Below are 120,039 nucleotides of genomic sequence, written 5' to 3'. Positions count from 1 at the left end.
CACTCTGCTGCCCCCCCCCATCCTCGGTGAGGGAACCAGGAAGTGAAGCGCTCCGGCTTCACGGCCTGGTTCCCTACGGCGCATACGCGAGTCGCGCTACGTCTGCCGATTGGCTCCCGCTGTGTACTGGGAGCCGAGTGTTCCCAGAACACAACGGGGGGGAGGTGACGTCATGCCCGCAGTCTGCCCGAGACTGTGTGCAAATACCTGTCTTTAGACAGGTATCTGCACCCCCCTCCCCCCTGAAAGGTGTCAAATGTGACACCGGAGGGGGGAGGGTTCCGATCAGCGGGAGTTCCACTTTAGGGTGGAGCTCCGCTAAAAGTCTTTCTTATACTTCATGTTCCCTCTAGTGGTCGAAAGCAAAACAATACTGACTAGAATAGAATAGGAGCCCTACATGCATGCCACCCACCTTACAGAATGCTTTGCAGTTCTGGTTGGATAACAAGAGCACATCATTTATTTTCTAAAGGTTTAGGTAAGGTAATACAGCTCCTACATTGTTTCAATGGTATGTTTACTTGTTTACTTGTTGCTGTGATTTCACATTAGTTCAGCCCAGCAAATAACAGGGAGCGCTGTATTCCATTAACAGGTACCTATTACATTTATGGACATTCCAGAGAAAATCTCTTATCTTTGCCATTCATTATTACTGTCAAAATTGTTTTATATTCCTTTTACAATCGGTGTTAAAGTGTCGGTTGTACCATGTGACAGCTGAATCCTGTTCATCAGTCATCTCACCTTGCAGCAACGTTTCTCAACTTTTTTTTCAGTCGTGGCACCATTATAAAGTACTCAAAATCCAGAGGTTCCCCCTGTCTTATGCCGCATACACACGACCGTTTTTCATCATGAGAAAAATTCAATTTTTTTAATTGGTCATTAAAAACGACCGTGTGTAGGCTCCAGAGCAAAAAAATGGGCATTAAAAATTTAGAACATGCTCTAATTTTTCTCGTCGCTTTTCATGTCGTGAAAAAACGGTCGTGTGTAGGCTTTAACAACGGCAAAAAAACACGTATGCTCAGAAGCAAGTTATGAGACGGGAGCACTCGTTCTGGTAAAACTAGCGTTTGTAATGGAGATAGCACATTCGTCACGCTGTAACAGACTGAAAAGCACGAAGACTGAAAATCACGAATCGTTTCTCACCAAACTTTTACTAACACGAAATCAGCAAAAGCAGCCCCAAGGGTGGCGCCATCCGAATGGAACTTCCCCTTTATAGTGCCGTCGTACGTGTTGTACGTCACCGCGCATTTTTTTTCACAATCGTGTGTATGCAAGGCAGGCTTGACAAGAATCACGTCGAGAAAAACGTTCTTTTTCCCATGACATGAAAAATGGTCGTGTGTACGCAGCTTAAGGCCCCGTACACACGAGGAGACATGTCCGATGAAAACGGTCCGTGGACCGTTTTCATCGGACATGTCTCCTGGGAGCTTTTGGTCTGATGTGTGTACATACCATCAGACCAAAATCCCCGCGGACAGAGAACGCGGTGACGTAGAAGACACAGACGTTCTCAAACACGGAAGTGCAATGCTTCCACGCATTTGTCGAATCAATTCGACGCATGCGCGGGATTTCGGGACGCTGGTTACACGTCATAACCAGTGGACATGTCCGATTAGGTGTACTAACCATCGGACATGTCCGACGGACATGTTTCCAGCGGACAAGTTTCTTAGCATGCTAAGAAACTTTTGTCCGCTGGAAACCTGTCCGCTAGGCCGTACACACGGTCGGACATGTCCGCGGAAACTGGTCCGCGGACCAGTTTCAGCGGACATGTTCGACCGTGTGTACGCGGCCTAAGATGTATAAAATGTTACTTTCCAATAGAAACCTTATCCTGGGACAATGTGCATAACTATCTTGGTTAAAATAACTTCACATTAGAAGCCCCCCTTCACATTAGGGATCATTTTATTAGATCAGAGGTCCCTCCATCACATCAGAGCATCCCCTTTACATCAGAGTCCACCCTTCACGTCAGAGGCCCTCCAGCATACCAGAGGTCCCCCCATTATAGGGGTGGGCAACTGCAGCGCTTCAGCTGTTGCCGAACTACAAGTCCCATTATGCCCCTGGGAGTAACTATCAGTCGACACATCACGTCTCTGGGAGTCATGCTTGTAACTGACAGTCTTGTAATGCCTCTTGGGACATGCAGCTCCACAACAGCTGGAGGGTCATAGTTTCTCACCCCTGTCCTATCATGTCAGAAGTCCCCCCATCACATTAGAGGTCACCCTTGACAGTCACTGCTCTTCGCTCCAACAAAACTGACAACAGAGCGATAAGTGATCACGTGATCGCACAGTTTTTGGTCTTAGAGCTGCCGAGGGAGTATAGATTTTTGTTTTTTTAAACACATCAAACATCTCTGTTAAGCCCCTAGCTGCAAAGTTGGCTTCCAAGCACTGATGTCAGCATGTCAGGATTCAGACAACTGCCAAATTCAGCCCAAGAGATGACATAGGCTAAAAGGGCTTCCCAAAGTCACAAGGTGTTCTGGTAATTCAGTTGGGGTCAAAGTGGATGTATCTAAAATTCAAAAAAATGTACTGAACCAATTCAGCCTACATGAGAGATGTGCATCCAAAAAGCCATTGAACATATGAAACAATGTGTTGAAGATTGATGAATCAAAGAAAAAGTTGTTTGGTCATTGTACTGGTGAACATGTAAGCAGGTTGAGTTTTATGCTGCCCCAGCCAGGAGGGTTAGCAGGGCTGTCTTAATGAGAGGGCACACCTGGGCACTGCCCATGGGCCCCATCTGCATGCTCCCTAAAGCAGCTGGCCCTTGAGCCCACGCTGTCCCAAAATTGGGGGCCCCATGATGGTACTGATAGTGATAGATACACAGGGGAGGAAGTCTGCCTCCTACCTACTTGATGTCTGTTTACCTGCACTGTCATTATTGTAGGGGCCCCAGAGCATTACTTTGCCCAAGGGCCTATGATGCTATTAAGACGGACCCGAGGGTTAGTGTTAATATTCTTCCTGGGTCCTTCTTGGCAGGCTTTCTTCATTTCGACCAGTTGATCCTGTACTTTAAAAAAGGGACAGGGGTCCAGTCCAGGAAAGTACGGACAGAGAGAGGAAAAAGAGAAATTTTGTTGATGATGGGGTGTCCATAATACAAGATACTGTAGTCTGTCCACCCAGCCTTGTGCTGACGCCAGAGCACCTATGGATAATGAACATTCTACAGAGTACGGGACCTTCTGAGATCTACAAAATGCCTGAAGACATTAGTTATGGAGCTCTGCTTTAATGGACTCTATGCTGTGCAGGTATGCTGGGGCAGCCATCAAGCCTGAGTTAGGGATAAGTGATGTTAAGAAAAGACTGTGCACTTTGTTCTGTATGCTGTGAATTTACAGTAAAGTTTTTGAAGCTTTGTCCTTGCCTTGTCTGAAGTTAATCAAGGGGTTTAATGCAAGTAACCAGCACACATTGTTCAAGGTCAGTTAAATACACTGGGGTGTGAATACAGCAGTACAAGAATGAATACAGTGTGAAAACACAAGTTATTCCCAAGGGTAACAAAGGTTCCACAAGCAGCCTGTCAAAAGTGTGTAGGTGGGATAGCTTCTTGCAGGAGGAGTTGTTGTCGGCACTCTCTCCATGAGTTCTCCGTCTCCCATGGCAGTGGGAGCAGAAGAGCACTGCAGAGGTCCTCAGCCTGTACACAGGTATGGAAGAGGAAGAGTTAAGTGAAGCGTGTGCATGGAGCCAGCGCTAGGCACATGGCGGAGCCCCATTCCGTTACTGGGAGTGAGGTAGTGGAGATATGCTGGGCCAGTGGAGAGGGCATTGGCTATTGGCTAATTGTATCAGTGACCAAGTGGTGTACATTAACATTGAGAGAATTAACTAGAGTTTAGTCATCCCTTCACAAAAGGTACCCCATGTGCAAGGCAGTGACCCTTTTCAAGGTGCCTAGCGTGGCCCAGAAGGACCCACCATGGGGTAGGCCTCCTATGTGACCCATATTTGGCACCCAACGAGGAGGGGAGCATAGAGGAAGTCTCTCCCGCCTAATAGTGTCACTAATCACTAGTCATTGACTGGTGGGCCGTTATATACAACACACCTACAAAGTAATTTCTACTACAAGTGACACCAACTTTGATGCCAAGGGTCAAAGTCAACAATTTCCTCAGGGTGAAATTTGGCACATGACATTATAATCTAATGGGACGTTTTTGTGTTGAAATAATTGATCTGGCTATCGGGTTTCTTTAAAGAAAAAAAAAAGCATATTGAGCATCTAGTGAACAGATAACCTACAGTTTATGAACCACCATATAATAAAATGTGCAAAGGGCATCCTGTCAGTGAAGACACCCTATGATTATTTTGATAATTTTTAACCTAACTGCAATAAGTTCTAGGTTAAGGAAAAAGACATTCTTATCTCTCTTATGATCTCCTAACTTGCAGGGCAGTTATAAAAAGTCATCCCAGCGCCAGGTTTAGTCTCTGCCAAGCACCAGGTTGTAAGGGATCATGAACTGGATAAAGGTGGTGGGTATTGTTCTAGGGGCTGCAGTCATCCTGGCCATTGGTCTTCTGATCGGCTTTTTTGGCATTCCTGGGGAGCCAAAATGGGTGAAGGACCTTGCTCAAGATCTCGATGAAAAGTTTATTAACCAGTTCATGGAAGAAGTGGATAGCAAGAGGATAGAAGAAAACTTGAGGTGAGACTTGTTCTGTTTATAATCAGGCTTGGATTTGTAGAAGGGCAACATAGACTGGGATCTTGGGCAGCGAAATATTATTTTCAGCAGCAGTCTGGCTCTTGTTTTATTCCTAAATTATTATTTTTAGAAGAGTGTTGAGTTGAGTGACAGAAAAGCTGCCAACTGTCAATTCTGATGCACCACCTGTCCTCGGCAACTTTCCACAACTGGCCAACATTTGCCAGGGGCAAATTGGTCGGTAAGCCAATGTCTCCATTTTCTGTGAAGATAAACAAAAAGAGTAGAAGTTTTTAAAAATTTCTACAAAATCTATTTGAAAAGCACTACTGATACTTCCAGATACGTGTGATCAAGTGATGCTCATAATCTGATATTACAAGGTAGAGTTGAGAATGTTTACTCAATATATGGAATGCATAATTACTTCAATTATCCAATTATGTGACGTGCTAATTCATGTTTACATATGCTTATGATTGGATGTCCAAAGTAAACAGGAATTTGCTTTTCACATGACTGGATAATTGAATTGAATGTTCACTCAATTTATTCATTGATGAATCTTAACTAATTATGGGCCAGATTCACATATAATTACGTTGCTCCTGGGCAGCGTAACGTATGTGATTTACGTTACACCGCCGCAGGTTTACAGCGTAAGTGCCTGATTCTCAGAACACTTACCTGTAAACTTGCGGCGGTGTATCGTAAATGCGCTCGGCGCAAGCCCGCCCAATTCAAATGAGGCGGGCACCATTTAAATTAGGCGCGTTCCCGACGTGCATTGCGCTAAATGACGTCGCACCGACGTCATTTGCTTAGACGTTAACGTAAATGGCGTCCAGCGCCATTCACGGACGTCTTACGCAAACGACGTTGATTTTTAAATTTCGACGTGGGAACGACGGCCATACTTAACATGGCTTAGGACAACTAGGGCTCAGCCCTAATTTTACGTGGCGCAACTCGACGGAAACGACGTACAGTTAGATCGACGGGCCGTTCGGACATTCAAGTATTCATTTGCATATTCTACGCTGGCCGCAATGGCCTCGCCACCTAGCGGCCGGCCTAGAATTGCATCCTTAAGTAATTCAATTACACCTGTCGGATCTTAGGGCTAGCTATGCGTAACTGATTCTATGAATCAGTCGCATAGTTAGGACGGCCCTAACACAGAGATACGACGGCGTATCTCTTTGGTGAATCTGGCCCTTAGGGCCAGATTCTTGTAGAATCTGCGGCGGCGTAGCGTAAGCCATTTACACTACGCCGCCGCAACTTACTGGAGCAAGTGCCGTATTCTCCAAGCACTTGCTCCGTAATTTGCGTCGGCGTAGTGTAATTGGCCCGGCGTAAGGCCGCGTGATTCAAAGGGGGCGGCTTGTATTTAAATTAAGCGCGCCCCGCGCCGATCGAACTGCGCATGCGACAGGCTTAAAATAGCCCAGTGCGCATGCTCCAGTTCTCGACGGAAAACATCAATGACGCCGACGTGGGCGTCATTGACGTAAAGTCGTATTCGCGGACGACTTAGGAAAATGACGTAACCGACGGAACAAGCCGACGCTGACCCGACGCCATACTTAACATGGCATACGACGGACCTACGTAAACTTGCCCCTCATATTAGCAGGGGCAAGTTTACGCTTTCGTAAACGTCGTAAATTCTCTGCGTCGTCCGCGCGTACGTTCGGGAATCGTCGTAAATTGCTCATTTACATAAGCGACGGGGAAACCGACGTCGGCGACACCTAGCGGCGGGAAAAAAAATTGCATTTAAGATCTGACAGCGTAAGAGCCTTACGCTTGTCAGATCTAAGGGATATCTATGCGTAACTGATTCTAAGGCCCCATACACACGATAGAATCCATCCGCTGAAAAATCCCAGCAAATGGGTTTCAGCGGATAGATCCTATGGTGTGTACACTCCAGCGGATCTGTTTCCGCGGATATTTCTCCCCTGGGATGGATTCCAGCAGATCGAATATTTGCTGACATGCCAAACAAATCTATCTGCTGGAATCCATCCCAACGGATGGATCCACTGGTCTGCATAGACTCACCGGATCCATCCGTCCGAAGGGATCCCCCGCATGCGTCGTAATGATTCGATGCATGCGTGGAATTCCTTATATGACAGCGTCGCGCACGTCGCCGCGTCATAATCGCGGCGACGGCGCGACACGTTATCGCCAGAGGATTTCGGCGCGGATTTCAATGCGATGGTGAGTACACTCCATCGCATAGAAATCCGCGGAAATCCTCGAGAGGATTTATCCGTGGAAACGGTCCGCTGGACCGTATCCGCGGATAAATCCTCCCGTGTGTATGGGGCCTTAGATTAGGACTTACGACGGCGTCGTAACGCCTTTGAGAATCTGGCCCTTAGTGTCTAAGCTCAGGTTCACACTGATGTGGGTTAAAAATCGTGTAAGTTCATCCGGACTGGCACAATTTCAAACTGGCAATGCAGTCCGACTTCAGGGGCGAAATTACAGACATCTGTGCGGGTTCATGCATAGATGTCTATTGAAATCGCACCACGAAGTCGCCAAAAGTAGTACAGGAGCTACTATTGGGAATCGAAGCGGAATTCGCAAAGTCAGCGATCCAGACAGTGCCATTGCCGGCGATAGCCGCTGATTTGTAATGCGATTTGACATAAATTGCATGCCAAATCGGCCTAATGTGAACATGGGCTAAATATCTGTTTGTATTCATACTCACCTTTCCAGTGGTCTGTGTTGTTAAAACGCTAAAGAAGAATTCCAGACAGGGTATATTCTACAATTTTGTCCCTGACATCATTGGACAGCTCTTTGGTCATGGTGGTAGAGAGATTGAAATCTAATTGATTACTTCTGTGGCTGGGCGTCTTTTATTCAGGTAACAAACTGAGATTAGGAGCACTCCCTTTAAGAGAGTGCTCCTAATCTCAGCTCATTACCTGTATAGAAGACACCTGGGGGCCAAAACCCTTGCTGATTAAGGCTGGGTTCACACTACTACACTACTTTCATCCTACTTTGCTCTGCTACATTGGTCCTACATTTATCCTACATTGGTCCTACATCCATCCTACTTTCATGAACAGGATACTACTGTACTTTGGTCCGACTTCAATGATATTCAATGGGCCTGAAGTAGGATCAATGTAGGACCAAAAGTAGTACAGGGAGCATTTTCAAAGTCGGACCGACTTGTGTAGGACGCTACAAGACACTCTCATAGGGAAACATTGAACACAGAGCAAAGTAGGATGAAAGTAGTGTAGTAGTGTGAACCCAGCCTGATGGGGGATCAAATACTTATTTCACTCATTAAAATTCAATTCAATTTTTTTTAAATGTGTTTTTTTGGATTTTTGTGTTATTATTCTGTCTCTCACTGCTAAAATAAACCATTACAATTATAGACTGATCATTTCTTTGTCAGTGGGCAAATATATACAAAATCAGCAGGGGATTGAATACTTTTTTCCCCTCACTGTACAGTTTGGGGATGAGCTACAAAGGCACAGGAAATTTGGTCAAAATTGATGGCAATATGAATGCAGTACATAGGCGTGCACACAGGGTGTGCCAGGTGTGCCTGGGCACACCCTAATCACCTTGTGTGCTGCAGATCCCCCCTGTTTAGACCTGTGATATTTCACCAAAGCCCCCAAATGGGGCTCCTAAAAAATTGTAAAAAAAAAAATGAAATTGTAAATAATAAAATTGTAAATAATAACAAAATAATACAATTGTAAAAAAAAAAATTATATATTTTTTTTCAAAACAATTAAAAAATAGTAAAAATAAAAACTACTGACACCATCCACTTCCCCCACTGACACCAAAATCTGCCCTACTAACATTGTCCACTGCTCTACTGACACCTGTAGAATTACCGTATTTATTGGGGTATAGCGCGCTCCCACATATATTGCGCACCCCTAAAGTTGCCCCGAATTCCTGTGGAAAAAAGATTTTTTGTACTTACAGTTTTGGTGTCTTGCGCGGCGTCCATTGGCGGCCTCGTCGGGTCCGGCGTCCGTCTGCGGCTTCGGGTGTCCTCTTCGTCGGGTCCGGCGTCCTTCTGCGGCGTCCTCCCCGCTCGTTTCCCGCGCCGAGTTTGAATACTGCGCCGACATATACAGAGCGCAGTACACTTGTGTATTGTCAGGCAGGCTCGGCTACTCTCGCGCTGACATCCTGTACGTCCAGGACATCAGCGCGAGAGGAGCCGAGACTGCCAAACTATACACGAGTGTACTGCGCTCGGTATATGTTCGGCGCGGGAAAGCGGGTATCGGCGTATATCGCGCACCCACGATTTAGCCCTGATTTTCAGGGCAAAAAAGTGCGCGGTATACGCCGATAAATACGGTATATACTGTATACACATGCACACGCATATGTGTTTGAGCTTTGGGGTGCACACACTAATGAAATAGGCTGTGCACACCTATGATGCAGTACGTTATCAAAAAATACTGGAGGAACATTTGCATTCATCAGCCAGGAAGCTGCGTGTGGGACGTACTTGGACATTCCGACATGACAATAATCCAAGACACAAGGCCAAGTTGACCTGTCATTGGCTACAGCAGACTAAAGTGAAGGTTCTGGAGTGGTCATCTCAGTCCCCTGACCTCAATATCATTGAGCCCCTCTGGGGAGATCTCAAACGTGCAGTTCATGCAAGACAGCCCAAGAATTTACAGGAACTTGAGGCTTTTTTCCAAGAGGAATGGGAAGCTTTACCATCTGAAAAGATAAAGAGCCTCATCCACAAATACCACAAAAGACTTCAAGCTGTCATTGTTGTTAAAGGGGGCAATACACGTTATTAAGAACTGGGGTATGTAAACTTTTGATCAGGGTCATTTGGGGAATTTCTTTTGTAAGTATGATTTAAAAAAAATAAACACAGTTGATTGATAATAAATGGCTTCAGCCAAACACTAACCATGAGTGAAAGCAAAGTTTTTGTGTTATCATTCATATTCTCTGAAAAATGGCCAAGAAATCATAAATTCTGCAAGGGTATGTAAACTTATGAGCACAACTGTATATATCATAGTGTAGGCAGAGTGTCCCAGAGGCCGCACATCAAGACAGAATGAATGGCAGTCTCAGTCTGGACCCCCCGATAGACCAGGCCTCAAATGTGTTTTGCACTGCCTCCAAAGCTTATTCATCTGGGGGGAGCAAAAAGTGGGAGTGGAGCAAAACACATTGGGGGTGTGGCCTGGCAGGAGTCCAGGCTGAGACTGGCATTTATTCTACCATAACGGGTATGTCTTGATGTGCGGCCTCTGGGACACTCTGTTTGCCTACACTATGTTTAAAGCATAGACAAGCTCCTTCCCCGGCCGTCGCTCACAGTGGTGGGTACGGGATCAGCGTTCCTTTACAGCCTGAGTGGCAAAAATCCTTTTTCTTGGTCCGCAGTATGTATACCATACCTGGACAATGCACCTGGATGCTGGAAATCACCCTAGTAGATACCACTACTCCAGTGATCTCCACTTGCTGAGCAGCTGGCCTGCTGCACTGTGAGCAAAGGAGGTCTGCTGCTCAGCTGGGGAGCCATTCAGAGAAGGCTTTGCATTCCTTCTGCCAGCTTCCTAGAACAGCCTCCCGCTGGCAGCTGGGTTTGAGAAAGAAGGGCTGTCCTTCGAAACACGTTACTGCCCAACTCTTTCCACCAGCACATAGAGGTGACTACGTTGCATTTGTCCATTTCTTGTATACAGCCTTGCTTTGTCTCCTTGATGATTCTTATCACCTATGCTGATTTCCAAGAATTTTAACTGTAAGTGTGCCATTATTTTCTTTTAATAAATGATTACTGTTATGCTAATCAGGATCACACACTCTTGTTTTCTTGTTGTTGGAGCTCCTTTGGATTATCCCGGATCTCTTCTGGAAGCTGCAGGATCCTCCTGTCATATTTCCTTACCATCCTTCTCATTGGATTAGGATTTTGATTGGAGTGAATCACATTGATATTACTGCCATTGGAAGCTGGGACTTGTAGTCCACTTTGCTGGTTTGTGGATTTACTTTCTTCTACATGGAGAAGTGTATGACCTGTAGCATATGGGATACCATTGTTGTAAAGTAGATCATTTATGTGAACAGTCAATTTCTACAATATAGGCACAATTTAAAGGGGTTGAAAGGTACAATATTTGTTTCCTAAATAGCTTCCTTTACCTTAGTGCAGTCCTCCTTCACTTACCTCATCCTTCCATTTTGCATTTAAATGTCCTTATTTCTTCTGAGAAATCCTCACTTCCTGTTCTTCTGTCTGTAACTCCACACAGTAATGCAAGGCTTTCTCCCTGGTGTGGAGTCTCGTGCTCGTCCCCTTCCTTGGACTACAGGAGAGTCAGGACGCTCTCTACGTTGCAGACAGAGAAAGGAGCTGTGTATTAGTGGGCGTCCTGACTCTCCTGTAGTCCAAGGGAGGGGGCGAGCACGAGACTCCACACCAGGGAGAAAGCCTTGCATTACTGTGTGGAGTTACAGACAGAAGAACAGGAAGTGAGGATTTCTCAGAAGAAATAAGGACATTGAAAAGCAAAATTGAAGGATGAGGTAAGTGAAGGAGGACTGCACTAAGGTAAAGGAAGCTATTTAGGAAAACAAAATTGTACCTTTACAACCCATTTAAGTATCCACATGTGTTTACTCAATTCTCAAATACACCGGTTAGACCCTGCCTACATGCTGATAGCCACAGAGGTGAGTATGATAGCCCTTTAATTGCAGGGATGTAGTTGTTTTTTTATAGGCAGCTAAAAGGGTCCCTTCAACTATATTAAGACAGCTAAAATTACCTTAATTCTCAAGAAAAGTTACTTTTTGATAGGTTGGTATCATTTTTGTAAAGGCAGCTCTCTCTAAGGAAGTGTCTTACAACCATATATTGGTGACTGATACTTGGATCTTCCTGTACGGCAGTTGGAATCTTCAGTCTTGGTCTATACCTGTCTTTACAGAATTCTCTCCGAGAAGCCCCATGTGGCTACAAGTGCAGCAGATGAGGAGTTGGTGAAGTTGATGCTGTCCCGCTGGAAGGACCCTAATTCTGGCCTGGATGACGCAAGAGAAGAGCGATATCATGTGTTCCTCTCTTTTCCAGATGAAGCCAATCCAAACACCGTCAAAGTTTGTAAGTGGATTGGCATGGGTAACTGTGGGCATTAAACTAGTCCTCAACATTGGCTTCAGCTAAAGCTGCACTCCAGGCTAGACATGGGCACAAGGAAAAAATTGCTTTTGTTTTGTTTTCAAATTTATTCTATTTGAAATTCGAATTTTAGAAGATGGTTATATTCTTTTTTTTTATTCTATTCCATTCTATCGAATTCCGTTCTATTCCATTTTGTTTCTATTCTATTCTGCTCTTTCATTTTATATTATTTTTTGTTCTATTTCACTCTATTTTATACTATTCTTTTATTTTCTGTTATATTCTTTTCTATTTTTTTCTATTCTATTTTTTTTTATCTTCTATTCTATTTTATTATTTTTAGAAATTGGAAAACAAATTGAAAAACTATTAGAATTCAAAAACTTTTCGAATTTGAATCTGAAAACTTTGTGTTTCAATCTCTTTTTTATAAATTTTATAAACAATATACACAATACAAATACAATCATATATTTTATATCTATACATATTATCCTGTTTTATCTGACATAGGACCAAATGTATAGTTTAGGGTCTATTTATCCTCTCTTTTCCCTTCATTCTTTCCCTTATCACTTTCCTAGGATCTCATTAAAATTTCCTTTCTTCTCATTCTTTCACGTTTACATTCATTCGAGAAAAAAATAAAAACATTTTTTTCCGATTTCCCCCCTTTCTTTTGTATTTCTTTCTGAAAACTTTGAATTCTAATTAGAAAATTCCAATTCGAATCTCGTACAATTTTTTTTTTTTCCGTCTACACCAGGCTTACAGCTTGACACAAAGTTGAAACATGTACATAGGGAGTATATTACCAGCCAAAGATTTGACTTCTGTCCAGCCAGGCCTGAAAAATACTCTCCACTAACAGACTGCATAGTCAGTCCAGAGACCTAACTTTTCTCTATAGCAGTTATACATTACAGCAAGGTCAACTCCTTGCCTTTAGTCTATGATTGGACTGCATAAGAGCAGCAAAATACTAATGAGGTCATCTCTCCTCTCTCCTTCTGTTGGCCTGCTCCTTGTCTCCCAATGTATGCTTTGCAAGTAAACCTGATTCATTCGTAGAGCTTTTTTTTTTTAATTTTGGTAATGCGCTTCTTTAACTGTCAACTGCACAGTCAACCAACGCTGTATGCAAATTAAGTTTATAAATTTTTTTCACACAAATAGAGCTTTCTTAACTTTGCTATATCTTTGCTTCACTCTGGACACACTTGATGATACATCTTATAAAAACTCTTTGTATTGTCTAAGTGCTTAAGTGGCTTCAAACTGGCAAGCACTGTCACGGTAAGCCTGATTAAAATTTCAGCTGGTATGAAGCAAAATATTCTTGATGTTTAACTCCAGGCTTCTCCTTCCCAAGAGGCTTTATGTTAAATATACCTTTATGGGATGTATTCACACCTGTTTCGTGATGTGCAAGGTGTTCTTCCTCAATGATGCAGAGATCGTTACTCTGCATCAATGCATTGTGAGTGAAGAGAAGTGTTGGGAATGGGCCATGACAGAGTGCCATGGGCGCAGAGCCCAAATGCCCTTCACTTATAGTATGTCCTCAGTCTTCTAGGTAGAATGATGCTGAGCATCATACCACCTAGAAGACTGAGGACATCTTGGGCCTGATTTACTAAGCTATGTGCGCTGCGCTGGTTCATGCATTAATTAGTACTCCGGGTGGAGGCTTAATCAGGCGCATGAACCAGCGTAGCAGCCGGCGCATTGAAACTAATATGTAAAGCCGCGCCGAACTCCCTATAGAAGTCTATGGGAGAAATCAAAAGTGTTCATTTTAAAGGCTAATCTGCAAGTTTAGTCCTAAAAAGTGTTTGGGGACCTCAGTCCTGCCCCAGGGAACATGTATCAATGCTTTTTTTATTTTTTAAAACGGCCGTTTTTTCGGGAGCAGTGAAATTAATAATTCTTAAAGTGAAACAATAAAAGTGAAATATTCCTTTAAATTTCGTACCTAGGGGGGGTGTAATGTCAGCATGTGAAATAGCGCATTTTTCCCGCACTTAGAACTCCCCCTGCACAAAGTGACATTCTGAAGGAAAAAAGTCATTTAAAATTTCACACGCGGCTATAATGAATTGTCGGCTCTGACAATTCTAAAGGGATTCATTCATAAAACAAACAAAAAAATGTGTAGGGGTTCCCCCAAATTAAATTACCAGGCCCTTCAGGTCTGGAATGGATATTAAGGGGAACCCCGCCGTAAAAACCCAAAAAAAAAAAGACGTGCGGTTCCCGGCAAATATCCATTCCAGACCCTTCAGGTCTGGTGTGGATTTTAAGGGGAACTCCACCCCAAATTGAAAAAAAAAATGGCGTGGAGTCCCCCTAAAAATCCACACCAGACCCTTATCCGAGCACGTTGACCTGGCCGGCCGCAGAAAAGAGGGGGGGACAGAGTGCGGCCCCCCCCCCTCTCCTGAACCGCACCAGGCCACATGCCCTCAACATGGGGAGGATGTCCCCATGTTGATGGGGACAAGGGTCTCATCCCCACAACCCTTGCCCGGTGGTTGTGGGGGTATGCGGGCGGGAGGTTTATCAGAATCTGGAAGACCCCTTTAACAAAGGGGACCCCCAGATCCTGACCCCCCCCCTGTGTGAAATGGTAATGGGGTACATTGTACCTCTACCATTTCACCCCAAAAAAAATGTCAAAGTGATAAAAATGACAGTAGCCGGTTTTTGACAAATCTTTTAATAAAATCTTCTTTTCTTCTTTCCTTCGGGGTTCTTCCGCTGCTTCTTTCTTCTCGTCCACATCTTGCCCGACGTCTTCTTCTATCTTCTCCGTCCGTCCTTCCGCCTTCTGGTCCCGCATCTTGCCCGTTGTCTTCTCCGTCCGCCTCCTCGTCCGCATCTTGGGTCTTCTGCGGTCTTCTTCTCGGTCCGCCGCCTTCTCGTCCCCTGCGTTTGAATTGTAATTGGCCGCCGTTTTCCCGCTCCTGGGACCCGCCCCCCTCTGACGCCACAAGTAAACTCCTTAGAAGGTCATGTGCGTCAGAGGGGGGCGGGGTCGCAGAGCGTCACACAGCGGGGGAATTCAATTTCAATCGCGCCGCCCGGAGAAGAAGTTCACGCCGTGTCACACTCATGTGACCCCGCCCCCCTCTGACGCCACAAGTAAACTCCTTAGAAGGTCATGTGCGTCAGAGGGGGGCGGGGTCACATGAGTGTGACACGGCGGGAACTTCTTCTCCGGGCGGCGCGATTGAAATTGAATTCCCCCGCTGTGTGACGCTCTGCGACCCCGCCCCCCTCTGACGCACATGACCTTCTAAGGAGTTTACTTGTGGCGTCAGAGGGGGGCGGGTCCCAGGAGCGGGAAAACGGCGGCCAATTACAATTCAAACGCAGGGGACGAGAAGGCGGCGGACCGAGAAGAAGACCGCAGAAGACCCAAGATGCGGACGAGGAGGCGGACGGAGAAGACAACGGGCAAGATGCGGGACCAGAAGGCGGAAGGACGGACGGAGAAGATAGAAGAAGACGTCGGGCAAGATGTGGACGAGAAGAAAGAAGCAGCGGAAGAACCCCGAAGGAAAGAAGAAAAGAAGATTTTATTAAAAAATTTGTCAAAAACCGGCTACTGTCATTTTTATCACTTTGACATTTTTTTTGGGGTGAAATGGTAGAGGTACAATGTACCCCATTACCATTTCACACAGGGGGGGGGTCAGGATCTGGGGGTCCCCTTTGTTAAAGGGGTCTTCCAGATTCTGATAAACCTCCCGCCCGCAGACCCCCACAACCACCGGGCAAGGGTTGTGGGGATGAGACCCTTGTCCCCATCAACATGGGGACATCCTCCCCATGTTGAGGGCATGTGGCCTGGTGCGGTTCAGGAGAGGGGGGGGGCCGCACTCTGTCCCCCCCTCTTTTCTGCGGCCGGCCAGGTCAACGTGCTCGGATAAGGGTCTGGTGTGGATTTTTAGGGGGACTCCACGCCATTTTTTTTTTCAATTTGGGGTGGAGTTCCCCTTAAAATCCACACCAGACCTGAAGGGTCTGGAATGGATATTTGCCGGGAACCGCACGTCTTTTTTTTTTGGGGTTTTTACGGCGGGGTTCCCCTTAATATCCTTCCAGACCTGAAGGGCCTGGTAATTTAATTTGGAGGGACCCCCTTTTTTTTTTTTTTTTTTTTAATGAGCAATGACTCTATTCTTTATAGCCATGAGTACTTTAACCACTTGCCCACCGGGTTAATTCTGGCACTTCTCTCCTTCATGTGAAAATCACAATTTTTTGGCTAGAAAATTAATCAGAACCCCCAAACATTATATATTTTTTTTTAGCAGACATCCTAGGGAATAAAATGGCAGTCATTGCAATACTTTTTGTCACACCGTATTTGCGCAGCGGTCTTACAAGCGCACTTTTTTTGGATAAAAATCACTTTTTTGAATTAAAAAATAAGACAACAATACATTTTGCCCAATTTTTTTCTATATTGTGAAAGATAATGTTACGCCGAGTAAAATGATACCCAACATGTCACGCTTAAAAATTGCGCCCGCTCGTGGCATGGCGTCAAACTTTTACCCTTTAAAAAACTCGATAGGCGACGTTTAAAAAATTCTACAGGTTGCATTTTTTGAGTTGCAGAGTAGGTCTAGGGCTAGAATTATTGCTCTCACTCTAACGATCGCGGCGATACCTCACTTGTGTGGTTTGAATACTGTTTTCATATGCGGGCGCTACTCGCGTATGCGTTTGCTTCTGTGCGCGAGCTCGTCGCGACGGGGCGCTTTAAATTTTTTTTTTGGGGTTTTCTTATTTATTTTTATTTAGTTTTATAATGTTTTACACTGAAATAAAAAAATAAAAAAAAAATGATCAGTTTTCTTCCTATTACAAGGAATGTAAACATCCCTTGTAATAGGACTAGTGTGTGACAGGTCCTCTTTATGGAGAGAGGCGGGGTCAATAAGGCTGGAAAGCATGGTATTGCAAAAAAAAAAAAAAGATCTCATGCTTTCAGCTGCAATCATGTTCGTTCACCACAGTGGTGTAGTGTATAGCACTTTGACCTAGCAGCAAAAGAGTCGTTGGTTCGAATCCCGCCCGTGACAGCATCTGCATGGAGTTTGCATGTTCTCCCTGTGCCTGCGTGGGTTTCCTCCCACAATATAAAAACACGCTGTAAATCGGTTCCGGTCTAAATAAGCCCTAATATGCAGTAGTATATTAAGGTTTGGTTCTGCCCTAGGCCTGACTACATATCTGCACCTCCTAATAGAAAAATGACCCACCCCTTCCTGTCAAGGTCACACCCTGTTTTTGTATAACCCCGCCCAGTAATTTTCAGGGGACCCACACACTAGTTCTGGGGGGGCACTGGATTCCCTTAACCACTTCCATACCAGGCACTTACGCACCTTCCCGCCCAAGCCAATTTTCAGCTTTCAACACTGTCGCACTTTGAATGGCAATTGCACGGTCATACAACACTGTACCCAAACAAAATTGGCGTCCTTTTTTCCCCACAAATAGAGCTTTCTTTTGTTGTTATTTGATCACCTCTGCGTTTTTTTTTTGCGCAACAACTAAAAAAAGACTGCAAATTTTGAAACAAAAAAACCTTTTTCTTTTTTTAGGTTAATTTTTTTGTAAATAAGTTTTTCTCTTTCAATTACGGGCACTGATATGGCGGCACTGATGGGCCCCGATGAGATGGCACTGATGGACATCGATGAGGTAGTACTGACGGCACAGATGAGGTGGCATTGATTGGCGGCGCTGCTATGCGGCACTGATGGGCACTCATAGGCGGCACTGATGGGCACTCATGGGCGGCACAGATGGGCGGCACTTATGGGTGGCACTGATGGATACTTATGGGCGGCACTTATGGGTGGCACTGATGGATACTTATGGGTGGCACAGGTGGGCACTGTGCATGGATGGGCACTGTGGGGTGGCACTGATTTTCCCAGTCAGTGCCCATTTGTGGGCACTGATTGGCATCTTTTTTCTTATTTTTTAATGCTTTTTGTTTTTTTGTTCTATATTTTTTTTGTTTTTGCACACCCTGGTGGTCCAGGGTGGGCATCCCTGGTAGTCCAGTGTGGTGATCCGAGGGGGGGCTGCGCTGATAAACAATCAGCGCGAACGCCCCCTGTCAGGAGAGCCGCCGATCGGCTCTCCTATACTCGCGTCTGTAAGACGCGAGTGAGGAAGAGCCATCGATGGCTCTTCCTGTTTACATCGTGATCAGCCGTGATTGGACACGGCTGATCACGTGGTAAAGAGTCTCCGTCTCCGTGAGAGACTCTTTACCGAGATCGGAGATGCAGGGTGTCAGACTGACACCCCGCATCACCGATCGCCGCGCTGCGTGCCCCCACAGGCGCGTGCGGCATGAAATCCTGCAGGACGTCCTGTCAGGATTGTGTAACCACTTCCCGGACGTAAATCGGCCATAGGCTGGGCGGGAAGTGGTTAATTTGCATAGTTTTTCTCTCACTTCCTGTTTGGCTATGGGGCAGGAAGTGAAGGCAAATCTCCCCAATTGGACACAGATAATACAAAATAAACTGACAGGGCCTATAACCCTCCCTCACTCTATCCAAAATGAAAGAAAATAAAACTTGTTGATTATAGTTCTTGTCAGGGGCGGACTGACCATTGAGTCACTCGGGCACTGCCCGAGGGCCCCATGCCACTAGGGGGCCCCATCCGGGTTGCCAGGCTCAGTAAAACCAGGGACAGTATGTAAAAATCTGTGTTTTTTTTAGATCTGTCCCTGATATGTCCGAAAATGACATGCTTTTAATGTGAATATCCCAAGATTTTAGCTGCCCGCCTCTGCACTACCTCCTGGCGTGGTGGTCATCTGTAAGCCCAGGGGCCCCATAATCTTCTATTGCCCAGGGGCCCCATGAGTTGTCAGTCCGCCCCTGGTTCTAGTTTAAGCACAAATTTCATAGAGTTTTATTGAGAGCCCTAAGAAAATATAACCATGCCAATAGGCCAGGATAGAGCGTTGCTAATATGTAGGAATGTGTGTGTTAGAGCACCCCACCCAATGTTAACTAAAAAATTATTAATTTGCAAATAAGTATTATCTGCTCATTTTTTTGGGGATGTCTGCACCCCTGATAGTGACAACATTTGTGAGGTGTCTTCACCCTTTCTAATTCATTCACTTCCTGTCACATAGCCAAACAGGAAGTGAGGGTAAAACCTTACTAATATATTTTCTTGGGGACACAGAGATCAATCTAAATAGTTTCCCATTATGTAAATTGCACTCTAGCATTTTGCTGTGTACACCCCAAATTATTAGGGATCTTGGACTTTGGGGTCCATTTACTAAAGGCAAATCCACTCCTACAAGTGCAAAGCAAGGAAGAAAACAAAACAACTTTGCTTCTACAGGATTGGATGTTAAAACCATCAGTGCTTCCTCTCTGATTTTCAGCAACTATGCTTGTACTGCAGAGTGGCTTTGCCTTTACTAAACCCCAAACTAAATAATCATTTGGGGCAGGGATCCTCAAACTACGGCCCTCCAGCTGTTGTAGAACTACACATCCCATGAGGCCTTGTAATGCACTGACATTCACAGACATGACTAGGCATGATGGGAATTGTAGTTCCTGAACAACTGGAGGGCCGTAGTTTGAAGACCCATGATTTGGGGTGTACACAGCAGTGCTGGAGTGCAATTTGCTTAATGGGGACACTAGTTAGATTGACCGGTGTCCCCAAGAAATGACACTGGTAGGGTTTTAACCTCACTTCCTGTTCAGCTGTGTGACAGGAAGTGAAGCCAATTTTAAGAAAAGGGACACAAAGCTCAACACAAAAATAAAAAAACACAAAGCAGGGGTTCTAACACTCACTTGGCTTCCCTCAAACACCCACAATTTGAATAGGATTGCCTTGCGCTAGATTTAAGCACAGTGCTGTAAATCAGCACGTCAAGCCTGTCCACCAATAGCAAACCCCCCCCCCCCACAGGCCATGTTTGCAGGTTTTCCTTCATCTTGCACATGTGCTTTAAAATAGTCTGGACAGCAATTCTTGATAAGAGAAATCCCCAAAACATGTCCTGTCGGGGGTACTTGAGGGCTGAGGACCACTGCAGAATAAATAAAATACTTACCAGTTTTTGTCTTTAAAGTCAGGGAGAATAAACATGGCAAACATTTCATGATTACACACCAGGAAAGAAGCTTAGACAAAAATCACACATAATTTGTTAGGCCCAAACCTAGTTCAGCTGCAGCTGTCAACATATGTAGCATGAAAAAGTAACAAAAGACAAACTTAACAATTTTAAAGTAATTTTTATTGGTCAACAAAACAAGGAAAGCAAAAAAAGACAAACAAACAAAAATACATTTCAAAATTCTAATTAACCATAGCTTTACACATTTTTCAGAAAATAAGGCCACATAGACAAATACATCAAAGTGAACATCATTTAAAAATAAACCAAAACCATTGGCAAAATAAAACAAAACCCATGCAACAAACCACATTTGTGTTTAGCAACAGCATTTCTGCCAGCCTGCCCCTTCTGAGGGCAGCTGAGGACTGATCGATCCAAGCTTTTTATAACAGTGCTAGTAATGAAGCAATTGAAATCACATGACCAAATTGCAGTCTCTAGTTTGGGTGAGCTTGTAATTGGGCACACCTGCAATTAACCCAAACCACGCTCTATGAGCATCCAATGAGTGTTTTTCACCTTTTAAAAAGAAAGGATATTTTTTTTCTAAGTGTTTGAGCATGCTCAGTTCATCACACATGTAGGAACCAAGCTGCAATGGAATGAGAGCTTTTTTTTTTTGGTTTCCCCTGATCTGATGCTTTCCAGCCTGAAGGGGAGGTGTTAAAGACAGAAGTAAACACGCACATTTAATAATCTATTTGTGTGAAAAAAAAGGTTGCCAATTTTGTTTGGGAGCCACGTCGCACGACTGCGCAATTGTCAGTTAAAGCGACGCCGCGCCGAATCACAAAAACTTGCCCGGTCATTGACCAGAAATATGGTCCGGGCTCAAGTGGTTAAAAATTAACAAAACACAAAAGTGAGCCCAATTTTTGGGGATAATGTGAAAGATGATGTTACACTGAGTAAATAGATACCTTACATGTCACGCTTTACTATTGGAAACACTCCTGCAATGGGGCCAAAATGAATTCCGTGAATATCCCCATAGGTGACCTTTTTCTTTTTTTTCCAGGTTACCAGTTTATAGTTACAAAGAAGGTCTAGTGGTAAAAGTATTGCTCTCGCTCTAACGCACGCGTCAATACCTCACATGTGTGGTTTGAACGATGTTTATATATGTGGGCGGGACTTGCGTAAGTCCCGCCCACATATGTAAAAATTATTTTTACTTTTTGCTATAATAAATATCCCCAAAAATATATATTCAAAAAACTAAAAAAACCCTCAGTTTAGGCCGATACGTATTCTACATCTTTTTGGTTCCAAAAAATCGCAAATAGCGTTTAGTGTTTGGTTTTTGCAAAAGTTATAGCGTCTACAAATTTTTTTTTGTTGTTGTTTTAACTAGTTATTGGGGCGATCAGCGATTTTTATCGGTACTGCGACATTATGGCGGACACATCGAACAGTTTTTTGGAACCATTGGCATTTTTCTAGCGATCAGTGCTGTAAAAAATGCATTGCTTACTCAAAAAATGCCACTGGCAGGGAAGGGGTTAACACTAGGTGCGAGGGAGGGGTTAAATATGTTCCCTGGGTGTGTTCTAACTGTAGGGGGGGGGGGGGACTGACATGTGTAAATGACAGATCGCTGTTCATGAAGGGGAACTCCAGACCCCCGGAAAAAAAATAAGGTGGGTTCCCTCCAGGTGCATACCAGGCTCTTAGGCTTGGTCTGGAACATAAGGGGTTAAACCCGCGCAAAAAAAATAGCGTGGGGTCCCCCCCAAGATCCAAACCAAGCCATTATCCCAGGCACGCAGTCTGGTCAGACAGGAATGGGGGTGGGGACGAGCGAGCGCCCCCCTCCCTCCTGAGCCATACCAGACCACATGCCCTCAACATGGGGGAGTGTGTGCTGTGGGGGCACTGCCCCCCCAACCCAAAGCACTCTTGTCCCCATGTCGATAGGGACAAGAGCCTCTTCCCGACAACCCTGGCCGTTGGTTGTCGGGGTATGCGGGCGGAGGGCTTATCAGAATCTGAGAGACCCCTTTAATAAAGGGGTCCCCAGATTCCGGCCCCCCCACCCTATGTGAATGAGTATGGGGGTACATTGTACCCCTACCCATTCACCTGGGGAAAAAAATGGAAAAAAATAATACACCACACATGAATAAATTAATTTATTAGTCAGCCGGGGGTCTTCTGCCGGGGCCCCCCACCACCACCCCATTAGGCCCCGGGCTTCGCCATCTTCTGCCGGAACCCCCTTCACCAGTGAGGCTCCTGCCTTTGGGGGAGGGTCCCGGGCTACTACGACGGTTTCTGCGGGGGGGGGGGGTGCACTGGCACCCCACCCCCGTCTTCAGCGACGTAATTCACCGGGACCCCCTTCACCAGGGAGGCTCCTGCCTTTGGGGGAGGGTCCCGGGCTTCCACGACGGTTTCTGCGGGGGGGGGTGCACTGGCACCCCACCCCCGCCTTCAGCGACGTAATTCACCGGGACCCCCTTCACCAGGGAGGCTCCTGCCTTTGGGGGAGGGTCCCGGGCTTCCACGACGGTTTCTGCGGGGGGGGTGCACTGGCACCCCACCCCCGTCTTCAGCGACGTAATTCACCGGGACCCCCTTCACCAGGGAGGCTCCTGCCTTTGGGGGAGGGTCCCGGGCTTCCACGACGGTTTCTGCGGGGGGGGGTGCACTGGCACCCCACCCCCGTCTTCAGCGACGTAATTCACCGGGACCCCCTTCACCAGGGAGGCTCCTGCCTTTGGGGGAGGGTCCCGGGCTTCCACGACGGTTTCTGCGGGGGGGGGGTGCACTGGCACCCCACCCCCGTCTTCAGCGACGTAATTCACCGGGACCCCCTTCACCAGGGAGGCTCCTGCCTTTGGGGGAGGGTCCCGGGCTTCCACGACGGTTTCTGCGGGGGGGGGTGCACTGGCACCCCACCCCCGTCTTCAGCGACGTAATTCACCGGGACCCCCTTCACCAGGGAGGCTCCTGCCTTTGGGGGAGGGTCCCGGGCTTCCACGACGGTTTCTGCGGGGGGGGGTGCACTGGCACCCCACCCCCGTCTTCAGCGACGTAATTCACCGGGACCCCCTTCACCAGGGAGGCTCCTGCCTTTGGGGGAGGGTCCCGGGCTTGTACGGTGTCTTCCGCCGGAGGGCGCCACTCTCCGGGCTTCTGCGATGCCTTCCGCTTCTGCCTGTCTCCTCCGCGGAGCACAGGGCTTGTCTCCGCTGTCTTCTCCCTTCTCTTCCATTCGATGTTGACACGACGAGGTCCGGCGCTGGAATGCCGTCTGAGCAGTGGGCATGGACTTATATAGGGCAATGCCACCATGTGACCTCAACCCATGTGACATCACATTCCCATCATGCCCAGGGAATGTGATGTCACATGGGTTGAGGTCACATGGTGGCATTGCCCTATATAAGTCCATGCCCGCCGCTGACACGGCATGTCAGCGCGGAACCTCGTCGTGTCAACATCCAATGGAAGAGAAGGGAGAGGACAGCGCAGACAAGCCCTGTGCTCCCGGAGGAGACAGGCAGAAGAAGGAAGAGAGAAGAAAGAAGACGGAAGAAAGCCCTGGCTCCGCGGGGGAGCCAGGCAGAAGAGGGAGCAGAGAAAAGACCTGGGAGTTGGCGCACCCCCGGCAGAAGACCAGGAAGACCGGAACCCTGGCGGAAGGCACCGGAAAGACCGGGGGATAGGCGCCATCCCCCGGCAGAAGACCCCGAAGTCCGGATGCCCCTCCCTAATGAAAAAGAGCTTAAATGGGGTGGGGGCATCCGGCGGAAGGCTCCGGAGAGGACCGAGGGATGGCGCCCTCCCCCGGCAGAAATCACCGAAGCCCAGGGTCCCGGCAGAAGATCGGGAGAGAAGAAACCCCCCCTTCTAAGAGAGCTAAAGAAGAAAGGGGGGGCTCCGGAGCTGATTAATAAAATATTTTATTGTGTGTGGTGTTTTATTTTACTTTACATTTCCCCCATGTGAATGGGTAGAGGTACGATGTACCCCATACTCATTCACATAGGGTGGGGGTCCGGCATCTGGGGGCCCCCTTATTAAAGGGAGCTCGCAGATTCCGATTAGCCCCGCCCGCATACCCCGACAACCAATGGCAAGGGTTGTCGGGAAGAGGCTCTTGTCCCTATCGACATGGGGGCAAGAGTGCTGTGGGGTGGGGGGGCAGTGCCCCCCTCCCCCACAGCACACACTCCCCCATGTTGAGGGCATGCGGTCTGGTACGGCTCAGGAGGGGGGGGGGCGCTCGCTCGTCCCCGCCCCCATTCCTGTCCGGGCCAGACTGCATGCTTGGGATGAGGGCTTGGTTTGGATCTGGGGGGGACCCCCGCGCCGAATCGGCGCGGGTTTAACCCCTCACGTTCCGGACCAAGCCTAAGAGCCTAATGTAGCCCTGGAGGGGGACCCGCGCCGATTTCAAGTTTGAAATTTGGCGCGGAGTTCCCCTTCAGGGCTGAAAACAGCTCGGAGATTCCCGTGCGCCGCGTCACGCAGCGCATTCACGGGTACGCCGCTTGGTATTTACCAAGATTTTCACGGCGTACTGACAAGGCGCACGGGAATCCCTGACTTTTCTCTCTGCGCATGCCCAGTATGCAAATGAACCTCCCGAGGTTCAGGCGCACTGTGCAAGCGTACGGGGATCTGTTTTCAAAAAACACTTTCCCTTTCAATTCGGCCCGCCAAACAATTCAAAACACATGTCACTTCACTTCCCCTGCATCCCCCCACCTCCCCCCCTAATAAACTCCCGCCCAAACCCCCGCAATTTACAGTTTAATGTGCCGTGCGCCAGGTCTGTACTGGTGCACAATGCACCCTCTCCTGGGCGCACGGAGCACATTAGTAACTAGGGAAATACACTGCACTAGCAGCGTATTTCTTTAGTAAATGGCAAAACGGCTGCTACTCCTGCTTTTACTCCATGAGTCATGGAGTAAAGGCTTGGTAAATCAGCCCCCTTGTGTCAGAGAAAAGGTACTACAATACACAATGCTTAAAGTGGATGTAAACCCAATCTCATCCTTTCTAAACTACTGCCATAGTGCTGATCTATAAGGATAGAGATGCCTCCTGCATGGATCCTTACCTGTCAAATGTCTCCCCTCTGTCTGTTATAAGAACTGAAAAACTGCAGATTCTGTGGGTGGATCTGTTGTCTGGAGCTCGGTGGGTGGAGTCGTGATGTCAGTAGACTCCCGCCCACCTCTACACACCCCTCGTCAACATGCATTTTCTCCTGTTTATTCCTTATACTAAATTCTGCTATGATCACTAACATCCAGTCAAAATCCAGAAAAGTAACCACATGACTTCAGACAAGGAGTGGGGGTGGGAATTAAAAAATAATGCCTGTCTCAGGCTAGTGCATGAGATATGTAAATAACCTATCATTTACAGCAAGGGGGAGGAACGGACAAAAGTTTTCTCCTGTTTGTCCGTTTATTTCACTGAAAAAAGAAAAGAGGATTGCTCAGAGCTGGATTAACTCTTTGTGGCAAGACTGGGCACAGATGATAGGAAATCCTATACTCTACATTGTGATAGCAATAAAAAATAATAAATGTGGGTTTACATCCACTTTAACCGCTTAAGGACCAGCCGCCGTCATTATACGGCGGCAGGTTGGCTCTATGGGCGAATCGTCATAGGTTTACGTTGGCCCCTTTGAAAGCAATAGAGGGAGCGACGCTGGAGCTGATGTCGCCGGCCACCCGTGATCACTCCACAGAAAGCCAGAATGGGGATCTGTCAATTTAAACAAATTGATCTCCATTCTGATTCGGGGAGGAGAGACAGATCTGCTGTTCCTAGTGATTAGGAACAGCGATCTCTCTCCTCCTCCAGTCAGTCCCCTCCCCCCACAGTTAGAAACACCTCCCAGGGAACACAGTTAACCCCTTGATTGCCCCCTAGTGTTAACCCCTTTCCTGCCAGTGACATTTACACTGATCTGATCGCTGTATAAATGTCAATGGTCCCAAAAACGTATCAAAAGTGTCCGATCTGTCCGCCACAATGTCACAGTCCCACGGAAAAATTGCAGATCGCCGCCAATACTAGTATAAAATACAATAATAATAATGCCATAAATCTTGTAACAGACCTATGTATTCTGCCTGGACATTTATAATCTTCATGCAGGGAGGACTACAAGGAACTGCATGGCTTGTCACAATTGGATGTACCACATTGTATTCTGAGCTCAAAGGGTTAATTGGACAAGGGTCTCTTTCACTGCTGAATGATAATGTTCCCTTTGCATAGCTAATGAACTCTCTTTTGTGTAGGTAACAGCCTCCTGTGAGGTGTATGCTGATGGGGATTATGTGTGAGTGATAATTGTTTTAAAGGTTAATTGAATTCTATTGTCTGATCAAGCTAAGTTTAGGAGCCAAAACGTTTAGCGACTGATTGGCTCAAGGGAATGTCATTATTTCAAAGTATGTGTATTGAAGCCCCCCCTGGGTGGGGGGGGGAGTGTCATTTGTTTCTGTACAGTTTGTAACCAGATATAAGGAGGTAAAATGTGGCATTAAAAGTCAGTCCTGCTTGACTCTGCAAACGTAGCCCGTCTCGTTTCTTGAAAGGGCGTTCGATGGGATATACCGGCGGTACTTGCATATCGCAGCTTGCCAGGGAAAAGGACGTCTCCAACGGCTGAGACCCTCTCACTAGCCTGGGTAGCCGTTACATTGGTTGGCAGCACTGGGATGGTCCTTTTATCCAAAGAGCAAGTGCTGAATGGAGTCGCAGTACGCCAGGCTGAAAAGATCCACACTAAAAGATCTATTGGAGAGTCGTGGTAGGAGCGCCAGCAACAGACCACGGAGGGAGCTGATAGCTGACCTGCTGGAGCTGGACGAAATGGATGGATCCATGGAAGGAACGGAGTCCCTTGCACCGGTCAGCGAGGAAGATGTAATTACTGGGATTGTACAGCGGAGATTATCCTTGTATCCAGAAACGTCCGTGGAACTAATCAACCAGCTGTTCCGGGAAGCAAGGGAAGAGATACAAACGAAGAAGGGACAAGAACTGGAACTGGTAAAAGCGAGACAGCCCATTACACATGCAGCTCCTACTCCCCCACCCGTGGCTACAGGAAAGAAAATACCGTTCACGGCATTTAAAGCTATTGTAGAAAGTGAGGAGGAAATCGATGGATATTTGGCGGATTTTGATAGGCAGTGCTCACTACACCAGGTACCACCAGACCAATGGGTCACTATTTTGTCGGGGAAATTGTCGGGCAAAGCCAATGAAGCCTTTCGGGCTCTCGCTCCAGAGGATATTTTACAATATCAGCAAGTTAAAAAGGCGCTGCTAACCCGATATGCCGTAACGCCAGAAGCCTACCGCCGGCGCTTCCGGGAGTCCAAGAAGATGGCTGTGGACTCCCACATGGAATGGACCAACCAGTTACAAAGGGTGGCATCCCTTTGGGTCCAAGGGTGCAAGGCCAACACCGGGGAGGAAGTATTGCAGCTGTTCCTAATGGAACATTTCTTCCAAGACCTGGCCGCAGACATACAAGACTGGGTACGAGACCGCCGTCCCGCTAACTTAAACGAGGCGGCTCGGCTAGCAGATGAGTACGCGGAGACAAGGAAAGTAAGCCAGGGTACTATGCGGCTGGCTCAGAAGGTAGAACCGCGTACTCCAACTGTCACCCCACGCCCAGAGTTTCGGGCTCCAGTCCCACCACGTCCTCAGGGGCCTAGCAACTACCCCCGGGATTCGCCTAGGGTGACGTGCCATCACTGCAGCGACACGGGACATATTGCTCGTTATTGCCCTCTGAGAGCTACAAATAACAACTGGAGACGCACAACACCCAACACAGAGGTCACTCCATCACGTCCCTCTGCGGCCCACTGCCTGGAGACCGAGGGGGGCCCTGAGGAATGTCTGGGAATTTGGTATGAGGCAGACCCAATACAAGCTGCCTCTCCGGATAACCGTCAGCATCACCGTCAGGAGGTACGAGTGAATGGACAAGTAGCACAAGGCCTAAGAGATTCCGGGACTACTATCACTCTGATTCAAAAACATCTGATAAAGCCAGAGAACGTGTCCACTCGCACAGTTGCCTTCCGGGTCGCAGGGGGTGCTGTATTTCGCGTACCCACCGCCCGGGTGCACTTAGACTGGGGAGCCGGGTCAGGAAAGACCAGAGTTGGTATCATGGATAACCTACCTGCCGAGGTGGTGCTGGGCAACGACATTGGCCCTCTGACTTCGGCTTATTTACCTACACCTGCTGCTGCTTGTCCCGTGACCACCCGCATTGCTGGAATCAACCCGCTTGCTGCTGAGAACCGGGTAAGACTACCTTCCCCGACATGTACTGTAGATCCGGCACAATATCACAGTCTAAAATGGGAATGTGACAAGTTGGCCAGTGAGAAATCAGAGATGCAACGACACTATGTCATGTATTATGAGATGTCACGTGGCTTGAACATTGAAATGCACAAACAGGCGGAAATTGTCAAAAGATTAAATGGGATTTGCATCCAGGTGGTGCCGTATCTGTCCCAAGAGCATCAGCAACAGGTTTTGGGAGCCATTGAGAGAGCAAAGCAAGTGACTGTTCCAGAACTGAATTCTATTATTCACCCTCACCATCAGCTACCGACCTGGTAAGTCAATGGGAAGGCCGACGGACTGTCCAGGCAAACGAAAAGGATCAATCCGGGTCTGCCGGAGTGTTCCACAAAAGGGGAGTAGTGTAACAGACCTATGTATTCTGCCTGGACATTTATAATCTTCATGCAGGGAGGACTACAAGGAACTGCATGGCTTGTCACAATTGGATGTACCACATTGTATTCTGAGCTCAAAGGGTTAATTGGACAAGGGTCTCTTTCACTGCTGAATGATAATGTTCCCTTTGCATAGCTAATGAACTCTCTTTTGTGTAGGTAACAGCCTCCTGTGAGGTGTATGCTGATGGGGATTATGTGTGAGTGATAATTGTTTTAAAGGTTAATTGAATTCTATTGTCTGATCAAGCTAAGTTTAGGAGCCAAAACGTCTAGCGACTGATTGGCTCAAGGGAATGTCATTATTTCAAAGTATGTGTATTGAAGCCCCCCCTGGGTGGGGGGGGGTGTCATTTGTTTCTGTACAGTTTGTAACCAGATATAAGGAGGTAAAATGTGGCATTAAAAGTCAGTCCTGCTTGACTCTGCAAACGTAGCCCGTCTCGTTTCTTGAAAGGGCGTTCGATGGGATATACCGGCGGTACTTGCATATCGCAGCTTACCAGGGAAAAGGACGTCTCCAACGGCTGAGACCCTCTTACTAGCCCGGGTAGCCGTTACAAATCTATTCCCTATTTTGTAGATGTTATAACTTTTGTGCAAACCAATCAATTGTGAATTTTTGGACCAAAAATATGTAGAAGTATACCAAAACTGATGAAGAAATTCGTTTTTTTTTTTACATTTTTGTTGGGGGATATTTATTATAGCAAAAAGTAAGGAATATAGTTATTTTTAAAAACAATGGTCGCTCTTTTTTTGTTTATAGCCCAAAAAATGAAAAACGCAGAGGTGATCAAATACCACCAAAAGAAAGCTCTATTTGTGGGGAAAAAAGGACGTCAATTTTGTTTAGGTGCAACGTCGCATTGTGATGGATGTGAAAATAAAATGAATATTTTATTATATTCTTTTTATTATTAGAATCACTTAAAAGTTGCTTTCCTTATTTTCTTATATATTGTTTTGTATTCCTTTATTTCTTGATCGATATATGGTATAATACATATGTATGTGAGTGTATTAGAAAATTATTTTCCTTGATAAGATTTGTCAGATATGTTTTTTTAAGTATATTTCAACTTGGATGGATATACAAAAGGGATACAGGAGAGTTCGGCTTCCATTTTCTCCTTCTGCTTCTCATCTTTCAAATGTGTGCTCCAGACCCTCCTTTCTACTGCATTCTAAAGTGGAATTCAACCTCCCCCTCTTCCTGTCTTCATCTGACCAGAAGATTTCTTCCAAATAAGGACTTCCATTTCTTGCCCTTTGCTCCTGGACTTTGGAATGTGTGTGCCATGGGCTACAGACGTCACAAGGGGGAGGGTGATTGAGTGGATTAGGGGGTGTGTCTGTATAATGTGAACCAATCAACTGTATGCCTTGTGATTTCATGTGGCTAATAAAACTAAAGTGAGGAGGACTTCCTTTTCCTGTTGGGACTGAGCTGAGAAAAGGTGAGTATGTGAATCTTTTTGCCTGGTCCACATATTTCACCATATTAATTTGAATCAAACGGCAGAATGGAGTTAGCCCTGAGGTTGTATCAGGGGTCAAGCATTATCAGCATGACTGTGCATGACTATGTGCAGCACAGTGATTATATCTCTGATACTTTTAGAAGGTGAAAACTGGGTTTGCTAAATGAAATGATATCCTTTGTGACTAAGTAATTTCCCTTTAAATGAAAGTTCAGCTGTACCTAGGTGCATGTGCAGGCACAGGTAACCCCAAAAATGGTTTACATGAATTCAAGTGCCCACAGGTAAACTTTAGAAATTAGTCAACCCAAAAACAATAACCTCCATTTTTGGATGATGCTGGAGAGTTCCGCAAATTATTATCTATCTCGTTCGGGTATTAGAAAGATTTTGGTAGAGCACCCCTTTTCTTTCTATTATTTCTGGCCTGATTAGGGCCTCAACTTCTAAATGAAACCCTGCCATGTTGTTCACAGTGACCCCGGATGGTAGCAGCCAGTTTACTGCTAATCATACAGAGGAACAGCTCACAGAAGACCAGAAGCATCCAACCATTCTTCAGCCATTTCTTGCTTATGCTCCCAATGGATCTGTCAAGGTAATGAGACTTATTTATTGATCAATGCTATGAATATAATGTATGAAACCCTAGGAGCACCATAGCTCTAGCACTGATGCTGCAGCTGTTCCAAGTTTGCTCTAAAACAGAGAACTGAGCAATCACATGATTGCTGATCACTCAGCTCCCTGTCTGCTGGGAGAGGAGAGCTGCGACTGTAAGTCATTGCTCTCTGCTCTGCTCCTCAAGCACTCACTGGAGCTTTCGAGCAGGGGAGGAGGAGAGCACAACTGGCTCTGGCTCTCAGAGGAGCCTCACTGAAAGGTGAAGCCAGCTGTCAAACAGGTAGCTGGGTGTATTTAGACAATATTGTCAGGATCCTTCCAGAGCTTGGAGCAGCTCTGCCATATCAGCTGACTCTGGGTGACAGGAGAGCAAAAGTAAGTACAACCCTGTGACTCACAAGAGAAGCATGGCTAAAAAAATATTTGGCCATACTTCCCTTTTAATGTAGAGGGAACGATGCACATCACCAATACTTCATATGTGGATAACGGCTACACTCCTTTTCACAGACTTCTATTGCAGGGAGGGGGTGTATCCAATCAGGTCCATTACTAAGTACTGATTACTGTAGTGCACTGGGTCCAACTTTGCTTCCTATTGTACTGCACAGTCATATTCAGACACTGCATACCTGCTGTAACAGGAAAGTGAAGGTAATACTGTAGGAGAGTGCCCATGTACTCACCATGCTCAGATGCAGGCACAGGTCACTTTGACTACATTTTTGCACCCAGGGAGAATAAATTCCTCTGCTTCCCTTTCTTCATCAGCTCAGAACGACACACCTGATAAGGCAGATGTAGCCAGAGATCTGCAGCCTGGGTGGAGGCCCTTCACTCTCAGAACGGGTGTGCAGCATTTTCAGAGGACCCAGCTGCTGTGAGCCAATTGCTATGAGAGTACTTCAGATTTAGTGGGGTACCCATCCTGTGTTATTCAGCCTGGAATCCTTCCAGCTGTTCATTTATGTTACTGGGGCTTCCCTGGACTTCACTGGGTGGGATGCTGTCTATGAGAATAACCACACATATACCAAAATAACCAATAAGATTTAGACAATTTTTATTTGCAGTATAGAAAATATGAAACAAGATACCCTATAGCTCCTATGTTTTTATTTATCTGCATCATTATATCACAGTGTATACTTTCTTCCGTCTCTCTTCTATAGGGGAAATTGGTTTTTGCCAATGAAGGGAAAGTAAGTGATTACCAGTACCTGGCTAACCATATAAACCTAAATGGCACCATTGCTATTGTGCGCTATGGAGGAACAGGAAGAGTGAACAAGGTGGGGTATTTCCTAAATTAAATTATAATTTACAATACAAAAAAAAGAGTAGACCTATGCAAATGTAAGAAATGTGTACAGTTACTTTATTTAAATTTTTTTAATAAAAAATCCTGAGAATTAGGGAGGCAAGCTAGGGGTAGTGAATTTTTTGAACCTTTCACCAAGGGATTTAAAAATCGGGGTTGGTTACGCTGTAGTCCCAGGTGATGTGCTCACAACTTCCCTGGATTCCACTGTAAAGCCCCATACACATGGCCGGGATTTCCGACGGGAAAACTGCGATGAGAGCTTTTGGCCAGGAATCCCGACCGTGTATATGTTCCATTGCAGTTTTTCCAATGGGAAACTGAGAATTGGCTCTCTTTTTTCCCCGTCGGGATTCCCGACTGACTTTTTCCTGTCGGAAAACCCGGCCGTGTGTATGGGGCATAAGCCATTGTTGTCAAGGATCAAAGTCTCAGCTGGAGCCTGAGTTTCTAAATTGAAGAAGCTTATTTGGAATTTTTTTTAACAACCATATGTCACTTGATCGACTATTTGCCATACTGCTCTACATTAGGGTGACCAGACATCCCCAGTTTCCGGGGTCAGTCCCCGGATTGAGTAAACTGTCCCCGGACCAAGTCTGCCCCCAGTTTTGTCCCCGGATTGGATTTGAACAGGGGCTGGGGTAATTTCAAAGACAGTCAGTGCAGAATAAAAAAAAAAAATCTGAATTACACACCCCGGCTCCGCCGCTCCTACTAGCTTAGGGGGTGTATTTTTTTTCCATTATCTGTGTCCCTTTCTGTTGATCATGTGCTGGTCGGAGCGGAGGGAATATTTCTTCAGTTTCGGGTGCATGCCCATTCAGCTACGCTCGCATGTTCTTCTGCCTTGGCTCAAGTCGCGGCCAGCCTCCTGCCTGCTTGTCGGAGTGAACTTCCTCCGCTCCCCACCCAGTAGTAGCTGGGGCCCGGAGAGTAAGACGTGACAGGCTGTGAGGCAGAGAGTCGCTGATTGCCGCCATTACTAGACATGTGCAATTTTTTAAGTTACGAATACGTTTTCCGTAAATTTTCGTTATTTTAGTTGATTCGTTAACATACGTATGAACGAACGGTTTAGCGCAATTAATAACGAATAACGATATTTTCAAAATAACGAATATGAAAAACAACGAAAATACGAAAGAAGAAAGAAAGAAAAAACATAGAAACAACGAAAATACCGAACCCAAAAAAAAAAAATTATTACGAAAAACAAAATGAACGAAAATGCAAACTTACTAATATTCGAAGACCGAAAAGAAAACAACCAAAATGCTGAACAAAGAATAAAAAACGTAAATCAAAACGAAAAATAAATTATGAATCTTCGGAAAACGGAAATGAAAATAACGAAAATACGAAATAATGTAAATGAGCTTTCGTTAGTACTGAAATATTTCTGGACAATGACCAATAGCCACTGAGCGCTGTCCCTTTCCCCTGAAGAGGTTTGTTCCTTCCCCCAATGAGCTTCTTTCTCATTACCTCCTGGCTCATTGTGTCTTTTTCTGTGTTAGACTGCAGTGCATCTAATTTCTAGATTTGTAATATCTGACATATTTTAGTTTTCTTCTACGTCAGACTGCATTCTAGACACGGTGTGTGTGCTAACTAAGACAGTCAAGTCAATCACAGTAAAGTACGAATTACAAAATTACGACGAGTAGTGTGTCGAATAAACGTAAAATGTATTCTAACAGAATTACGAATGCAATAAAATCTACAAAAGTATGTTTTTACAATCAAAGGAAATTAGACACGAAAATACGAATGATCATAAAGCAACGAAGATATATTTCTTACGAAAATACGAACACGGCATGATGGAAAATATAATGTAAATACGAATAGCAAAACAACGAAAATTAAACTAACGTAAAAACGAAGGAACGAATAAAATCATTTTAAAAATACGAACGCGGCAGAATACAAAATATAACGAAAATACGAATCTCGATTCAACGAAAAATAAACTAACAGAAAAAAACGGAAACGGAAATACTAAAGAGTATGAATACGATAACTAACGTCTTACGAAATGACGACTCGTTACGAATCACGATAAACGAACAGAAACTAAACAGAAATAAACGAAAATTTTTGCTGTGCACATGTCTAGCCATTACTAGTAAAAAAAAATATGTCCCCGGATTTCATTTAAAAAATCTGGTCACCTTACTCTACATGGGATAGCAATCTCATTAAAACAAGTTATTCGTGTTTTTAGGCTATTGTACTTTTAGTACCCCAGCTTTAGGCTCACATTTTGTACAGCTCTACTTTCTGTACTTGTGTTTACTCATATTAGAGTAAAGTATGTGTACTGAATGCTAATGTCATCGTGTATGTTTTTTAGGCAATTAATGCTGCCAAATTTGGAGTGATTGGTGTAATAATCTACACTGATCCAAAGGATATAAATGATGGATTGTCAAATCCTGCAGACACATACCCAAATTCCTGGTATCTGCCACCTTCTGGAGTAGAACGAGGGTCATTCAAAGAGAATTTTGGAGATCAGCTCACCCCGTACTATCCAGCTAAAGGTAATAACTCAAGCAATGGTATGGCACTGAAAAAGAAAGGGCGTGTCCGCTCTCTTTTCCTGTGCGTTTCATGTCTATTACATAATTGGTCTCCTTTTTGCTGTTTTACCTTCTTGAAAATCTGCGCCCTACACACCTAATATTCTTCACATTGTGCTCTCCTATCATTTCCCACATCTTTTCTTTGTATCAACTAAATTTTTCTCTTTTGGAAGATATCCAGATCTCTTATATTTCCCCATATCCTGCACTCCTATTATCCTGCATATCCTGCTCTCTTATTATATCATATATCCTACTCTAAAGCCTTCTCACTAATTTCCCATATCCTCCTATTCTTCCTCATACCTTGCTCTTTTATTAGTCCCTATATCCTATACTAGTGGTTGTCAACTTGTAGGCAAGTGCAGTCTATTTTCTCCACTGCAAGTGTTGCTCGACCACAGCAGCAATGCAGATGGGGGAAGAAGTCGAGGGGAACCTAATTCCTCTATGGTTTCCTTGGTCACAGGAGGCAACTATCCCATATGACTTTGGCAGCTATCTTGGGCCAGGCAGAGCCTATTTAAGACCCTGTCTCCTGGGTTTGGTGCGCATTTTGCGAGTGACTAAAGTAGGGACAGGTCACCCATCTGACAGAGACAGTATTTAGAGCCAGGAAAATGTTCTGGAGCAGTAGAAAAAGTGTAGGGACACGACATCCTTTCTGAAAGCGTCCACAGGCCGGCCAGGCTGTTACGACCCTGATTCTGAGAACACTCTGTCTCAAGTTTAGACTCCAGCTGTAGAGGCCTATCAGAATTAACCACCAGCTCACTCTCACTGAACTATAAGAGTATGGGGTCTATATCATCATATCCTCTGATTGGAGCAAAACATGTAGTAATAGTTTAATACTTGTTAAACTATGTAGTAACCTTGTCTAGAGAAAAGACAAGGATAAGTCTTTAGTAAGTGCTTTCTGAATATATAGGTAGTGGACTTGAGTCATGTAGGAAATTAGTACTCCTGGTATAACATATAGAAGCAAACCTCAATATATTTAGAGCAAGTATATCAACAGTTAATATGTATCTCTGAAAGAGAGAGATGAAGGTAGTCCAAACTATGGGTAGCAACACTAACTGTATGGCAAAATAGTCTTTAAACACAAGCAGTTAAAGAGGTAGTGTGGACCAGGTCAGTTTGCATAGGAGTAGATGGTAATCCCAATGTGCAGTAATATGCTCTATATAATTATGCAGTTTAAGAAGTAGTGTAGACCAGGTCTGTTTGCACAGGAGAAGATGGTAATCCCAATATGCAGTAATATGCTCTATATGCTTATGCAGTTTAAGAAGTAGTGTGGACCAGGTCTGTTTGCACAGGAGAAGATGGTAATCCCAATATGCAGTAATATGCTCTATATGCTTATGCAGTTTAAGAAGTAGTGTGGAGCAGGTCTGTTTGCACAGGAGTAGATGGTAATCCCAATATGCAGTAATATGCTCTATATACTTGCGGTTAGGAGGTAGTCCAGACTGGGAAAATAAGCACAGGTGTATAGCTGGTGGTCCTTCTATCTAGTATAGCAAATAAGATCTGGATCCAAGAATCCCACAAGTGAACTTCAAGGTTGGTGTGAGTTGGTGGAGGGTCTCCAGCTGGCGACAGGGTCCAACAGGAATATTCCAACAACCTGTCGCCAGTGCTGGAGGTTTAAATAGCCCGGTCTCCCATGCACGCCGAGCGCCGCACACTGGAACGCACTTCCGCGTTCCAGCGTGGAGCGCAGACGTCCGCGTACCGGAAGTGACGCGGATGTCTATGTGAATGGAGCGCAGCTGTCATAGTAGGTAAAGCTGCGCTCCTAGTATCCAAATTAACGCTAATAGCGTTACATACTCCCCTCCTCAAGGGGGCCCATCCGGGGCGCCTAATAGGAGAAGGTTTATCAGGATATTTGTGATGGAACTGCTTAATAAGTCTAGGGGCATGAATATCTGATGAGCATTCCCAGGAATCATCTGTGGGAGAATAGCCTTTCCAACGAATCAAGTATTGAATGGAAGAACCTCTCCTCCTAGAATCCAAAATTTTCTCTACTTGATATTCAGTTTCACCAAAAACTTGAACTGGTGGAGGAGGTTGTGGATCTCTGTTTGGAAAAGGGTTTGGTTTAAAAGGTTTAATTAATGAAACATGGAAGGATGGATGAATCTTCCAATCGGAGGGTAGAATTAATCTGACAGCATTATTGTTAATGATGTGGGAAATTGGAAAAGGTCCCGTGTACTGACGGCCAAGTTTCTTAGAAGGAATCTTGAGTCGTAAATTCCTAGTAGATAACCATACCAAATCTCCAATCTTATAAGATGGGGGTTTTGTTCTATGAGAATCGTAGTACTTCTTTTGTCTAATCTGCGCATCTTCAAGATTAGAACGGAGAATATCTAGAGTATCCTTTATGGTTGATAAAAGATTCTGAACAGCAGGGACATTAGTTGAAGGAAAAGTAGACAGTAAATTATTAGGATGAAAACCATAATTTGCGTAAAAAGGTGAAAACTGGGAGGATGAACTGGAGGCGTTGTTGTAAGCAAATTCTGCATGTGGAAGTAAATGAAACCAGTCGTCTTGGAGATGAGTGCAGTAACAGCGTAGATATTGTTCCAGTGTTTGATTTACCCGCTCTGTTTGCCCATTAGTTTGGGGGTGATAGGCGGTAGACATGCGATGATCTATTTGTAGCGTTTGACAGAGAGCTTTCCAGAATCTAGAAATAAATTGTGAGCCTCTATCTGAAATGATCTGAGATGGTAAGCCATGAAGTTTAAGAATATTGGATATGAAAGCCTTTGCAGTCTCTTGAGAGGTTGGTAACCTCTTCAAAGGTACAAAATGGGCCATCTTTGTTAAAACATCAACGGTGACCATGATGGTGTTTGTTCCATTTGACCTTGGGAGGTCAACTATGAAATCCATAGAAATAACGTCCCAAGGTCTATTTGGTACTGGGATAGAAGTTAATAGACCATAGGGAGGTTTTCTAGAATGTTTGTTGGTGGCACAGGTCTGACAAGAATTAACATAGTCCTGAACTGTCTTTGTGAGATTTGGCCACCAATAATTTCTCTTGACTAGATGAAGGGTCTTAGTAATGCCAGGATGTCCTGCAAGTGGAGCATCATGAAGTTGTTTTAGTAACATAAGTTGCAATTTTGGTGGAACATATATCTTGTTGTTGAAAGTTAATAGTCCGTTAGACTCTTGTTGTAAACCCATAGGTAAATGAGATCTCTCTTTAGTGAGGGTTTGAATAAGCAACTTATTGAAGGTCATAGTAGTACCCAGAATCCTATTGGATGGAATAATTGAAAATGGTGGAATCTCCAATGTTTGTTCTTCATGCATACGAGACAAAGAGTCTGCTTTAGTATTTTGGGTACCAGGAAGGTAGGAAATAACAAAATTGAATCTATCAAAAAATAGACTCCATCTGACTTGACGGGCAGAGAGAGTTTTGCAAGATTTTAAGTGTTGTAAATTTCGATGATCAGTAAGGATGGTGATAGTATGTGTTGAACCCTCCAGCAAATGTCTCCAGTTAGAGAGAGCATCTCTTATTGCTAGTAATTCTTTCTCACCAATAGGATAATTTTTTTCCGCTGAGGAGAGTGTCCTGGAAAAAAAGGCAACTGGATGTAGTGGGTCCGATAATGTATGTTGTTGGGAGAGTACAGCGCCAAGAGCAAAATGCGAAGCATCAACTTCTAATGTAAAATGGTATGATGGATTTGGCAATTGAAGAATAGGAGCAGAAGTGTAACTATTCTTGAGTGTGTCAAAAGATTTCTGTGCATCATCATTCCAAACAAAAGGTATCTTTGAACTGGTTAAGCTGGTTAATGGTCTCACAATAGCTGAAAAGTTCTTTATGAATTTTCTGTAGTAATTTGAAAAACCGAGAAATCTCTGAAGAGCTTTCCTAGTTTGCGGTGAAGGCCAGGACAGAATACAATCTACCTTAGATCGATCCATCTGAACTCCACTAGGAGTAATTTGATAACCCAAGAAGGAAATAGTAGTTTGATTGAATACACACTTTTCAAGTTTTGCATACAACGAGTGTGTCCTAAGTCTAGCCAGAACCCAGCGCACATGTTTGTGATGTTCATCCTGATTCTCAGAATAAATTAAGATGTCGTCCAAATAAATTACAACGCAAATATCAAGTAGATCATGAAAAATATCATTAATGAACCACTGAAAAGTTGCTGGGGCGTTACATAAACCAAAGGGCATTACACAATACTCAAAAAGGCCATATCGGGTTTTGAAGGCAGTTTTCCATTCGTCACCCGAAAGGATTCTGATCAGATTATATGCACCTCTGAGGTCCAGTTTTGTATAGATCTTGGCGTTCTGTAGACGCTCAATGAGTTCCGGAATGAGTGGTAATGGGTATCTATTTTTTACAGTGATATTATTGAGAGAACGATAATCAATGATTGGTCGGAGTGAACCATCTTTATTTTTTACAAAAAAGAGAGCTGCACTTGCTGAAGAGGTGGAGTTCCTAATAAACCCCTTTTTTAGATTCTCATCGAGGTACTCTTTTAAATGTACAAGCTCTGGTTGAGAGAGGGGGTAGATTCGAGCAGTAGGAATAGGACTGTCAGGAATGAGGTCTATGGGACAGTCGTAAATTCTATGTGGAGGAAGTTTATCTGCATTAGTCTTACTGAATACATCAAGGAAATCATGTAAATATTCAGGTAGGTCATGTGGAATGGCGTCAGAGAAAGAGATGATGCATGGGGAATAACAGAACTGTTTACAATAATCAGACTGCAAAGAAATTGATTTGGTGGACCATAAGAAAATAGGCTGATGGAGAAGCAACCATGGAAGGCCTAGAACAATGGGAAAGACAGGTGAGGAAATAATATCAAATTTGAGGGTCTCAGAATGACCAGTGGCACATGTAACCTTTAGGGGAGATGTGTGAGATATAACAGGACCATGAGTTGAACTGGACCCATCAATAAAAGTGAGTGACACTGGATTTTGCTTAAACACACAGGGAATTTTATTTGATTCTACAATATTTGTATCTATAAAGTTGCCGCAGGCTCCGCTGTCGACCATTGCTTCAATGGAAATCTCTTCTTGATCCCACTGTAGAGTAAGAAGGATAAAGATATATCGATTAGATGTGGAAAGGGATGAGTCTAATTTATTAATGTGGGAAAATTTACCTTCAGAGTTTTTCTTAAGTAGAGGACAGGTAGAGACAATGTGGTCTGGAGCTGAACAATAAAGACATAGATTATTGGCTCTACGGCGTTGCTTTTCTGCTGGAGTCAAAGGTCCTCTTATAGTTCCAAGTTCCATTGGAGACTCTTTTGAAGGCGATCTGAATCTCCTGAAGGAAGTGACTGGGTATGTATTTGCACGTTCCGCCTTTCTCTCACGCAGACGGCGATCGATAGTCACTGATAGGTGCATGAGGTCTTCTAGAGTATCAGGGAGCACAACGCGAGCAAGCTCATCCTTCATAGCCTCTGATAATCCCAAACGAAATTGATTTCTAAGAGCAATCTCTGACCATTGGGTCTCCCTGCTCCAGCATTTAAATTCTGAAATAAAGTCCTCCACAGGCCTCTTACCCTGTTTGAGGGTTCTGATTGAATTTTCAGCTGTTAGCTGTTTGTTAGGATCTTCATATAAGAGAGACATCTCATTAATGAAAGTATCAAAAGCTCCCAAAAGATCTCCATGTTCTTCTATGTATGTATCAGCCCATACTCTGGGTTCACCTCTGAGATAGGTAATTAAAGTGAGGATCTTTATTCTATCAGAGTAATAAGTGCGCGGACGTAATTCGTACATCAAACGACATGAACTAATGAATTGTCTATAATTCTTCCTTTCACCAGAAAATAGTTCTGGTGGGCAGACCTTAGCTTCAGGTCTGTCTCTAGCTTGTGCATGATTGAGATTGCGTAAGGTATCATTCTGAACACGCAATTCATTCATGTTAGCAGTCAGGTTATCCACTCTTTGGGAGAGTGTAACTAAATGATTTGCAAGTTCAGCTGGTTCCATCTTGAATGTTTTCTTTTTTTTTTTTTTTTTTTTTTAATTGGGTTGGAATATTATGTTACGACCCTGATTCTGAGAACACTCTGTCTCAAGTTTAGACTCCAGCTGTAGAGGCCTATCAGAATTAACCACCAGCTCACTCTCACTGAACTATAAGAGTATGGGGTCTATATCATCATATCCTCTGATTGGAGCAAAACATGTAGTAATAGTTTAATACTTGTTAAACTATGTAGTAACCTTGTCTAGAGAAAAGACAAGGATAAGTCTTTAGTAAGTGCTTTCTGAATATATAGGTAGTGGACTTGAGTCATGTAGGAAATTAGTACTCCTGGTATAACATATAGAAGCAAACCTCAATATATTTAGAGCAAGTATATCAACAGTTAATATGTATCTCTGAAAGAGAGAGATGAAGGTAGTCCAAACTATGGGTAGCAACACTAACTGTATGGCAAAATAGTCTTTAAACACAAGCAGTTAAAGAGGTAGTGTGGACCAGGTCAGTTTGCATAGGAGTAGATGGTAATCCCAATGTGCAGTAATATGCTCTATATAATTATGCAGTTTAAGAAGTAGTGTAGACCAGGTCTGTTTGCACAGGAGAAGATGGTAATCCCAATATGCAGTAATATGCTCTATATGCTTATGCAGTTTAAGAAGTAGTGTGGACCAGGTCTGTTTGCACAGGAGAAGATGGTAATCCCAATATGCAGTAATATGCTCTATATGCTTATGCAGTTTAAGAAGTAGTGTGGAGCAGGTCTGTTTGCACAGGAGTAGATGGTAATCCCAATATGCAGTAATATGCTCTATATACTTGCGGTTAGGAGGTAGTCCAGACTGGGAAAATAAGCACAGGTGTATAGCTGGTGGTCCTTCTATCTAGTATAGCAAATAAGATCTGGATCCAAGAATCCCACAAGTGAACTTCAAGGTTGGTGTGAGTTGGTGGAGGGTCTCCAGCTGGCGACAGGGTCCAACAGGAATATTCCAACAACCTGTCGCCAGTGCTGGAGGTTTAAATAGCCCGGTCTCCCATGCACGCCGAGCGCCGCACACTGGAACGCACTTCCGCGTTCCAGCGTGGAGCGCAGACGTCCGCGTACCGGAAGTGACGCGGATGTCTATGTGAATGGAGCGCAGCTGTCATAGTAGGTAAAGCTGCGCTCCTAGTATCCAAATTAACGCTAATAGCGTTACACAGGCCACATTCCAATCCTAATGGAAGATGCTGTAAGCATCTACGGATCTCCAGGCAACTGTCGCCTCATGATTACTCTCTGTAAATGGCTTTGGTTTAGCTGCCTTCCTGCTGGGCCTGTTTGCGTTTTGCTGAATCTTCCACAATATGTAGCGCTACTCCCTTAGGAGCCACAGATATTTTGCCCATGTCTTCCCACACTCAGGCAGGCACACACACCACTTTTGCTTGTTTCTTCAATGACCAGACTAGGGCATGTTTTTATTTTTGGAGAACTTGGATAGGGATTCTACTCTCTTATTATTTACAGTATGTCACACTCTTTTATTCCTCCATATACTGCTTTCTCATTATTCCCCACAATTACTCTCTTATTATTCCTTATGGCTTGAACTGTTATTTTTCCTTATGTTCAACTTTCCAATTTTTCCTATATTCTGCTCACCTATTATATCTTGTTCTCATTTCTCTTTTTTTTTTTTTTTACCCATTACCTAGCCTCTTTTTATCCCCTATGGCCTTCTCTTTTATTATTTCCCATATCCCGCTAAGGTATTATTAGAATATCCTGCTCTCTTAATATTAATGATGCTCTTTTATTCTTTCCTATACACAGCTCTTTTTTTATTAAGTGTTCTTGCATAGAAAGACCACTTACTGTTATCTCACATATATATTATTATTCTTATTATAGCCAAATTTGCCACCCTAACTTCTCCCACAGCTTTTACACTACATAGACAAGTAATATACCGAAAAGTACGGATTGTGCCTGATTGGTGTGCTATTACTTTGTGAAACGTTTTGCCAAATCATTTACGAAATATAGTCGTTTTTGCGGCAAAATTTGTCCCATAGGAATGAATGGCGAAACTAGAGTGTGCGCTACCAAAAACTGAAAAATCAGGACATGATTTCTAAACTGCCACCACTCCCTCATTTTCAAGCCCGCCTACACAAATCCTATATCAAAACGTTCAGCTATCCCTGCTACACACATCCACGGCTGAGCCATAGTTCTGATAGTTTTCACAATATGACCATTTGTTTGCAACTCACGCCATCCATAGACATTCATTGAAATTACACTCTGGACGCCTAAAATTTGAAGGGCAGTATCTAAACTGCGACTGTGCCTTCAATTTTAATATTCCCCATTTCTTGCTCTATTATGTGGTTCCCATGTACTGCTCTTTTACTATTTTACATATTGTGCTCTCCTATTTTCTAAATTCTGCTCTTTTATTATTCTCTATAGCCTGCTGTCTTATTATTCCCCTTTTCCTGCTCCCTTATTATGCATCATATCCTGCCCTCTAATAATCCCCATATCCTTCTTTCTTATTATTCCCTATGTCTAACTCTGTTATTATTCCCCATGTCCTGATCTCTTAAAATGTTCCATATCCCGTTGCTTTATTATTTCCTATATCCTGTTCTTCTATTATTCCATTATCAATACAGTGTAACCTTGGATTACGAGCATAATCCGTTCCAGGAGAATGCTTATAATCCAAAGTACTCGCATATCAAAGCGAGCTTCCCCATTGAAGTTGATGGAAACAAAAATAATTTGTTCCATATTGACTTCAATGGCATGCAATACCGCATGCGGCCAGAGGCAGGTGGGGCGCTGGAGAGCCTCGGAAACGGGCAGGAAGGCCCATGGACAGTTCGGTTGACCTTGGAAAACCTCGAAAAGACTCGGCCATTTCCGAACGGCGCAGATCGTCTCCGTTCGGCTCCGGCGCCCCCCCACCTCAGGCCAAAACGGTACCGCTTTGGCCTGAATCCTGCTCGTTTTGCGAGACAACACTCGTAAACCGAGTTAGGATTTTAGGAAATACAGTGCTCGTATTGCGAAATGCTTGTTAACCACGTTACTCACAATCCGAGGGTCCACTGTATCCAGTTGTGTTCTTATTTGCCATATCCTGCTCTCTAATTGTTCCCACACCCTGCTCTTTATTATAATATTATTCCACATACCGTGTTTCACCAAAAATAAGAGCGGGTCCTTTATTAATTTTGGCTACAAAAAAACACACTAGGGCTATTTTCAGGGGATGTCTTATTTAGTTACGGTATGTACAATAATCTACAATTATTCAAATACAGTCATGTCATATCGACACTATTAAAGTGGTTGTAAACCTAGTTACACCACTTGTACCTACAGGTAAGCCTATAATAAGGCTTACCTGTAGGTACTGGAAATATCTCCTAAACCTGCACATTTAGGAGATATTTACCATATACGCTTGGAGGGCTGTTTCCTCAATAGCAAGTGCCGTGACTGATGACTCCCACGCGCATGCGTCACGTGACTCCAGACAGTCACAGAGCTGGAGTCCGTGGTCCCGGAAGGAAGAGGGGCAAAATTGGATGCGGCCACCAGTGGAGACAACACAGCCTTCGTTTACAGGTAACTGCCACATAAAGGGCTAGTATGCGATGCATACTAGCCCATCATGCTTTTACTTTGCAGGGAAAAGCAGGGGGGAAAAGAGGAAGTAAAACCCATCAATGTTTACTTCCTCTTTAAAGTGGTTGTAAACCTGAACAAAATAAATAAAAATATCATGATCCTTTAAAGCATGACAGACAGCACAATGTGTGCTGTGTGATTTACTTCTCTCTATGTTCTATAAAAAACTGAAATAAAACAATAAAATGTTTTTTGAAAAGTTTCTGCGTTTCCTTTTTCTCTCCCTCTCTCCACCAGTCAGCTTAGGAGTCAGCATTATGACATTCTGTAATCCCAAAAATAAACCCTAGTAAAAGTCATTGTAAAATGATGTAATGCGTTTCGTAAAAAGATTATATAATGTGCAGTAGGAATCCTTTTGTAAATTTATTGTTGAAAATACCTTATTTACAGTGCCCCAGAGCGCTCATGTGACCTGCAGGAGCTCTTATTCCCTGCACCGAGCACTGCAGACATCAGCTAGGAGGAGAGGAGAAGATCTCTAGCGGATCACGTGAGCGCCCAGCGGTGCTGAAAAAGGGTATTTTCCACAATGAGGCTATAAAAGGAGACTCACTGTACATTATATAATCTTTTTACAAAACGAATTGCATGTTTTTACAACGACTTTAACTAGGGCTTATTTTAGGGGTAGGGCTAATTTTCGGGGAAACAGGGTATTGTGCTCTCCTATTATTCTTATTATAGCATACGAAACGGATTACATGTTTTTACAACGACTTTAACTAGGGCTTATTTTAGGGGTAGGGCTTATTTTCGAGGAAACAGAGTATCATACTCTCTTATTATCCACATATTTTGCTAAGTTATTTCTCAAGTCCTTCTCTTTAACTATTAAAATCTTGTTATTATTACGGTCCTGCTCTCTTATCATTCCGCATACCCTTGTTCGCTTGTTGTTCCCAATGTCTTACCTTACTATTGTTCATCCTATCTTGTAATTTTATCATACTGGAATTCTACATGTCTTGCTTTGTGCACTTTCCATTGCATACATTACTTTTTCTCCTATTATAAACCCTGTCTTGCTGCCTGTGGTACCCACCATGGCCTGCTCCCTTACTGTGTTGCCCTTACCTGTAACTAGAAACCTTTGTGACCTGCACACATAGGCCCGGATTCACGTAGCACTTACGCCAACGTATCTCGAGATACGCCGCGTAAGTGTAAATGTGCGCAGTCGTATCTGTGCACCGTACCCACAGAACTAGATACGCCTGAAAATAGGCTTCTTCCGACCAACGTAAGTTTCCTAGGCCGTCGTATCATGGGCGCATATTTAGGCTGGCCGCAAGGGGCGCTTCCATTGATTTACGATTCAAATATGCAAATGAGGGAGATACGCCGATTCACGAACGTACTTGCGCCCGGCGCATTCATATACGCGGTTTACGTAAGGCTTACGTCCGGCGTAAAGTCACCCCTCCTAAAGCAGGGGTTAGTCATGTTAAGGTATGGACCAGGGAACAGCCGTCGTATTTTATGTTGTTTACGTAAGTCGTACGTGAATAGGGCTGGGCGTAGGTTACGTCACGTCGTAGGCATTGAGCCGTCGTATCTTAGGGCGTAAATTCGACGTGATTCTGAGCATGCGCACGCATGCGCCATTCGTTCGGCCCTTCATTTACATGGGGTCACGCTTCATTTTAATAGATCACGCCCACTACCTTCCTACTTTGAATTAGGCGGGCTTACGCCGGCCAATTTACGTTACGCCGGCGTAAGTTTGGGAGCGAGTGCTTTGTGAATACTGTTCCTCACTGATTTACGTCGGCGTAGAGCATATGAGATGCGCTACGCCAGTCTAAAGATGCGCTGCTCTACGTGAATCTGGGCCTTATTATTTCCTGACCTTTATTATGTCCTGTCCTACTCATTATGATATTTATTCTGTTTTGCTCTCTAGTCAAGTTATTGGTATTAGAATCCTACAGGCAATGCTCATTTATCAGATCTCCTTATTCACTGTGTTCCAGTTTGTGCATTTAGATTTCTGCTAACATTACTCCGATTCTACCGAGCTATTGACGTTTTTTCTCTTATTTTGCAGAGTTTACCTATAGAATTCCAGAGTCTAAGATTAAAGGCATTTCTCACATACCAGCACAACCCATAGGTTTTCAGGATGCCCAAGCATTAATATGGTAATTTCCTTAATTTAAGTCATCTAAATAAATTTACTTTTTTCAAATAAAGATAGGATTAGCTAGCTGAATGAAATACTTACAAGCCCACATAGGTTTCTTGGCAAAATGAATCTGCCTAATGACTGGAAGGCACATTACAAGTCAACTTGTGTCAGTCTGGGGTTACGGAAATATTTGTCCTTTGAAGCTCATAAAATCCTAGTTGGCAAAATAATCAGGAGGAACACATTGAGGGGTCTGTGTGACATAGCTCCCAACTGTCCCTGTTTTCGAGGGACTGTCCCTGATTTTGAGCAATGTCCCTCTGTCCTTCTTTCCTCCTCATTTGTCTCTCATTTTGGTCTGATCTATATAGATGTATATAAAATGCACTTTGTATCTATCAAAAAGTGTTTTCCAGTGCTAAACCTTTCATATGATTTCTAAATTGCTGCATTTGTAAATTTCAAAAGCCAATATAAAGGAATAGTAGTGGTAAAAAAGCACTTGCGGGTTTGTAGTGCCCCCTTACTTCCAATATGGGCACTACGCTAAAGTTAGTGGGGAATGGGAGTTATTCTTTCTCCCATTCACAATTTGTCAAATTTGGGCTGCTGTCATTCCAGAAATGTCCTGTAGGTCAGCCTGCACTCCAGGGGTGTTGTTTCCACCCCTGGGCGACAGGTGGCGCTAGAGGGGTTCTGGCAGAGCAATTTTCCCCAGCAGCCAATTAGAGGAGTTTTCCCTCGCAGAGCATGCTGGGGGAGAGTATATCTGTGGCAGACGCCATCTTTATTGGTTCTTCCCACGGGTTCCAGGTTCCAGGTGCGGCATCCACCTTTAGGGTGCGCGCATCCAACGGACCCCGGCGATTTTAACTGTACTGTTTTCCCTCGTGTTGTAAAGTGCTGCTCAAACTGTTGGCACTATATGTATCCTGTATAATAATAAAAATAATAATGCTGTGCTATGTTTTAAACACAATGGGACCCTTGTAAAAAACTGAATTGGGGTCCAGAGCACTCACTGTGTATTACAGGCCTCCTTAGACTGTCCAGAGCACTCACTGTGCATTACATTCCAGAGCACTCACTGTCATTCCAGAAATGTCCTGTAGGTCAGCCTGCACTCCAGGGGTGTTGTTTCCACCCCTGGGCGACAGGTGGCGCTAGAGGGGTTCTGGCAGAGCAATTTTCCCCAGCAGCCAATTAGAGGAGTTTTCCCTCGCAGAGCATGCTGGGGGAGAGTATATCTGTGGCAGACGCCATCTTTATTGGTTCTTCCCACGGGTTCCAGGTTCCAGGTGCGGCATCCACCTTTAGGGTGCGCGCATCCAACGGACCCCGGCGATTTTAACTGTACTGTTTTCCCTCGTGTTGTAAAGTGCTGCTCAAACTGTTGGCACTATATGTATCCTGTATAATAATAAAAATAATAATGCTGTGCTATGTTTTAAACACAATGGGACCCTTGTAAAAAACTGAATTGGGGTCCAGAGCACTCACTGTGTATTACAGGCCTCCTCAGACCGTCCAGAGCACTCACTGTGCATTACAGGCCTCCTCAGACCGTCCAGAGCACTCAATGTGTATTACAGGCCTCCTCACACCGTCCAGAGCACTCACTGTGCATTGCAGGCCTCCTCAGACCGTCCAGAGCACTCACTGTGCATTACAGGCCTCCTCAGAACGTCCAGAGCACTCACTTTGTATTACAGGCCTCCTCAGACCGTCCAGAGCACTCACTGTGCATTACAGGCCTCCTCAGACCGTCCAGAGCACTCACTGTGTATTACAGGCCTCCTCAGACCGTCCAGAGCACTCACTGCATTACAGGCCTCCTCAGACTGTCCAGAGCACTCACTGTGCATTGCAGGCCTCCTCAGACCTTCCAGAGCACTCACTGTGCATTACAGGCCTCCTCAGACCGTCCAGAGCACTCAATGTGCATTACAGGCCTCCTCAGACCGTCCATAGCACTCACTGTGCATTGCAGGCCTCCTCAGACTGTCCAGAGCACTCACTGTGCATTGAAGGCCTCCTCAGACTGTCCAGAGCACTCACTGTGCATTACAGGCCTCCTCAGACTGTCCAGAGCACTCACTGTGTATTACAGGCCTCCTCAGACCGTCCAGAGCACTCACTGTGTATTACAGGCCTCCTCAGACTGTCCAGAACACTTACTGTGCATTACAGGCCTCCTCAGACTGTCCAGAGCACTCACTGTGCATTGCAGGCCTCCTCAGACTGTCTAGAGCACTCTGGGGATGGCTGCTACCTCAATTAATAATATTTTTATTATCAGTTCTTTTAGACAATATATACCCCTATATCAAAGACTACTACATTCCTGCCACTGCAGTGCAAATCATCTGATTGTTATGCCCCGGTGTGTTTTTATTTTTTATGACATCAGTTTCAACCACATATATTTAAAAAAAATACTCATTGAGGATCTTATAAAATCATAATTCTGTTTATTCACAGTGAGCTGGGTGGAACTAAAGCACCAGAAAACTGGCAGGGATCTCTGGGTTGTGCTTATAACATAGGACCTGGATTCCGACCAAACAGATTCAGTAACAGGTAACAGGCAATGTCCTTTAGTGTGATATCAGGGCTGAGGATGTTGCTATGAAAACTTGTCTCATTGGGGCTGATTTTAAAAAATTATTTAAAAAGTATACATACATGCAATAAAAGGAATAATGCATCTCAAAAATGTAAAAAGTTAAAAGTACACCTGACCACCATACCTCTATGACCTTGTTGGACTTCTCTAAAAGGATTGCACTTTATTGTTGTTGCATTCAATGATATTTTAGAAAATTGTGTGCCTCCAACACCGTGGCAATAGTTTGGTGAAGGCCCTTTTTGGTTATAGCATTAGTATGTCCTAAAAAGCCATCTCCATGAAGACATAGGGGTTGATTTAATAATGGCAAACAGCACTTGCACCCGAGCGTAGTAAATGAGATATAGCTTCAATACATACAGAATATCCAATCCCATGCAAGGGAAAAAGAAACAGCATTTTTGGTTGTACATGATTGGATGATGGAAGTAAGCCGAGCTCCCTCTCATTTAGTAAGCTCTGCAGCAACTGCACTTACAAAGTGCTCTGACTATTTTCCTTTAGTAAATCAACCCCATGGTTTGCCGAGTTTGCTGTGGAGGAACACAAGTAGCCTTCACTGAACCCTGCCCCCAACCCAACTGAACACCTTTGGGATGAGTTGGAACGCCATTGACGTGCAAGGTTTTCACCTCCAAAATCAGTACCTGACCTCATCTATGCTCTTTTTACTGCCTAGGCACAAATTCCCATAGAGACACTCCAAAATCTTTGGCAAAGTCTTCCCATAAATTGAAAGGCTATGATAATCGCAATGGTGGACCAACTCCTTATTAAAGCCCAACTGAAATGTCAGTTTATAAATCAGCTAAATCTGTTCTCAGCACTTCAAAACAAAAGGTTAAAGTATCTTTTATTTAAAAAGCAGCCACAACCTGAGTAGAAAGCATCTTCCCTGCCTTTATCTGTATGACAGCAGCAGGGGTCCCTCTGCAGACATCTGACACTTCTACTCAGGGGTCAAGTCCTGGGGAAAAAAGTGTGGGAACTCCCACCCAAGATCCACTCCCCCACCAAAAAAAAAAAAAAAATATACGCTCATATGCGTAATTACTAAACCGCATATTTGTTTTTTTCGATCCACTGTACCTTAGTAATCCTTTATGTTACTGGCCGCTTCCGGTATATGGATTCATCGGGTACTGTGTGGGTATTCCGTCACTTCCTCAATGCCCCAATGTCTCCTGAGAGCTTTTGTCTTTGTTCCCAGGAGACATTGCGGAGGTCTGCCGCGAGTTATCATGGAATTTAGAAAAAAGCAAGTTTCTAAATCCCGCGATAACTTGCGGCAGACCTCCGTAATGTCTCCTGGGAACAAAGACAAAAGCTCCCAGGAGACATTGCGGCATCGAGGAAGTGACGGAATACCCGCATACTACCCGATGAAGCCATATACAGGAAGTGGTCAGTAACATAAAGGATTACTAAGGTTTGCCTGCCCCTGATAGTGACTCGAGCTGGGCATCGCCGCTTAGTGAGGGATTGGCTCGGGCAGCTCGGCTGCTCTAGTCCTGCAAAGGGAACTGAGTTCCTGCTGTGAAAAAAGTGCAGGAACTCTGTTCCCACGCATTCCCGCAGGACTTGAGCCCTGCTTCTACTGCTTAGTCAGAACTCTGCAGAGAGACCACGACTTCCACAAAAAAAACAAAAAAAAAAACAGGGGTTCTACTTTACAGGATGCTGGCCGTCCAGAGGCTTTTTATTCTCAGGCTGTGGATGCTTTCTAAAGAAAACAAACCCCCAAGACTTTGCACGCCTTTTTGTATTTTTCCTTCTGGAATGTATTTAGCTGGAATGGAATATACAAGTTCATATACTGTGATGCAACAGGGGTACATTATAATGCCGTGTATGTGTGCATGTATGGGCATGGGAGTCTGTGCGTGTGTGTGTTTCATAACAATCATATCACTAGGATTACAGTTTGCTCTTCCTTTCCTAGTGATGATGTCCAGGTTAATGTTTACAATAAACGAACAATAAAATCATCGGCAAATGTAATGGGGATTATCAGAGGAGCCGTGGAACCTGGTGAGTCACCCTTCGCTTGTTATGCTGTGTCACCATATATGAAGATAACATATCTTGCTATCATTATAAGCCATATTTCCATGCATTTACTATCAATGGCTGTGCCACTGGTAGTGGTATCCAATGATAACAGCTTTCCTTCTGGTAGTCACATAATGGTATTCTTCAATGATTGTCAAATGTACTCCTAAAAAGCTCAAGCGCTGTTTGGAGAACCAACATATGGCAGTCTGTGTAATGATTGTTCGCCCTCTGCAGCTAGAGGGGAACCAACACACCAGGGATGGTGTAGTCAAGTGCAAAAGAACAAACAACAAAAAATGTCTATGCCACGGTTTGTGTTTAAAAGATTTATTGTGAAACCAAAGTCAAAGGATTCCAAGAATGGAAAGGGTTAAAATATGGCTGAAGGACAATAAATGTTAAACATCATGCTTGATTATAAACCTCAATCTCACCTAAACCTCTGAAGGCTGGCTCAGGCATATTAGGGTGGGTGCTGGGGGTGGCCAAAAGGTGTGTAGGCGCCAGATGTTGCACTGGCATCCACCCAATGGAAGGGATGCCAGACCACTGGTTGAACCCGTAAGTGTCAGTGATGTGGAGAAGCAGAGGACTCCAAACCGCCGGATGAGGCAGCTGGAGTAGTCAGGCGGTGCACTGGATGTGACATCACCAACACAGAGTGATGTTGGACCGACACACAACAACGAGACTTGGGATGGAACGCAGATGTGGTGGTAAAGCAGATGGAAGGCTGTCAGCAGTCAGAACAACGTATTTTGGGTATGGCCCATTATCATTGACATCGCTCTGTGTTGAAGACGTCCAACATCGCTCGGTGTTGGTGACGCCCGACGTCGCTCTGTGTTGAAGACGTCCGACATCGCTCGGTGTTGGTGACGTCCAACATCGCTTTGTGTTGGTGACGTCACATCCAGTGCGCCGCTGTCTCCTGTCCATTCATTTTCAGTGCAGCTGAGGCTGCAGAGAAAGGGACTGGGGAATCTGTGTCCCTAGTCCCTTTCCTGTCTCAAAGGGGAGATGTTAGGGGTCTGATATCTCACCAAAGCCCCCCTAACAGGGCTGATAAAAAATAAATAAATAAAATAAAATAAAGAATTGTAATAAATAAATACAGTATTTAAAGGTTAAATTGTAAAAAAAAGAAAAAAAAAAAAAAAACACTGACACCGTCAACTCCCCACTTTTTTGTAAAAAAATGTAAAAAAAAAACTACTGTCCATGCCTCATCCTTGCCCATCTGTGCTGCATATTAGTGCCTGGTCATCAGTGACCCCCCCATCAGTGCCCTTCAGTATTCTTTTCCTGTTAGATAGAAAAAGTGTGGCACAACACAATAATGATTCAAATATCAACAACACACATGTTGCGTTAAAATGCATAAAAACATGTGGCAAATCTATTACTATAGAAAAAAAACTGCTAGCATTCTTAATATATGATCAGCAAAAAAAACATCAAAACCATAAGATGAGTGAAATCACATCACATACTGTACGAGTTACTATTAAACAATGTGTATGTGTAGATATTCTCTGTACTCACCACTCTTGTATTCTGTGTTATTAGACAGGTATGTGTTGTATGGCAACCACCGGGACAGCTGGGTACATGGAGCCATTGATCCGAGCAGTGGCACCACAGTAATGCTGGAAATATCAAGAATTCTTGGCACCAAATTAAAACAAGGTAATGAAGATAAACTAGCTGTACTCCCTGTTTCTGTCTACCATGTACCATGCCTTGAAAAAGTATTCGTACCCCTTGAAATTTTCCACATTTTGTTGTGTTACAACCAAACTTTTTTACAAATAAATATGTGAAAAATGTGGCATGCATTTGTATTCAGGCCTCTTTACTCTGATACCCCTAACTAAAATCTAGTGGAACCAATTGCCTTTAGAAGTCACCTAGTTAGTAAATAGAGTCCACCTGTATGTCATTTAATCTCAGCATAAATACAGCTGTTCTGTGAAGCCTCAGAGGTTTGTTAGAGATCCTTAGTTAACAAACAACATCATGAAGACCAAGGAACACACCAGACAGGTCAGGGATAACGTTGTGGAGAAGTTTACAGCAGGGTTAGTTTACAAAAAATATTCCATGCTTTGAACATCTCACAGAGCCAAGATATAGCCAGTGCTTTTGAGGAATGCTACACATGCTCTCTATAGCGACCCTGAGATCCCGCATGACCCCCCCCCACCTCCCCTGATTTGACCAACCGATTGCACCAGTATCTGGAGCCCAGTGGAATTCCCAGGCTTCAAGCATCGGACTTCCCTTCCCTCAATGCCCCTATCACAGTGGAGGAACTGACAGCACCATTAAGACCCTGCCTGCACACAAATCCCCTGGCCCGGACAGCCTCCCCTATGAGCACTACAAGGCATTTCTCCCCATACTCCTGCCACATCTCTGTAAACTGTTCAATGCATTTCTCCAGGTGACCCCTATCCAGGGGCGGACTGACCATTGAGTCACTCGGGCACTGCCCGAGGGCCCCATGCCACTAGGGGGCCCCATCAGGGTTGCCAGGCTCAGTAAAACCAGGGACAGTATGTAAAAATCTGTGTTTTTTTTAGATCTGTCCCTGATATGACCGAAACCGTCATGCTTTTGATGTGAAAATCCTGAGATTTTAGCTGCCCCGCCTCTGCACTGCCTCCTGGCGGCCATCTGTAAGCCCAGGGGCCCCATAATCTTCTATTGCCCGGGGGCCCCATGAGTTGTCAGTCCGCCCCTGCCCCTATCCCATCAGACATGCAAAGATTGTTTCTCACGCTGATCCCCAAACATGATAAGGATCCTTCCCTTTGCGCTAGCTATAGGCCGATAGCACTCTTAAATTCAGACCTGAAAATAATTATCAAGCTCCTTTCGATGCGTCTAAACTTGATACTGCCCTCCCTGATACATAAGGACCAGGTGGTCTTCGTCCCCTTCCGCCAAGCGGGGGACAATACTATGCGGGTCATTGATTTGATCGATGTGGCGAACAGGGACAGCCTAGAATCTTTGACTCTCAGTTTAGATGTGGAAAAGGCCTTTGACCGCCTTAGCTGGCCTTTCCTGTTCGCCACGTTGAGACACATGGGGTTCCGGGGGCCCTTCCTCCGGGCCATCCATCATCTATACACCAATCCTACATCCCAGGTTAAGACACCCTTTGCTCAGTCTCCCTCCTTCCCGATATCTAACGGGACACGCTACTGTTTGCGTTGTGTGTTGAGCCCCTGGGAATTTAGGTTTTTGATTGTACCATGACAAAATGTGGAAAATTTCAAGGGGTATGAATACTTATTCAAGGCACGGTAGCTTTGAATTTTACTGCCTACTCTGGGATCTCGCACCTTAATTGTTTATACTAAAATGTGGCAGTAGCTCTCAGTGGAAAGGTCTGCTTATTCAAGTTGCCCCCACCCCTAACTCCTGCAGAGTAAATACATTTATTAATATACCCTGTACTTACTGTGTAAGTACAGGGTACTGCGCCGTCCTAAGTTTAAGTGTATTCTCAAACTGAGATACACTTAAACCTAGCTAAGATACGACAGACTCTGCACCATCGTATCTTAGGGTGCAATATTTAGGCTGGCCGCTAGGTGGCGCTTCCATTGAGTTCGGCGTAGAATATGTAAATGACTAGATACGCCTATTCACGTGCGCCCGTCGCAGTAAAGATACGCTGTTTCCGTAAGAGATACGCCGCCTAAAGATAAACATGCCCCCTAGGTGGCGTAGCCAATGTTAAGTATGGCCGTCGTTCCCGCGTCAAAATTTGAAAATTTTACGTCGTTTGCGTAATTCGTCCGTGAATGGGGCTGGAAGTCATTTACGTCCAATACGTCCAATACGAAACCAATACGTCCTTGCGGCGTACTTTGGAGCAATGCACACTGGGATATGTACACGGACGGCGCTTGCGCCGTTCGTAAAAACCGTCAATCACGTCGGGTCACAAGTAATATACATAAAACACGCCCCCCCATCCTCATTTGAATTAGGCGCGCTTACGCCGGCCACATTTAGGCTACGCCGCCGTAAGTTAGGAGGCAAGTACTTTGTGAATACAGTACTTGCCTATCTAACTTACGGCGGCGTAGCGTAAATACGATACGCTGCCTACATGGATCTAGCTATATGTCTCTATACCCTGTAAACAGTCATTTGAGCAAAAAAAAATTTTTCCTTTACAACTCCTTTAAGCCCTGGCCACAACTATCATGTCAAATTATATAGAAATTAGTGGCCAACTGACAGAATGAGCCGTATAAAGCCACATAAAGTTTATGAACATTGTTGGTGGCCTTCAGGGTCATGGGGCAGGAGCGATTACAGTCAGGGCCGGACTTACCATTGGCCTTGACTGGGCTCAAGCCCAGGGGCCCCACCCAATAGGGCCCCGGACGGCAACCCCCCTTTTTTTTATTTATTTTTTATTTTTATATATACAATATATATATATATATATATATATATATATATATATATATATATATATATATAATTTTATTATTATTATTAAAGGGCCCAGGGGTCTCCAGGGCCCCCGGATGGCAACCCACCTTTTTTATTTTTTTATAAAAAAAATTACATTTTTTTTTTATATATATATATTTTTTTTTTTATTAAAGGGCTCAGAGGTCCCCAGGGCCCCATGTGGCAACCCCCCCCTTTTTTATTTTTTTTATAAATGTTTATTTTTTTATTTTTGTTTATTTTTTTATTTTTTAATAAAAGGCCCAGAGGTTCCCAGGGCCCCCGGGTTTGGCAACCTCCCTTTTTTTATGTATTTTTTATAAATGTTTTTTTTTTTATTATTAAAGGGCCCAGAGGTTTATTTTTTCTTTTTATTAAAAGGCCCAGAGGTCCCCAGGGCCCTGGATGGCTACATATATTTATATATATTTGTTTTCTTCTTTATTTCTTCTTTTTTTTGTAAAGGCCCCCCCGCTTCTCAATTTGCGGCAGCCCCCACGCTTCTCAATTTCAGGCGGCAGCACCCCCACCCCCCCTAGGTTCTCTGCTTCAGGGGGCCCATGCCTTAAGCTGTGCAAGGGGCCCCAAAATTCCTGATGGCGGCCCTGCGCATACCTCCCAACACGCACGGATTCTGTGGGACTTTCCCGCACAGACAGCTTCTTCCCGCAGTCCCGCAAAAGGGTTAAATTTCCCGCACTGCAAGAGGAGGAGGCAGCACGGAAGCAGGAGGAACCGGAGCGGTGTGTGGAGGACTGTGGCTGCTGAAGGGAAGAAAGCCGAGAGCCGGGCTAATGACAGTCTGTGGCCCCGGCTCAACAACTGCAAAATCCCCCCCCGCTCAACAACTTCAATTCGCCCCCCCCCCTCAACAACTTCGATCCCCCCCAATTCTCGGCTCCAGGGGGCCCCTTCAACACTCAAGCCCAGGGGCCCCCACCACCCTAAGTCCTGCCCTGATTACAGTGATGTTCTTCTTGATGGTCTTTTTATAGGAAAGTGGCGCCCTCGAAGATCCATCGTTTTTGGCAGCTGGGGTGCAGAAGAATTTGGACTCATTGGTTCAACTGAGTTTGCTGAGGTACTTTTTTCAACAATTGCTTTTAGATTGGAAGAGGACACTTAGAGTGGAAAAGGGTTAACAAGGTTGTTCTGTTTTCTTTCGACACATTGGGGAGATTTCTTTTTCCTCTAGATACAACAGTAAGTATGGAAAGGAAATGTGTCGAAATTATCACTGAAACAAGTGTCCCCATTGGAAGATTTCACCTCCATTTCTGATCTTGTACCAATTCAAAATGATGTATATTCCCTCACAATAGTCACCAGGTCTAACTGAAAGAGTGGATCTTCCCAGTGGGAACACAGACAGCAATAAAAACTTGGATTTTGAGAAAAGGCATATGGGCTCTTTCACATGGGTTGCAGTACCTACCATAGTGGATAACTTTCCAGTGGGTGGTATATTAGCAGCTGCCAGGCATTCAGGAGACAAATATGCTGCAGAAATCTCCCTCCACTACGTCTGGCTGCAGCCATTTAAACTGTGGGCAGCTGAAGCTGCTGCCTGTTCACTTCCTGGATTTACACAAACACACAGAGGCACACCTCCAGTTCTGCAGCCTTGCAGCTTTCATTGGCCCTCTTATGACTCACCCCCCCTTCCTGGCAAACGCTCACGAGAGAGAGAGAGAGAGAGAGAGAGAGAGAGAGAGAGAGCTGTGCATTATGTCAAAGCCTAGGCTAATGACCAGACAAGAAACAGGAAATGGGCTGTATAAGATATTTAGTGGCAGAAAAAAAATGTTTTCCTGACGCATTCATGGCAGCACACACACTGGGTTGTGACTCCGCCTCCACAACCTGACAGGATTGGTTAGCTATAAATTTGAAGGGGAGACCCCCTGCACCATTCTCTTTTTTATCCTCACCTGACGGATTGGACGGACACGCAAGTAATGCCTCTTACCGCACATCGCCCCAGCAGGTTCATGCCTCTCCTGTTTGGAAGTCCCTCCTGTACAGTCTCTAAATGAGCTTTATGGTGGGAACCCCGCTCTGGTGGTCTCAGGGGCTCATGGAAATATCTGGCACATTTGTAGCAAGCTTTAAAGAAGCTTCAATTCTCGCAGTGACCCCCACTTTCCTCCTCTTCCTCTCCATTATGTACTGTCATGAATGTATTGTTTTCTAAAGCATTTACCATCAATTCATATTGCGGCAGTGTGCTATGGCACCCCCATACTGTCTGGGTCACCCCCACTATGTTTACTTCTGCCATGCAGTGTCTGTATTTATATCTGGTACCTTTTTGCATCAGCTCTCGCCGAGCCTTGTAAAGCATTTACCATCAAGGTTATTTATATTGGTATCTTTGTGTTGGATCAGCTCTCTCGGCGGTGTGCTGTGGCACCCCCATACTGTCTGGGTCACCACCACTTATGTTTACTTCTGCCATACAGTGTTTGTTTTTATATCCGGTACCTTTTTGCATCAGCTCTCGCTGAGTCTTGTGGTTCCTCTGGCACCCCCATATTGTGTCATCACCACCGCGTCCTCCACGCCGGTCTGCGCATGCGCGCAGCACAACGATGACGCCGCCTGTCCCCTCTGCCCTCTTCCAAGATGGCGCCGGACGAGCGGGACGCTTCCGCGCATGCGCGAACGCGTCATCCGCGCCGCGACGGCAGCGGCGAATAAAAGAAAAAAAAAAAAAAAAAACTTAGTCCTACGGCGGTGACTGGAAGATGACGTTTTGCTTCTCTGCCTTGCCAGAGTGAAGAATAGTAAAGGTTGGTACACTGATGTCCCAGCCCAGCTGGCCCAAATGTATTTTACAGCCTAAATAAATAAATAAAGGGAAGTTTAAATGTATGAAGGGGAAAAAATATATATAATTAATTATTTAAAAAAAATAAAAAATAAAAAGAATAATAAAAAATATAACTTTCTAATACTTAATGAATAAATAAAATTCATTGGGGGGGGGGGGGGGGGGGGACATATTTAACGTCTCGCCCTTTCTCTCCTTTCCCTATTTTTTCTGGGCTGTCTCTTCTATCTTCTCATGGGGGTCACTGCCCTCGCAGACCACCATTAACTACTAGGTATAGAGGCCGTCCAGTAGGTGGTAAGTAGAGAAGAGACAAAAGAGAGCCTGACCACCAACGCTACTTTTTGGTAGCCCCATCGGGTCACAAGACGCAAGTTCACGGCAGACGGGATCAAGCAGAAGTCGCTCAAGTTCACGGCAGGTCACGCAGAAGTCGCTCAAGGTCGCCTCTCGCTATCATCACTCATAGCATAGCCGTTCGCGTCACAGCCGCTCCCGTCATAGTCGGTTTCACCGCAGACGATCACCTTCACCCCACCATGAACGGAGCTATTATACCCGCCCCATGGCAAACGCTTGCTGAGTATGCGGGGCTCCAGTCTTGCCAGATAATCGGCTTACCGCCTTTGCTTCAACAAAGCAACCAAGGAGAAGGAATGGGATGCCAGAGGAGCTTCACCGGCCATTACGCTCAGGCTTCAGAGACCCTCTCGGAGATAGAGGGGCGCCAGCCGGCGTCCAGCTCCCTCTTCTGTCACAACGCGCCTACGGCCGATTCATTTTTAATGCAACTCGCTAGGCACATTATCCTACCGATTGAGGATGCAGTTACCTTCCGGGACGTACTCGATCTAGAGCTGAGGGAAGCTTACTCCACAGCAGGAGGTGTTTGTAGGCCGGCTATCGCCACGGCTGTAGTAGCTAAAGCCATCACTACAGGGGCGGCTAACGTTGAGAAGTCCATTCCAGAAGGGGCCGACCAGGAGAAAGTAATTTTTTCCCTGCAGAAAATAAAGTTGGCAGGTGACTTCATGACAGGAGCCTCAGTCGGGACGCAGCATCAGGATCGAACTGGTGCACATTCCATATGTCGGCTCAGATCTTTTGGCGCAAAGCTGGGCTCAGCCATCTCCAAGTACCGGAGGAACATTTGGGCTAATTCCCTCCGATAGGAGACCGAAGCCCCAGAGGGGCCCCGTTTACAGGTGTAATCTTCCTGACAAGTACAGGGATGTAGGATCCTACCGTCCCGACAGAAAGCTCTAGAGGGACCGGAGGAATACTCGACCCTCCTTCTCGAGGGTACAGAAAGCCAAGGCCATCACATCTGGGGAACAGCAGAAGTCCCTTTGAGGGTTCGCCCGCACACCTAATCAGGTGGGCGCCAGGCTCAAGGGATTTGTTCAAATATGATCAAGTCATATAATAGACCCATGGACACTGTCCACTACCAAGACCGGTCACAGACGGAGGTTCAGGGGCACATTGCCGGAGAACACATTCCAGCCTACCAGAGTACCGTCTTCCCCAGACAAAAGAAGGTTACCTCTACAATATGTAACAGAACTGTCACAAAGGGGGCAATAATAGAAGTACCTCCGCACCAAAGGGGAGGGAGTTTTATTCCTCCTTATTTCAAAAAAAAAAAAAAAAAAGGAAACAGGGGACCTGCGTCCAGTCCTGGACCTAGGTAGGCTCAACAAGAAGATCAAAATGGAAGGTGGAAAGCCTTCACATCCCGATTCATCCCGCCTTCCAGGAGTTCCTTTGGTTCTCTATTAATCAGTCTCATTTCCATTTTCGGTGCCTCCCATTCGGCATCTCCTCGGCACTCAGAACATTCCCCAAAGTTCTCTTACCCCTGATTGCACTTCTCAGGGAGAAGGGGTTGCGGGTGCATCATTATTTGGATGACATCCTGCTCCTGGCGGAAAATCAAGGGACACTGACTAAGTCATCATCGGAAGATATTGCTCACGGTCCTGCAAGACTTCGGTTGGCTAGTCAACTTGGAAAGAAAAGAGGGGCAGTCCCCAGCCCAGCGTAAACCATGGTTTTCTAGGAGCAGAATTGACTACCAGGCTGAACCAGGTACAATTCCCTCAAGAGAGGCTGAAGCCCTTAGGACAGAAGATGCAGAATCTGCTATCATCCAGGCGCCTACAGGCCAGAACCTTCCTCAGTATTTTGGGGTCCATGTCTGTGACCATACCCGTAGTACAGTGGTCCCATTGGCATGCGGGTCTTACAAGACTCCTTTTTAAGGCAGTGGAGTGAAACGTCAATGCTCCAGACCATTCACATTCAAAGCAATCAGTGTGGCAGCGGACGCATCCGTCCAACCTCGGAATGTTCAGACCGATAGTTCCCCCAAGTCCAGAAGCAGCAGCATCGGATGCCAGCCAGCAGGAATGGAGAGCACATTATCCGGACCAGGTAGCTCAAGGCCAGTGGCACTTTCGAACCCAGGGCATAGGGTCAAATATTTTAGAGTTCAGGGCAGCCTCTCAAGTCCTCAGGACCTTTGCGACTCTTCTAAGAGGAGAGGAGTGCCCTTATCAGGATGGACAACAAGGTGACGGTGCCATATATCTAGAGACAGGGAGGCACCAGGAGTCGGACGCTTCTGGAGGAAGTTCGCCCCATGTTGTAGTGGGCACAAGTGCACCTGCTAGATCTGAGGGCAGTGTATGTCTCGGCAGCACAGAATTTGTTGGCCGACTACCTAAGCTGAGAGACACTTTAAGCATTGAGTGGTCCCTGGACCAACAGGTACTCTCCATCATTATGAAAGTTGGGGAGTACCAGAAATCGACCTAGTGACCACGCCGGAAGACTTCAAGTGCCGGGGGTTCCTGTCCAGAGCCCACTTTCCACTAGTGGAAGGAGCAGAATGCCTAGTCCACCCATGGAACTTCGAGCTGGGGTACATTTTCCCTCCAGCTCCTCTAATCACGAGACCCCTGTCCCGACTTCGGAGGTCCTCAGCAATGGTTTTGCAGTAATTCCGTTCCGGCCAAGGAGGCCATGGGTTATGACCCTGCTACAACTCAGTACACAGCCGCCAATTCATCTTCCAGTAACCAAGGATCTCCTATATCAAGGGCAATTCCTCCATCTAGTCCAGAGAAGCTGCATCTGACAGCCTGGAAGTTGAGGAGGATAGGTTAAGGGGGCAAGGATGCTCTCGGGGAATAAGATCGGCCCTAATGCAAGCTCAAGAGAACTCCACTAATGTCACCTACACTAGGATCGGGGAGAGGTTCGTGTCGATGTCGCAGGAAGAGATTGGAATCCTATCTCACAGAACCATCTCAGATTCTTGAATTTCTCCAGTCAGGACTTAACAAGGGCTGAGCTTGGGTACCCTGAGGGTGCAATTATCCGCCCGTTCAGCCAAAACGGGTGCTAGTTGGGTTCTTCATCCTCTGGTCACTCAATTCCTCAGAGCCTACGTAAAGATCAGGCACCTGAGAGGACAGTCTTTCCAACATGGGACCTACCAGAGGTACTCGAGGCCCTGTCCAATCCACCCTTTTCCGTTCAACTTAATCTCACTGTGGAACCCGACTCTGAAGATGGCTTTCCTTACCTCAGCTAAAGGGGTGTCGGAGAATCAAACCCTTCGGCTACGGATCCCTATTTAATGTTCTTCCTGGCAGAGTGGTACTGAAGCCTTCAGACCAATTTAGTCCAGAGGTAGCTTCCTCCTTTCATCATATCCAGGACATCGTTCTTCCATCTTTTTCTAATGGGAGGGGTGAGACCCATGCCTTGAATGTCAAGTCTACCATCTCCAGCTACCTCACAGCTACATCTCACCTGAGGAGGAAGGATTCTCTCCTGATTATCCCACACGGGAACAGACTAGGTCAGGCAGCTACCTCCCATACCATTTCCTCTGGCTTAGTTAAAGCTATCAGGGAGACCTATTCCATCCAGAAACTTACGGCTCCGGAGGGCATTAGGGCTCATTCGATAGAGGCAGTGGCCACTTCATGGGCAGCATATTGCGGATTTCACCAAAGACCATATGCAGAGCAACAACTTGGTCTTCCCGACACACCTTCATTTCTCACTACAGAGTGAATTCTGCTCACCTGGATACTGCCGACTTCGGCAGATCTGTTGTTGGAACCAATTTCTCAGCGCTATAAAGAATAAATATTACTGTTTTCTTGCACCCTCCAGACTGGCGAGTTATTTCCCAGTGTGTGTGCTGCCATGAATGCGTCAGGAAAACGGAAAATTGTATACTCACCTTTCCGTAATTTTCCTTTCCTGACGCATCTTCATGGCAGCACACAGATGCCCACCCAACTGTTTTGTTTAGTGATGATATATACAGAGAATGGTGCAGGGCGTCTCCCCTTCAAATTTATAGCTAACCAATCCTGTCAGGTTGTGGAGGCGGAGTCACAACCCAGTGTGTGTGCTGCCATGAAGATGCGTCAGGAAAGGAAAATTACGGAAAGGTGAGTATACAATTTTCCGTTTTACTGTCCAAAGTTAAAACAAGGGCAGAAGATTTAATAGATGGAAACTTGAAAAATTATCCGCTTTAAAATTGCAGCGGGAACAAAGCTTTGCATGTGTACATGTTATAAGGTGGGTGGCCAGGGAAAGTGGTAAAACTGTGGCTTCAGATTAATAAACTCTTTTAAATGTGGGCTGACCTTTGTTACATTATCCATTCATATTTATTCTTCAGGTTTTCGTGGAAAAACAAAATCCTTATTTCCAGAGCCCGCCTAATATAGTAAATGTCTATGAGAGATGACTACATGAGTGAATGTGTGATGAGCAATCACTTGTCTTTTTTTATAAACATACCCAACTGGGTGGCTATAAAGATCTGTGATTATGGGTTGAACAAAATATGTGCCTTACATATAGATGAATTGTGGCTCTGGTCTTGTAGCTTATCCTGGAAAATGCATGTAATAGCCAAACGTTGTGTGGACATCTGCGCCGCCCCCTCTCGCTCCTGCAACGCCACTGAATACAATACACAGATTCATGCATTGCATGAATCTATGTATTGTTGCTGCTGCCCACTATTCAGATGGCCGGCCCCCTGGTGAGTGCCGGCCATCTGAATAACGGCCGCTGGTTGGCTTTGGAAGTGCTTATGAGAGCCAGCGGCTCTGATAGGCTTTCCGATTACAGCCCTCAGGCTGTAATCGGCTTCCAAATAGTTAGTCAGGGGACGCGGGGGGGTGCGTTCCCTGGCTAACACTGACAGGCGTCTCAGCCAATCAGGTTCACCGGTTCTGGTTACCGGTAACCTGATTGGCTGAAGCGTCATCGAGGGCGGGAGAAGACATCGAGGGACCGTGGAAGGGGGATGGCTGACCTCAGAAAGGTAAGTGCTGGGCGGGGGGGGAAATCTGACTGGCAGCATTTTACAGGGCACAGTGGGGACAATTGATGTGGGCACAGTGGGGACAATTGATGTGGGCACAGTGGGGACAATTGATGTGGGCACAGTGGCTACAATTGATGTGGGCACAGTGGGGACAATTGATGTGGACACAGTGGCGACAATTGATGTGGGCACAGTGGTAACAATTGATGTGGGCACAGTGGTAACAATTGATGGCATGGCACAGTTGCTGCGTTTGGCATGGCACAGTGGTGACAATTGATGGGCACAGTGGTGACAATTAATGGCACAGTGGTGACAATTGATGGCACAGTGGCTGCGTTTGATGGCATGGCACAGTGGCTGTGTTTGGCATGGCACAGTGGTGACAATTGATGGCACAGTGGCGACAATTGATGGCACAGTAGGAACAAAGATTGTCTGTGGACAGCCGCACACTGAACAAATTGTAGCCTTTATTAAAAAAAGGACAGCACTACAAGTCACAGCAACGTAAAATAAAGTAAAACCCAACTGTTGACGCGTTTCGCACTAACACTAGTGCTTAGTCAAAGCTAAAAGATGATCTTTAGCTATGACTAAGCACTAGTGTTAGTGCGAAACGCGTCAGCAGTTGGGTTTTATTTTACGTTGCTGTGACTTGTAGTGCTGTCCTTTTTTCAATAAAGGCTACAATTTGTTCAGTGTGCGGCTGTTCAGAGACAATCTTTGTTCCTGCTTTGCTAAGTGCATTGCCTGCACCTGAGTTGTCTGCAACGGTGGATATTCGTCTGGGTTCTCACCTGGAGCGGCTATTCCCCTTCCCAATTGATGGCACAGTGGCGACAATTGATGGCATGGCACAGTGGCTGCATTTGATGGGCACAGTGGCTGCTTTTGATGGGCACAGTGGCTGCCTTTGATGGGCTGCAATTGTCAAACCATGGGCTAAAATATAGGAATACGGAGCTGGTCCCCTCTTTAGAGCTTTTACAGCCTCCCCTCTTGTAGGAAGGCTTCCCACAAGAGTGTGTCTATAGGAAATTGCGCTCATTCAGCCGTGAAGTCAGGTACTGATGTTGGACCTGGCTTAGTGTTCCAATTCATACCAAAGTTCAGTTTAATTGAGATAGGGTTACTACTAATAGGGTTCTGATAGATCCTGATAGGGTTTCTACTGATAGGGTTGATAGGGTTACCACTGATAGGGTTGATAGGGTTACCACTGATAGTGTTTAGTAGTTTAGTAGAGTTCACTATGCTTGAAGTCAAAGCTCTATGCAGGCCACTCGAGTTCCTGCACACCAAACTCATCAAACCATGTCCTTATAAAGGTGGGATTGTGCACAGGAGCAAGTGGTGCTGGAACAGAAAAGGGCCTTCCTTAGACCATTCCTACAAGGTTGAAGGTACAAAATTGTTTAAAATGTCTTAGTATACTGTAGCCTTAACAGTATCCTCTACTGGAAACACCTGAACTCAGTTTCGAGGAACATGTACATACTTTTGGCTATATAGGTAGGTGTGATGGTCAATTGTACACAAATGTGTAGCGTCATCAACAGAAAGAGTGACCTTTTGATTTATTTGTCCTAAATACTATATTTATTCATTTTGAATGACATTTTATAAATTGTTGTGTGACTGTACATTTCTTTATTCTTTTTAGGACTACTATAGTAAATTAAGAGACAGGACCGTGGCCTACATTAACGTGGATATCTCTGTGTTTGGTGAGAAATGGCTAAACTTACAGCATTACTCCAGAGGTTTTTGGGGGTTTCTTGAGCAATCAGCAATTTCTGCTTCTGCTCAGATAAGTTCCCACTGACACCATTGGTCTTTTTAGCTATTTGCAAGGGGGTAATTCTTCCCAATTACCACAAGTGTAAAGAGCATTCTTCCCACTGATCATCACACTAATATATCATGAGATGTAGATATAGTCATTTTTAGCAGGGGTTCCCTGAGACCGCAAAGTTAGTTCAAGGCTTCCTCTGAGTTGAAAAGGTTGGGAAAGGCTGTTCTAGAGTGTTTTTTGAGCCTCCTAGAACATTTCTGCTAATTCATCTGTATGCCTTTACAAAAGCCCCCATGTTTCATAAAGATGAGTTCCAACTCCTCTCCAGAGACCTGCTTCCTACTGTGTTCTGCAGGGCCGATCCTGGGCAGGTGCACGGGGTGCAGCGAACCCAGGCGCCACAGAGGTGGTGGCGCTTTAGTGCCAGAGTGCTCCTCTTCCGCCTCCTCCTCCTCTTCTTCTTGTCTGTGTCCAGAGGCAGCTCTCTCCACCGGAAACTGACAGGAGTGGATCAGAGGAGGAGAGACTGTGCCACCGCTGTGTTTCCTGCCCAAGTACATCCTTCCTCTCTCCCTCCTCCTGTCAGAGGAGGAGAGCGAAAGCAGCCGGAGACCATAGCGGCAGTCTCTGACCATCTCCTGTATTATATCTGCAGTATATGACCATCTCCTGTACTATGTCTGCAGTCTCTGACCATGTGGGGGGCGCCAGAAATATTTCTGCACCCAGGCGTCTGTGGCATTAGGATCGGCCCTGGTGTTCTGTATCAGTTTCCCCCTGTGCACAAGGTAACCATCCACTGACACATTTTCTTCAGGTGCTGTATGAAGGGGGCATACACCTCATTATATGCATGACAGGTTTGACCATCCCGGGCAAGATTTACCAAAGCCGTTGCAACTTTTTAATCAATCAAATTAGCTTATGGTTAAATTAATGTTCAATTTTTATCGGAGTTATATGCCATTAAAAAATCTCTGAACAGTGAACAGCAGTGTAGTTTCTTGTTCAGTTAGTTTATTGCTTGCCTGCTTTTTTCAGATAAGACTTAATTATAATATCTTTTTTTTTAATACCTTGTCTTGTCACAATTTTTATGTTTAGCCAATGCAACTTTGAGGGTACAAGGAACGCCTCCTGCACAAAATGTCGTCTTTGCTGCATCCAAACAGGTAACTTATAAACACAGGGGTAGATTCACGTACATCCGAGTATCTTTGCGGTGGCGTAACGTATCCGATTTACGTTACGCCTCCGCAACTTAGACGAGCAAGTGCTGTATTCTCAAAGCACTTGCTCCGTAAGTTGCGGCGGCGTAGAGTAAATCGTCCGGCGTAAGCCCGCCTAATTCAAATGTGGGAAAGGGGGGCGTGTTTTATGTTAATGTTCTGTGACCCGACGTGATTGACGTTTTCCCCGAAAGGCGCATGCGCCGTCCGTGGAATTTCCCAGTGTGCATTGCTCCTAATACGCCACAAGGACGTCATTGGTTTCGACGTGAACGTAAATGACGTCCAGCCCCATTCATGGACAACTTACGCAAACGAGGTAACGTTTTCAAATTTCGACGCGGGAACGACGGCCATACTTAACATTGGTACGCCGCACTTACGCCACCATATAGCAGGGGTAACTATACGCCGGGCAAAGCCTAACATAAACGGTGTTTCTGTACTGCGTCGGCCGGGCTGACGTTCGTGAATTTGCGTATCTTGCTCATTTGCATATTCGACGCTGTAAACAACGGAAGCAGCACCTAGCATTTAACTGCCAGTTAAATGCTTCCACGCATGCGTCGAAGTCATTCGACGCATGCGAGGGATGGCGGGCGCTCGGACATGTACGGTAGGGCTGTACAGACGACCGAACATGTCCGAGCGGACAGGATTCCAGCGGACTGTTTTAAAACAAGTCCAGAAATATTTGCCCGCTGGGAAAAGGCCCGGCTGGCAAATGTTTGCTGGAATCCTGCACGCTCGGGCCTACACACGACCGAACATGTCTGCTGAAACTGGTCCGCGGACCAGTTTCAGCAGACATGTTCGGTCGTCTGTATGGCCCATAAGAGACTTGCGCCGGTCGGATCTTAGGGAAATCTATGCGTAACTGATTCTATGAATCAGTCGCATAGATACGACGGCTCAGACTCAGAGATCTGGAGATACACCGTCGTATCTCCTAAGAGAATCTGGGCTATAAAGTTCAGCTAAAACTTTTTTCTTAAGGCAGTATTAAACTCTCAGCATTTCTTCGTTTAACACATAATGCACAATAACATAAATGCGCATCAGTAAACTTTGTTAAAATTCCTTTCCCTGCACTTGCAATTTACAACTTACAACTTTCAATATCTTCAAGTGCTGCTTCCCTAAACTTTAGTTCTATTATTTTTTTTACAGAAAAGAGTTTAAGTAGAACTAAAGGAATAACTTTTCTTTTAGTTTTGGATAGAGAGGAGAGGGATTAGAACACCTGTCAGTTTTTATTGCTGTCTGTACCCCCATTAAAGCGATTGTATACCCTCTGATTTTTTTTTTACCCCTGTAAGGCTGCATTCACATCTAGGCGTACAAAATCGCAGCGTTTTGTCCCGCGAATTGCGGCGACAAATAGCGGCGTTTTGTACCGCGATTTGCGGCGACAAAACGCCACGATTGTCCGCCTAGATGTGCCCCATGTACTCCCTCATCCCGGGATCCCCCATAAACACCCTCCAAAGTACAATGGAAGGTGGCCCGGCCGGGTGAGCTGACACACACACCCCGATATGTGTCCCGGACCCCGGAGAAGTATCGGGAACTGAGCTGGGAGCCCCCCTCCTCCTCCACACACAACATGCGGGAAACTTCTCCAACTACCTGAACTCTCCTCCGTCCTCCCCCCCGCCAAGGTGCGCTCGTTGGATCCGTCCCGTACAAGAGCCTCCTGGGAACAGTCCAAACTGCGAGCCGGGGGGAGTCTTCGGTACCAATGAGTGGTCCTTGCGCTCCCTTTCACCATCTATGAAGATGGTTCCCATCTCCTATGCCGAACGCCGAAAGCCTCCTGAAAAAAAGGTCCGGGACCTTTTTTCAGGCGGCAGGCGGCAGGCGTGGAGATGTGAACCATCTCCATAGAGGGCAATGTGTTTTCATCCCTCTGGCGGCAGCGGCGTCACACTACAGGCGACAAAACGCCTAGGTGTGAATGGGGACTAAGGTAAAAGGCATAATGAGCTAGTATGCACCGCATACTAGCTCATTATGAAATACTTACCTTAAAACGAGGCGTCGGTAACTCACCTGTTCCACGCCGAGGTAGCTGAGATGTTGTCTCGGCGTGTCTTCTGGGTATCACAGCTACAGCCCTCTGAGTGGCTGTAGCCGCAATGTCGTCACTCCCGCGCATGCGCGCAGGAGATTTATTTTCGGCACGGCACGGTTATCAGACGACAATCCCCTGTGCGCATGCGCCGCTGCAGTCAGCGGCTCATTGCGAAGGGAATATCTCCTTAACCATACAGGTTTAGGAGATATTTTTTTACCTACAGGTAAGCCTTATTATAGGCTTACCTGTAGGTAAAAGTTAAGATAATTACTATACAACCACTTTAAGGAGATTCACCCTCTCTATTTGTCCTGTTTACTATTATCATTAAAAGTAAAAATAAAAGAAAATCCCAAATTTTGGATTTTCCCCAGAAAAGTAATAAAGTGTAAATCTTCCAATGGGGACACTAGTTCTGGTGACCTGAGGGTCCCCAAGGGACTTCCTTAATTTGCAGGGATTTCCTCTCACTTCCTGTTTGGCCATGTAATAGGAAGTGAAGGGAAATCTCTGACGGGGGTTATAACCCTCCCTTGCTCTATCCAAAATGATAAAAAAAAAAGTTTTTCCTATCGTTCTTTAACTGTTGTCAGTGAAATCTGGATTCAGTCTTTTAGCTTGGAGAATGGAGGGGGGAGGAGATGGGAAGAGCAGCATAGTGTCTTGACATCCTAGGCTGTGTATTTGTATTGTGCATTTCTATTGCTGTATGTAGGGAGACACAACTCGATTTCCTGTATGCAAGGGTGACGCCATAGGATGCTGCAAGAGAAAAGAGGCTCCCTGAAACAGGAAACCTTGGGCAGTGGTCATGACAACAGCTTAAACTGGAATATAGGCAGGAATTACAAAAGCAAGAAGCTGCTTATTATCACTTAAAGTACACTACAGTTTACTGTCAAAAGTATTGGAATTGATGCCTTTACACGCACATGAACTTTAACCACTTAAGGACCCCTTCACGCCGATATGTATGCACGTGCACGCGACCCGGTCCGAAGCTTCGTGACCGCGGCCGCGAGACTCGCGGACCCGATCGCCGCTGGAGTCCCGCGATCGCTCCCCGGAGCTGAAGAACGGAGAGAGCTGTGTGTAAACACACCTTCCCCGTTCTTCACTGTGGCGGCGTCATCGATCGTGTGTTCCCTTTTATATGGAAACACAATCAATGACGTCACACCTACGGCCACACCCCCCTACAGTTAGAAACAGAGATGAGGTCACACTTAACCCCTTCAGCGCCCCCTTGTGGTTAACTCCCAAACCGCAATTGTCATTTTCACAGTAAACAATGCATTTTCAATGCATTTTTTGCTGTGAAAATGACAATGGTCTCAAAAATGTGTCAAAATTGTCCGAAGTGTCCGCCATAATGTCGCAGTCACGAAAAAAATCGCTGATCGCTGCCATTAGTAGTAAAAAATAAATAATTAATAAAAATGCAATAAAACTATCCCCTATTTTGTAAACGCTATCAATTTTGCACAAACCAATCGATAAACGCTTATTGCGATTTTTTTTTACCAAAAATGGGTAGAAGAATACGTATCGGCCTAAACTGAGGGGAAAAAAAATTATATATTTTTGGGGGATATTTATTATAGCAAAAAGTAAAAAATATTGCATTTTTTTCAAAATTGTCGCTCTATTTTTGTTTATAGCGCAAAAAATACAAACAGAAGAAGTGATCAAATACCACCAAAATAAAGCTCTATTTGTGGGAAAAAAAGGACACCAATTTTGTTTGGGAGCCACGTCGCACGACCGCGCAATTGTAAGTTAAAGCGACGCAGTGCCAAATCGCAAAAACTGTCCAGGTCCTTTAGCTGCCTAAAGGTCCGGGTCTTAAGTGTTTAATCAACATTATTAGTTAATATTGAGTTGGTCCACCCTTTGCAGCTATAACAGCTTCAACTCTTCTGGGAAGGCTGTCCACAAGGTTTAGGAGTGTGTCTATTTGAGTTAATTTAGAATGGACTCAAAATACCGCTACACCGCACCATAAGTAGTGCATGCATGAAACTCACTGTAACCGGATCGCATGGTACACTCACCCAGTGCAGGTAAATGCACTGCTTTTGCAACCTGGGTTTGAGGAGTGGTAAACATTGACACGCGTTGTGGGAAACTCTCATGGAAAGACGGTTTTCTGGTGTGAACTGGTCCTTAAATGGAAATGAAAAGCATAAATTTGTGTGTGTGTGTATATATATATATATATATATATATATATACACAGTATCTCACAAAAGTCAGTACACCCCTCATATTTTTGTAAATATTTTATTCTATCTTTTCATGTGACAACACCGAAGAAATTACACTTTGCTACAATGTAAACTAGTGAGTGTGATATATTTATATAACTCTTTATATAACAGTCTACATTTTCTGTCTCCTCAAAATAACTCAACACAATGTCTAAACAGCTGGCAACACAAGTGAGTACACCCCTAAGTGAAAATGTCCAAATTGGGCCCAATTAGCCATTTTCCCTGCCCGGTGTCATGTGACTCATTAGTGTTACAAGGTCTCAGGTGTGAATGGGGAACAGGTGTGTTAAATTTGGTGTTATCGCTTTCACGCTCTCATACTGGTCACTGGAAGTTCAACATGGCACCTCATGGCAAAGAACTCTCTGAGGATCTGAAAAAATACATTGTTGCTCTATATAAAGATGGCCTAATCTAAAGGAAGATTGCCAAGACCCTGAAACTGAGCTGCAGCACGGTGGTCAAGACCATACATAATAAATAACAAAAACCTGGGGAATGCCCAGGGAAAAACCAAGCCTACTTACCGACCAGCTAGCAGACAACCAATTAACCTGTCTAACACTATGCGTTAAAAACAGGGGTCTAGTCCGCACGCATTTGCAAACGCATGCGTGAGCCACAGAGCCGCGCCAAGGCACCCTGTAATATCTGTGGTCCTAACACTAAACAATGAGTGTCCCCACAGTGGAGGCACATGCATTTTAACGGATAGATAGGGGCAGGTGGACTGAAGGGGAGCCACCCCTTCTTAAAGGTACAAGAGCACACCAGACACCCAGCATATAGCACAGTGGCTGCAAAGGTGTTGGTGCACTGCTGGACACTACAAGCACCATAGGTGAAACACAAACATGTCCACCGCCCCCATCTATAGCTGGCTATCGCAGTAAGTAGCATTGGAAGGCTAAAACAGATAACAAGACCATACAGCGGTTTAAAAGGACAGGATCCACTCAGAACATGCTTTGCCATGGTCGACCAAAAAAAAATGAGTGCACGTTCTCTGCGTCATATGCAGAGGTTGTCTTTGGGAAATAGATGTATGAGTGCTGAAAGGGTGGGGGGGGGGGGTAGAATCTTTTATCATGGTTGGAGTTTGTATCAGTAGGTTAGACCAACCTTTTTCAACCTTCTGGGTTCTTCAGGGGAGTCTTGGCATGATGCTGCTGGCATCTTTGCAACCAATAGTGTCATCTGTTGATAAGGAGGATGTTGGGTGCCTTGTTTGCCTCCCCCTGCCCCCATCTATTAGCAATGAGGTCTTGTTAGCAGGGAGGGAGAAGAGAGACACTGCAATACTAGTCACTACCAGTTGCCTAAAGGTGGACAGTGTAGGGGATATTTGAAGAGATTGGGGTAGGGAGTACCAGCGGGTGAGAGAGTTCTAGGGGTAACGGAGGAGGTGACGGGAAAAGGAGGTGATGGGAGGAGCTGAAGGGTCGGTTTGGGTGATATTTTAATACTGGGCTAAGGATGCAGCTTGGTAAAGACTGATGGATATGTATGTTGTTGTTACAATATTGGTTCTGTAGGGATGGAAAAACGTACTTCAGGTTCTAACCAGTAATATCAATCTTTTATTAAATTCTTGGTCCATGTAACTTGGGCTTTGGCAGGGGTGTGCTCTTTCTTACTAATTTGAAAGTTGTTTCTCATCTCCAAAAAGTTGTGAGGTGTGTGTCATGTACAAAGGAATACGCCATAAACACTTGGCACCTTTATTCTGATGCCTGATAAGGAAACTGCCTTCTCAGCATGGATCATTGTGTTTTAGATAAAGAGAGTCCCAGAGCCGGGAGTGCAGCGGTAGGAGGAGGGACGGCATGACAGAGGGGGGACCGCAGGACAGACAGTGGATGTGGCCGTTTTAAGATAGGAGGGTCCGTTTTGGGGAATCAGTGCAGCGCTGCTTTAAGAGAGTGGAGCAGGCTGGGGGAGGTAGGAGGGGCTGGCTGGCTCTGTACTGCAGGGAGGAAGTGACGTAGCGTCACTCCTCCATCTTAGCTCATCGGAACAACGTGCTTGTCTGCTCGGCTCTGCATCATGGCGGCCGGGGCAGATTTTTTGGCGCAATTGCGGGCGGCGGTGTCCGCCCAGGGTACAGAGTGGGTGAGAGCACAGATGGCAGCAGCACTGGATGGCTCGGCGGCGGCGGCGGCGGCGCCCGGCGGGGGGGGGGGCGGCAGCAGCAACACCAGCACGCGCTCGGAGGTCTAGGCCTCCGGAGCGGTACAGCCCAGACAACTCCCCGGGGGCTGGGAGGCACGATCGGAGACCCGATGGGGGCCCTCAGGCCGCTTCTTCACAGCGCTCTCCACCTGAGTCTGTGGGGGGGGGGGCCGGGAGGAATCCGCGGCGTGGACGGAGTGCGACGGCGGGGACAGCGAGCAGGTCTGCGGGATCCTCCCCACCTGCGCGGAGGAGGTGCCAGGACGACGCGGTCGGGGCTGCCAGAGGGGTCCAGGGCAGTTCCGCGGCCCGGCGGGGAAGACCTTGTCAACGGGCCGGAGGCCAATCAGTGATGGCGGCCAGGGGTCCCAACTCATCCGGAAGCGGCGCAGCGGGAAGGTCGGTGGGGGATGTCGGCGGTGGAGTGAGCGAGTCTGGCCCCCGGGCAAGGACCAGGAGTCCGTCTGTGGCAGTTGCTAGCGGGTCCGGTTTGGGTCGTGGAGGAAGGAGCGAGCAGCAGCCGGGGCCCTCCGCATCCAGGTCACGGGCGACAGGAACGAGATCAGAGGACGCCTCGCCTGCACGGAGCGCGGTAAGGTCGGAGGGGGAGCTGTCCGGGTCGGAAAGCGGAGAGGACTCGGGACATCTGTCAGCGGTGGATGGCGGTGCAGCGGCTCGGGGACCCAGTCCTCGGCAGCCCGGTAAGTCGACTACATCTACTACTATTTGTGCACTCTTACACGATTTGTTAGGTCAAGGCCGGCAGGGGGTGGGTGCTAACTCAGTGCAGACACATACGGCAGGTGAGGGGGCCTTGGCGGGGCAAGGGGCGGGGGATCAGAGTCAGGACTTGTGGTTTGGCCTGCTAAATTTGGTGCAGCGTTTTGGGCCCGACAGCGGGGGGGTTCGATCACCGGCGGGGGCTTGGGGGTCGAGGGAGGAGCCGGCGGCGGCACCTATGGTGCCTGCGGTGGCTGCACCGGTGGTGCCCGCGGCGGCTGCTGCTCCGGTGGCTCCTGCACCGGTGGCAGCGTCCCCAAGCACTGTGCCCCCGGCGGGAGATACGCTGGCGGGCGGTGCTACGGGCGAAGGGGTAGCTGAGGCAGGGGACAAGAAGAAGGATGCGGTTAGGTTGGCGGATGCGGCGAAAAGCGAAATGTATTTTTGCTTTGAAGCCCCTCTGGGAATGCATCTCAAGGCAGAGGTGAAGGAGAAGATCTGGAAGGGGGAGTACGTGGAGATCTTCACGTTGCTGCCCCTGGAGAAATTCAATCTGGATAGATTGAAGCCGGAGGAGAGTAAGAAGGAGGATGAGGAAAAGCGGCGTTATCGCTTGATTCCTCGCACGTTTAACAATTGGCTGCAGGCCTTTTCGATCATGGCGTGCGTGATTGGGGAAAAACACCCGGAGCACTGTTCGGGTTTGTTTATCTACCAGGAGTCGATTTGCGAGGCTCAGCGGACGTATGGGGGCACGGCGTGGCTCCGGTACGATGAGCAGTTCAGGCAGAGGATGGCCGTGAGATCGTCGCTGCGCTGGGACCACAAAGACATAGCGCTGTGGATGAAGATTATGACGGCGGCGAGGGTGCCGGGTCAGTTTTTTCAGGGGGGGGTCGGAGGTGCCTCGGCCTCAGGACAGCCGACCGAAAAACGATGGGGCTATTGCTGGCAATTTAATGACAGTACGTGCAAGTATGGCGCGAACTGCCGTTTCAAGCACACTTGTTCAGGGTGCGGGGGCTCCCATTCCCTGTCCAAGTGCTTTAAGCGCGGAAAGGGGCGTCCCGGTGATTCTGCGGGAAAGGGGGTTGACTCCGGTCCGGGTGGAAAGGATGCGCCCCTTTCTCAATAGGTACCCTGACAGACGAGCCGCCAGGTTGTTGGAGGACGGTTTTACTGACGGCTTCAGAATTCCGTGTTCCCTTTCGGTGGTCCCCCCTGAGGCAAAGAATTTGAGGTCCGCCTTCTTGCACCCCTCGGTGGTGGCTGAAAAGCTGGCTAAGGAGGTGCAATTGGGGCGGATGGCCGGGTCTTTTCCGGTGATTCCGCTTAAGGACTTGGTGGTTTCTCCTTTGGGGGTAGTCCCGAAGAAGGAGCCGCTTAAGTTCCGCTTGATCCATCACCTTTCCTTCCCGAAGGGTGGTTCGGTGAATGAAGCGATTGCGCCGGAGGCATGTTCCGTGTCATACACTTCTTTTGACGCGGCTGTGTCGTGGGTGCGAAAATGTGGACAGGGTGCTCTCATGGCAAAGGCTGACGTGGAATCGGCGTTTCGGTTGCTTCCGGTTCACCCGGAGAGCTTTCGTTTTTTGGGTTGCGCTTGGGATGGAGCATACTATGTGGATCGCTGTTTGCCCATGGGTTGTTCCATCTCTTGTGCCTTGTTCGAAACCTTCAGTTCCTTTTTGGAATGGGTGGTGCGGGATTCGTCAGGGCTCAGCTCGGTGGTCCACTACCTAGATGACTTCCTGTGTGTGGGCCCCCCGAAGTCGAACGTGTGTTCGGTCCTATTGGGGACGTTGCAGTACGTGGCGGAGCGTTTCGGGGTCCCGTTGGCACCCGAAAAAACGGAAGGCCTCACGTCGTCCATCGTCTTTTTGGGCATTGTGCTGGACTCAGTGAGGATGGAGTGCAGGTTACCCGTCGATAAGTTGGAGGCGCTTAGGGAAGAATTGCGGGGAACTATTGGTATGCGGAAGATTCAGCTGCGAAAATTGCAGTCCCTGCTGGGGAAGTTGAACTTCGCATGCAGGATAATTCCCATGGGCAGGGTCTTTTGCCGCAGGCTGTCCGCAGCGACTGCTGGGGTGAGGGCACCGACTCATTTGGTGACTTTGACGGGGGAACACAGGGAGGATTTGGAGATGTGGCACGAATTCTTAGGGTCCTTTAATGGACGGGCATTGTGGATGTCTGGGCCCGTTAGCAATTTTGACCTGGAATTGTTTACGGACGCCGCCGGCTCCACTGGCTACGGGGCCTTCTGTAAGGGTAAGTGGAGTGTGGGCGAATGGCCGAAGTCATGGGAGGAGGCGGGTTTCTTGAAGAACCTTGCACTCCTCGAGCTATTCCCGATTGTGGTAGCGTTGGAGTTGTGGGGCGAGTCGTTTCGGAACTTGAAAGTTCGCTTTAACTGCGACAATTTAGGCGTCGTTCAAGTGGTGAACCGAGTGTCGGCTGCTTCGCAGCCGGTGGTGCGGTTGCTTCGGCATTTGGTTTTACGTTGCATGTCCTTGAACGTGTTTGTTTATGCGGTGCACCTGCCTGGGGTGGAGAATACTTTAGCTGACGCTTTGTCTCGATTCCAGTGGGACAAATTCCGGGAGTTGGCACCAGCGGCGGAGCAGCACGGAGTCCCCTGCCCCGTATGGATGTGGGACATTGCTTTGAGCAAGCGGCAAAGTGGATTCGGCGGTCGGTGAGTGGGGCTACATGGAATGCCTACTCCAAGGTATGGCGGGAATGGCAGGTTTTCACGGATGGTTTGGGAATTCCACCGGCGGGTCAGGAAGCTGGCTTGGCGTTGCTACACTTTCTTAATCTGAAGATGGAGGAGGGGGTATCGGCGTCAGCAATTGATCGGCTCTTGGCCGGTTTAGCTTTTCTTTTCAAATGGCATGGCGGCAGGGATTTCACCAAAGATTTTTGGGTGAAGCAGTCAGTTAAGGGGTACAGAAAAGGGCGTCGGACGCCGGACGGCCGTCGCCCAGTTTCATTTTTGATGTTGCAAAGTTTGTTTCGCCACTTACAGTCGGTGTGCAACTCGGCTTACGAGATTGCACTTTTCCAGGCAGCGTTTGCGCTGGCCTTTTTCGGGGCTTTGCGTATCGGGGAGTTGGTCAGCGCGTCCAGGACGGCCCATGGGGGCCTCTTGGAAGGAGATGTGGAGTTGTGGGGAGACGAGGTGGGGGTTTGGGTACGCAGGTTGAAAACGGATCAGGAAGGTAAGGGTATGCGCCTATCGCTGTTTCGCGTTCCGGACGCGACAATTTGTCCTGTACGGGCGGTGGAACACTTTTGTTCCGTGCGTCCTGGACTAGGGGGTTCCTTTTTGGTTCATCAGGATGGGTCTGCGCTATCCCGCTTTCAGTTTTTGGCGGTATTCAGGAAGTGCGTGGTGGCGGCGGGGTATAATCCCAGGGAGTATGCTACGCATTCATTTCGCATAGGGGCCGCCACGGAAGCAGCGAGGGCGGGATTGGATGCGGCCGCGGTAAAACGGATTGGGCGGTGGGATTCGGACAGGTTTAGGATTTATGTTCGCCCGCAGTTGTTGCATGAGTAAGGGGGTGGACATAGGGACATTGGTGGAGGTTGGGCATTGGGGTGTAGGTGAGCAAATTTTATGGGGGTTGTTTGTGTTCTTGTTTTTCAGATGGTGAGCCCTGTCTGGTCTGGATCTTTGGGCATTCTTATGTGTCTTGGGGGGCCAGGCGGGCCGAGGTGAGGCCTACGGGTAGACAGCTGGGGATTCCCACTCAGGACGCAAAGGTTCGGTGGATTGGGTTTCCGGGAATGATGTGGGGCAGGGTTTTGCCGGAGGTGCTAAAATTCACCCGTTTGGACAGGGCCCCCGACATTCTGCTGCTACATGTTGGGGGTAATGATATGGGGTCCAGGTCCATGCATCAACTTATTAGGGACATAAAGTGTGATTTCTTGAGATTGCGCTCTTTGTTTCCCGGCATGGTGATAATTTGGTCGGAGATGGTGGGTAGGTCAAATTGGCGGTGGGCCTGGTCAGTAGACAAAGTCAACAAGGCCCGTGTGAAAGTGAACAAGGAGGTGGGGCGTTTCGTGGTCAGGAATGGGGGATTAGTCGTGAGACACAGGGAGTTGGAAGAGGAGACTTGGCGTTTTCTGAGGAGCGATGGGGTCCACCTCAATCCGATAGGCATTGATTTGTGGGCCTTGGGTCTGGAGGAAGGAGTACGTAGGGCCCTTTCGGTGTGGAGGTGCACGCATGGGTAAGGTTTTGCCCTTGCGTGCGGTGGCGGTGTTTGGGGTTTCTGGAGAGGGTAAAGGCAGGACGTTTGCTTGCAAACGGTTGTACCCATAGGTATATGGGGATACGGGTACCTTTCGGTCAACAAGGTTGACCAGGAAGGAGTTCATGTGTAGGTCACTGTGGACAGGGGTACTGCCTCCGAGTCTGGGGTTTGCGACTGAGGCCGAAGTTAAAAAACAGTTATTGTCCCAGTGGCCAGTTGAAGTTGTGGTCTTTAGACCACCAGATGGTTTAAAGTTGTGAAATACGTTGTTTATAGAAAATGGTTATTTATGTTAATATTAGTTTTGTTAAATAAAATCGGCCGTAAGGCCAACTTTACTCCACACCGGTGTCAGTCATTATTTTGGTAAAGGGGGTAAAGTGGGTAGCAGGTAAAAGGTGGGTGGTCAGAATCCTAAGTCGGCCCTTAACATGTCAAGAGAGTCCCAGAGCCGGGAGTGCAGCGGTAGGAGGAGGGACGGCATGACAGGGGGGGGACCGCAGGACAGACAGTGGATGTGGCCGTTTTAAGATAGGAGGGTCCGTTTTGGGGAATCAGTGCAGCGCTGCTTTAAGAGAGTGGAGCAGGCTGGGGGAGGTAGGAGGGGCTGGCTGGCTCTGTACTGCAGGGAGGAAGTGACGTAGCGTCACTCCTCCATCTTAGCTCATCGGAACAACGTCCCACCCACCCTCCCATGTGATAGGCGGGTAGTAAGGGGAAGGCGGTGTTTGGGGTTTCTGGAGAGGGTAAAGGCAGGACGTTTGCTTGCAAACGGTTGTACCCATAGGTATATGGGGATACGGGTACCTTTCGGTCAACAAGGTTGACCAGGAAGGAGTTCATGTGTAGGTCACTGTGGACAGGGGTACTGCCTCCGAGTCTGGGGTTTGCGACTGAGGCCGAAGTTAAAAAACAGTTATTGTCCCAGTGGCCAGTTGAAGTTGTGGTCTTTAGACCACCAGATGGTTTAAAGTTGTGAAATACGTTGTTTATAGAAAATGGTTATTTATGTTAATATTAGTTTTGTTAAATAAAATCGGCCGTAAGGCCAACTTTACTCCACACCGGTGTCAGTCATTATTTTGGTAAAGGGGGTAAAGTGGGTAGCAGGTAAAAGGTGGGTGGTCAGAATCCTAAGTCGGCCCTTAACATGTCAAGACTTTTACAATTGCACGATCAGTCCATCCGATGAGAATGGTCTGAAGGACCGTTGTCCTAGGTTAACCTATGAAGCTGACTGATGGTCAGTCGCGCCTACACACCATCGGTTAAAAAAACGATCGTGTCAGAACGCGGTGACGTAAAACACAACGACATGCTAAAAAAAACGAAGTTCAATGCTTCCAAGCATGCGTCGACTTGATTCTGAGCATGCGTGGATTTTTAACTGATGGTTTTGCCTACTAACGATCGGTTTTGACCTATCGGTTAGGAATCCATCGGTTAAATTTAAAGCAAATTTAAAGCAAGTTGGCTTTTTTTTAACCTATGGATAAATAACCTATGGGGCCTACACACGGTCGGTTTTGACAGATGAAAACGGTCCTTCAGATCGTTGTCCTCTGGTTAACCTCTCATGTGTACGAGGCCATAGACTACACCTTCCAGTGGTTGGTAGACAGGGGAATTACTACTGCTGAGCCATTGTATTGTATTCTCCCAGCGGGGAGGGGGGGGGGGGGTGTCGCTATCCCTGCCGGGAGAACACAGCCCTAGCAATAACCTCAAGTAAAATTCGGCAGGCTGGTTGTACCCAAGTTAATTGATTGATCGACTTGGTACATTCAGCCTGTCCATACATGGTCCGACTCTCGGATGGTTCCTGCTAAACCGGCTGAGATTCAAACACCCCTGGTCTGCTGCATTTGCTGGGGGGGCACTAAAAGTGGGGTGCCTACTAGCACATTATAACATTAGAGCGGCGTTCCAGTAATTTTGGTGTTTATTAAAAGTCAGCAATGACAAAAACTGTAGCTGCTGACTTCTAATAGACACACGCTCACTTGTCCCACGGTCCAGCAGTGTACTCACCCCAGCCGTGTTCTCCCTGTGTCCTCCATCTCTACTATGGGCACCCTGCTGTGACCGCTCACAGCTTCACAGCCAGGTGCCCACTGCACATGCGCGAGCGGTGCTGTGCTTTGTGACTGGTTCTGAAGTCTTCTCGGACCTGTCATGTGTCCCAGAAGAGTTCGGGAGGGAGGGAGAAGGAGAACTTCTGATCGCGGAAGTGGGAGCAGCTACCTGTCAAAATCAGGTACCCCACCCCCCAAAAGCTCCATTTCACAAACAGGAGCTGGGAAAGGAGGCCTTAAAGAGAAATTTCCTCTTTTGGGTGGACTCCACTTTAACCTGCAGGCCAATCAAGTTTTATTACAATAGTTTACTACTGCTTTAACACCCCCCCCCCCCCCCAATCGAAAGTCTAAATGAGCCCTTAGGGTAAGGTGACCAGATTTTTAAAATGAAATCCGGGGACATATTTATTTTTTTACTAGTAATGGTGGCAATCAGCAACTCTCTGCCCGCCGCCGCCCGCCTCACAGCCCATCAAGTCTTACTCTCCGGGCCCCGGCTACTACTGAGTGAGGTGCGGAGGAAGATCACTCCGCCAGGGAAGGCAAGGAGAGGCAGGCGGCTGGCCGGGACTGGAGCCAAGGCAGAAGAACATGCGAGTGGAGCTGAATGGGCATGCACCCGAAACTAAAGAAATATTTCCTCCGCTCCGACCAGCATATGATCATCAGAAAGGGGCACAGATAATTGAAGAAATGCACCCCCTAAGCTAGTAGAAGTGGCGGAGCGGGGGTGTGTAATTCAAATTTCTTTTTTTAATTCTGCACTGACTGTCTTTGAAATTGCCCCAGCCCAAATCCAATCTGGGGACAAAACCAGGGACAGACTTGGTCCGGGGACAGTGTCCTCAATCAGGGGACTGTCCCCTGAAACTGGGGATGTCTGGTCCCCCTACCTTAGGGGAAATACAAACATTATCTAAAACACATTTAGAAGTAAGGTCCAATTAATGTGACACTCATACACATAACCAGTAGGTGTGAGTAAGGTGGGCATGGGCATTTCTGCTGTGTGGCATACAGTATACTGTATGTATCTGCCAGGCTGCATCGTTTCAGCTTGGATAGAGTCTAATGCTTCTTGACAAATAAAGCAAATTACATTTTATAAACACACTACATGCTGTGCTTTATTTGAAATAAAAAAAAACAAGTAAAAAGGATACAAGTAACAGATGTCCAAACTCTATGTTAGCCTTGTGCTGGATAGGTTCAGAACTTACATGAAGGCAATAACTTCGCCCTATTGGGTTTGGGCTTGGCAATTGGCTACTTAGGCCCAAGTACTGCACCCTGGATAGAAGTAAAAGGGGTCACATGCTCCCTTATACATGAGTATCAGGTATTTTTGAACAGAGAGGGGCACAGCAAAGCTGGGTGTCAGTAGGTGGACTGTGACCTATATGATACAGTCTGTCAGTACCATTAACATAACAGTCTTTGTTTTTCTGAGTCCTCTCAGTAAAGGTGATTTGGTTTTAGTTTGTTAATCACTCATGTAAAGTTTGTCTAAATCTACTAGTCCATTTAAAACTACCATCTACAATGATTGACAGTGCTGCTGTCCAAGGGTGGCTACATTGTTCCTCCAGAGGCGATTCAGTTCGCATGTGCCGCGCTATATAAGTTTTTCATTCATTCATTCATTCATATAGTATACATCTATATATATAACATGTGTTCATAGAGATAGCTATATAGCGTTGCAATGGTATATAAAAATATTTTCATACATATGCATTCCAAGTTGTAGATAGTACAGATAGTACATAGTACAGAGAGCAGAGTATCTTAGCAACACTGCCAGAGGACTGTAAATGGGTATCGGGACCAATTAGTCCAGAATATAAAATCTATAGGCAGAAATAGAAATAGAGAAATATAGAAATAGAATACGATAACCAATCAAATTGAATTTAGTATATGCCTGCCAAACAGAACAAGCATGGCAGTATGCATACATAAAGCTCGGACAAATACAGCCTATGACCAATACTGCATTGCAACTGCATATTGTATATTTTTGTTCTACCAATATAGAAATGGCAGATTAACCACACGAAAAACCGCAGGTACACCCACGTTGCAGCCCAACCACAGCGCAGTAGTGTGAAACCAGCCTAACCCTTTTTAAATTTTGTTTACACAGGTGAAAACTCCATCAAATTCTCTTACCGTATATGATAACTGGAAGAGTCATTCTAATCGCACCAGCTCGCAGTATGGCCTCATCCCTCAGTATGTGCTTTATTTTTACATTGCTAAAATCAGTAACATGCTATAGCAGGGGTCTCCAAACTTTCTAAACAAAGGGCCGGATTACTGTCCTCCAGACTTTAAGGGGGCCGGACTGTGGCCATCAGGAGTACAAAATTCCCCATCATTGGTATCATCGGACCCCATCATTGGTGTCATTGGGAGAAATTCTGCCCCATCACTGGGAGGAATTCTGCCCCATCACTGGGAGGAATTCTGCCCCTATAATTGAGAAGAATTCTGCCTCATCATTGGGAGGAATTCTGCCCCATCATTGGGAGGAATTCTGCCCCATCATTGGGAGGAATTCTGCCCCATCATTGGTGTCATTGGGAGGAATTCTGCCCCATCATTGGGAGGAATTTTGCCCCATCATTGGTGTCATTGGGAGGAATTCTGCCCCATCATTGGTGTCATTGGGAGTAATTCTGCCCCATCATTGTGAGGAATTTTGCCCCATCATTGGTGCCATTGGGAGGAATTATGCCCCATCATTGGTGTCATTGGGAGGAATTCTGCCCCATCATTGGGAGGAATACTGCCCCATCATTGGTGACATTGGGAGAAATTCTGCCCCATCATTGGGGGTCATTGGGAGGAATTCTGTCCCATCATTGGTGCCAATGAAGAAAAAAGCACCCCAAGGGCCGGATAAAATCAAGCAAAGGGCCGCAGTTTGGAGACTACTGTGCTATAGGACCCAGGGTGCCAAATTTTCCCCATAGAACCTTATACCTATAGCAATCATTTCCTATTGGCCACTGCACTTTTTCGTCATACCTGTGTATTTTGTACTTCTAGAATTGGAACCCTGGGAATTGGAAGTGATTACGCTCCTTTTTTACACTACCTAGGAATTACATGCATGGACATAGCGTACACGTATGACAGTGTAAGTTCACATCTTAAAATGTATGCAAAATTCTAATGTTGCTGTTTGAGATTAAATAATAAAACCATTATCTTTGCTCTTTGCCCACGCAAATATTGCCCCGATCTACCTGAATCTGGGCCACTGTATTTATTGGCGTATAACACTCACTTTTTTACCCTGAAAATAGAGAGTAAACTGTGCCTGCGTGTTATACGCAGGGGGCCGTGGAAAGTTTTTTTTCCGGAAACTTTCCTCGTAAAGTTAGGGTGCGTGTTATACGCCGATAAATACAGTATTTGATTTTTGTGTTTGTACCGTACCCTCACAAGTTGATTTTACTGCTGATATGTAGAAGGTTCAGACCCTCATTTTGTTTCTTTTCTTTTAACCCCACAGAGAGTGACGTCAGCTCGAATATACCCTGCCTACCATACAGCCTTTGACACATTTGATTATACTGCTAAATATATTGATCCAGGTAAAAGACAGTTGGGTGTATGTTTTGGCAATGCTGTTAAAGCGGAGTTCCGGCCACAATTTCACTTTTTAAATATAAATACCCCTGTAATACACAAGCTTAATGTATTCTAGTAAAGTTAGTCTGTAAACTAAGGTCCGTTTTGTTAGGTTGTTACAGCATTTAGACACTTTATAAAATAGAAATTGACTGGGGCCATCTTAAGTGTGGGCATCATGAAGCCAGACTGTATGACTTCCTGGATTTCAGCCACAAGCAATGTAATAGTTTTCAGATCAGGTTTCAGCACCTGTACTGTCCAAGTCACATGATTCTTCGAGACTGGGGAGTGCACAGACTCCTGGAAAGTTACACCCACTACATTCCCAGGAGTCTGTGCGGTGAAGCTTAAGCACCTAGGTGCAGGAAGTGGGAAGATTAACTATTCTGCCTAGCAACAACACTTTGAAGGCATCTAAAAAAAAAAAAAAATTCTTAAAGGACTAATGACATTTTTTTAAAACTACTGATGTAATGTTATATTTATGGGTGGAACTCCACTTACATAATACATCCAAAAGGTCGGAGTATGGTACTCCATGCTGTATATATCCACTATTTCAGTCAAACAACATGAAGATTTACTGGCCCTTTATTAATGTCTCTGAAATGAAAACTGTTTGTACTGCCTCATAGTGACACAATTGAATTTAACAATTGAATTGACAATTGAAACATGAAAGTATGAATATTACTGCTATGAGTTTTATAGGGCAACATAGACAGTTATTACAGAGGCTTTGATAAATAATTCTGATTGGTCCCCTTTGATGTCCTGCCATTAGGTAAGTGTTAAAAAAAAAGTAATAGATACATAAAAACTGGTGAAGATTATGAGCTAGATTCAGGTAGATCGGCGCATCTTTGTTCCGGCGTAGCGCATCTCATATGCGCTACGCCAACGTAACTCTGAGAGGCAAGAGCAGTATTCACAAAGCACTCGCCCCGTACGTTGCGCCAGCGTAGCGTAATATGGTCGGCATAAGCCCGCCTAATTCAAAGTAGGCAGGTAGTGGGCGTGCTACATTTAAATTAACGGTGACCCCATGTAAATGAAGGGCCGTTCGAACGGCGCATGCTCAGAATCACTTTGCATATACTCCCTAAGACACGTCGGCTCAATGCGTACGATGTGAACGTAACCTACGCCCAGGCCCATTGACGTACGACTTACGTAAAATACGACGGCTGTTCCGACGTCCATGCCCTAACATGACTTACCCCTGCTTTTGGTGGGATAACTTTACGCCGGACGTACGCCTTGCGTAAACGGCGTAGCTTACAGCGACGGGCGCAAGTACGTTCGTGAATCGGCGTATCTAGCTCATTTACATATTCAACGCGTAAATCTATGGACGCGCCCCTAGCGGCCAGCGTAAATATGCACCCAAGATCCGACGGCGTAGGAGACTTACGTCGGTCGGATGAGCCCAGAATTCAGGTGTATCTAGTATAGAGAATAAGGCGCATAGATACTGCATCCACCTTGATGAATATATATATATATATATATTTTTTTTAAATTCCACACTTCTCTTTTAAAGCTAAATCTTTTATTTTTACAGTTTTGAATGGGGAAATGTTGAAAACCATGTCAGGTTTATTTTGTATAAGCAGGATCATAGAATATGCAACTCTCACGGGGCTTGTCCTATGTCAGATGCATTCATGCAAGCTGAATTAAATGTTCCTCGGCTCCATCTAGTGGTCAAAAAGCAGTATATTTTCTCATTCAGGTATTTCAGAAAACAATACCGCATTTTGGTCACTAGATGGAGCTGATGATAGAGTAGTTAATTATTTTAGAAAAAAATTGGTGACATTTCATTCAGTTTGCTTGAATGTTTCTTAGGCCCCGTACACACGACCGAGGAACTCGACGTGCCAAACACATCGAGTTCCTTGTCGAGTTCAGTGTGGAAGCCGCCGAGGAACTCGCCGGGCCGACTTTTGCCATTGAACAACAAAGAAATAGAGAACATGTTCTCTATTTCCTCGCCGAGGTCCTTGTCGGCTTCCTCGGCCGAAAGTGTACACACGGCCGGGTTTCTCGGCAGAATTCAGCTCTGAACAGAGTTTCTGGCTGAATTCTGCCGAGAAACTTGGTCGTGTGTACGGGGCCTAACATTCATATAATGAATGTTTTATAAATAGAGCCCTATGAGTATTTTGATGTAGGTCCCATAATGCTGCAGTACTGTGAAGTTCAGACAATTTGTGTTCCTCACTGTTTTGTAGGTTTTACCAGCCATCAGACAGTGGCACGCACAGCTGGGAATGTTCTACTGAGACTCTCGGACAGCCTCATCCTGCCACTAGGAGTAAGAGACTACGTGGAAAAACTGGAGGATTACTATAGCCGGGCAGTTGAGAACTTTCAGGCAAACCTCACAAAGCACAATATCTCACTGGGTAGGTGGGCAAAGTACTACCGCCAGAATGGAACACACTGAACTCCAAATTTTGCTTTAAAATGTTGTCTGAGCAAAAATAACGTGTTATCTCTTAAATAGGAAGAGTGCCTTGTATCAGTGGAAGGAATAGTGTCTCGTATCAGTGGAAGGAATAGTGCCTTGTATCAGTGGAAGGAATAGTGCCTCGTATCAGTGGAAGGAATAGTGCCTCGTATCAGTGGGAGGAATAGTGCCTCGTATCAGTGGAAGGAATAGTGCCTCATATCAGTGGGAGGAATAGTGCCTTGTATCAGTGGAAGGAATAGTGCCTTGTATCAGTGGAAGGAATAGTGCCTCGTATCAGTGGAAGGAATAGTGCCTCGTATCAGTGGGAGGAATAGTGTCTCGTATCAGTGGGAGGAATAGTGCCTTGTATCAGTGGGAGGAATAGTGCCTCGTATCAATGGGAGGAAGAGTGCCTCGTATCAGTGGGAGGAATAGTGTCTCGTATCAGTGGAAGGAATAGTGCCTTGTATCAGTGGGAGGAATAGTGCCTCGTATCAGTGGGAGGAATAGTGTCTCGTATCAATGGGAGGAATAGTGCCTCGTATCAGTGGGAGGAATAGTGCCTCGTATTAATGGGAGGAATAGTGCCTCGTATCAGTGGGAGGAATAGTGCCTCGTATCAGTGGAAGGAATAGTGCCTTGTATCAGTGGGAGGAATAGTGCCTCGTATCAGTGGGAGGAATAGTGCCTCCTATCAGTGGGAGGAATAGTGTCTCATATCAGTGGAAGGAATAGTGCCTCGTATCAGTGGGAGGAATAGTGCCTCGTATCAGTGGAAGGAATAGTGCCTTGTATCAGTGGGAGGAATAGTGCCTCGTATCAATGGGAGGAAGAGTGCCTCGTATCAGTGGGAGGAATAGTGCCTCGTATCAGTGGGAGGAATAGTGCCTCGTATCAGTGGGAGGAATAGTGCCTTGTATCAGTGGGAGGAATAGTGCCTCGTATCAGTGGGAGGAATAGTGCCTCGTATCAGTGGAAGGAATAGTGCCTCGTATCAGTGGAAGGAATAGTGCCTTGTATCAGTGGGAGGAATAGTGCCTCGTATTAATGGGAGGAATGGTGCCTCGTATCAGTGGGAGAAATAGTGCCTCGTATCAGTGGGAGGAATAGTGCCTCGTATCAGTGGGAGGAATAGTGCCTCGTATCAGTGGGAGGAATAGTGCCTCGTATCAGTGGAAGGAATAGTGCCTCATATCAGTGGGAGGAATAGTGCCTTGTATCAGTGGAAGGAATAGTGCCTTGTATCAGTGGAAGGAATAGTGCCTCGTATCAGTGGAAGGAATAGTGCCTCGTATCAGTGGAAGGAATAGTGCCTCGTATCAGTGGGAGGAATAGTGCCTCGTATCAGTGGGAGGAATAGTGCCTTGTATCAGTGGGAGGAATAGTGTCTCGTATCAATGGGAGGAATAGTGCCTTGTATCAGTGGGAGGAATAGTGCCTCGTATCAGTGGGAGGAATAGTGCCTCGTATCAGTGGGAGGAATAGTGCCTCCTATCAGTGGGAGGAATAGTGTCTCGTATCAGTGGGAGGAATAGTGCCTCGTATCAGTGGAAGGAATAGTGCCTTGTATCAGTGGGAGGAATAGTGCCTCGTATCAGTGGGAGGAATAGTGCCTCCTATCAGTGGGAGGAATAGTGTCTCATATCAGTGGAAGGAATAGTGCCTCGTATCAGTGGGAGGAATAGTGCCTTGTATCAGTGGGAGGAATAGTGCCTCGTATCAATGGGAGGAAGAGTGCCTCGTATCAGTGGGAGGAATAGTGCCTCGTATCAGTGGGAGGAATAGTGCCTCGTATCAGTGGGAGGAATAGTGCCTTGTATCAGTGGGAGGAATAGTGCCTCGTATCAGTGGAAGGAATAGTGCCTCGTATCAGTGGGAGGAATAGTGCCTCGTATCAGTGGAAGGAATAGTGCCTCGTATCAGTGGGAGGAATAGTGTCTCGTATCAGTGGGAGGAATAGTGCCTTGTATCAGTGGGAGGAATAGTGCCTCGTATCAATGGGAGGAAGAGTGCCTCGTATCAGTGGGAGGAATAGTGTCTCGTATCAGTGGAAGGAATAGTGCCTTGTATCAGTGGGAGGAATAGTGCCTCGTATCAGTGGGAGGAATAGTGTCTCGTATCAATGGGAGGAATAGTGCCTCGTATCAGTGGGAGGAATAGTGCCTCGTATTAATGGGAGGAATAGTGCCTCGTATCAGTGGGAGGAATAGTGCCTCGTATCAGTGGAAGGAATAGTGCCTTGTATCAGTGGGAGGAATAGTGCCTCGTATCAGTGGGAGGAATAGTGCCTCCTATCAGTGGGAGGAATAGTGTCTCATATCAGTGGAAGGAATAGTGCCTCGTATCAGTGGGAGGAATAGTGCCTCGTATCAGTGGAAGGAATAGTGCCTTGTATCAGTGGGAGGAATAGTGCCTCGTATCAATGGGAGGAAGAGTGCCTCGTATCAGTGGGAGGAATAGTGCCTCGTATCAGTGGGAGGAATAGTGCCTCGTATCAGTGGGAGGAATAGTGCCTTGTATCAGTGGGAGGAATAGTGCCTCGTATCAGTGGGAGGAATAGTGCCTCGTATCAGTGGAAGGAATAGTGCCTCGTATCAGTGGGAGGAATAGTGCCTCGTATCAGTGGAAGGAATAGTGCCTCGTATCAGTGGGAGGAATAGTGCCTCGTATCAGTGGGAGGAATAGTGCCTTGTATCAGTGGGAGGAATAGTGCCTCGTATCAATGGGAGGAAGAGTGCCTCGTATCAGTGGGAGGAATAGTGTCTCATATCAGTGGAAGGAATAGTGCCTTGTATCAGTGGGAGGAATAGTGTCTCGTATCAATGGGAGATATAGTGCCTCGTATCAGTGGGAGGAATAGTGCCTCGTATTAATGGGAGGAATAGTGCCTCGTATCAATGGGAGGAATAGTGGCTCGTATCAATGGAAGGAATAGTGCCTCGTATCAGTGGAAGGAATAGTGCCTTGTATCAGTGGGAGGAATAGTGCCTCGTATCAATGGGAGATATAGTGCCTCGTATCAGTGGGAGGAATAGTGCCTCGTATTAATGGGAGGAATAGTGCCTCGTATCAATGGGAGGAAGAGTGCCTCGTATCAGTGGGAGGAATAGTGTCTCATATCAGTGGAAGGAATAGTGCCTTGTATCAGTGGGAGGAATAGTGTCTCGTATCAATGGGAGATATAGTGCCTCGTATCAGTGGGAGGAATAGTGCCTCGTATTAATGGGAGGAATAGTGGCTCGTATCAATGGGAGGAATAGTGGCTCGTATCAATGGAAGGAATAGTGCCTCGTATCAGTGGGATCAATAGTGCCTCGTATCAGTGGGAGGAATAGTGCCTCATATTAATGGGAGAAATAGTGCCTTGTATCAGTGGGAGGAATAGTGTCTCGTATCAATGGGAGGAATAGTGCCTCGTATCAGTGGGAGGAATAGTGCCTCGTATTAATGGGAGGAATAGTGGCTCGTATCAATGGGAGGAATAGTGCCTCGTATCAGTGGGAGGAATAGTGCCTCGTATCAGTGGGAGGAATAGTGCCTCGTATCAGTGGGAGGAATAGTGCCTCGTATCAGTGGGAGGAATAGTGCCTCGTATCAGTGGGAGGAATAGTGCCTCGTATCAGTGGGAGGAATAGTGCCTTGTATCAGTGGGAGGGATAGTGCCTCGTATCAGTGGGAGGAATAGTGCCTCGTATCAGTGGGAGGAATAGTGAATGAATGAATGAATGAATGAAAAAACTTATATAGCGCGGCACATGCGAACTGAATCGCTTCTGGGCGCTTGATGTTTCGTGTCTCATGACATCAAAAGAGCAGAGTTTTGATCTGTCTTCTGAAAGTCAGGTGGTTTTCCTCCAACCGAATGCTGGTTGGTAAAGCGTTCCATAGTCTAGGACCCTGAAAAGCAAACCTTCTTTCTCCTTTGGACTTGTATTTGGTTTTTGGCACCTTGACCAGATTTTGGTCAGTGGATCGCAGAACGCGATTAGAATTGTGAGGTTCTATCTTGTCGCAAAGATATTGCGGCGCCTTCCCATGGATGCACTTATGTGTCAGGCAGAGTGCTTTAAATACAATTCTGTCTTTTACTGGCAGCCAGTGAAGGGATCTCAGCGAAGGTGAGATTGATTCCCATGTCCTTTTCCCAGTCACCAGTCTGGCGGCCGTATTCTGTACGACTTGCAGACGAGCGATTTGGTACTTTGGGAGCCCGAGGTAAAGGGCGTTAGCATAGTCCAGTCTGGAATTCACGATTGTTCCCACCACGACTGCTACGTCTTCTTTGGGGATAAATGGAATAAGTCTGCGTAGTAGGCGCAACAAATGGTGCGATCCGCTGACTACTGACCCTATTTGTGCGTCCATTGTCATGAAGGTGTCAAAAATGACTCCTAGACTTTTGACTTTGGAGCTAGGGGTGATGATTTGGCCCAGAATGGGCGGCGGTGTCCAGGTTGTTGCCAGTTGACTCTTTCGGCTGGCGTGAAACATAAGAAGTTCTGTTTTGGAACTGTTGAGTTTAAGATAACTCTTAGTCATCCAGTTTTCTATTGAAGAGAGACATTTCTCTAAACTGAGATGATGATCCTTTTTGTTGCAGATGCGAAAATACAGTTGCGTATCGTCTGCATAAGAGTGATAGAGTAGTTCTTGGCTACTGATAATATCAAAGAGAGGGCGAAGATAGATGTTGAAAGGCACCGGCGACAGGGGGGATCCTTGGGGGACTCCACATGGCACCGTGCGTTTTTCCGACGTGAAAGATCCCAGTTTCACTGTTTGTGATCGGTTTTCAAGAAAGGAGGAAAACCATGGTAAATCACCTTCTGCGATTCTGGCTACCTCGGCCAGTCGCATCAGTAACATTTTGTGGTCTACTGTGTCAAAGGCTGCGCTTAGGTCCAGCAGAACCAGGAGACAGGATTCTCCCTCGTCTGCGGCCTCGAGGGCATCGTCCCATATTTTGAGTAAGGCCGTTTCTGTCCCGTGTCCGGGACGGAAACCTGATTGAAATGGATCGAGTAGATTGTGGGTATCCAGATGCTGTTGCAGCTGTTGTACCACTACTTTCTCCATTATCTTGGAGAGAACATTTAGGCCTGTTATGGGGCGGCGGTGAGTTGGGTCCTTGGGATCCAAGTTAGGTTTTTTCAGGATGGGCTGGATTGTGCCCTCTTTCAGCAGGGATGGCACTATGCCTTCCTTAAATGACTGATTTATAAGCTGTGTGATGGGAGGCGCCAGAATGTCGGCGCATTCCTTCAGCAGCTTGGTGGGAATGATGTCATTGGGTGCTGTGCTGTTCCGCAACGCACCAATGATATTTTTGGTGGTATCGATGGAGATGGGTTCCAGAGTGAACTTAGTTGATTGTAGAAGGTTTCTGTTGGTGTTTTGTAGTTGATTGAAGAGGGGGCTGAGGGGGGTATTATTTTGCAGAATACTTACCCGGATTCTTTCGATTTTGTCGATGAAGAAATCCGATAGTTCATTACAGAACTCTTGGGTGTCTGAATTGGGGACTTCAAGACATCCCGGATTCATGGTCTGGGTGACCATCTTGAATAATTCTCGGGGGCGGTTCATGGCGCTGTTAATCGTCATAGAAAAATGATGTTTCTTTGCTTTGAAGATTTCTTTATGATATTGTGTTGTTATTGCCTTGTAGATGATGAGGTGATCTTCTGAAGGGCTTCTTTTCCAGGCGGCTTCCGCCCTTCTGCGCTCTTGCTTCAGTAGGGACAGCTGGTTGTTGAACCAGCCGGACTTTTTTTTCCGGATGCGGACTTTGCGTTTCGGGGGTACTAAGTCGGCTGATTGTAGCAGAGCGGCATTTATGGCATCCAGTGTATCTGAAGCTGTTAACTGAGGATGAATAGTTTCGATTCGGTTTCCCAAGGTAGATTTGAAGAGTTCCGAATGGAGCTTCTTCTGAGATCTAGCCCAGTGTATTGTCACCGGCTTGGGTGCTTTTATCACTGGTGGAATTTTGGAAATTATGAAACTAATTGCATGGTGGTCTGTCCATGGCAAAGGTTCATTTCCCAAAATGTTTATTTTCAGATTTTGTCTGAAAATTAGGTCGAGTGTGTGACCTGAAGCATGCGTGGGTCCGCATATAAGTTGCTGTAGTCCTAATCCTTCCAGGTGATCGATGCAGGCATCCACAATGGGATCCTGTGAGGAGTTGGCCCACAGATTGAAGTCCCCGAGCAGCAAAAGGTGTTTGCTGTTAAGGGTATAAGTGGATATGAACTCCGTTAATGATGGTAGAAGCTGCGATTTTGGCCCAGGTGGCCTATAGCAGAGGAGAATGTGAACAGTCTCCTGGGGGTTAGTTTGAAGTTGAAGAGTAAGGGTTTCCATAAATGGAAGAGGATTTTGAAGGACCGGCTTAGTGATTGCAATATGAAACTTATGGATCACCGCCAGGCCTCCTCCTCTTTGCCCTATTCTGTTTTCCGTTATAATGCGATAGTTTTCTGGCACCAATTCTCCGAGAATGGTGTTGCAGTCGTCTGAAAGCCAGCTTTCTGTGATAAAGAGGCAGTCTAGATCGTTTTGTAGTAAGAAATCGTGGATTTCTGATCGGTGTTTTACTGCCGATCTTGTGTTGATCAAAGCACATGATATGTGCTTGAGCTGGGTTAAATGGTTGAAATTTTTGATGGTCGATCGTTGATCGAATCTCAAAAGTTGGTCTATTTTTAAGGCCTTTTTGGTGACGGCTGGTAATACTGTTGCGAATTGTCTCAGACCCCAAATAGTTTCTGCAGAGTATCGCAGTTTAACCATTGTTGCCAGTCACCGGGGGGGGGGGGATTAATTGCAATAGAGGGAAGATTCGCTGAATCCTCTCGCTTGGCCTTGGTCCAGAGGAAGGCAAAAAAAACCCTGGCAGTGCTAAGCCAATTTGCTGCCGCAGGGAAAAAAATTCCTTCCTGATCCCTGAAAGGCGATCGGACGAAACCCTGGATCAAGTACTGTTTGGAATGGGGGGAAGGGGGGGAAGAAGGGTGTCACTGTAGCTGAGGAGTACCAAGATGGCCACCGACCGGGCCACAGGCCTCAGGTTTGGGGGCTGTTTGGCTTGGTGGGTATGAGCTGGTTGTTAATCCAGGGGAGGATGGGATCCTCCAGGGATAGGGGGATGATCCCTGACAATTCCAGGAAAATTTCCAGGCTGTCAGTGCTCCTTTTTGCAGCGCACCGCTAGGCCGCGGCTGAAGCCGCGGTCTTTCCTAATTGCGGTGGCCGCGAATAAGGCCTGGTCTGGCGCGGATGCAGGAAAGAGCCGCAGATCGCCAGAAAAAAGCGCTGCTATGCGCGGCGGGTGGCCGGGGTGATTATGGGTGACTGATTGGGGTGCATGTGGCTCTAAGAGAAGGTAAACAGCCACAATTTGGATCGCTGGAGTGGCTGTCCTGAAAAGGACGGTCACTAGCGATTCCTGGGGGTGGAAAGATGGCCCTGAAAGACAGGGTCTTACCTGAAGAGAGGGGCCCACGAAGGGAAGGAAGGAGCTGGTCCTATGGGCTGCAAGTTGATTCATGCAGCAAAGATTGTAGGAGCCTGCCTGTCTGCGGTATCTAGCTGGCTATCTGTCTGGTCCCTGGAGAGAGCAGACTCGTCGGGAAGCATCCTACTCCCTCACTGAACTGACACTGACTGATTATCCAGCTAAGCCTTGTCAGCTGTGATGAGCTTCGTATCAGTGCCTCAGCTTCGTATAGTGCCTCGTATCAGTGGGAGGAATAGTGCCTCGTATCAATGGGAGGAATAGTGCCTCGTATCAGTGGAAGGAATAGAGCCTCGTATCAGTGGGAGGAATAGTGCCTCGTATCAGTGGGAGGAATAGTGCCTTGTATCAGTGGGAGGAATAGTGCCTTGTATCAGTGGGAGGGATAGTGCCTCGTATCAGTGGGAGGAATAGTGCCTCGTATCAGTGGGAGGAATAGTGCCTTGTATCAGTGGGAGGAATAGTGCCTTGTATCAGTGGGAGAAATAGTGCCTCGTATCAGTGGGAGGAATAGTGCCTCGTATCAGTGGGAGGAATACTGTCTCGTATCAGTGGGAGGAATAGTGCCTCGTATCAGTGGAAGGAATAGTGCCTCATATCAGTGGAAGGAATAGTGTCTCGTATCAGTGGGAGGAATAGTGTCTCGTATCAGTGGGAGGAATAGTGCCTCGTATCAGTGGGAGGAATAGTGTCTCGTATCAGTGGGAGGAATAGTGCCTCGTATCAATGGGAGAAATAGTGCCTCGTATCAGTGGGAGGAATAGTGCCTCGTATCAATGGGAGGAATAATGCCTCGTATCAATGGGAGGAATAGTGTCTCGTATCAATGGGAGGAATAGTGTCTCGTATCAATGGGAGATATAGTGCCTCGTATCAGTGGGAGGAATAGTGCCTCGTATCAGTGGGAGGAATAGTGCCTCGTATCAGTGGGAGGAATAGTGCCTCGTATCAGTGGGAGGAATAGTGCCTCGTATCAGTGGAAGGAATAGTGCCTCGTATCAGTGGGAGGAATAGTGCCTTGTATCAGTGGAAGGAATAGTGCCTTGTATCAGTGGGAGGAATAGTGCCTCGTATCAGTGGAAGGAATAGTGCCTCGTATCAGTGGGAGGAATAGTGCCTCGTATCAGTGGGAGGAATAGTGCCTCGTATCAGTGGAAGGAATAGTGCCTCGTATTAATGGGAGGAATAGTGGCTCGTATCAATGGGAGGAATAGTGCCTCGTATCAGTGGAAGGAATAGTGCCTCGTATCAGTGGAAGGAATAGTGCCTCATATCAGTGGGAGGAATAGTGTCTCGTATTAATGGGAGAAATAGTGCCTCGTATCAGTGGGAGGAATAGTGCCTCGTATCAGTGGGAGGAATAGTGTCTCGTATCAATGGGAGGAATAGTGTCTCGTATCAATGGGAGGAATAGTGCCTCGTATCAGTGGAAGGAATAGTGCCTCGTATCAGTGGGAGGAATAGTGTCTCGTATCAGTGGAAGGAATAGTGTCTCGTATCAGTGGGAGGAATAGTGTCTCGTATCAGTGGAAGGAATAGTGCCTCGTATCAGTGGGAGGAATAGTGCCTCCTATCAGTGGGAGGAATAGTGTCTCATATCAGTGGAAGGAATAGTGCCTCGTATCAGTGGGAGGAATAGTGCCTCGTATCAGTGGGAGGAATAGTGCCTCGTATCAGTGGAAGGAATAGTGCCTCGTATCAGTGGGAGGAATAGTGCCTTGTATCAGTGGAAGGAATAGTGCCTTGTATCAGTGGGAGGAATAGTGCCTCGTATCAGTGGGAGGAATAGTGCCTCGTATCAGTGGGAGGAATAGTGCCTCATATCAGTGGGAGGAACAGTGCCTCGTATCAGTGGGAGGAATAGTGCCTCGTATCAGTGGGAGGAATAGTGTCTCGTATCAGTGGGAGGAATAGTGCCTCATATCAGTGGGAGGAACAGTGCCTCGTATCAGTGGGAGGAATAGTGCCTCGTATCAGTGGGAGGAATAGTGTCTCGTATCAGTGGGAGGAATAGTGCCTCGTATCAGTGGGAGGAATAGTGCCTCGTATCAGTGGAAGGAATAGTGCCTCATATCAGTGGGAGGAATAGTGTCTCGTATCAGTGGGAGGAATAGTGCCTCATATCAGTGGGAGGAACAGTGCCTCGTATCAGTGGGAGGAACAGTGCCTCGTATCAGTGGGAGGAATAGTGCCTCGTATCACTTTAAATTGCACAATTTCAAAGCCGCATGTCAGTGCAACTTCAGGTGCGACTTGGCTGACATCTCTGCGACTTCATGCACAGATATCTATGCATGCTGCACCTGAAATATGCAAAGGTAGTGCAGGAACTACTATTTCAAATCAGTGCAGCACCGCAAAGTTGGCGTTGCACCGATTTGAACACTTCCATTGCCGACAATAGTGGGCAACTTGTAATGCGATTTGACAGGTCAAATCTCATGACAAGTTGCACCAGTGTGAACGTGGGCGGAAGGAAAAGCACTGCAAAAATCTATTGGTAAGTAACACAGTAACAGATCACTAGCAATGTGACATACTGTAGCAATTCTGTTACAAATAATGGAGCATTTTCAGATATTACTGCAACAAAGTTGCACATTCTGATATTTCTCAGCAGCTGTAATAAACATATACCTTTGTATTGTAGAACCACTGAGGACGGCTATTAACAGATACAAGAAGGCTGCTGATGATTTGGAAGGAACGATTAAGAATTTAAAGAAGTCAGATAAAACGTAAGTACATGGCTATCTAGGGGAGTGTGGTCTTCGGGGTAACACAAGAAGTTGAGTCTTCAGTGTTACAAAATGTAAAAGGGTCAACTATAAGAGCCTGTGACCAGAGCATGTAAGTGAGGCCCTGGTTTGCCGCCAGCAACAACCATGCTGGTCAAGGGCCCCTTCTCTTTCTCGGGAACGAGATATGGTACACACACTCTGCCATCTTTGGTTACTCTAATTCAGGCATCTCCAAAGTTCCGCTTTTGAACGGCCCGCCGGGTTATTTAGACATATATATTTTTTGTGGCCCCCGATGATCTCCCAGCGCCAGGGCCACAAAAGATGTATATGCCTTGGAACGGGACAGGGAGGAGGCAGGACGAGCGCCGTCGCCATACACACACAGGAACATTTCCTGTTTACTGGCGGCCTCTCTAATAGAAAGTCCTGCGCTGCCATTGGACGACTGTTCTGTCCATCAAAGGAGGCGGGACTTTTTATTAAAGAGGCCGCTGTGTAAACAGGAGATTCTTCTGTAATATATTTTTGGCACTCGTGAGTGCATTCCTGGCAATGGTGCTGCATTCCTGGCAAATTTGTTGCTGTATTCCTGGCAAATAGTGCTGCATTCCTGGCATATATGGTGCTGCATTCCTGGCAATGGTGGGTGAATTCCTGGCAATGGTGGGTGCATTCGTGGCAATGGTGGGTGCATTCGTTGCAATGGTGAGTACATTTGTGGCAATGGTGAGGCTACATTCATGGCAATGGTGGGTCTGCAGATGGGCACTTGTGAGGCTGCAGATGGGCACTGACCCTTATTTTGCTTCACAGTTCTTTATAACATTTTTAATTGTTTTAACTGAAACTTTGCTCTTAAAGTGAAGGCGTGTGTTATACGCCAATAGATACGGTATATCCAAATAACACGCCCAAGCTCATCTCTTTACTCACACACAGCCACAAAGGCAAGAGAATTCTTGTTGGGCAGTGTATTAGTTGCTCAGAGGAACACACTTAGACCAAATTTTAATGGTTCAAAGAATGTCAGGCAAAATGGTCGGCCCTCACGCATGTTCACTTCATCAAATCTGGCCCTCTCTGAAAAAAGTTTAGACACCCCTGCTCTAATTCTTCAGGTTTAAGACCCACCTCCAGAGATGGGGAATGCCCTTATGTTCAGCTTTTCAATTAGTTTACAATAGCAGAAATATATGCTGTAAACAGTCACCACCTTTACCTCCACAGACCCGACATCCATAATTCTGCACAGTACAAGTCCAACAATTATATCAGATAGCCACCCAACTCTTCCGTTGTCCTCTCTGCAGGTTCCCCTCTAAGTGGGTTTTCCAACCGGACCTGTTATGGGCCTACCCCACAGGGTTGACATATTAAGACTACAAGCTCAAATGTCAGTATACTAGAGGTAGTCTTTTTCCATCGTCATTTCACCCCAGGCTCTTCCAGATCTAGATTATATAGGAAGACTAGCTCCACTCATATCAAGTGGCTTCCCTAAAAGGGGGTACTAACCCCTGCTTACACAAACCCGTCCTTCTCCCCAGTTAACAATTGCACACTCCCACAGTAAGGCATTAAGGCACAACATTATAAAGATTTTAACCACTTCCCGACGGCCGTACGACTTTGTACGGCCGCAGGGTGGTTCTACTTCTCTGGGAGGCCATCTTTATACGGCCTCCGCTCCTCCTGGCCACTGGGGGGCACGCGAGCACGCCCACCGCATCACTGGAATGCCGATGTGCGTGCCTGGCGGCCGCGATGTCCGCCAGGCTCCCGCGATCGGCGGTTACACAGACAAGGACGTGGATCTGTGTGTGTAAACACACAGATCCATGTCCTGTCAGGGAGAGAGACGGATCTGTGTCTCTTGTACATAGGGACACAGATCGGTCACCTCCCCCAGTCACCCCCCTCCACCTACAGTTAGTAACACTCACTAAGGTACACATTTAACTCCTCCCTCACCCCCTAGTGTTAACCCCTTCAATGCCAGTCACATTTATACAGTAATTAGTGCATATTTATAGCACTGGTCGCAGTATAAATGTGAATGGTGCCAAAAATGTGTCAAAAGTGTCCGATGTGTCCGCCATAATGTCGCAGTACCGATAAAAATCGCAGATCGCCGCCATTACTAGTAAAAAAAAAAAAATAATAATTCTGTTCCCTATTTTGTAGGCGCTATAACTTTTGCGCAAACCATTCGTTTATTGCGTTTTTTTTTTTTAAACAAAAAACAGTAAAATACGTATCGGCCTAGACTGAGAAAAAAAAATTGAGCTATTTATTTTTTAGCGACAAGTAAAAAATATAATTTTTTTTTTTAAAAATTGTCGCTCTATTTTTGTTTTTAGCGCAAAAAATAAAAACCGCAGAGGTGATCAAATACCACCAAAAGAAAGCTCTATTTGTGGAAAAAAAAGGACGTCAATTTTGTTTGGGAGCCACGTCGCACAATTGTCAGTTAAAGCGACGCAGTGCCGAATCGCAAAAAGTCCTCTGGTCAGGAAGGGGGTTTAAGTGCCCAGTAAGGAAGTGGTTAATAAGTAGGAAGCAAACCTTGCATATGTAATGAGCAAATATGGCTGTGTAAAATCTACATAAAAACAGAATGCAATGATTTGGAAATCTCATAAACCCATATTTTATTCATAATAGAAATGTTTAAACTGAGAAAATGTAAAATGTTAAGAAATTAAATGATGATGACGTGGCTCTTTACCCCTGTGATTGGCTGTGTCCAATCACAGCTGATCACATGTAAACAAGGAAGTGCCATTTATCATATCTTCTCGCATTACATTCACAGAGTGTGAGGTGAGGAGAGCCGATCAGCAGCATCTCCTCACAGGGGAGACCTGTACAGATTATTAGGTCACTGATTATCAGTGCAGCCCGAGCAGTGATGCCAGTCTGTGCCCATCAGTGACATCAATATGTGCCCATCAGTAATGCCAATTTGTGTCCATTAGTGAGGCCGTTCTGTGCCCATCAGTGATGCAAGTCAGTGCTGTCTTTCAGTGCCCATTAGTGCCTGCTCATCAGTGCCACCCAGCTGTGCCACCTATCATTGCCCATAAGTGCCACCTATCAGTACCAATCAGTGCCACCTATAAATGCCCATCAGCGTCACTTATCAGTGCTCATCAGTGCTGCATATCAGTGCCCATCAGTGCCACCTATAAGTGCCCATCAGCGCCGCCTATCAGTGCTCATCAGTAGAGTTGAGCAGACACCTGGATGTTCGGGTTCGGGTCCGAACCCGAACTTTAAAAAAAAAGTTCGGGTTCGGGAACCCGAACTCCGAAACCCCATTGTAGTCAATGGGACACGGACTTTTAGAAAAAAAAATGTGCGGAGGTCCCCGCAAATTCAATAACCAGACCCTTTAGGTCTGGTATGGATATTAAGGGGAACCCCGCCGTCACTCTGCCTCCTCTATATAAGTAATGTCACAGCTTCAGCACGTCATTCGCTGGGCTGTGTCCAGCGATGAGAGGAGGTCGGCGATGCTGCGCTCGGGATGGATGGAGCTTCTCATCGCTGGAGTGGATATCACCCGTCGCTGGATCTTCTCATCGCTGGAGATCACCCGCAGCCGTCGCTGGATCGGGACATCATTGGAGCAGGAAGCCGGGAACGAGTGGATTATCACCGCTGGAGTTTTTTTCTTTTTTCTTTTTTATTAATAAAGGACTTTATTCTACGGTGTGTGTGTTTTTTTTTTTACAAGAATTTACACTTCCTTCGTGAAATGGTAGGGGTACAGTGTACCCCATTACCATTTCACACAGGGGGGGGTCAGGATCTGGGGGTCCCCTTTGTTAAAGGGGTCTTCCAGATTCTGATAAGCCTCCTGCCCGCAGACCCCCACAACCACCGGGCAAGGGTTGTGGGGATGAGACCCTTGTCCCCATCAACATGGGGACATCCTCCCCATGGTGAGGGCATGTGGCCTGGTGCGGTTCAGGAGAGGGGGGGCGCACTCTGTCCCCCCTCTTTTCTGCGGCCAGGTCAACGTGCTCAGATAACGGGTCTGGTTATGGATATTTAGGGGGAACCGCACGTAATTTTTTTTTTTTAATTGCCGGTGGGGTTCCCCTTACTATCCATACCAGACCTAAAGGGTCTGGTTATTGAATTTGCGGGGATCTCCGCGCATTTTTTTTTCCCGAACTCCGATCCCGGACCCGAACTTTTTCCAATTATTCGGGTTCGGGAAAAAACCCAAAGTCCGTACCGAACCCGAACTTTACAGTTCGGGTTCGCTCAACTCTACTCATCAGTGCTGCATATCAGTGTCATCTATCAGTTTGCATCATTGCAGCATATTAGTGCCTCCTCACCAGTGCCACCTCATCAGTACCCTTCAGTGCTGCCTCATCAGTGCCCATCAATGCAGCCTCATCAGTGCACATCAGTGAAGGAGCTACTTATTTACAAAAATTTCTCACATAAACAAAGAAAAAACTTTTTTGTTTTTAACATTTCTGTCTTTTTTCATTTTGTTGCAAAAAAAAAAAAAGCAATGATTAAATACCACCAAAAAAGCTCTATTTGTGAGAAAAGCATGATAAAAAAAATTTGGGTACATTGTTTCAAAAATTAAAAAAAAAATAATATAGCGGATACAATTGGGGCACAAGTGATATTGTAATTGAATGCTATTTAAAATGACCTTTCCTTTTTAATCTGCAGCTCTGTCACTTTATGTAAAATGCAATGCAAAATGGCTACCTGGAGGTGTTCTGTACACAGAATGTGTACAAAACACCCCCCAGAAACATAATTTCTTGCTTGTGTGATTGGCTCCCTGATTTTCCCAGAAGACTGCACTAAGATACAAGTCAGATTTCAGGCATCCCCTGCAACAAAAATTTTATTTTTGGTCAGATACTCCCAATAGGAAATCACGTCTAAGGCTGGGTTCACACCAGTGAGAATTGGATGCGGCTTTTCTAGCATCCAATTTGCATGTCAGGAGATTGTGACCGGCTCTCTATGGAGCCGATTCACACATCTCCGGAGCGGCTCCGATGAGAATTACACAGGAGCCCTTGCGTCTTCTGGTCTGTTTCAGGTCCGAATTCAGCCAAAAATTCAGACCGAAATCGGACCTGAGCCGGTGAACAGGGACGCACCAGACCCCCTGCTGTGAGCGGCTCCTTTGCTCAGTGTGAACCCAGCTTAAAGGGATGCAGGTCCAACAGTTTTCCTCATTAATGCCCTGCAGGTGCAACAGTTGGTTGATAATTATGAAACCACTCCCATTAGACTCACTTCCCACATGGGCACAGACAAACACACAGGTATTTCTTCAGAATAACAAAAGGTAGGAATAATATTTTACATGCCCCATCCCTTTTTATGAGCTGAACACTGGTAAAATTCAGGTATTTGCACTGGATAATTTATAGCGTTTACAAAATAGGGGATAGTTTTATGGCATTTTTATTAATATTTTTTTTTTTACTACTAATGGCAGTGTTCAGCGTTTTTTTTCTTGACTGCGACATTATGACGGACACATCGGACACTTTTGTCAAATTTTTGGGACCATTGTCATTTTCACAGCGAAAAGTGCTATACAATGCACTGATTACTGTGAAAATGACAATGGCAGTGAAGTGGTTAACCACTAGGTGGCGCTAAGGGGTTATGTGTGCCCTAAAGGAGTGATTCTTACTGTAGGGGGGTGTGGCTGTAGGCGTGATGTCACTGATCGTCATTCCCTATATCAGGGAACAGACGATCAGTGTCACTGCCACAGTGAAGAACGGGGAAGGTGTGTTTACACACACCTCTTTCCGTTCTTCAGCTCCTGTGACCGATTGCGGGACACCGGCGGCGATCGGGCCTGCGGGTCTCACGGGCCCGGCCACGGAGCTTCGGACCCAGTCACGTGAGCTGGGCACATATATCTGCAGTGTTTTCTTATCTCTCTTTAAAGCCCTAAGTCCTGTGGCTTTATCCTGCTCCGATCTTCTGTTATCAGTATAATAACGTCTGACAAGTTTTCTGTCAACTGTAATAAAACCAGCTTGAAATTTGTGTCAGGACAGGTGCTATAAATAGATTAGCAAAGAGCTGGTCCATTCACAGCACAGCTCTGCAAGTCTCTGCCTATGAGGAGAGGGGGTGTGTGCTTTTCCTCCAATCAGCTATCTCACAGGGTATGACAAGACTCCCCTTCCCCTGCTGGAACAGGAAGAGAAGATTCTAACAGGATGTGCACTTTCTAAACAGTATATAAAGCTAAAGACAGCAGATAAACATGTGAAACTTATGTAGGAGGATTTGTTTCACCTTGGTGTATCATCTGAGGCTGTTCACTTCACTGGGTATAAGAGAGGGTTTACATCCACTTTAAATATTAGGACTCTTGGCAAAATGTGTGAATGAGCTTGGATGACAGAATGCACACATTACATATGTATTAATGCAGTTGGCAGCTCTTGGATTTACAAAACAAGTCTGTTGTTACTTTCAGGCCTTTGAACATTCGAAGGATTAATGACCAGCTCATGCTCTTGGAACGTGCTTTTATTAATCATCTGGCATTTCCAGACAAGTTGTATTTCAGGTATGGTTTTTTGTTTTTGTTTTAATGAACGGTGCTTTAAACAAACCAATCCTTCATAAAACTACTTAATTACTAAACAAGGACCTGCCTGATTGGATACAAATTGATTGCACTGTTAGGCCCCATGCACACTATTGGGTAGATTCAGTAAGATCGCCGTAACTTTGCGGCGGCGTAGCTTAAGGAATTTAAGCTACGCTGCCGTAAGTTAGCGAGGCAAGTACATGATTCACAATGTACTTGCCTGCTAAGTTACGTCGGCGTAGCCTGAATCGGCGTGCGTAAGGGCGCCTAATTCAAATGTGTTGGGGGGGGGGGCGTGTTTAATGTCAATGAGGCTTGACCTCACATTTTTAAGTTTTTTTTAAAAGTGCGCATGCGCCGGGCGCCTACATTTCCCAGTGTGCATTGCGGCTACGTACGCCGCACGGGCCTATTGATTTTGGCGTGGACGTAAACGACGTAAATCCCGATTCGCGGACGACTAACGCAAACAACGTAAAAATTTCGAATCTCGCGGTGGGAACGGCGGCCATACTTTAACATTGTTATTCCACCTAATAGGTGGAATAACTTTAGGCCTGCTAATGCCTTACGGAAACGGCGTAAATCGACTGCGGCGGCCGGGCGTACATTCGTGAATCGGCGTATAAACTCATTTACATATTCCACGCCGGCCGCAATGGAAGCGCCACCAGGCGGCCATCCAAAATATTGCAACCTAAGATAGGACGGCGCATCTCTGTTTGAGCATACGCTTAAACATAGGTCGGCGTAGATTCTGAGTTAGGTCGGCTTATCTACTAACTCTTACTGAATCTACCTATGGATGTTTAGCCCCATGCCATGGGGTTATAGCCTTTAGCTGGAGGCAGAGGGCACAGGTGTCCCATTCAGCCCCACTGCCAGCAGCCTGTCAAACTCTATGAGAAGATAAAAGTCTGTGTACTGGATGTTCATTCTGCTGCCCTACTGCCCTAAATAGAAGTACCGCTGAGTACACTCCCCAGCCCTGTCCAGAGTTTGAAAGGCTGCTGGCAGTTGGGCTGAATGTGACACCTCTGCCCCCCCCCCCTCCCTCTTAGCTCTGGAACACCATGCATCGGGGCTATATGGGCAGAAGGGGGCCTTTATTGAATGCATTGACCCTGTTGGCAGTGCCAGGTCTGTGTTAAATAGCCATGCTAAGATGAACAGAAAACAGAACTGATTGCAGCATTTCAAAATATGAATTCCTATCACTGCCATAATGTTGTTGTGCATAGAATGGGGAAAGTTTAAATGTTATGTTGGGTTTTTATTAAAGTCTGGGACAAAGTACTAGTCACCAGTATTGCCTGTGGTCTCCATGCAGTTGATCTTTACCCCATTGTTGACTTATGATGCTCTCTACTGTCACCTGATAACTGGTTTGGTGACCTAATTACTAAGAAGCAGAAGGAGAGAGCAGGAAACAAAGAACTGCAGCATGAATGAAGCAGGGTGAACCTTGCACTACAGGTCCTCAGGTAAACCTTGCCCTCCAGCAAGGAGAACAGAGAGCAGCAGAGTAGTGACTCTATCAAATCTCACTCCAATTATTGTAAGACTAGCAGTAAGAGGCAGCAGTGTCTTGGATGATCTCACATTGCAGATATACACCTCTGTCAGGTTTTTATTTAAGTCTGGGACAAAATACTAGTCACCAGCAGGGTTGCCAAACCAAGCCCCCCCCCCCCCCCAAAGTGAAATTTACTGGGTCACTGCATTCCTTTTACATTAGAGTTCCCGCTTAGATCAGGGTCTGCAGCATTGCCCTTGCCACTGAAGGGGGAATCCTGCAGACTCCGATGTAATAGGGAATGCCCAGAACACTGATGTGAATACACTAAGTTAAGGGGGGGGTGGTTACTAATATAGAGGGGAACCTTTATATCAGTGCCCCCTTACATTATTGTATTCACTTACACCTTACATAAGCAAGGCTGCGGACATTGTACAAGAGATGGTCAGAGGCTGCAAACATGGTACAAGAGATGGTCAGAGGCTGTGGACATGATACAGGAGAGGGTCAGAGCCTGCAGACATGATACAGGAGATGGTCAGAGCCTGCGGATATGATACAGGAGATGGTCAGAGACTGAAAACATGGTACAAGAGCTGGTCAGAGGCTGTGGACATGATACAGGAGATGGTCAGAGGCTGTGGATATGATACAGGAGATGGTCAGAGGCTGTGGACATGATACAGGAGATGGTCAGAGGCTGCGGACATGATACAGGAGATGTTCAGAGACTGCGGACATGGTACAAGAGGTAGTCACAGGCTGCAGACATGGTACAAGAGATAGTAAGAGACTGCAGACATGATACAGGAGACGGTCAGAGACTGCATGGACATGTACGTGTCCCCCTCACCCCCTCACAGTAGTTTCCTCCTCTGTCCCCCTTCATATTACCTCTCCACATCAGTGTCCTCCTGCCGTGCCCCTTTCATCTCTCCACAGGGCAACACATTAGTGTCCTCCTCTGCCTGCTTCACCCCCCCCCCCCCGTAATGTCCTCCAACTCCTCCTCTGCCCCATTTTTATTACCCCCTCCGTGCCAGTCCTCACTCCTCCTCTGCTGTGGCAAGGCTCAGTGGCACCGCCAAGAATGAGTGATTTCCATTAAAAAATGGTGCCAGGCTTCCCTTAAATTAACACGCGGTTGGCAACACTGGTCACCAGTATTGACTGTGGTCTCCTTGCAGTTGATCTTTACCCCATTACTCTTCCTCCTCATTGGCTGAGACACAGCAGTGGGCGTCATTGGCTTCTGCTGGTTTGAATCAAACACAGTGAGCCAATGAGGAGAGAAAGGGGGAAGAGCTGCACCGCAGCTCTGTGTCTGAATACACACAAAGCAGTGGCTTGGCTCGGGTGCCCCCAAAGCAAGCTGCTTGCTGTGGGGGCACTCGGCAGGAGAGAGGGGCCAGGAGTGCCAACGAGGGACCCAAGAAAAGGAGGATCTGGTGTGCTCTGTGCAAAACTACTGCACAGAGCAGATAAGTATAACATGTTTGTTATATTTAAATGGAAAAAACAAGACTTTAATATCGTTTTAGGCATTCCTTGTATTACCTACAAAATTTCAAATGTTCACTTTCAGTCCAGGGCCACTCAGGGCTTCCCCACCAAAGAGGACAATGGTGGCCCTTAGCACAGGCCCTGGGTCCACTTACAGTATGCGTGGAATTTATCAAAACTGGAGCAACCAGATACTGAAGCAGATGTGCATGGCAACTGTGGTTTTGCACTGCTACTCCAGACTCTGGCTGCTCCATTTTTTTAAAAATTCCCCCCTTATGTCGCCTCGCTCCATTTACCGTGTTATAAGCAATGTACAATGTGAGTGCTCCATATATTCATACTTTTCTCTTGTGTGTCCGACATAGCCACGTCCTCTGGGCCTCCCGAACCTCCAGCGTGGTCACGTTCCCAGGTCTTGCAGATGCCTACCAGACAGCAAAGGAGAGCGATCTGACAGATGACTGGAATCTTGCCCATCACCATCTAACCATCGCCATTCAGGCTGTGGACAATGCAGCTTCAACCCTAGAGGAAGTCACCAATATATGAAACTGACCTAAAAGTGCAAAGTTCTTACTACTGGTAGCACATTTCATTTTTCATCCAAAAACATTTCAGCACCACACAGGTCAACCAAACATGACCGTCAATAAAATTCAAACAAAAATGCTCTATTCAGCATAATGGCACAGAAATGTTAATACAATGGCATAATTAGCAATGCCAATGGGGTACTGATTGTACTGTAGAAGGTTAGCCGGGCTGGTAACCAGCAGGAACTCTCTTATTAATGAAAGCTGCAGCAAAGCCTGTAATGAAGTTTCTGAATCCCTTTATTGGAAGACATGGATACTGATGCAGGGAGTTCTATTTTGGATAAACCACACTTATATCATGGCTGCTGTGCTGCCCAGACCCAGCCGAAACACAATGTGCTTCTTTTACTGGTATTCTAGATTTTGTTTTTCGTTCTTCTAAACTTTGCATCCAAAACAATCATTAAACATCAAAACCCTTTAATATTTAGAGTGAGCGTCTTTTTATTAAGTATACTTTTTTTTTTCAATACTTTATTTTTAAAGATTGCCCACAGAGATTACAGAAACACCATAATACAAATGTCCAGAAAAAAAGCGTGATCATACACAACGTAACAATTAGCAGATCAGAACTGGGCTGGAGGTAAAAAGAACATAGGAAAGGGCAACCCAAGGAGCCAGATAATATCGGGTCCCTGAACCCGTATGGCATCTTGCACAGTATCTACTTACTGTAGATATAAAGACACAGTTAAGAAATGAGCCAGAAAGAAAAAAAAAACAAAAGGGGGGGATGGAGACTAGGAAAAGGGGGGGGGGGGGGACCAGTCAATCCGCCATCACACATAGCCCGAAGAAAAGAGAAACCCACGGAACAATTTCTAGAGCTTTTATTTTTTCCCTCCCTTTTTTCATTAGGTGAGGTCAGTAGCTGTAAGGCCCTGTATTCCTCAGAATAAACAAATTTGTGCCAGTAGAACCACTTATTGAGGAATTTTTCACAAACGCCTGTCTCTGTGGCTACCAGATCCTCCATTTCGTTAATGTCAGCAACTTTTTTTAACCACACGGCTATAGATATTGCCTGCGTCTGTTTCCAAAATAGGGGTTGATTTTTGGGTAATACGATGGCCTGTAGAAGGTGGCAGGACCAGAAGACATGGAGACAGGGACGTTGTTAGGTGGCAAAAAGACCAGGGGCTTCAGCCCGAAGCCAGCACCGCGTGGGGGGGGGGGGGGTCGCAGTGGAGTGGCGTGGGGTGCCCTACCTGACACACATACCCTGACCTACGTGTGTGTGATGTGTATGTATGTCTGTGTGTGTATGTATGTCAGGGTGTGTGTATGTATGTCAGTATACACACACACACTGACACAGACACACACACTGACGTGTAAGTCAGTGTGTGTATGTATGTCATTTACACATTCCATGAGATCAGCATGTAAGGAAGCTCTTAGGGTCTTTCAGGGTTGTTTCTGACACATGACCTACATACACCACTGACCTGACCTACATACACTGACATGTCCTACATCCCTTCATTGGTTGCCAGTAGGGTTGCCACCTCATCCCTTTAAAACAGAACACATATTAATTACACAGGTTCTCTGGCTGATTAGGGTGCTGCTAATTAAACTCACTTGGTGCCTTATCGACATTAAATTAGCCCCAGAACCTGTGTAATTACTCTGTGTTCTGTTTTAAAGGGATGAGGTGGCAACCCTAGTTGCCAGTAAAAGACAGAATTGCGTTTAAAGCACTCTGTCTGACGCATAAGTGTATCCATGGGAAGGCCCCACAATATCTATGCGAAAAAATAAAACCTCACAACACTAATCGCATTCTACGATCCGCCAACCAAAATCTGCTCCAGATACCCAAAGCCAAATACAAGTCCAAAGGAGAAAGAAGATTTGCACTCCAAGGTAACAGACTATGGAATGCTTTACCAACCAGCATTCGGTTGGAGGAGAACCACCAGGCCTTCAGAAGAAAGATCAAAACGCATCTCTTTTGATATCAAAGGAGACAGGAACAACGCGCGCCCAGAGGCGATTTAGTTTGCATGTGCTGCTCTATATAAGTTTTTTCACTCACTCACTCACTCACTCACATACACTAACACTGACCTGACCTACATACACAATCACTGACCTACCTCAGCCGTGGTGTGTGGCGCCGTCACGCCCAATGTGCCCCTCATAGAGATGCAGCCAGAGGAGGCTCAAGAGCCGAGGAGGAGAGGAGAGCCGCCAAGCAGGGAGCGGGGATGTGGCGTGGGGCGGTGGGCAGCTGTGGTGTGCGGCGCTGGCGCGCCCAATGTGCCTGTCATACATATGCAGCCAGAGGAGGCTCAGGAGCCCGAGGTAGAGACCCCTTAATACTTAGAGTGAGCTGTGACATGGGGATGTGACATGGCGCGCCGGGCGGCATTGTAATTCCCGCCTTCTGAGCTTCTAGCGCCTCTGATGAACGTCACACGTCCCGCGGTCCCGGATTGGACCAGTGGGACGTCCATCATAGGCGCTGCAGGCTCCAGATGGTGGGATCTGCTGTGTCTCTCGGCCTCACTCGGCGGCGCTCGGCAACAGAATGGTCCCTGCTCGGTGGCGCTCGGGGGTAATAATTTTAAACTGAATGGCCGAGACTCTGGGCTTTTCGGGGCTTCAGTTCCCCCCCTAGCTACCCCCTACCAATGCCACTGCATGGATAAGTGAGCCTGACTCCTCTCCAATAAGTATACTCTTAGATAAGGCCATTTCTATGAATAGGTAGATACCTAGACTGCAATGCAGCGCTTTTCACTAGGACAGAAAGACACAAACACAAGAGTTTCTAAGGCTGCTTTCACATTAAGGCGTGGAGCCGCGGTGACGGTATAGCCGCGCTATTTGTAGCGTGGCTATACCGTCATATTTACCGCGATATTCGGGCGCTAGCGGTGAGGTTTTAACCCCCGCTAGCGGCCGAAAAAGGGTTAATACCGCCCCCGCGTGGTATTACCGCGGTATTACTGCGCTTTCCCATTGATTTCAATGGGAAGGCGCGGTATAGGAGCGGTGAAAACACTGCTCCTATACCGCGGTAAAGATGCGGCTAGCAGGACTTTTGGAGCGCTCCTGCTAGCGCACCGCTTCAATGTGAAAGTCTTCGGGCTTTCACATTAAACACTACAGGGCAGGTTTTTTCATGCGGTATAGCAGCGCTATTTTTAGCGCTGTACCGCATGAAAAACGCCTCAATGTGAAAGGGGCCTTATTCTTCCCTAATTTACTAAATACATGTTTTTTATTTGTAGTCTTTGCCCTTACTTGAGAGATTTCTCATCATTTCCTGTCGAAACAGAAAATGAGGGTTATTATCTGCAAAGGCTCCGCTATTATTCTCTGCTCACACACAACATTATAGGTTGTTTTACTAAAGGCAAATAGCCTGTGCACTCTGCAAGTGCAATTGTCCCAGAGATTAGTAAGGGCCCTTTCACACTGGTGCGTTTTTGCCGCGTTTTTGCGGTAAAAATAGCGCTCATAAAACGCTCATAAAATGCTCCCCATGCCCCCTCCATTGAAATGAATTAAAAACCGCTGTAAAAACGCGGTAAAAACGGAGCGTTAAAATTGCGGTAAAACACTGAGATTTTAGCGCGTTTTTACCATGATTTTACCGCGTTTTTAAGTCATTTCAATGGAGAGGGGCATGGGGAGAGTTTTAATAGCGCTATTTTTACCGCGAAAATGCGGCAAAAACACGGCAAAAACGCACCAGTGTGAAAGGGCCCTTAATGGGGGGAAGTTCTGATGACTTCCACCATTCAATCATGTGCAGGCAAATGCTGTTTTTTATTTACATTTTTCTTGCATGTGATTGGGTATTCTTTGCAAAGTGAAGCTTTGCCTAAATTACTAATTTCTCTAGCAACTGCACAAGTGCACAGTCTATTTGCCTTTAGTAAATCAACCCCAATGTCTGTGTGTCCAGATGTAGCAATTCCTTGTATGGTCTGAGGTCTGTACATTGTAAAGGAAAGCTTGGTCCTTCAACAGGTAATAAAGTCAGGATGCTTGTAAGTAAAGAAGACTCAAGCCAAATTAATTCAAAACGCCATCAATCCAAGAAAACCTAGCACATGAGGTCTTTTTATTTCCATGGGTTAGTTGCAATATTTTTATTAAAATCGTTTTCATCCTTCTATTAAAGATTGTATCACACAGATCTTCTGAAATTATCTTGTGAGTTGTAGTATTATTTTTTTTGTGTTAATCAAAAAGTTTTTATTTACCTGAAATTTGGACAAAATATTAAAATGATGGTAAAATATTGGCAATTTAGCAAAATGTCAGTAGAGTCAGGCCTAGTACACACGAGAGGATTTATCCGCGGATACGGTCCACCGGACCGTTTCCGCGGATAAATCCTCTCAAGGATTTGGATCCGATGGAGTGTACTCACCATCGGATCGAAATCCGCGCCGAAATCCCCTCGCGATGACGTGTCGCGACGTCGGCGTGATGATGACGCGGCGACGTGCGCGACGCTGTCATAAAAGGAATTCCACGCATGCGTCGAATCATTACGACGCATGCGGGGGATCCCTTCGGACGGATTGATCCGGTGAGTCTGTACAGACCAGCGGATCAATCCGTTGGGATGGATTCAAGCGGATAGATTTGAAAGCATGTCTTCAAATTTCTATCCGCTTGAAATCCATCCCAGGGGATAAAAATCTGCGGAAACAGATCCGCTGGATTGTACACACCAGGGGATCTATCCGCTGGAGCCGGTCCGCGGATCAATTCCAGCGGATCGATCCTCTCGTGTGTACGGGGCCTAAGTGAAATGACTGTTTTTTAAAGTAGAACTATGGGAAAAACACTGGGGTAGATTCAGCTAGGTGCGCGCACTGCTACGGCGGCGCAGCGTACCGTAAATTACTGGAGCTACGCTTCATTCACGAAGCATTTGCTCCGTAATTTGCGGCGGCGTTTCGTAACAGGGCCCGGCGTAAGCGCGCGTAATTTAAATGATCCCGTAGGGGGCGTGGATCATTTAAATTGGGCGCGTTCCCGCGTCGAACGTACTGCGAATGCTCCGTCGGGAAAATTTGCCGACGTACATTGCGGTAAATGACGTCACAAGGACGTCATTTGCTTCGACGTGAACGTAAATGGCGTCCAGCGCCATTCACGATTCACTTACGCAAACAACATAAATTTCGAAAATCGCGACGCGGGAACGACGTGTATACTTACCATTGGCTTTGCCTCCTAATAGCAGGAGCAGCCTTACGACGAAAGCGACGAATGTAAACAACGTAAAACACAACCGCCGGGCGCGCGTACGTTTGTGAATCAGCGTGAGTATGCAATTTGCATACTCTACGCTGACAACTACGGGAACGCCACCTAGCAGCCAGCGTCAGAATGCAGCCTAAGATACGACGGCATAAGTCATATCTTAGGCTACAGTCGGCGTATCGAGCTTTCTGAATACAGAAAGTTTATACGCCAGCGCTACTTAGCAATTACGCTGCGTATCTATGGATACGCAGGCGTAATTGCTACCTGAATCTACCCCATTATTTTTTTTCATCTTGGATAGAGTAATGGAGGGTTATAATAACCCCTCTCAGATTTTTTGGCCATCTCTGTCCCATTGGGGAGATTTCCCTTCACTCCCTGTCCCATTGCCAAACAGGAAGTGAGAGGAAATCCCTGAAAATTAAGGCCCCTTTCACATTGAGGAGTTTTTCAGGCGGTAAAGCGCTAAAAATAGCGCTGCTATCCCGCCTGAAAAACTCCTGCCCAGCTACCTCAATGTGAAAGCCGAAGGGCTTTCACACTGAGGCGATGCGCTGGCGGGAGACAAAAAAATCTCCTGTCAGCAGCATCTTTGGAGCGGTGAGAGGAGCGGCATGTATACCGCTCCTTCACCGCTCCTTCCCATTGAAAACAATGGGAACCGCGGCAATACCGCCCGCAATGCGCCTCTATAGAGGCGCATTGCGGGCGATATTAACTCTTTATCGGCCGCTAGCGGGGGTTAATACCGCACCGCTAGCGGCTGATACCCGCGGCAATTCCGGCGGTATAGCGCCACTATTTTTAGCGGCGTTATACCGCCACCGCAGCTCCCGCCCCAGTCTGAAAGGGGCCTAAGGAGATTCCTTGGGGACCCCCAGGTCACCAGAACATGTGTCCCCAGTAAAAGATTTCTCCTCTATTACAAATAGAGAGGGTGCATTTCCTTAATGGGGGCACAGACAGCCAAAAAAAAAAAAAAAAAACTGACAGGGGCTCTAATCCCTCACCACTCCATCCAAAATGTAAAAAAAAGTTTTGCCTATAGCCATACTTTAAGGTGTTTTAATTTGTTCCTGAGGGTTATGGAAGCTTTATTCAACTATGCTGATGTAAAAAAAAAAAGCCCCTTGTTAGCTTTATTATTTCACTGAGTTATTTTTATAGAGACAAAAAAAAACAGACAGTGAAAAAAAGGAAAATTTAAAATCTACTGTACAGTATTAGATCAACTAAAGTACCTTAATAAAAACAATCCTATAAATAAAGGAACAATAGAGGAAGATTTAATAAAACTGATGCACTCAGAATCTGGAGCAGCTGTGCACGATAGCCATTTAGCTTCTAACTTCAGGTTGTTCAATTAACCACTTACCCCCCGGACCATATTGCTGCCCAAAGACCAGAGTACTTTTTGCGATTCGGGACTGCGTCGGTTTAACAGACAATTGCGCGGTCGTGCGACGTGGCTCCCAAACAAAATTGGCATCCTTTTTTTCCCACAAATAGAGCTTACTTTTGGTGGTATTTGATCACCTCTGCGGTTTTTAGTTTTTGCGCTATAAACAAAAATAGAGTGACAATTTTGAAAAAAATGAATATTTTTTACATTTTGCTATAATAAATATCCCCCAAAAATATATATAAAAAAATAAAAATTCCTCAGTTTAGGCCGATACGTATTCTTCTACCTATTTTTGGTAAAAAAAATCGCAATAAGTGTTTATCGGTTGGTTTGCGCAAAATTTATAGCGTTTACAAAATAAGGGATAGTTTTATTGCATTTTTATTATTTTTTATTTTTTTTACTACTAATGGCGGTGATCAGCGATTTTTTTCGTGACTGCGACATTATGGCGGACACTTCGGACAATTTTGACACATTTTTGGGACCATTTTCATTTTCACAGCAAAAAATGCATTTAACCACAAGGGGGCGCTGAAGGGGTTATGTGTGACCTAATATGTGTTTACAACTGTAGGGGGGTGTGGCTGTAGGTGTGACATCATCGATTGTGATTCCCTATAAAAGGGATCACACAATCGATGACGCCGCCATAGTGAAGAAAGGGGAAACTGTGTTTACATACAGCTCTCACCGTTCTTCAGCTCCGGGGACCGATCGCGAAACTCCAGCGGCGATCGGGTCCGCAGGTCCCGCGGTAATGGTCACGGAGCTTCGGACCGGGTCGCGGCTGGGCTTAAAGAACCACGTACCTGTACGTGGATGTGCCCAGCCGTGCCATTCTGCCAACGTATATCGGCGTGAAGGAGTCCTTAAGTGGTTAATAAAAAAAATCCTATAAATAAAAGAACAATAGAGGGATATTTAATAAAACTGATGCACTCAGAATCTGGAGCAGCTGTGCATGATAGCCATTTAGCTTCTAACTTTAGGTTGTTCAATTAAGCTTTGGCAATAAAACCTGGAAGCTGATTGGTTTCTATGAAGAGTTGCACCAGATTTTGCACTTTCAAGTTTTTGTAAATAACCCCCTTAGTCTTTGTGAAGCAAATTTCACCTAAGTAGCTCTGTAAGAAAATATGAGTTTCTGCTTTGGAGAAACCTTGTCAATGGTGAAACCAATTTTGCTAAAACCACTCCACTCATCCTAAATTCTGTATGTCAATTTACAAAGATTTTAACATGGGACTTCCTGGTGGAGTAAACAGTGTGTTTTTGAGCATTATATATGGAGAAGGCATCAATAAAAGTCTCCTTAGATAAATTATCCACCTGTATTGTGACCCCTGCAACCCCTGTAGGTACGCCCCTGGTTCTGCATGCAGATGCAGATTCCATGTCAGGGCCATGCTATGCCTCCACATAGGGGAATCATTGTATACAAGATTTTTTTTTGGTCAGCTAGGGATCCAAGGATAAAGGCACCACATCCCAAAATAGAATCGTAATTTTAGAAGTACAGAAGCAGGATTTTTAGGGTGCAAACCTCCGCCCACTCCTTCAAATAATCAGCAAACAGGACCTGCGCTACCACTCTTACGCTGATGACACTCAACTTTACTTCTGTATCACCAACAAAAAAGACCAATATCACGAACTAGGAAAATGCCTCACACTGATCGATAATTGGATGACGGAAAGCTCCCTCAAACTTAATGGATCCAAAACAGAACTCCTTATCCTTCACGCAAATCGAAAATCTAACTCTAGGACCACATGGACACCACCCACCATCCTTGGACAAACCATCACCCCAAGCAACAAAGTCAAAAGCCTCGGAGTCATCTTTGACTCAGACATGACTATAGACGCACAAATAGGATCAGTAGTCAGCGGATCTCACCATGTTCTCCGCCTACTGCGCAGATTCATCCCCTTCATCCCGGAAGAGGATACAGCAGTAGTGGTTGGAACAATCATCAATTCCCGACTCGACTACACAAACTCCCTCTACCTAGGACTACCTAAATACCAGATTTTGCGTCTACAAGCCGTCCAGAACACGGCAGCCAGACTGGTAAGGGGGAAAAAACCCTGGGAATCAATCACCCCGTCCCTGAGGACCCTCCATTGGCTAGCTGCAAAGGATCGGGTCACATTCAAGGCTCTCTGCCTCACTCACAAATGCTCATAAGGAAACGCTTTCAATACTTAAGCGAGAAAATAAAACCCTACGTCACCAATCGCGTCCTATAGTCAACTAACCAAAACCTACTCCGAATCCCCAAATCCCGCTACAAATCTAAGGGAGAACGAAGATTGGCAGTCCAAGGACCTTAGCTCTGGAACGCTCTACCCACGACCATCCGCATGGAAGAAAACCATTGGGCTTTTAGGAAAAAACGAAACGAAAGACCCACCTCTTCTAAAGGATCGGGACGACAATAGATGCAAAAGCGCCTTGAGGCGATTTAGTTCGCAATTGTAGCGCTATACAAGTTACTTACTCACTCACTCAAACAGATATATACAGCAGTATAAAACCAAGTAAGCTTTATTTCATATATTCCAAAACTAAAAACACTTTGTTTTAATAAAAACCATTGAAGACAAATTAATGAAGTCTTATTGTGTGTACAGTGGTTTCCGCTCAACATGTTTCACAATAAAGTGGCTTCTTCAGGAGACTCATGAAGCCCTGTACAGAATATCACTACAAATAATTGAAGAACAATGTTTTAAAATTAATTAACCACTTAAGGACCGCCTCTTGCACATATACGTCGGCAGAATGGCACGGCTGGGCACAAGCACGTACAGGTACGTCCTCTTTAAGTGCCCAGCCATGGGTCGCGGGCGCTCCGTGACCGCTGGACCCGCGGACCCAATCGCCGCTGGAGTCCCGCGATCGGTCCCCCCGGAGCTGAAGAACGGGGAGAGCTGTGTGTAAACACAGCTTCCCTGCTCTTCACTGTGGCGCCGTCATTGATCGTGTTTTCCCTTTTATAGGGAAACACAATCAATGACGTCACACCTACAGCCACACCCCCTACAGTTAGAAACACAAATGAGGTCACACTTAACCCCTTCAGCGCCCCCTTACGGTTAACTCCCAAACTGCAATTGTCATTTTCACAGTAAACAATGCATTTTTAATGCATTTTTTGCTGTGAAAATGACAATGGTCCCAAAAATGTGTCAAAATTGTCCGAAGTGTCCGCCATAATGTCGCAGTCACGAAAAAAATCGCTGATCGCCGCCATTAGTAGTAAAAAAAAACATTTAGAAAAATACAATAAAACTATCCCCTATTTTGTAAACGCTATAAATTTTGCGCTAAACGCTTATTGCAATATTTTTTTACCAAAAAATAGGTAGAAGAATACGTATCGGCCTAAACTGAGGAAAAAAAAGTTTTTATATATTTTTGGGGGATATTTATTATAGCAAAAAGTAAAAAATATAGAATTTTTTTCAAAATTGTCGCTCTACAGTATTTTTGTTTATAGCGCAAAAAACTAAAAACCGCAGAGGTGATCAAATACCACCAAAAGAAAGTCTATTTGTGGGAAAAAAAGGACACCAATTTTGTTTGGGAGCCACGTCGCACGACCGCGCAATTTTTAGTTAACCTGCCTGGCGGTATTCCTGAGTCTGACTCGGGGTTAGATTTTCCTGCTGCGAGCGGTAACCCCGAGTCAGACTCGGGCTTGCCTCGCTAGATCCACAGGCTTGGTTTACTTACCTTGTCCCTGGATCCAGCGATGCCACCGCGCTGTGTGAGCGAGCGGGACCTCGCTCGATTCACACAGCGTCCTCCTGTGCCGCCGATCTCCGTTCCCTGCGACGTTACGACGCACGGGGACGGAGAACGGCGCCAAATTCAAAAAAGTAAACAAACACTTTACATACAGTATACTGTAATCTTATAGATTACAGTACTGTATGTAAAAAATACACACCCCCCTTGTCCCTAGTGGTCTGTCCTGTGTCATGCATGTCATTTTATATAATAAAAACGGTTCTTTCTCCCTGCAAACTGTAGATTGTCCATAGCAACCAAAAGTGTCCTTTTATGTCAAAAATAGTTTTAGATCAGCTAAAAAACAGCGATAATAAATTATAATCACTTGCAGAATTGTGCGATAGCGATTTGTGGGTAAATTCGTCATAAAAAAAAAAAATAATGACAGCGACAATTCTGCAACTGAGCAAATTTCAGTGATTTTGAGTTGATTACATTATTGAATAATTTTTATTATAATTATATTATTATTTGTTATAATTATTTATAATTATTTATTTTATTATAATTTATAATTTTGTTTTTAAAAAAATGTCATACCCGGGATGCCTACTAGAATCTTGTTTGGTCAGATTTAAGTGAGTTATTTCTAAAAATTACAGACCTACAGTATAAAACGCCAAATTTCCTTGCAAATAATGGTACCGCTTTCAGCATGTTTTTTCTGAAAGAATCATACCGCCAGGGAGGTTAAACCGACACAGTGCCGAATCGCAAAAACTGGCCAGGTCCTTTAGCTGCCTAAAGGTCCGGGTCTTAAGTGGTTAATAAGATTTGATGCAATTATTTATACATAGAAATGCAAGCGCCAGCATACTTTATATATACATTAGCATTGCATACTTAAATAGGTCAACTCACTGGTAAGTCATCTTACCCTGAATGCAAGTAGGATTCATGTTGACACCCAGAAGAAGAAATATATTTGTTCTTTCCTAGAAAGTCTTGCAGCTTTCCTATATCTCGCAACCCTGTCATTATAGTAATGTTTCTAGGAAAAAGTTCACAAGTAAAAGTAAAGTGTGGATATCTACCTCTTCTGCCACCCGAGCTACTAAATGTCAGTACATTGCCTTTGAAATGGTCCTCTTAGTCCACCGGACCTCCCCAACACTGTAGTCAGAGTGGGGTTTACCCAAAAAATTGTGCCCCCCCCCCCTGATTCCGAGTGGTTAAATGGCGCTTATGGTGATATCATTCCTCCACATCAAACAACCATCATCCCATCCAGTTATGAGGAAGTGCTGATAGCGTGAAACGTGTTAACATCTCTCCCCCCATGCTTACTGTTTTACTGTGTTTTTAATGATTTCTACTATAAATATGTTATACTGGAGTGTGGCCAAACTGATTTTTTCTTGTGTCGATATTCAAATTATTTCTGACAGCAAAATGTGCACATTTACAGTATGTTTGAACACCTTAGAATGCAGCACTGGCTTTTATCCACTAGATAGCAGACTAAGAACAATACAATAAATGTTATCATTTTATGGGTCAATAGCTGGAAGGACTGGAATTAAAAATTTCCTGCAAAGAGTTTAGCTTTGGCTGCCAAATATAAATAAACCCAATCAGTAAAAACACATATAATTTTTAAAATATTTACAATCTTTAGTATACATTAAAACAATACCTGGTGTCGTTGGTCATCCCATGAAGGCCCTTATTTAGATATTCCTGTAATGAGGAGACAATGCTCTGTCCCTGTTTCAACAATTATTTTCCTACTGTAGCGCTACCCCCTTAGGAGCCGCTGGTTAGATTTGAGACGGCATGTTATGTTACCTCTGTGATGTGTCTAGGGATGATGATGAGATGCAATAACGGAATGTCCAAACAGCAGGGTGTCGTTTTCTGTGCTTTTATTTCTTGCCCAACACGGCAAACAGTTAACTTGAGGTAGATAGAAATAGGTTGGTGAGATGAGAATTTGCAGATTCAGGCCTATGGATAACGGAAGCAGTCCTGCCTCCAATGGGACTTTAACTCACGTCGCCACTCCAGCCGGAGTGGGTGAAGTGTACCTGGACAGGCCTCTTACACCGACCTGGCAGCCAGAGTATCACTTAGAACTTCTGAGAAGGAACAAGTCTCTGCCACCGACTTAGCTCTAGTAGAATTAGAATTAGGAGTGGAACCTCTGCCACAGGCCCTTTACTCAGGAACGAAGATAGTAGAGCGAATCCTCTCAACGAATATAATTTGCCTGAATCTCCCTCAGGTAGACTTCTT

At 45.9% G+C, this 120,039-nt stretch overlaps 1 protein-coding gene across 1 annotated transcript; it reads left to right on the top strand.

Annotated features, from left to right (window-relative positions):
* The first annotated feature begins 4,454 nt into the window (after positions 1 to 4,454).
* Positions 4,455 to 107,776, top strand: LOC120936236 (aminopeptidase NAALADL1-like). Its single transcript, XM_040348438.1, has 19 exons — positions 4,455 to 4,723; positions 11,725 to 11,897; positions 30,835 to 30,956; positions 32,155 to 32,274; positions 34,663 to 34,852; positions 46,682 to 46,775; positions 49,244 to 49,342; positions 51,334 to 51,422; positions 53,016 to 53,135; positions 56,924 to 57,009; positions 65,796 to 65,859; positions 67,032 to 67,099; positions 82,897 to 82,985; positions 83,805 to 83,895; positions 84,274 to 84,355; positions 86,633 to 86,806; positions 97,023 to 97,110; positions 103,613 to 103,705; positions 107,120 to 107,776. The coding sequence occupies exons 1-19, from the start codon at positions 4,533 to 4,535 to the stop codon at positions 107,301 to 107,303; spliced, it is 2,217 nt and encodes a 738-aa protein (XP_040204372.1). The 5' UTR covers positions 4,455 to 4,532; the 3' UTR covers positions 107,304 to 107,776.
* The last annotated feature ends 12,263 nt before the right edge of the window (positions 107,777 to 120,039 follow it).

Source organism: Rana temporaria, chromosome 4 (assembly GCF_905171775.1).
Source record: "Rana temporaria chromosome 4, aRanTem1.1, whole genome shotgun sequence".
Taxonomy (NCBI): domain Eukaryota; kingdom Metazoa; phylum Chordata; class Amphibia; order Anura; family Ranidae; genus Rana; species Rana temporaria.
Note: the sequence above shows the minus strand (reverse complement) of the source record. Positions and strands in the feature narration are given on the sequence as shown.

Coding starts and splice junctions, on each gene's coding strand:
- LOC120936236 (XM_040348438.1), top strand. CDS start 4,533: ATGAACTGGATAAAGGTGGTGGGTATTGTTCTAGGGGCTGCAGTCATC. Junction 34,853..46,681: donor CCCGTACTATCCAGCTAAAG/GTAATAACTCAA, acceptor CTTATTTTGCAG/AGTTTACCTATAGAATTCCA. Junction 67,100..82,896: donor TCTTTGCTGCATCCAAACAG/GTAACTTATAAA, acceptor TTGTTTACACAG/GTGAAAACTCCATCAAATTC.